At 40.7% G+C, this 139,866-nt stretch overlaps 14 protein-coding genes across 16 annotated transcripts; 4 read left to right on the forward strand and 10 right to left on the reverse strand.

Moving 5' to 3' along the window:
* Nucleotides 1-329: 329 nt before the first annotated feature.
* On the reverse strand, nt 330-8,673 carry LOC115734463 (protein OSB2, chloroplastic). The gene is made up of 7 exons (XM_030665266.2): nt 8,231-8,673; nt 7,682-7,820; nt 3,939-4,035; nt 2,695-2,786; nt 2,467-2,614; nt 928-992; nt 330-851 (listed from the first exon to the last, which is right to left on the reverse strand). Exons 1-7 carry the CDS (start codon nt 8,611-8,613, stop codon nt 702-704), a joined length of 1,074 nt encoding a protein of 357 aa, XP_030521126.1. The 5' UTR covers nt 8,614-8,673; the 3' UTR covers nt 330-701.
* Nucleotides 8,674-9,430: 757 nt separating this feature from the next.
* On the reverse strand, nt 9,431-9,833 carry LOC115734485 (ABC transporter B family member 5-like). The gene has a single exon (XM_030665303.2). It carries the CDS (start codon nt 9,759-9,761, stop codon nt 9,486-9,488), a length of 276 nt encoding a protein of 91 aa, XP_030521163.2. The 5' UTR covers nt 9,762-9,833; the 3' UTR covers nt 9,431-9,485.
* A 1,492-nt stretch (nt 9,834-11,325) lies between these two features.
* On the forward strand, nt 11,326-15,556 carry LOC115734484 (protein TRIGALACTOSYLDIACYLGLYCEROL 4, chloroplastic). Its single transcript, XM_030665302.2, has 5 exons — nt 11,326-11,810; nt 12,526-12,772; nt 12,998-13,361; nt 13,977-14,314; nt 15,069-15,556. Exons 1-5 carry the CDS (start codon nt 11,545-11,547, stop codon nt 15,264-15,266), a joined length of 1,413 nt encoding a protein of 470 aa, XP_030521162.1. The 5' UTR covers nt 11,326-11,544; the 3' UTR covers nt 15,267-15,556.
* A 400-nt stretch (nt 15,557-15,956) lies between these two features.
* Nucleotides 15,957-19,753, reverse strand: LOC115734152 (tRNA pseudouridine synthase A 1). The gene is made up of 6 exons (XM_030664755.2): nt 19,563-19,753; nt 19,393-19,459; nt 17,505-17,644; nt 17,057-17,419; nt 16,835-16,897; nt 15,957-16,623 (listed from the first exon to the last, which is right to left on the reverse strand). The coding sequence occupies exons 1-6, from the start codon at nt 19,656-19,658 to the stop codon at nt 16,387-16,389; spliced, it is 966 nt and encodes a 321-aa protein (XP_030520615.1). The 5' UTR covers nt 19,659-19,753; the 3' UTR covers nt 15,957-16,386.
* A 13,056-nt stretch (nt 19,754-32,809) lies between these two features.
* Nucleotides 32,810-40,683, forward strand: LOC115734150 (CBL-interacting serine/threonine-protein kinase 1-like). Of its 2 annotated transcripts, XM_048280831.1 has the most exons (13): nt 32,810-32,823; nt 34,705-34,928; nt 35,540-35,602; nt 38,073-38,144; nt 38,259-38,366; nt 38,508-38,588; nt 38,670-38,849; nt 38,953-39,162; nt 39,302-39,406; nt 39,496-39,612; nt 39,769-39,822; nt 39,933-40,007; nt 40,099-40,683. In XM_048280831.1, the coding sequence occupies exons 2-13, from the start codon at nt 34,749-34,751 to the stop codon at nt 40,165-40,167; spliced, it is 1,314 nt and encodes a 437-aa protein (XP_048136788.1). In that variant the 5' UTR covers nt 32,810-32,823; nt 34,705-34,748; the 3' UTR covers nt 40,168-40,683. The 2 variants fall into 2 exon arrangements, with proteins under 2 accessions (XP_048136788.1, XP_030520612.1); XM_030664752.2 differs by lacking the exon at nt 32,810-32,823 and having other exon boundaries at nt 34,547-34,928.
* A 1,500-nt stretch (nt 40,684-42,183) lies between these two features.
* On the reverse strand, nt 42,184-43,663 carry LOC115734153. Its single transcript, XM_030664757.2, has one exon. The coding sequence runs from the start codon at nt 43,427-43,429 to the stop codon at nt 42,500-42,502; it is 930 nt and encodes a 309-aa protein (XP_030520617.1). The 5' UTR covers nt 43,430-43,663; the 3' UTR covers nt 42,184-42,499.
* Nucleotides 43,664-47,098: 3,435 nt separating this feature from the next.
* LOC115734154 (rRNA-processing protein fcf2-like) lies at nt 47,099-51,068 on the forward strand. The gene is made up of 7 exons (XM_030664760.2): nt 47,099-47,265; nt 47,395-47,701; nt 48,076-48,136; nt 49,929-50,006; nt 50,088-50,203; nt 50,717-50,834; nt 50,867-51,068. Exons 2-6 carry the CDS (start codon nt 47,451-47,453, stop codon nt 50,823-50,825), a joined length of 615 nt encoding a protein of 204 aa, XP_030520620.1. The 5' UTR covers nt 47,099-47,265; nt 47,395-47,450; the 3' UTR covers nt 50,826-50,834; nt 50,867-51,068.
* A 1,080-nt stretch (nt 51,069-52,148) lies between these two features.
* Nucleotides 52,149-58,676, reverse strand: LOC115734151 (probable sugar phosphate/phosphate translocator At3g17430). Its single transcript, XM_030664754.2, has 10 exons — nt 58,401-58,676; nt 57,773-58,014; nt 56,808-56,915; nt 56,682-56,713; nt 56,535-56,585; nt 54,189-54,250; nt 53,852-54,113; nt 53,148-53,413; nt 52,949-53,043; nt 52,149-52,610 (listed from the first exon to the last, which is right to left on the reverse strand). The coding sequence occupies exons 2-10, from the start codon at nt 57,854-57,856 to the stop codon at nt 52,425-52,427; spliced, it is 1,146 nt and encodes a 381-aa protein (XP_030520614.2). The 5' UTR covers nt 57,857-58,014; nt 58,401-58,676; the 3' UTR covers nt 52,149-52,424.
* Nucleotides 58,677-60,828: 2,152 nt separating this feature from the next.
* On the forward strand, nt 60,829-62,561 carry LOC115734529 (RING-H2 finger protein ATL47-like). The gene has a single exon (XM_030665371.2). It carries the CDS (start codon nt 61,105-61,107, stop codon nt 62,320-62,322), a length of 1,218 nt encoding a protein of 405 aa, XP_030521231.1. The 5' UTR covers nt 60,829-61,104; the 3' UTR covers nt 62,323-62,561.
* A 1,415-nt stretch (nt 62,562-63,976) lies between these two features.
* On the reverse strand, nt 63,977-77,313 carry LOC115734302 (AP-1 complex subunit gamma-2-like). The gene is made up of 18 exons (XM_030665027.2): nt 76,934-77,313; nt 75,236-75,538; nt 74,885-75,026; nt 73,762-73,935; nt 73,169-73,348; nt 72,572-72,726; nt 71,962-72,052; nt 71,496-71,659; nt 71,030-71,084; nt 70,202-70,324; nt 70,006-70,101; nt 69,224-69,351; nt 68,773-68,877; nt 68,332-68,591; nt 66,942-67,190; nt 66,691-66,866; nt 66,279-66,383; nt 63,977-64,563 (listed from the first exon to the last, which is right to left on the reverse strand). The coding sequence occupies exons 1-18, from the start codon at nt 76,963-76,965 to the stop codon at nt 64,468-64,470; spliced, it is 2,634 nt and encodes an 877-aa protein (XP_030520887.1). The 5' UTR covers nt 76,966-77,313; the 3' UTR covers nt 63,977-64,467.
* Nucleotides 77,314-79,395: 2,082 nt separating this feature from the next.
* Nucleotides 79,396-83,087, reverse strand: LOC115734490. Its single transcript, XM_030665310.2, has 7 exons — nt 82,761-83,087; nt 82,503-82,583; nt 82,226-82,402; nt 81,426-81,596; nt 80,979-81,191; nt 80,810-80,898; nt 79,396-80,420 (listed from the first exon to the last, which is right to left on the reverse strand). The coding sequence occupies exons 1-7, from the start codon at nt 82,843-82,845 to the stop codon at nt 79,758-79,760; spliced, it is 1,479 nt and encodes a 492-aa protein (XP_030521170.2). The 5' UTR covers nt 82,846-83,087; the 3' UTR covers nt 79,396-79,757.
* A 3,465-nt stretch (nt 83,088-86,552) lies between these two features.
* On the reverse strand, nt 86,553-94,386 carry LOC115734486 (probable alpha,alpha-trehalose-phosphate synthase [UDP-forming] 9). The gene is made up of 4 exons (XM_030665304.2): nt 94,143-94,386; nt 87,810-89,888; nt 87,450-87,723; nt 86,553-87,359 (listed from the first exon to the last, which is right to left on the reverse strand). The coding sequence occupies exons 2-4, from the start codon at nt 89,795-89,797 to the stop codon at nt 87,036-87,038; spliced, it is 2,586 nt and encodes an 861-aa protein (XP_030521164.1). The 5' UTR covers nt 89,798-89,888; nt 94,143-94,386; the 3' UTR covers nt 86,553-87,035.
* A 9,642-nt stretch (nt 94,387-104,028) lies between these two features.
* Nucleotides 104,029-110,804, reverse strand: LOC115734488 (potassium transporter 6-like). Its single transcript, XM_030665307.2, has 8 exons — nt 110,370-110,804; nt 109,773-110,265; nt 109,331-109,384; nt 107,008-107,268; nt 106,862-106,914; nt 106,336-106,459; nt 105,997-106,251; nt 104,029-105,344 (listed from the first exon to the last, which is right to left on the reverse strand). The coding sequence occupies exons 1-8, from the start codon at nt 110,409-110,411 to the stop codon at nt 104,281-104,283; spliced, it is 2,346 nt and encodes a 781-aa protein (XP_030521167.1). The 5' UTR covers nt 110,412-110,804; the 3' UTR covers nt 104,029-104,280.
* A 14,649-nt stretch (nt 110,805-125,453) lies between these two features.
* Nucleotides 125,454-132,653, reverse strand: LOC115734487 (putative potassium transporter 12). Of its 2 annotated transcripts, none has more exons than XM_030665305.2 (9): nt 131,906-132,653; nt 131,097-131,325; nt 130,752-131,000; nt 129,460-129,510; nt 128,712-128,984; nt 127,893-127,945; nt 127,676-127,790; nt 127,329-127,583; nt 125,454-126,889 (listed from the first exon to the last, which is right to left on the reverse strand). In XM_030665305.2, exons 1-9 carry the CDS (start codon nt 132,143-132,145, stop codon nt 125,838-125,840), a joined length of 2,517 nt encoding a protein of 838 aa, XP_030521165.1. In that variant the 5' UTR covers nt 132,146-132,653; the 3' UTR covers nt 125,454-125,837. The 2 variants fall into 2 exon arrangements, with proteins under 2 accessions (XP_030521165.1, XP_030521166.1); XM_030665306.2 differs by having other exon boundaries at nt 128,712-128,972; nt 131,906-132,652.
* Between the last annotated feature and the right edge of the window lie 7,213 nt (nt 132,654-139,866).

The following is a 139,866-nucleotide window of genomic DNA, read 5'->3' on the forward strand; positions in this document are numbered from 1 at the left end:
AGGAACCTATTCCAATAAGTAGATTTCAACTTCCAAGTGAAACCCGTATGTAACTTGAAATTGTTCATCTCTAGCGAAACTTGATTGATTTAGATCTAATCCAAATCCAATCATCCGATTCCAACATAGGATAGTCACATCCTAAAGATAAAAAAAAGAAATCGAACTCATAAAAGTCTAGCCCAACAACCTCACTAGATATTATAAAGTCCTGTCTCCATAAAGCCACACATGCAAAAGGACTAAAGGAGGCTCACAGTTGTCCTCAGTTAAATTGCTAACATATTATACACAAGCAGATCAATTGATAGATTCCTCTAGAATCACGCTTATTCACCGATATAATTGTCCCTTTAAATCAATATATTCGCCAAATGAACACGATAGGCAAAAATAACAAAATAAAAGAAGAGAAGAAAAGAGAATGCTATGGTTCACTAGGAAGCTAAAAGTTTCAACTGACATTACACGTCCAAGTCTACAACGATTCAAACCTTTTCCACATTTGCAGCCAAAGAACTCTTATTTTCCTCAAAGAACATGTAATGCAGCTTCTGGAACAAACGACGATGACAGGGCAAGTCTATCAAACATAAGCATCTCAAGATCCAAGCAACCTTTGACAATTTGCCTGCCTTACCAACTGAGAATCGAGTCATCAGATTCAACTGCCTCCTGAATTTTTTCATTATTTTCATTGATCAAAAGAGCACGTTATTACTCTTGTTTGTAGCCATAACATCATGAGCTTTAATAGGAGGCAACTTAGATAGCACCCAAGCCGGCAAGCCATCCAGCCAAAGTCCTTGTCCGGTCTCTTTGTGCCTGAAGTCAGGGGACTTTTCCTTGCGCTGTAAAAATGAAGGACCAAGACTGACGCTGGTAAGAAAACAAACAGGTTTCATGCCTCAGAAGTAAACATATTACCTTGTTTGACCTGTTGTCCCACCACTTTTCTGGGTTTTCCACCAAGCTCTTCCAGGCATCATCACCTAAAACCAACGAAAGGTGAATATTATCAACATTATGATGCTGTCAAGTGTTCCTTTCGGTAAGAATCTGTCTAAATAGGTAGGTCCTCTTTGTCGTTTCTTGTCATGATGTTGATGTTTTTCACCTATTAAAACTGGATTCAGGTGTCTAGAGCTTTGACAGTCGTTCACTCTTTGTTTTGCATAGTCTTTGGATCACAACTTTAATTGTCACAAGTCTGATAGGACTTACATTCTCTTCAATCCAAATTTTAAATCAGCTCTTATACTTCTTGATGGTCAACAGAATGGTTGCTCGATTACGAGTAATGATCATTCCTTTGGCTGTCATATATAGCTGAGATAATCATGGAGAGAGGGACAATAAATATAGCAACTTAAAGCTGAACCCGTATTCAGGGTTGTCATAGTAAGGAACTCCAGCCAGCAATTAGAGCCTTCACTCTGAGATGGAACGAAAATTTGATGGGTGTGTTGATGTAGCTCAGGAAGCTATCAAGATTTATCAAACCTCCTAGCTCAGGAAGCTATCAAATATGAATTCTCTATTCCGCACGGTGCTCCTCTTGGTACCTCAATATATATCAACCGTCGATAAAAATCTCATATTTCCATAAATCAATTCCTGAAATTCATTGATACACCAAGAGGAGCATCATGCCAAAATTCAATCCTATACAGGAAAATAATTAACAGAAACTTTGTTCTTTTTCATTTCATAGATAAAAGTCATCATCCACACAAGACACACCCAATTAAAGAAACTAGAGACTTCCCGTTGCAGGTAAACATTTTGACGAAAACATTTCTTATTAAACTTAATCAAATCACACATAATTACACATAAAGAAGCTTATCAATGTAAACAAATAAAGGATGTTTGAATTCAGTGGAGAAATTCAAAGGGTTGCAATAATCTAAAGTAACTGTAGAATCTTCAGGTTTGCTAAACTATAAATTTAGGTGTTTGCTGGGTGCCCAAATTACCCATTAGAAACACAATGTTGTTTGCACTTTTTTGAATTACAGGTCATTCAACAAATGTGTCATTGTGATGCCCATGCACTCCTCAATGACATGCAAAAGATATCCACGAATTCAAGCTTTGAACATTTAACTTCTATAATTGTTGATTCTCAAAAGTCCCGTCTTCTTATTCTACTCCTCTCGGAAACCAACATCTCCCAGATTACAATTATAGAAAATGTACCATGGGAAAAAGAACATGTTACTATTGTACGGAGCTGTTCAACAATGTTTAGGCATTGAAGATGTATAGTCAAATAGTATCAAATCAGAACCCCATTTCCAGAGCCAATCGCTGAATAGGAAAAATCTCTACTGTGACAATCAAAGGCACCATGAGATTCAAACTAGCAAGTGATGATTAAGTTAGTTCACAAAGATAACATTGGGGAATCCTCGAGCCATGTTAATGAAAAGAATGCATACACTGAAATAAACCATGACTAACCATTTTGCTCCTTTGCGATTTTTCCTTTACAAGATTGAGCGTCAATTTCAAGGCCTTCAATCTTTGGTAAAACCCACTTGGGTGCTTTACCAAGCCAGAGAGCTACAGAACCATCCTTCCGTTTAAAATCAGGGTACTTGTGACTCACCTGTAAAGTGCTAGCCATCTGAATTAGACAAGTCAGGAATATTCAAATGGATGAACCAAGTCTCAGGGAAATGTTATCACCAATCCACGGTGCTTATTGTCACGGTTATCCCACCAGTCTGTTGGATTATCAATGAGGTCTTTCCACGGGTCTTCCTCATACTGTTGAGTAACTGAATGATAGTGTCAAAGACCATAGACATAGAAAAGAATGAAACCCGTAGTAGTCATGTAATAACTTAAAAACGAGGTAACAATGAGATTCACCAAAAGATCAAGTCCTTTTTATCTGATTGTGGATATTTTTCATTCAGGTTAGTATCCATTTAATAGCTGACTTATTACTCAGAGCAACTCTTTCAGATTTCATTCATAGACATTATGGACCCTATTAATAGTCCTACAAAAGTCTTACCTAAAAGACTAACAACAGTTAAGCCTTATCCCACTATGAAGGGTAGCACAAATTAATCTTTTCAGACCCATTGCACTTTTTTGTACTAAGTCTTCAACAAGATTTGAATATTTAAAACATTACCTAGAAGAAATTCTTTCCTTTTCACACAAAAGGTCACTGACTGTCCCGATACCTCTGGGAAGTTAATGTTCCACCATTCACAAGTGCTAGCAAGAAGATCCTCCAAGACATGAGGGACTTATCAAGAAAAAGATTGTTCCTCAAGTTCAGATATAACTTATCTTATTTTATAAATATCATAAAAGGGTGTATCATCATCATCTCTCTCGCTCCCCATCATAGGAGAATTGTATGTCCAACATAAGAGACACAGTTGATATATATTAGGTATATTTCCTACAAAAGCTTTTGGATAAAAGATCATTTAAGGGGTATAGGAGCCGCATACTAGTCTTTCCTACCAGAACCTGACCAGGAGTGAAGTTGGACTAAAGCCATGGACAATATCCAACCAATAAAACAAAAAGGAGAAGAAACAGGTAGAAGAAGAAGAAGAGCAAATGCAGCTCCACCAGATTTTCCCTATAAACAAGCCAGTTATTCGCCTCAATTGATCGTTTGTCCGCGTATATGCATGCAGAAATATGAGCTTGTGCATGTGAATTATCATGTAATTACCCACCAGGCATAAGTCACCCTAATATTGTCAGGGCACATGTCTAAAGCTTAGCTTCACTGGAATAACCAACATAATGGGGTGTTAATTGATGCAAAGAGGTCTCCACAATTATACAAAGATAGAATCACTAAGAACTCAAGCAGAAATTACTCCTTAAGGGCAGAATGGACGTGCGTGCTTCAATGGGGTAAGCAAGCATAGTTGAAGACCACAGATATAGGGGCATACCAGCACAACTGCCAGAAGACTTTTCATGTCTATGAGAGACAGAGCTTTTCTTCACTTGAGAAGATCCTTCAACAAAGTTAATGCTGTGTACCACCACCTGATATAGCCAAAGTATCAAAACAGCTTCATTTAGTCAACTGTTGAGTGAAAGACACTCGTGGACACTCCGAAGGCACAAGAAAAGAAACTGAAGTGAACCCATTTTCTGTTCATAACATTCTGAGAAGGAAGGATAAAATTATCATTATCGTTAGATATCAAAAGCAAGAGATACGCGTACTGCCCCGAGCCACAATCAAGATATATACGAGATATCCACAAATGTAACTGGTGTGTATCACGTTTAGGCTGTTCTGTGGACTAAATACCCAAAGTATAAAAACCTTCATTCCTCCAAAGAAAAGGTGGGTGTCTAAACAAAACAAAACAAAACAAAATAATCATGAAATAGATGTGCTTTATTCTTCTCCTTCAAACAATTCAAAACCATATAAAGCTATATCTCATCAATAATTTAAAAAAAAAAAAAAAAACAAGACCATATCCAATGTTCCAGACTGCTAAGGCCGAATGAGATGATTGTTGGACCCATTCACAACCCAGTAACAGATACATCACTATTCCCAGCCCCTTTTTACAAAGATACATCCCCGTTGATCCTCCCTAAGAAGCTTGCGCGCTTAAAACTGTACTTTTGCTTCTGGCCAATTTAGTATCCCACTAAGCATGACCTCGATCAATTCAAAAACCATAACACATACTCCAAAGGTCAAAGAGTTTCGCTGTTTGAAAAACTAACTAAACAACGGCGAGTTGTTTTAAAGCTGGACTGCTTTTCTGGAATTCAAGTAAAAAGTCAGTAACAAAATAAAATTGCAACGGTCATCCAGTTCCAATATTATATAACCTTAGATTAGGGGTAATTAGTTCCAAGGTGGGCAGTTCACACCCTGGAACGGGGAACCGCCCGCTAACGGCCGGTTCCACAAAATGGGAACCGGGAATCGCCCTTTGGTTCCAAGGACCCACCTGGGAACCGGACCGGACTAGGTCCATCCGTTTCATTTTGATAATCCTCTAAAGATACCGCACAAAGTCACCAGTGGACTAAAGATGCTGCAGCCCTAAGCAAAATAAAAATAAAAACCACCATGGAACCAGTCATTTTGCTAATCCTCCAAATGCACAAAATCACCATAGACTAAAGATGCTGCAGCCCTAGTCAGAGGCTGCAGAAACAGGGGAATCTGGGCATTAAAAGTTTACACCATCCCAAGTTCACATGCATTAAAAGTTCCTCAAAGCATGAGACAAACACAAGATCTAATGCATAAGACGGAGGTGAGAGAGAGCTCAGCTGGTGTGAGAAGCCAGAGCGAGAGACGGAGGCGACCGCGGACGAGAGCGAGATGAGAACGAGAGACAGAGAGAGTTGAGAGTTGAGAGGGCTGAGGAGGTGGACTGAGGTAAGTGAGGGCAGCAGCCGCTAGGGTTTCTCCCTTTTTTTTTTTTTTAGAAGAGTGAGCTGCGTGCGTGAGGACTAGGGAGTGAGGTGAGTAAGAGAGCTGAAAAGCCTGAAACACACACACACACAGAGGTCTGGGTGGTCCGCGAGCGGTTCCAACCTGGAACTAAGAGCCGGACCAATACTCACCGGTTCCAACCGGACCCATTGGAACCGTCCGGTTCAGTCCAGTTCTGGATGGTCTGGGCAGTTCCCGGTTCTTTTGCACACCCCTACCTCAGATCATAAGACTGGAGACAATGTAGCTCACACCTTTACAGGTTGAAGATTTGTGCAATGAACATTACAAACCACAATAACCTCATGGACCAGAAATGATGAACTTATGTTTCGGTGTCACACTAGCATATATGGTACAACTGCATAAAGAACATAAAAGTGTTGCATTCCCAACATTTTGCAGAGATGCTTACATTTGCTATTGTGATCCTTTTGAGTAACTTGTGTGATTTCTTAGTTTTGGTGTTCGGCAATAAATGTGCAAGAGGATCCAGCACGGTACCTCGACAACATCTTTCTCCATTTTGACGGATACGTCGTCTGAAGGATCCCTAGCGTTCAAGATCCAGAGGACTAAAACAAGTGACCATCAGGTCCAGGTGTTCTGGCTTGTGATGCAGGTATTCCGCACGTTGCTTTGAAAGGCTATAGATATTCACTGATGTTGACATAATTCCAGTAAGAATGATATCTATCCTAAAATGTGATGTTGCTTGCAATGATTAACAAGACTAGAAGCCAACTTCTGCTGAATATGTGTTTTTGATAAATAGGATCAACAGGCAAGTCCTTGCTGGCTTTTGGAGCGCAAGCTCAAATTACCTAAATTTCAACGAGTTTCATTGATTATAAAGAATGAATTGTGTCCTCACAGCCGTACCCAAGTTGAAATAGGAAACCTCTAAATAAGAAACAAAATACCCTACGTCGAATAGAATAAGAAACATGATAGAAAAAGGAAAGGCAGCTCATAAAGTTCCTGATGGACCTCTAACCTAGAATTCTGGAAAAAAGTACTAGTTTAACTAGAATACTTGTGAAAACAGGAAAATGTTTGATTTAGATCTAAACTGAAGATCCGAGTTTTTTTATAGGTAACTAATAAACTGAAGATCCAAGTTTAACTCGCCGTTTACAGGTCTACCCTATACCGAACATTCTGCAAAAGAATCAAAGATGACATGTAAATACACCATCTTATTGGTAAGGCTTTTGAATATTACAGGAGACGAATTACCTCATAAATAAAGAACAAGTTCTCAAAGTATAAGTTCTTTACTATTTGGAATGCTCTTGCACACCTCTTCCTCTCTCTGCATAGTCCAACTAGCATTCCCCTACATGTTTTATCTCAGATAGAACAAAGAAATTGATGTCTATAAAGGTATTAAATTGAGATCTTACACAATCACTGCTCTCTAGTTCATATTGCCTCGTTTATGGAGTTAAACTTTTACAAAGAGAAGGGTGTGAAAGAAAAGGATGGAAAAGTCTTGTGTAAGTTAGGATGGTTTTACGATTATCTTATTGCAACTGAGTGAGTTGATGCATCTAGCATTCTCATGGGACCTTTTTAGCCCTCATCTAATTGTCCGAGAAATTACTTTTAGTGTTGATCTAGTTGCTCTTTCAATTATAATTTGTAGAAGCAACTGAAAATTATTTCCAAATTAGGTTTGAGTCTCTATTAACAATTAAAATTTAGATGAACCATGAAAGTCACACAAATTGAGTTTTTAGCAAATTGTACTGCCGCAGAGGATAGTGATTGATTGCAAGAAATGAATCAATTGAACGTGAATCATGGTTGAATCATACGGTTCTGGCTCACTTTCCCACATCAAATCATTGGGATGTGGATCAAACAGAACCATATTATTGATAACTGAATTGTATGCTTTCACCAGGTGACTCAATACAAAAATCTATTTATCCACCATCATATCTTCATAAAATTTGTAAGTTTCACAATCCATTCTATCAACGTTCTCTCCAAACATTTACGCCTATACAGAAGCAAAGCAATTCAAATATGTCAACGCAGATTAAAAAGAAAATCTGTTGACTGAAAAACTTTAAAATGTACTAGAGATAAATAACTTGTTTCCACTTAAACCTAAAAAAGGATAACACAACCAGAGCACCTTAATTGAAGAGGTACAGAGGAACCCACAATCCAAAGATGCCATGCCTTCAAAATTACAGTTCGGAGAATTACCTGGACCTCCGTCTGACCCTGGTTAACCTCCAGTGGGGGTGGATTTGCACTCAGTTGTCCTGCGATACAGACATGATCGTTCTCTCTCAGATGTGAAGCCGCAATATGAGCCAAATCACCTTCAAATGTGATGGGAATCCTGTCAAATAAGACAGTCGAAAGGAATTACGTAATGCTCCCAGTGGAATACTTGCGGCTAGTAACCCAAACACAACATTTCTACTCAGCATGAAGCAAACGCAATACATCATTCCACAAAGTCCATGAGCGGCCACGACACCAACAAGATAAATAACAATCGCGGTTGGTTGCAAGATAGACAAATTTTTATATTAGAATACCAGAATAATTGCTAAGTGATTCCACAAATCTCTATGATCACACACCCATCGAAATTCATGTCCCGAAATGGCGAGAATAATCAGACATTTCCTCTTCCTCTACATAAAGTAAACTCGATTTCACTTTTCCACGCGCATATTCTTTCCTAGTAATTGGCGAAGGAGCAAAAGCTAGAGAAAGCCAAAAATGAAGAATGGCCGAACAAACCAGAGCGACGGAGAGTCCGGAGACTCGTCGCGAGTGACGACGGTGCTCGCCCAAAGCTTGCCGTCGGGACCGTTCTGAGATTGAACCGGCATGCGGATGCGACCGATTAGGGTGACGGAGTTGGCGACCTTGGCCTGAAACGGTATCTCGCTCGGCCTCGGCCAATTGACGACGGCGGGGGAAGAACCAGAACCACCATCCCTCGACGGTTTATTAGCCGACTTGGCCATGGAGGAGGCAGTGGACTTCCATGCCACGGCAGGTGAAGCGGTGGAACGGCGCTCGAAAGAAGACGAGGAGCAAAGACGCAGTAGTGCTGGTACGGCGGCGCTGGACGACGGCGACGAAGCAGCTCGCCCGAGTGATCGAGCGAGTGAACTCATTTGAGCTTCCTCACGAATTTGCAGAGAGACAAAAAGATGATACCTTTATAGTCAGCAAAGCTTGCTGCTCTACCGGGGGATGATAATTTTCTTATCTTGCACAAAGGAAAAATCGTCATTAAGTGAGAATTAGGAAAATTATTTTCACTTTTCACAACTATAAATTAAAAATAAAATAATAAATTTTTTTAAGGATTTCCAATTTTGCTAATGAGAAACAATTTTACTAATAAAGCAAGAACGTGCTTCTTAACATTGGACACAATACAACCTTAAGCATTTTCATGTTTAAAATATCAATTTTCACGAAAATTAAAAAAATTTGAAAATGAAGATTGGTTTCCACCGATGCTAGATATGAAAGCCGAAGCACATTTCAATCTGGCACTAAACTTTTCAATCAAGCCCTAAACATGTTTAAAAAGATGGAATTTAATTCTAAATATTTTAACATGTGCGATTGATTCCAAGCATTGATTTCCGTCCTCATATCATTCTTACAAGAAATTTGAATTTGATATCACTAATTAAATAAAATCTACATTCAAATCATATTTTTAACATATTATTCATGAGTTTTTGGTGAACTTTTCGTTCATACTAATTATCAACATATCCTCAATCGATAAGCTTTAACCAAATTTTTCAAAGAAAGATCAACCGCCAATTCTTGAGAAACGATAGTCTTCCGACTACAAAAGAATAGATCTCGATCGTTCACCGTGCATTGTCTATATAATTGTCCACTTCAGGCTTCTTAATTGAAAAAGAGGTGACCTTCTTAAGTAGTGCATACACAATCGTAGACCACATTTAAGGACAACCCACCAGGGAATAGTCAACACTTCGACCAAAATTCACATAAATTTTCACTAGGATGATGTCCTGGAATGCAAGGCCGCCAAGGCAGCATAGATGCCCCCCTCAATGTTGATCAAGGTCTCGTGCTTCCCTTTCTCCGCAATGACCCCGTTCTTCACCACCGCTATCAAGTCCGCGCCTTTGATCGTGGACAGCCGGTGCGCCGCCACCACCGTGGTCCTGTTCGCCACGGCTCTGTCCAGCGCGTCTTGCACGACGCGCTCGGACTCGGCGTCCCGGGCGCTCGTGGCTTCGTCGAGGAGCAGAATCTTCGGAGCCTTCACCATGGCCCTAGCGATCGCCACCCGTTGCTTCCGTCCGCCCTAGAGCTGCCCGCCTCGCTCACCGACCGTCGTATCATAACCCCGTAGGTTTCCCCAGGTAGAGTTTTTCAGTGATACTTCAAAATTCATTTGGACTAATAGTTCTGTTCCTACACTATTGGAAGCATTTGTGTTCACGTTTCCGTAAGGTTGGAATAAACAGAGTGATTACGAGCATCGTCGGCACCACACGAGATAGTATTGTCCCATTTTGAAATCAAGGTTCTTCTTCCTTCCGTCGAAGGAAGAAGAATAGGAACTAACCTTGTCTCCCTCCATTGGATCAAACTAAGAGTCAAGAGAACTCTTCTGACCTCATTTTCCATGTAAATTTTCCTTGCCTGATTCTGAGTCTAGCGTGTGCGTTTGTGAACATTATACGCTTCCCTTCGAAATCTCGCCTTGTGGGCGGACAGTGCCGTGAGTTATATACTCTGGCGACCTTTCTAAGAGATTGTCTCGTCCTTTAACCCAATTTAACATCCGATGAAACAGCTTTGTGGTATATGCCAATAGCATAAATCATTGACAGTTCGGAGAGGTAGAACATGTTTTAGGAGTCGAGACAAGAGTGGAATGGTTCAGAATCTCTTTGCTTGTGATGGGTTTGATTCGGATTCGATGTTTGGACTAAACTTCAAGAGTTTCATCACTATCTTTATGTTGCCTCATGTTAAAGTATAATATCGATTAGGGGCAAAAAGGAATATGGTATAAGCCAAAAGACAACCTCTTTCTACAATTGTCTGTTGCATCATGTATCATCGCAGCTCCTATGGCCATTGTTGCCCTGTGCTAGTGTTCGGAGAGGTAGAACATGCTTCGAGAGTCGAGACAAAAGTGGAACAGCTCGGAATCTCTTTGCTTGTGATAGATTTGATTTAGATTCGATGTTTGGACTAAACTTCAAGAATTTCATTACTATCTTTATGTTGCCTCATGTTAAAGTATAATATCGATTAGGGGCAAAAAGGAATCTGGTATAAGCCGAAAGACAACCTCTTTCTACAATTGTCTGTTGCATCATGTATCATCGCGGCTCCTATGGCCATTGTTGCCCTGTGCTATTGTTCAAGGTAAGCTTGAGCGGATGTCGCGACCATCCCTGTACAATGGTTGAGCATCCGATACAATGGTCGATCGCCTCTAGGCTCTGCAACTGATTCAAGCCTTGTGTCGCATTGGTATCGTATCGGGTTAGGTCCATCATAAGTACCACACGTTCATTATTCATGTCAAAATTTTGATATCCAAATAGATTTAAGAGATCATATGAGATACTACGTTTAATATATTTATAATATGAAGTCTGGTGTATAATTATATTAAATTGTATTTGGATGTGTATAAATAAGTCTAAAGATTAACCAAACGTATGGTTTTTACCCAAAAAAAAAATTTGTTAATCAGTGTGAAAAATGTGGAGTGTCGTATAATATACGTGTCAAGAAAAATGTCAATCTGCAGACGACACGTTTGCTATTCTCGTATTTTGCGAACGGTGTCTGAAAACTTTGCCAGCCTCAATAAAGTTGCTCCGAAGAAACTATTCTTCTTCTTGGGTTCGATTACAAAATCCATTTTACGGCAACGAAATTCAAATGCCGTGAGACGAGGAAGAAGGACCAAGATGCCCCTTTTGCCGTGAGAGTGAGTGAGCACTCGCTCCCACCGGTGCTTCTTCCTCTCCTTCTCCTTCACCAGCCTCCTCGAGAGCCGGAAGAAGACAAGACACCCCATCGTGGCCATGACGACGATGAAGAAGCTCCGGTGGGCCATGGACGGCGGCTTCTGGGACCTCGACGTCTCCACGCCCGTCACCCTCGACGGACTGGCCCGACCCGTGCCCGGGAACCCGCTCCCCTTGGGCCTATCCAGAGGGACCCGCCTCTCTCGGCCCAAGCAGATCGACTTCATGCAGCGTTTCATGGTCGCCCCTTTCGTCCCATCTTTCGCCGGCGGCTCCGGGTTCGCTCTCGAGAGGGTTCTTACCGTTCCCTTTGGAGAGAACTGGTAATATTTTTTTCTTGTTGTTGATATGTGTCTTTATCTTGTTTCAATTGCTAATGAGATGGACCATGATTGTGTTCGCTTGTTGTCGCCCTCATTTTCCGTGGGCATACATGGGTGGTATTTGTGGCGAAAGTGAGCTTCTTTTCAGGAATTGCTACTGGAAATCCTTGGCTACTTTTGTAGCTTCATTTTTTATTTGATTATGTAATGAGTGGAGCTGCATTTGTGATGGGATCATAGTTTCCATGATTCGAAGTTTTAAGTAGTCTTTGGAAACAGATGCTAGTTTTCAATAGGTTCTTTTTATGCCAGATACCAATTTCAAGTAGATTTTGTGGTTTTTTGTCTTCCTTTTTTCGATGCAATCATGTCCCTTTAGGTGATTAGATTTTGGGTCCTTCGAATATTCTGCTACACGCCTGAACCACGCATAAATCATTTCCTTTGTCCCCCTAACCTGATCCACTGATGTGTTAGATGCAATAGTAAGAGTATAGTCATATTATGTATCTCACCAATCAGAAGAGGACAAAGATTCTAGCATCCGAACAGGTAAATATGTAGTCTAATTGCATGCCACCAATTTCATGTAATTTACTTTCAAGGTGTCACCTGTGCTTCTTGTGTCAATCTTGATGGTGTCTTTTTGCTTGGTGATGAACTCGGTGGTCAGATGTTTGTGTTGACCGATGCTCCGGAACTTGAAGTTATGCAGGTTTGCTACTTTATTAGGTCAGTTCAATCTTCAGAAGTTCGTATCGTCTGTCAAAGAAAAGGGGCTATTGCAAGAGCAGGACCCCACTTGGTGGCGAGGCATCGGGAGGCATCTACGGGATAAATCTTTGTACGCATTGAATTTTTGCTCAGAGATGCTGTTAACGCCCGAAGATACACTGCTTGTTAGCTTAGAAGAGTATGGTGACGAGAGGATGCCTCGCAGGAAGGCAGTGTTTCATCACAAGGCAAGTTTAATGAGCGACCTAGTCATATATTTAGAGATTTCAGTTGTCAAATAGAACTCTCAATTATAAATGGAAAACATAATTTCTTGACTTGTGAGTAGTAGATCAGTTCAAATTTTTAAGGGTATGGGAAGTGCTAAAATATTTTAGAACGCGTTAAATCCATGTAGTGTAGGCAAAATACAAGGCAATTTGAGGTGGTAATACATCTTGTTTTGTTTGCAGTTTCCACATCACAATTTGCTGGTAGAAGCATTCTCCCCGGGACTTTTTGTTAGTAAGGATGGTACTTACTGGGATGTCCCACTTTCAATTGCTTTTGATCTCGCGTCTGTTGCTTCTGACGCTGGTACCAGTTATCATCTATCAATGAACCAAAACTCGGGTTCATTGAGGCAGTATGAAGGTAATGAAACAACACCTACTCACAGAGTACCTGCCACGCTTCTCCCTGGAACTGCCCTTAAAGGTGCTTTTTCATTCAAGAAGAACATTGATTTATGGAGAAGTAAAGCCACAAAGTTGAAGCTAGTGCAACCATATGATGTTTTTCTCTCAAATCCCCACGTTTCTGCATCAGGAATTGTTGGTGAGATACTGGCTTTAGCCTGTTAAATCAGACTTATCTAATAATCTATCGTTCTTCATGTTATGTCAGTTTGGTCTTTTCCCTCTGCAAAAAAGGAGTGAGTGAGATTGATTACCTGCAATATCAAGTTGGTGTTGAGTGCACTTGTTTTCTCTAAAGAATTGTATGATTTAGTGATTTTCTGTTCTTCAGAAAAAAATGTTGCCATTCGCCATATTATTAAAATCATTTGCAAGGTGACCTTGTACAAGCATTTTTCTTTGGGTCATTTGCAAGGTGACCCCTCCATAGTCATTTTTTAGCCAACCAGAGTCCCTGTACTTTCACATGCAGTTCGAAAACCATTTCCATCCAACTTCTTTCAGGCCTTGGGACGGATATTTGTGACACGTTAAGTTTAGGTAGTTCTGTTTATCTGACATCCGTTCTCCATATCTTCATCCAATAAGGACAAGTTATGCGTGGAGTATAGTCATGTCATATGTTAGATTTGGGACAAAATTATTGTTTTGGGGCTATAACCTCTTCAGTTTATGATCAGGTTATCTTCCTTTCTTAGGTGATTTGAAGTTGTATTTTATTTATTAAGACTTGGTTTTATCCATTTCTGAACAGGTGCTGCTGTGACAGCCTCTTTCGGGGATAATGCAGCAACGTCTCATGTAGCAGATATATCACAGGATCATATGGGAATCTGCTTTAATGCTCCTGCAATAAAATCCTCCCTAAAAGGCGATGTTTTTGCAGCTGTTGCATTTACTGCTCAGCATGGCAACTTCCAGAGGCTTTTCCTAGATCTTACCCGTTTCCACGCCTGCCTAGATTTTCCTTCTGGTTCCAAGTTTTTAACTGGTGCTGTGCATTTAGCTCAAGATTTTCTAAATTCTCAAAGGCCAAACCTAGAGACACTACAGGCAATTTGTCCTAATGCGACCCTTTCTCTTCAGCAGCAGGTACATGCATTCTTTATATGTACTAGTATCCATTTGTATGCAAGATAGCTGAAATTGGCCATGAAGGATTTTCGTTCTACCAATGCTTTTGTCATCTTCTTTGTCATACCTTTTTCTCTCCATCTATCGTCTTCTGCTTGGGAAAACAGACACTTTTTGTTTGGACACTTTGTCTGCGACATAGAGGAGGGACTTATTTTAAATGTGCTGTGCGAAGTCCTAAATGTGTATTTTTTTTCATTTGGTTAGGAGTGAGTTTATTTTTAAATGTGCTGTGTGAAGTCCTAAATGTGTATTGAAGGGGGGCATAAGTCTGTACAAGAGATAACTCCTCTTATATGAGAGTGAATACTTGGGCGGAGTGGTCCATTAGATCTGGTCCTGGTTCTGGAAAAAAAAAAAAGGTATTTAAATTTCTTGGTCGTAATTAAAGTTACTTTCCAGTGAGTTAGCTTAACATAGTTCAAGCAGGATGTCTGGAGGAACCTTGGTATCACAATCTTGAAGCATATAACCTAAATACAGTCTCAACCGCTTAATGTGATAGTTATCGCCTATTGAAACCACACTTTGCAACTTTACATTGTTTTTGACACCTTCTATTTGTAAATGTTTGTGGGAAGGTTGTTATTACAATCCTGAAGAAATCACCTAATGACAATCTCGACTGCATAATGAGGGAGTTGTTGCCTTTTTTGAAACCACACTCAGTAACTTTATATTGTTTTTGACACCTGTGACTTGCTTTTCCTAGATTGGTGGACCTTTCAGTGTCAGAGTTGATTCGAGGGTCTCAGTTGACTTGAAGGACCGGGACCGACCTGTACATATCGATGATTCAGTGTTTGCCGTTGAATACGCTCTGCAGGTTCTTGGTTCCGCCAAGGCTGTTGCTTGGTACGCCCCGAAGCATAAAGAGTTCATGGTGGAACTGCGATTCTTTGAGACCTAACCACAATGACTGCTTTTCTGTTTGCATTAGAAGGTTGTAGCATTCAAGGGATAGTTCCTATTTCATTCGAGGTGATTTTCTGCAACTTGAAATGAACATGATGATGCTGAGTCCAACCTAGAAGCATTTGCTCAGCTGTATTCATTGTCAGCTCGAGGTTGATCTTCTGGCTAGCAATTTGGAGTTTTTAAGACGAAAATGTCAAAAGCAAGCTGGAGATAAGAATGATTCATATCAGGCGTATGGCCAGGGGAAGAAAATTGCTCACAAGTGCCTCAATCTTGGTCAAAGGCTGATTTGCTCTTTCCAAATGTTTATCAACCTAATTACTTGTGACCAAAAGAGAAAAATTTATGTCAAACCTCAGAAACTGTAATTGCTTGAACTCTCGCTCCACCACCTTTTACCTTCTCTGTCGGGACTGGAAACATTGGCTTTTGTTTAGGAAATGGGTGGCCTAGAATTCCCAGATCTTCAACAAACATGTTTATGACCGCTACCACGACAGATTTTCTTGGCCACCTTCTTCGCTTCTGCGCAGAACCTTTTTTTTTTCAACCTATTTCAATCTTTGACAAACTAGAAAATCCTAGTATCATGTAATCACAATTTGCAAGTCCAAGATAATTCTCAACGAATGCAATGAAGCCTACAGAAATTCCATGTCTTGGTTAATCAAAAGAGAACCACAATCCTCCTCCACTCTGCACGATGATATGGATGAACTGAACATTCTGTTCCGATACATAATAAGATGGCATTCTTGTACAGATACAATCTCTCTCTCTCTCTCTCTCTCTCTCTCCTTCAATTACATGAATAGCATTCTAGAATATATCAGAAGTCCTCGATTCACTTTGTTTGCTTTCAGAATCCCGAGTAGCAATGAATGAGGAACTTGAATGTGAAGCAAAAGTTAATCCTAGCAAATGGTCATGACATCGGAAATCTGCAGTCGGAAAGAAAACTGTCAAACCTGTACGTGATCAAGCATCCCCAGGGCCATATCAAAATAATCTGGAATCAAACTGACAAGACCTCGAATTTTCATTTTGAAGCGCAAATGACCGTCTGCTCGTCACCACTTTGACCAGCAAATCGAACAAAAGATCTGGCCCCTCTAGCAGCATGGAAGCTTGCACTTGCTCACTGTGTGACTCCTTCCCAAACTCTTAGGAGGGCAACCTGATGGAAGCTGCATGTGCTGTTCAATGTAATTGACAGCTACAAGACACAGCCCATGAGGTGGGGCAGACAACGAATATTTGGCTAACTCCTTCCGGTCCCGAGATGCTAAAATCATATGAACAATACCAGGAGGCATCGCTTCCCTTCCAATTTGTATAAGCAGAGCAACCTTCATATGCAATTGATGATAAGGACTCAGAATTGCACATCCCAACCTCCATGAACAAAGCTAATTTTAGCTACTCTTTATTTGCATAAATATATGTTGAACGCGCGGTCATTGTCCTTAAATTCTATTGAACTGTTTCACAGATTCAGTTATCTGATGAATGTAGTAGAACAAAATATTTAAATCTGGGAGAGGGAGCACTTTCATTTACCATGTTCCGCACTTGTCTATACATAAATCCAGAACCTTCAACCTCTATCTGTAAAAGAGCTCCCTAACAAAATATTCACAGATAAACAACAATCCTGAAAAATAAAAAGGTAAAAGAAACGATAATGGAGCATAAAACTGCTGTAAAGAGATAGAATGCTTTCTCGGGTAATTGAGACCCAACCAGCTCAGCAGAAATCTAAATGAGATAGCTATAGATTACCTTTTCGATGACATCAAGACTGAATATATTTTTGACAGGATTTGGTGCTCGATCATTGCGTGATGCATTTGCAAAAGCAGAAAAATCATGTCTTCCGATAAAATATTTAGCGGCTTCTTTCATTGCTTCTGGGTTTAGCTTGTAAGTACTGCGATAAGCATAGCATCGCAGAAACGGGTCCATGACAGTATCATTGTATATTTTGTAGTGATAAATCTTGCTTCTCGCGGAAAATCTGGCATGAAATTCAGGCACTGCAGGGCTAATCTCTCTTACACGGATATCAGATGGAAGAAGACCATTAAGAGCAGCATGGAGGGTATCCAAGCTGTCATAATTAAATGGTGTGACAAAGTGTGCTACCTGAAAAATCAACGACCAGAAAGTTTGTCCTTGACCTTTGATGGGTTGATTGTGTTTTAACTTCATTAGCACAAGAATGCCTGACCTGACCCCAGGCATGAACTCCTGCATCTGTCCTGCCTGCACCAACCAGATGGAGATCCTCCCTTTCCACCTTTGTGATTCGAGTCAAAGCTTTTTCCATGATACATTGTATAGTGGGTGGAGATTGCTGATATTGCCAGCCTGTTAGTGAAGTGACAGTACTATAAGCAAAAGCATTACCGAGGGAGAGAGATCATGGTCATTCACTGATGTAGTCAAGTAAGAACGGGTATAACTGACTGAAATGTTCTCAAGGGCAATCATGTCAGCCAAAATTACAGATCTCATCGTTAGAATGTCCAATCCTACAATCAACTAGCCATCAGCAATCCTAGTAGCTTCAGAATTATATGTTAGTAGGGACGGACAAGAAATCAAGAGTAAGGTTATGGAATCTTGAAGGATTGAGCACCACCAAAATTGCTTGGCTTCAAATTAGGCTTTCTCAGCAACATTTGACTAAAGTTAGGCCCAATTTCTCATGAATCAACACCCTTATACGCTTGAGATCATTTCTTAGGGCAACATTGACAGATTAGGGCATATTAATCAAAATAACAGATTCTCCTAGCGACTGGTAAGATCATGAGGTTGACTGAGACTGTTGTAACAAGTAACGACAAAGGCTGTCAACCAATTGCCATCTTCTTTGCCTGCTCAACACAATCAGCAGCATCATTTTGCATTGGGGCTTTCTCTTTCCCAACTTATTCGCTAGCTGTTAAGAAATGACAACACATCTTTGGACTTTGGCAATTTTAAGCTCTGTTTTCCATTACCGGAATTTCAAATTTGTTGTTTACCGTAGTTTTCGGGGAGTTATTGTAGTAGAATATTAAGCAGGCTTTTAGATATTTGTTAAATCAATTGAGTTAAATCCTTATTGAAGTCCCATGTTGTGTTTATATTTGCTTAGATATAGCTATTCTCTTAAGTTGGAGAGACAGAATGCAAGAATTCAAATGTTGAGTTCTCTAGAAGGACATCTACTTAACGAGCTAAACAGCCATCTCGAGAAATGCTAAAATTTTACAGTTTACGTGATAACATGCTGAGCTCGTACAATCTCATGATTTCCTGCGTTAGATTCTCGATAACCCCAAAAACAGACTACGCGGGGTGGAATTTAACAATATCGTGACGGATGCATTCTACCATCAATATCTAACACATGAAACCAACTGCACACAGAAATATCCCACACAAAGATTTTTTATCTTCGAAACTAAATGTATAATTGTGATTTACAGCTAAAGACCGAAATGTACAATATAGGATGATGACTCCTCCAGTTTAATGAAAAGACTATTGAAGAATTGTAAACGACATTTTAAAAGCTTATGTTTTGCAGAAATGGAGAAACTAATGGTATCCTCATTTTAGCTCCTCCAAGCTCTGATTCAATGTCTTAAAAGTTTCTAATGAGCTCAACTGGGTGTGCTAGCAAAAGATCGAATCTTCAGGATGGCGAAACTACATATATCAGCATAAAACACACAGCTACTTTTTTCCCTGTAATTGCTTATTCCGTCCAAACTATACCCGAACAACATCGAAGGACAACCAAAAAAGGAAAACGGAAAAAACTAAATCAAACACACAATTCCATTCCGTACAACCCCTCCCCTACCCCTCGTCATTCTCAAAAAATGTTCATCGCTATATTATCCCCACATTATTCAGTATGATCAAAGCAAGAAGAAAGCAGAAACCTCGTATCATTGCACCAATCACGCTCACACACAAAAATAAATGAATAAATAAATAATTGCACAGGGAGCCAACAGCTAGTCAGCGAGAACAACGCAGATACATGCCCATGAGCAAGATTCGACACTCGTTATCACTGAGACAAAACATCAAACATCTGGAGGCAAGAAAGCCGGGACCTGCGTAGTGGGTGCCGTCGTACGCTATCACCAAACGCCACTTGTACCCCGTTACACTCGGCTTCCCCTAGCAATGGAAATCCACCCGAACATCAGCTCCACGTGCAGGTGCAGTGCGACACAAACAAGCATGCCCACAGATACAGAGAGAGCCAGAGAGGGGAGCAAACCACGTTGACGTTGTCGCTTGTGGTTGAAGAGGAATTGCCATTGAGGTGCAGAGGAGCTGGAAGGCCCACTGCATGACTCATCCTCAAGCTCAACATCCACAACTCCCCCACGAGACACGGATGACCGGCGGGGAAGACGAATGCCACTCCGCCAGAACAGACTGGTCTTCGATTCTTCAACACGAGAGACACTTGAGTTGACAGATGGGCTCGGAGTTTTCCAGGCCCTCGCCGCCTACTGGGCTCTCAATGTCCGATCTTCACGGCCTGGTGGGCTCAATTTCCTCTCTCTCTCGCCGGCAATTTTTCGTTCCTTCCTTCTTTTTCGTGGATTTTATTTCGCCTTTTACTTTATCAAACTAAATTATAGGTAATTAAAGTAATCAATATTTAAAATTTTCTTAAGATTAAAAACTGCTTCATCGCTGGTTTGTATCGCCATTAGGAATGAGCAAAAAAATCGGAATCCAACCTAACAGGATCAAACCGTATCCAACAGGCTAATTTGAGATGGTAACAGGTGGGTACCGGTCCAGTTCCCGATTCCAATTTCCTGGAAGTGAAAAATAACGGTTCGATTCCCGATTTCAGGTGAGAACCTTTCCAACCGGATCGGACCTATTTATAATATATAGATATATGTTTTTTTAATTGAAACTATCTCCCTCAAATTTTCATGACTCCCAAGTCCAAGCCAGCTCATCGGGAACCATGTAGAGACAGATATGGAACTAATGCTAATAGAACTAACAATTGTCAAGCAGTTTCATCTTAAATAAGACAGATATGGAAGTACTATTCACTAAATAGAGTACATGGTATTTTAGCAAATCTTTATTAATTGATGTTGGTGTCTGTAAAACCGATTCCATGGATCCCATCGGAGATCGGACCATACCGATGGTTCCGTTCTCGAGTGGATCCATGGAACGAGCGGGTGGTTCACAATACACATTTTGCGGAACCGATCCCTAGTGGACGGTTCTCGATTTTAGGGTGGGAACCACCCATCCCACCCATCCAAAAATTAATCACCCCTAATCACCATGACTAAGTCCACAATGGGAAATCTTAATTTCACGAATCGGGCGAACTGAATTTTCGTACTTCGTTTGTCAAATTGATTTTTATTTGTTTTCCGGATACATTCGTTGCAACGAATGTTCGACCCCATAAAAATATCTAATTAAACCACCCTTCACTCAAAAGTTTAAGCCAACGACTTACGGACCAATTTGGATATATTAACTTCTCCACACCACATCAATGATCCGACGTGGGGCTTCTCTAATGCAACTCACACGTGCATCCTAATACAAACACTATCACAATTCCGAGCCTAACCATGGATAACGGAACGGACAAGCATAATGCCATGTTGCCCCCGCGATCGCGACAAGGGCGATACCGAGGCATAGGATCGCGACAAGCATGACCGCACCGCGCGACTTTAAGCCTAGAGCCAAAGAGGCACACCCCCTTGTGGCCCCCTTTACAGCAACAACATGAAGATTGGACCCGACACGGCCTAGCAAAAACTCGTACCGGCACAGCGGTACCCACCCTCCCTCCTGTCCTAACAAAATCAACAAATGACAGCCCCCAATCCCCATCAGAAAAATCCCAACCGAGCTGGACCCGACATGTGAAAAGAAAAGTTGTGGCCGAAACAAGAGCAGTGGAAACGAAGCGATCGATTTCGGCTACACGATCAGGTCAGGACCACGCACCTCGTTCTTCCCACGAGCAAACGATGTCGCTTCTCACCAATAAAATCAGGAAATGGGAGAGGAAGACATAACTCCGAAAGAGACGGAAGGCCCCGTCGGTGGACCTTTGTTTGCTACACATGATGAGCGCTAGCCGGTTCGTGAAAATGACTGGAGGCATGTGAATTTCGGTTGGGTTTTTTCCGTCAAAAGATGGGGGTCTCGCAACGGCGAAGGTTGTGGTGGATGTCGTGCCTCGTTTGCCACATTTCCCACCAAGTTAGAAGTTTATGGGCAATTTTCTTTTTCTTTTTCTTTTTTTTATTAATGAGTGAGCGGTACGAGATTGATGGATGGCGCTGAAAATTGAGAAATTTTCCATTTGAAGTGAGTAATCTTTTGCCGCTCTTTGAAGTGAGCGGTTGGCTTCCTTAAAATCCGTAGTTCTTCTATTTTTTTTTTTTTGTAAGCTTTCGAAAAGCGTAATTTTCTGTTTTTAATTGACTTAATCGGTGTCTCGGAGGCATTTGGTTATAGAGGGGAAGATTGTACCGAAAGTCCCGAGCATCCGCTCGAGTATTGGTTAAGTCTTAGATATTTGGAAATGCGCGATTAAATTCCGAACTTTTTGAATTCGGTACGATCAAATCCTTCTAGCAACTCTCTGATGCAAGTCTTGAATGACCTAGATCGGTTTGATAAGAGATCTCCAAGGTGCAACAAATACACGCAGTGGTCATCATAACACATATATGGAGAGAGAGAGAGAGAGATGGTGATTTGTTAAGTAAAATTAGGTTAAACAGAGTGATGTGATTGAATCTGGAATCCTATAATTGATTGATCTTGTGTCAACTATTTTAGAGCAGGTAAACAAATATCGATTTCTCAGATCAATTAGAAAGCGACTCATGGAAAGCAAAGGACCACGAACAAGGATTGAGTTGAAAATCGAGAAGATACTCGAGGTTGAGGACTTAACTCTCTTCATGGTCGCGCAAATGTAACATTGCATGATCGTTAAACCTCAACGATAGTTATTCATAAGCTATCTAACCATAACCATGTCCGGCTTTTCGTAGCCGGATTCGAAAGCCACAAACATCACTCATCACGTCAAAAAAAAATGGCGGTTCGAAAATGGCCAAGGAACTGGCGAGAACAGCGGGGCATTTTTTTCCCCCTATATCCATCCGAAAATCATGGAACTTGCCTACTTGCATTTAGCGAAAGAGACCGGATGCGATCTATCTTCTTGATTAAGCAACTCGACCATCGCGCATGCTGAACGTCGATTCGGGAGGGGGACCCAAATTTTTCTCGACCAAGCATAAGAGACCAAATTCCAGTCGATTTCCATGGGTTTTTTTTTTTTTTTCTTTTTTTGAGGGCCGTGATTTCTTAAATTTTCCCCATTGGATAGTTCACCACCACAGACGTTAATTACTCTTGTCGTCTTCTCATTTATCGCGGGAATCGAGCGGGGCCCGCCCGCGAGAAACGGCGTTGGGTTTTGTCGTTTTGCGGAGCTGCTTGGGAACATAGCACACTACGCATGCCAATGGGGCTCTTGTCGCCCCCGCGGTCCCCGACACGCGAACGAAGGCGTCCACGTCATCCGGTTTGGAATCTGGGGCTCGATATTTCAGTATTTCTGGATTTCATTTTTTTTTCCCCCTTTTATATAATAACGCTCAATCCGCCTGCTCCACGCTTAGAAGTATTTTAAAAAAAATTCGAGGAAGAGTGAGGTAAAAAAAAAAAAAAAAAAAGCGGACCCACCCCCCTCGTATCCAATCGTCGGGAATATTCTAGAAGAAGCTCGTTCTCGTTCATTCGCTTTTTTATTCTGATTTAATCCCCCGGCCAGTGGAATATTCCGTGGTTGGCCGCGCACAAATCCCACCGGCCGGCTATGGGCGAGCTCGAGATTTTATCGCGTGAATTCTCAATACCTTTATTGAGCTCATCATGGTTAGTTCCAAATAGAGCCTCGGGGTTCTTAATCGACCGATGGCGAAAAAGTCAAAACTGCGCTTCCACGCTCGCTCCGTTCACACGCCAATGTAGCCCCCACATTCTTCTCGACCAGCGGAACATGTCGCTAATTTGGCAGATCATGGTGAGGGTCCGGTCCAGCCATTTAGAGAGTTAGGTCGAACACGAAATCGTTTGAACCAGTCACGTGGGGAATCGACCACGACAACGCGCGAGCAAAAGTCATACTTGGTGCCCACAGGAACGAAGAGAAAAACGGCGAATTGACCGCACGTCGGGCCCTGAAATTTAACTACTTTTGACTTTAATCGCTCGAATTATTTGTCATTTCTTACACGTGTTGGTAACGAACCAGTGAGATGCAGAAGGGTGGCAACGGCGGGCGATCGTCAATCCCTCTTCCGTGTCGGTAATCTTAGTCATGAAGGGACAAGACAGTATTCTTAAAGCTTTCGGAGAAGTCACGTGGATCTTTTCACGTGATTAGTCAGTCCCCTTGCGTAGATTGAGAGTTTGTACCATAACATGATGTTCACACGTTGATGCTGTCTTTTCAAATGTCGGGTCGTGTGAACTTATGAACTTGCTATTGCGTATTATGCGTGACCAAACCGATAGGTTTATGACCATCGAGATGGTTGCCCAGGTGCGAGTGGGTCGTCTGTCTTCCACGAGGTCAGGAGTTCGACTCGCATCGTGAGCGAACCAACTAACTTCCGGATAGTTTGAATGGGTCGTGATGCGTTACATAACGGCGACGTGTCTCGAGTGAAGAGGCTTTTTGGCTGCTTGCGATTTGGTGGGTCATAGGCCATCCATCCTTGGCTCTTCTATGATCGCGAGTGGTGGGGTAATTATTGCTCAAATCGAACATTTGGTAGCGAGTTTCTAACCTTTATGATAACGTGTGCAGGGGAATATGATCCTCTCTAGGTCCTTTTATTGATTATAAAAAAAAAATGTCTCGCTCATTGTGTAATTTGATGTGAAAATAAGTGGTGTCGATTTTGTTCACATATGATGATACCGAATTTGGGCTAATAAATCCACAATCGCTACGTGCCTCAGTGGGCCCCACATGGGGAACTTAAATCTTCCAAGCATGGTCACTGTGCACCCGTGACGATTAAGCCGATGGGGTTGAGTGACCCTCAACCTATCGATAAGATATATAGCATCGACACGACACGCAACATAATGCGTTATTTTAAAAAAAAAAATAGAGAATTCCTACTCGTTAGAATGACGATCGATACTATAGTTATATTTTTATATATACATGATAATTATCATATATATATAAATATAAGCAATGAGTTTATTCTTCTTCTTTTATTAGGGATTGACGATTAGATTTTTTTTAGGTCAGCTTAGTATATTAATTTTGGAATGACTGGGTATATAACTTGAGTACATATAGATTTTTGATGAATTTACATTTTGACCACTAATTTATTGAAAATACTTAAAATTGATCATGTGCGTGTTAAAACGACGCATGAGGATCTTGGACTCGCGTGTCGTTGGCGTGTATGGAGCGTTGATCACGTGTCGGTCGCATGTCGAAAAGTGTCCGATACAGGAAAGCATCGGTGCTACATAGTTAATCAGTATTGAAGGGGCCAATTATCACATTTCCGGACACCCTAACCCTGGCATTTGTGTGCCAATCGATCCGTGGTGGTTCGAGCAGTATTCTCTAACCAGAGGTTTCTGGTTATCCCGTTATGAGCATCGACGGTGTTGATTTTATAACCTAGCAAATGGATCTTTCCGGTTGATTTAGAAAGCACGAAGGACCACCTCGCGAAAATTAAAATTCGGAGAATCGCTTCGCCGCTAACCTAAAAGACACGTCGACGCTCGAGGCGCCTATTTTACTTTTCTCTCAGCATCATGACGGTTGGTATCACGCCACGGTTAATGTGATCTAAAGTGCAAAGATCAAACCGTACGCTCGAGGCACTTGCACTTGCTTGCGATTCACGCTCTATTATTGTCTGATTATGTGCAAGGTCAATGGTTGGATTGCGGGTTGATGAAGTCGGATGCGAAGCTGTCCTCCTTTTGACTCGCCACCCCGATGCACATGGGGGGCTCAATGATTGCATTACGCTATAACTGGAAGTGATCATGTACTCTCGAGCCATCGCACGTGGCAGGATGTATTTTTGCCTCCGTCTATTTCGCAGAAAATGAAAAAGGAACGGATCTATTGCCGACCCGTCTTTAGATTTGATAATCTAAAAAAAAAATGAGAGGACCGAGAATTTAAAAGAATGAGAGCAGTTACCATTCTTCCACCGACGTTCTCAAGAGGAGCGACGGAGAAGCGTTTGGAGTGATTTTTAACCTTAAATGTTTCAATTTTTTACGAATTTCGCGGAGCTCGTACTTTTGACTTTTATTCGATTGGAAAAAAAAAATCGACGAAGAGTGGATCGGTTGGGGCATGTTTACAACTCAGTAGCAACATCAACAGCAAAACTCCAACGGATGAGGCGTGCATGGCCGGTGGGTTTTGAAAATATTAATCGTTTCCCTCCATATTGGCAGGGCCAAAGTGGTCGTGCGGCACCGACCCGGACGTGGCCCGACCATGACCCATCGGAAGTGAAGTCAACTCATTTAAATATTCGCCTAAAGTAATGGCAAAACAATTTGTGCCCACCTTTCTTTTATCGTGAAGCGACGTAGTTTTGATACATAATAAAATACACGAGAAACCTTAGTTCGCATATAAGCACAAGCGAACTTATTTCCTAATCATTGATTATGTGACGTGATGTGAGGAGCTTATCTTCCTCGATGGAATGATACGTAAGGTGCATTCGTTTCGCGAAAAATGAATGATTGGAAAATTATTTTTTCAAAAGTAATATCTTATAATGCTTGAATTCATAGAGGCCATGAATTTTGGCCACTAATGACAATGGTCGAGAAATATGGGTTGTTGTAACCAGGATCCGTCGATGTGAGGCAAGTGATGAGGCCGCTATTGTCGAATTAGTGAGTCTTTTGATGATCGCTTGTAAATACACGTTGTTGAACTTTAGGAGTCACTTGGGCTGTTGTTTGTTTTCTTTGCAATTGTTCTTAATCGCTGTTAGTAGCTATAAATATTTAGGATCGTAATTCAAGCAAGGCATCACCAATCATTTAAGTTTGACCCAATATGCAAAGTGATCCCTTAATTTTTAATTTGACCAATATGGTCCATGAACTTTATCCTAATGTGCAATGTGATCCATGTATTTTTAATTTGACCAATATGATCCCCGAACCTTTAGAACATGTTCAACTTAGTCCTTGAATTCTAGAAAGGCGGTCAATATAGTCATTCTATTAATTCAAGTTCACGGACAACATTTGACATTTTCTATAATTATGTGACAAAATTGAATATTTTCTAAAAGTTCAAAGATCACATTGAACAAATTAAAAGTTCAAGGACCACATTGCATATTCGACTAAAGTTCGGGGACTATCTTGGTCAAATTGAAAGTTCAAGGACCACAATGCACATCGGGCCAAAGTTTAGAGATCATTTGTTGCATTTTCTTTATAAAGAACACCGATTGTTCTATTTCATCTTCTCATCATCTTGATACTCTGCAGTCCTTTTAAATGGCTAGTCGTGATTGCCTCCTATGTTCGTACCTTTAAATTTCTCGTCGATTCTTGTTTCCTATCCAAAATTCAAATTCAACAAAGGACCCTTTGCATCCTTGATTAATCTCCGTATGGATCAATATCTCGAAAGGTGCTTCGGTTATACTTTTCTAGCGAAACAACTTAGAATTTTGATAGAACTGAACTCTCCGATTTAAGCAACTCGATCCCCATGACTCATTTTTCTCTCCCCAAACGGTAGAGACGAAATCCCCATCAATTCCGACGATTTGATTTCTCATATTATCTTTTCAGAGAGTTATTTTCAGTTGCCCCAGAAAGTTCACCGGCACCGACCGGCAGCCACCGAACGTGGGCACGAACGAACAGACACACAGGATTACTCTCGTCCCGCTGCCATTCATTGCCGGAATGGAGTGGGCCCCGGGGAAGGCACGGGCTTTGTCGTTTAGCGAATTGCTTAGGGAACATAGCATGTGATAGACATGGTTAAATAGCATCATCGAGTTTGGTATTATTATTACTATAATTGATGAGTTATTTTCGCCCCTTTTTTTTTGTTTAATGCGCAATCGGTCACGCACGCTTATAACTTTTTATATTCCCTAGGGGGGGAAAGGAACGAGGAACCTCTCATCTCCAATCATGCGAATCACGTGGTGGACGCAATTTTCACGAAGGAATCTTCATCACCCAAATGTGAAAAGGTAACAGAAAAAAAATGTCGAGCAAACCCACAAAAAAAAAAAAAAATACCTTCGATAAAACAGGGTAAGTGTAAAAACAGGTCACCGATCGATCCGAAGTAAGCCTTAAAAGTTCTCAATTGACGAGCGATCGAAATCAATCGGTGTGTTTGCATTTGTCCGGTTATGAACTGTATCCGTTGCAAACCCATGTTCGAAATCCCCGAAGGGTTTCATCAATTTCGCAGATCGGGTGAGGGTTCGTCTAGTTTTTTTGAAGTTAGGTCGAACCCGAAATCCGTTTGAATTAGTCACGCGAGGAATCGACTATGTAACGTGTGAGCCAAAGCCGTGCTTGGTCCGGCATCGGTGAAGGGAAGAATCGGCCGCACGTCTGGCTCATGACCATTTAAACTACTTATTATTATAAAAATTGCTCAAATCAATCGTCATGCCTTGCACGTTTTAGCGAACAAAACCAGGGGAGAGATGTAGAAGGGAGGCGACAGTGTCGATCAGCAGCAATCCCTCTTCCATGTCGGTCTGCTAATCTTAATTATGAAGAAAACAAAACAAAAGTTCGCGATTAATTAACTTGAAATAGTCCGACAAATACGCAAAAAAAAAATTAGAAAAAAAAAACATGAACATTTGCGCACACGTCATCCTTGACACCCCAATGCCCCGAAGTCTTCGGAAAAGCACATGGGATTGCCCGGTGCTTTGGATGTCGCTTGTGAAGCGACGATCTCTTGCGTCTTTTCATGGGATGGCCCCAGGGCTCCCAGCATATTTTGAGGATTGGTCTCACAAAATAAGTTGTTGAATATAGACGAGACAATCTAATCTCGTATTTATATCACCGGTATGGTTGTTTAACTGTTAATGGGCCACGCATATTTCACGAGATTTCGACTCGTGTCGTGAGCTGATTTGTGAGCGGCTCGTGTCGAGTTGCATAAATGCGACACATCTCGTGTGAAGTTTTTTTTTTTTTTGCTACTTGCAACTTGGCGGGACCGCAAGCGACATGGTCTTTGTCCTCGAATCTTCGGGACACAAGTGGTGCAGAGTAATATGGCTCGATTCGAAAATTCAGTAGCGAGCATGGGACCCTTATATGGTAGCACTTAAAGTGGTTTGACTCGATTGCATAACTGCGACATAATTGTTCCCTAGATAAGTTTTAAAAAATCGGAACGTGTTTGATAACTTTACAAAATTTTTATTTTTGAAACAAAAATACGTTTGATAATTACACAAATTTTTTTCTAAGGAATACTTTCTCTCACCATTTTTCTTTTCATTTAACTCAAATAATTACGTTTTTGTCACCATAAAATCAACCCGTACAGTATCACTAATAAAATGAATACATATCATGCAAAATCCATACTTAGTCTATTTATTTCTTGGAGCACGAAAAAATATGCAATATCCTTAAGAAAGAACATAAGCTTAAGAGGCGGTTTGCACTTAAATTTTAGTCTTGTTTCTTAGAAAAATTACCAAAAAAATCCTAAACCTATTGCAATTGTGACAATTCGGACCCAAATTTTTTTTTCTCCCAATTGAATCTTAAACCTTATGCAATTGTGCTAATTCAGTCAATTTTGGCTTAAAGAAAAAAAGACGAAAAAATTATAAAAAAATAATTAAAAATAAAAATATCAAAATATTATTAAAAAAATTTCGCGCCAGTGCTAACAGCGCCTGGTCAGCATGACCAATCAAATGATCGAACCGACACAATTGCAAAAGGCTTAGGACTTAATTGGCAAAAAAAAAAATTAGGGCTTTTTTGGTAATTGTCCCATTGTTTCTCAAAAGAATTCTGGAACACATAATCAACTTTTTTTTTATTCTTGTTTTCGCTCCAAATCTTTTTTCGGGAACAAAATCGGAGAATTTGAGAATCAAAATTATATACGCTACCAAACAGTTTCTCATCTTTTTTTTTTTTTTGTTCCGGGGAACATAATCATAATCGTTGCTAAGCGGACCCTTGGAGTGGGTCGATGATGCTAGTTCCTTCCCCGGCCTTTTCATCCGTAAAAAAAAAAAAAAAACCATTAGATTTATTATGCATTTTGGGGCAAAAATAAGTGATAGCAATGATGTTTGTATATGACATTGACTAGTGGGCCCCTAACGTCAATTTATGAGGTACGAAATGATTATCTAACGAAAATTAATCCAATTCAGAGAACCGCTTCGCCACTTACGTAAAAAACACATTGTCTCAATCGAGGCACCCGATTTCCTTTCTTTCTTTCTTTTTTCCCCCTTATCATCAAGATGGCTGGTCCATAATTTGTGGATGGTATCACACCGCGGTTAAATGCGATCTGAAGTGCAAGATCAAACCTTAGGCTTGTGGCAAAGACTTAACGAAAGCACTTCCTTATGATTCACGCTCTATTATTGTCTGATTACGTGCACGATCCATCGTAGGATTGGGGATGACATGAAATTGGCCGTGAAGTTTTCTTCTTCTTTTGACCTGCCACCCCGATGCACATGGGTTCAATGATCATCAGTCATCACCTGTCCCAGAGAGCAGGCTGTCTCTTGTGTGCATTTGAATTGTCAATAAACTAATTTTGATGTCTTCATTTATGTTGGAGTAAGAGCCATTGGGTGAGTTTATCGACCCCACTTGTCCTCTAACATGGGTTTCCTGTTGATCAATATCTAAATTTTTTTTGTTATAATGACATCAATAATTTCTGAATTTTTCGCCGTAACGTGCAATGTGATTTCGGAAATTTTAATTTAGTCAACGTAATCCACGAATTTCTATTTGTTCAACTAATTCATGAACTTTAGCCTAATATTCAATGTGGTATGCGAATTGTTAATTTGTTCGATATAGTCTCTAGACTTTCGGTACATATTCGACGTAGTCCTTGTACTGTATGGAAATGTTCAATGTAGCTCCGAATTTTTTGTACATGTTCAATGTAGTTCATCGATCTATTAATTTAAGATCGGGCTACATCGGTGCCGGCTATGTCACTTAGAACGGCCGGCGTCCACGTCGGCGATTTCGGTCAAAATCGATCTCGAATTGTCATAAATGTAAAAAATTTATGAATGAATTGGTAAAAAAAAAAAGTTTATACCGAATTAGTGTAATTGCAATAGATTTAAGATTTTTATTTAATTTGGAAAATCGCAAACAGAGGATGAGTTAGGGTTCGTTCACAGTAATAGTAAATTAGTAATAACAGCGAAACTCCAAATGAACGAGGGCATGCATGGCCGGTGCGTTTTGTAAAAATCTTTTCTTTTCCCTCCATTTTGGCAAGAGGAAAGTGGTCGTGCGGCGCCGACCCGGACGTGGCCCGACCATGACGCGTCGGAAGCACGGTCGACCCATTTAAATATTGCGCCTAAATAAAACCCGGCATAAGAAGGCGTCCGACTCCTTACCCCAAAACCGACGTCGTCTCGACGAATAATTAAATACAGGAGTTTTTCGGCCCAAAAAAATAAAAAATAAAAAGATACCGGAGGAACCTCAGTTCGGATCTAAGCAACATCAAACCGCCTCCCGAATCATTGAGCCGCGTGACGTCACGTGGGCCCCCCCTCTCTTTTCATTTCCCTCCGTGGAATAATGAGATGGTCCATGGTCGCGCACAAAGAAACGATTAAACTAATCCCGATTAGTTAAGCCCACTAATCATGGGATTAACTTAAAAATGGGTTATCTCCCGCACTCCGCAGCATCGGTGGCCATTGAAAATTCCACGCACGCTAAAACGATGTATTATATTTAAAAACTGGAACGCGGAGCGATGTCGACGTGGCGACTCGCCACGTCACGTCGGAGGGTGGGTTGGGTACACGTAACACGTTTTCTGACTGCCAATCCCGAAGACCATGGCTCCTCGTGGACGACCAGAGATTAACGAATTTGTCAATCGATTTAGTTATTCGATGAGAAGTCTTAGGTGCTTTTTATGGACTTTTTATAGGTTAATTAATTGTCTTTTCCCGACTTTCAAAAACAAGAGGCTAACGTAAGAGTGTCGAAAATGAACCGAAAAACCGAACCGAACCGAACCGAACCGAAAACTTCGTGCATTTTAGTTCAATATAATTCAGTTAACCAAACCGCACTAAAAATTTCCAAAATAAGCGTTCTTTTTTTTAAAAAATTTTTCCTTTTTCTTTTTCTTCCTTTTTTTGGGGCAAAGGTCCGGCAGAGCTGCCAACCACCCACTGAGGGCCAATGACCCCAAGATTTTTTACCTGCGCTTCTTATATTTTTTAATGCAATTACACGAGAAAATATTGAATCTATTGAGATTATATTTGACAGACTCAATGGTGCAAATATGGAATTGTAACAAATATAACACTTTGATCTGTAATTATTTATTGTTTTGAGTAAATACCACGAAGAGGGTAAATTTTTTTTTTTTTTTGAAGTAGCTATTCTTACATTTGCTGTTAATTTAATTGGTAAAGGCCAACAATCATGAGCCGCAATTGGAGTTCAAAGTCGCCTTTGAAAAGTCATGATACGCGAACTTATGTCTCCACGTTTTCCACCGCGGGTGAAACGCTTTTGGCGAAGAGAATGATTCTATTGTTCTTTATTGAATCCGTCAGTCGTATGTCTCCCAAGAAAAAATGGATTGAGTGCATAAGAAGTCATAAAATCTCGCCGTCAACATATAATTAAAATCTAAAATTTTCGAAAAGTGCAGCCGACAATCAAGTTGTTCCATTAGCTCCGTCCAATTTGACTATAGAAAAATGCCTACGTGAAGACAAGTGTTGCTAACTTTTTTGGACTCGATTGCATTAATTTAACAAGTTTTAGAGCTCAATTGAACTTTTGAGATAAGTTTTAGAATTCTAAAAAAAAAAAAGTTAAAGACGATGTTTTAAACGATGTTCAATTCGACGGGAACGAGGGAACATTTTTATTCCTGTTGCTGACAAGCTAAACCGTGTGTAATGACAAGATCTTTTTTGGCCTCGTTGACGCGGATTAGTTGAATTTAATACGGTCAAATTATGTCATAATTAAGTTTATTGTTTGCGTTGGACCACGATGCACGTGGCTGTTGCCTTGTTGGAATCGACCGTGATCTTAAATATTGACCTTGTTGGAAAACGTTTAATGCGCAAATTAATCTACGAGGGAAAGCTTATTCGAGAATGATGACTTCTTCAATTATTCAAAGGGAGGGAAGACGAGAGAGAGAGAGAGAGAGAAATGGAAATGATGACCTTTTCAAATTCACACTCACCAAAATAATTTTCATGAATTATTATTTTTATTATTTGGAAGCATCATTAGTTTTGCATCCCTTGCTTGGCAAAAAAGCCAAACATAATACGAAAATCTATCTATACGTACTTATCCTATAATTCCATGTTTGGACCACCTACCCGGAAATCAATGTAATTGTGACAAGAAAGTAGGAAAAATTGCGCGACGGACCCTCAATATATTATAGGAGGGTCAATTCACCCCAAGCTTTCGATTTGCCAATTGGAGCCTTGAACATTTACTAGAAATTTCACTATAGTCATTCCGATCAATCGAAAATCGTTTATGTGACAGTTCAATCGCCGCTGGCCCTTCTATGTGGCACACCCGCCACGTGATCCATTCCTGGCGAAAAGTGGCCAAAAGTGCTACATTGGAATCCCACGCAAGTATATAAGACTCGATAAGCAAAATTTGAAAGTTTGGGATAACATTGACATCTGTACAATAGGTCCATGACAGATTGGGTAGTTTTTCCTAAGAAATTAAATACGACGACCGGAACATATCTATGTAAAAACGAAGAAACGGGTCCTTTCGCATTCTTTACGCAAAATCACGATATATGAATTCATCTGCCAACCTATATTATTTTTTATTAGCATGTACGTATTTTCACAAGATCGAAATTGCTTGGTGCTTTCGTGGATTCAGCATTGCTTGGAGCTTGGTTTTCCTCTAGATGAATGGCGTTGTTCACGGCCCGGTCTCTTTGATTGCTCCAAAGAGATTATTCCAACCAAAGGAAATTCCAATTAATGCTCGAAAAAAGACGGCTGTAATTGTAAAGAAGCACAGATACGGAAATCAAGGTTTTAGGGCAAATATCCAGGGCCAGATTACAAAATTTAAAAAAAAATTCAAATAAAAGCTTGACTAATAATATTTTCGTTATTTTTTTAATTTATTTTTTTTTTCCTTTATTTTAGCCGCAAGGCAACACTCGCCCAGATCTAGTAAGGGCGGGCTCGGATGTGGTCGGTGAGGGCGGCGACCATCACCGGTCGCAACAAAGAAAAAAAAATCATAAAAAGACGTAAATGCCCTTGGTTAGTTTCATTTTTGAAACAAAAAAGACACTTTATGTTTTTATTTGAAACAAAACCCCTTTCAATTTTCCTAAAAAATTAATTAAATAGAGAAACTATCGATTAATTAAGATTTTTACCACCGATTTCCAACTCTCTATTTTTTCCCCCCCGAAAGCACCCCGGTCACAAAGCACTTCACATCAATCACGTGAAATGAGGCCGAGAACTAATTTTCTAAATTAATGAAAAAGAGAAAAAAAAAATTGACCAAAAAAGATTAAGGAAAAAAGAGGAAAAGATGGGAATATACGGCGAATATAAAACCACCCGTGACCTTGGTAAAAACAAAAATAAAAAAGAAGAAATAATCTACGTTAGTAGTGGTCGGGAGAGAGGGAGGAGGCGACGATGCTGACGTGTCAGGCGAGTTGCGTGAGTCCAAGATTGGCACTCAACTCGGGTACCGTGTTGGCAATCCCAATCCAATGATAACCCTAAATTAAGCAAATTAATTGTGATTATCCGGATTATTAATTTTTTAAAAAAAAAATTTTGCATCTACTTTTTCTCTCGCGTCATCGTCTCGCTGTCTCCGTGTGTATATATATCGGAGCTCTGACCAAGGACCGCGATTATCAACGAAGAAGAACGAGAACGTTCAGCATTGGAACGTCTCAACTGGATGGTCTCTGACGCGACCGTTTTATCCTCTTCCTCAGCCGGTTTCGAACTTCTTCTTCCTCCACTGACACCGAATCACGAAGTTTCGCAGAGAAGAGAACCACAGCTCTAGAGAGAGAGAGAGAGAGAGAGAGAGAGAGAGAGAGAGATTTTACATGGTGAAGAAGGGGGAGGAGGCCAAGGGAATGCGACTGGGGAAGTACGAGCTCGGGAGGACGCTGGGCGAAGGCAATTTCGGGAAGGTGAAGGTCGCCACGGACGTCGAGTCCGGCCAGGGGTTCGCCGTCAAGATCATCGAGAAGGCGAAGATCAGCCACCTCAAGATCACCGATCAGGTAGGGCCGTCCGCCCGATTTCGTGGGACGCTGGGGTCGATCTCGCCGCGGTTTCGTCCCGTTGTGGCGGATTCGTCGGGCGATCGGCTCTGGTCACGGGTTCCTTTCTGATTTTTCGGTTTCAAATTTCGAATCGTCACGAGTTCTCTGCTCTTGTCGTCGAGAACATAACGGAAAATTTGTTCGGTCGTGTTCAATTCATCATCGTCTTGGCTGCATTCGGCGAGTCGGGAGGACTTTTTCTTCGTCGGGACTTGATTCTCATTTGTGGTGTGATCGTTGATTTCCGGACTTCCGTTTTTTATCGTCTCGAATTCCCAGCTCTGTTCAATTGATAACTGAAATATGTATCGATTATCGTCTTTGCAGCATTTCGCGAAGTACAAAAATACGTTTTGGTCACGAGTTCTTCGCTGATTTTCATGTTACATCGTTTCGAACTTCGCGAGTTCGTCGCGTGATCTGTTCTTCCTCATTAAACTGCGCTTGATTCTGTTTTCCAATTTCGAATCAACGACTCAATTTCGGCCGATTAAAAGCTTGTGATCATCTCTTTGCAGTTTTATTCAGCTCAGAACTAAAATAACGGATTGAATTGCTTGGTGACGCAGATAAAGAGAGAGATTGGCACATTGAAGCTCCTCAAGCATCCTAACGTGGTCAGATTACGCGAGGTAAACAAGTTAATTTCTCTCGCTACTATCTTTTTGGTTGTCATTCAAAATTCTGTGATCATTCTTCCTCGCATCGAAATTCTTATTATCTAGCCCCCCACCCCAAAAAAAAATTATCTTATAGAAGCGGAAGCAAAGAATACGTTCCTTGCCTACATCGTGAACCTCTTACTTTTTTCTAGTCTTGGAACATCCTTTTAAATGGTTAAGGAAAGGATTTTTCTTTATCTCCATATAAAAAACTCATTGTCTACAGTGCAATTCTATACTTGCTTAACAAGTATTTCGGTCGCTCGAGAAGAAGAAGATTTTGAGGATCTTATCAAGGGCATGTATAAATATAAAGTGCCATAACTTATCCAAAGTAATTATTTGTCTTGAGAAAATAAATGAACCCTTTTATCGATAAGATAAAAATAGTAGAGAAGTGCAATAATAGTCATTATGGAAGGCGTAATCTTAGGGATAATTGTTAGGTCCACCTCGCCTGCGTAAAAAATCTTACATGTTCTTGCTGATGAATGGTGTCAAATTCTCTTTGTAATTAAATTTTTTCACGTATTAAAGATCCATTGAGTGCGTAAATTGCTTCTTACCCCGAAATGGAATTAGTCGGGTGTTAGCGTTGGTGGTTGGTTGACTCGGCCAAAATCCGAAATTATCTGTGCAACCCCAAGCCAGGCTTTGGGTCCTGCCAGTGGCAGACTGGCGGGCAGGTGGGTGGGGTCCTCCTATACTTAACTAAAGATGGATTTTTTTTAATCGAAAATTGCTAATAAGAATAATACTGATTAGAATCAGAACCCAATTAACTAAATCCAGAAGTCCTTGGAGCACGATTATTATATTAGTTTATCATCCGGTCCACTCATATCGTCAGGATCTCACAGTTGGTGCTGTGACAGGTATTAATATTTAGTCACCATATTCAACTCATTTGTCACTTCAGATGAGGGAGATGAACCCTAGGCTTGATTACCAAGATGAATCCTAGGCTTGATATTTAAGGGGGGTGGTCGTTCTGTTGGTCTACTGGGTCTTATCGTGGTGGCTTACCATTATTGGCTTTATCTGTTGGGCTGACATGCCTGGGCTCGGCAAGTTGGATTACCGATCGGGACTTCCGAGAGAGACATATCAACCCCCATTGCTCATACCGTGCAACTCTTGAAAGTCGAATGAGGTCGATACCGTAGGGACGTGTACGACGATGACCTGTGGACCCTGGTGATGCTTTGACTTCCATGTTTTGTTTGGGAAGGAGGGGAGGGGTGGGAACATGAGTGATGGTGCTGAAAATCGTGTAGTTTTTTGGAAATTTCTTTAAGGAGAGGAGGAGAAAAAATTTGTACTAGTCTCTCCTCTTTCTGCCCCATTAAAAATTGGCCTTTCCCTAACGACATCCTTGAAGCCCAACCCTAGGGAAGGAACATAGAAGATTACCTGATACTTTGCGTTCAGCCAACCATTCTGTGGTTGATGATTATATTGGTCAGTACCTCCCCCAGATGATACCACCAACCATTCCAACTATTTTCACCTCAAATCCAATGGATAGTCGAGACTCCATGAATTATGACGGATGTCTAGTGGGACCATGGCTTGGAACGTAAAAAAATAGAATCCTCCCAGAGTATCTTCCAACCACCACTTTTTGAGCCTGAATAAGTAATAATAATTTTGTGCACCCGGCCGATGTGAGCCCACGATATTTTTCGAACCATAAATAATCTGCTGGACCATAAATGAGATTGCTCCGGTTCATCAGTGTTACGAGCTGGGGCTTCATCTGGCTTGTTGTAATTGTTGCTCCATCTGGATAACATCTGACTTGTGCACCCACAATGCCTTATCTAATTGATAACTCACTACTGAATTGTCTGATGTATGAATCTGTGAAATTTTGTGCGACACAAAAAGCGACACAAAAAGTAATGAATGGTGGTCTGATATTCTAAGCCAATATGTGGACGTTCCTGTCAACCTCATAAACTATTCTTCCACTTGCACATGCACTACAAGTGTTTTGAATTTGACGTCCACTTGCTGAATCGCAGTATAAGGCATCCCTGGGTTTTAGCTTTTTGGCGTTTGCTCTGCACTTCCTTTTGCCTGGTTGGGAGATCACCTGATGATCCTTACAATACAAAAGATGCATGAATTCAAGCATGAAAGATTCTCCGGATCCAAGAAATACTTTAATGATATGTTTTTCTTGCTCACCAATCACAATTAAATTGTGATGGGAAAGAAAATGCAATGTAAAATTTGTAGCGACCTTTTAGCATTTCATTCCAAATGTGAAAAAAGGCTCTTTGGTGATGTCATCAAGGAAGGAATACACTCATCATGGAAGGAGTCATAGAGCATAGCCTCCTTATTTTGCACTTTTCTGCCTTCATGTGCTTTGGGTGTCGTCGTTCCTGAAACAGAGAGCTAATGGTGATATATTCGATGGGTGATGATGCAGGTCTTGGCAAGCAAAACCAAGATTTACATGGTCCTGGAATATGCGACGGGGGGAGAACTGTTTGACAGAATTGTGAGAACTTTTGTGCCTGCCTGTCTTTTTGGAACTATGTCCATCCTAGGCCTTGGTTTTTTTTTTAATCCTAGGCCTTGTTGTCTGATGCAATATATTCTTGTTCCCCTTCAGGCAAATCAGGGAAGGCTTCCTGAAGCTGAAGGGAGGAAGCTCTTTCAGCAGTTAATAGATGGTGTTAGCTACTGTCACGACAAAGGTGTTTTCCACCGAGATCTCAAGGTTTATATCTATTTTCCTTCTTGAGGCATTGGGTCATTTTGCAATTCAAGCAAAGTTGATGAGAGAATGCATTGCGGCCTCGCTTGCTTCTTTTCGACATTTTTCACTGTCATTCTGACGATTTCCATTCTAAAACCGCAGCTGGAGAATATTTTGGTTGATTCAAGGGGAAACATAAAGATCACAGATTTCGGCCTTAGTGCTTTACCCCAGCATTTTAGGGTATTGCTTTTTTAGACCCTGATGGTGACTTTATTCTTTTCAATCCACGTGTTAGTTGGGGTAATTCGATCTAAATATCAGGATGACGGATTACTTCATACCACCTGCGGGAGTCCCAACTATGTCGCTCCGGAGGTTCTTAACAACAAAGGATATGATGGGGCAACCTCAGACGTGTGGTCATGTGGTGTTATACTTTACGTCATTCTGACTGGGTATCTCCCTTTTGATGACAGGAATCTGGTTGTTCTCTACCAAAAGGTAAACACAAATTTTCTTCCGGTTTTTCCTTTAACATGTGCACCTGTTATTCCTGTCAGTAGTGTATCTGACAGAGGATGTTATTACTTTTGTGGCATTTTAGATATTCAAAGGAGAGACTCATATCCCAAAATGGCTATCACCAGGTGCCAAGAGTCTTATAAGGCGAATTCTAGATCCCAATCCAGTAACCAGGATAACAATGGATGGTATTAAAGCACACAATTGGTTTCGACAGGACTACAATCCTGCAAACCCTGATGATGAAGAGAACACTTACATCGATGACGAAGCCTTTTCCGTGCAGGAAGTGGTATGCTAATTTTGTTCGGTCTTGATGTCTTCTATTAGATGCATGCAAGTCCACATAGTGTAGGCAGCAATATCAGGACATGAGAACTGGTGAAGCCATATAACATCATTGACAATCTTATTTTCTTCTTTCTGTTCAGCCATCCGAAGGGGAGAAGAGTCCAGGATCACCAACACTCATCAATGCCTTCCAGCTAATTGGAATGTCTTCATGTTTAGATCTTTCCGGCTTCTTTGAGAAAGAGGTAAGAGAATCATTGCTGTCATTGTAAACATGATTTCAAACATAAATCTAAGTCGAACTGCCAAGTGATGGTCCAACGTGATAATTCAGGACATCTCGGAGAGGAAGATTAGATTTACATCCAATCATTCTGCCAAGGACTTGCTGGAGAGGATCGAGGATACTGTGACACAGATGGGTTTTCGGGTTCAAAGAAAAAATGGGAGAGTAAGCATCTCTCCCCTATAATCCGTTCATTTTTCCATGGGATGGAAAAAAGCAAAGGCAGTTTCAACATTGCCTCTTTCTTGTTCAGTAGGCATTCTATTCTCCGAAGTTTCAACTATGCAGACTGAAACTGATATTTTTTTCCTCAAATTTCAGTTGAAAGTAATGCAAGAAAAGAAAAGTCCGGGCTCTCTTTCAGTTGCTGCAGAGGTAAAATTACGTCGTATAGTTCGATGTGCTCTGTCCTTCCATGAATAGCATGTCCATATCAAGTCATTGCTGACTCCATTACCAACTATCCTTCTTTGTGCTCACATCAGGTTTTTGAGATAAGCCCATCCCTCTTTGTAGTTGAGTTAAGAAAATCATATGGAGATTCTTCAGTTTATAGACAGGTACACTCTCTCTGACCTATCGATATTATAGAGACATGTGCGTAAGTTAGTGCAATCACTTTCAGCTAAACTCATTCTTGGGCATGTGCAGCTGTGCAAAAGGCTATCCAATGAGCTGGGTGTACCACAAAACCAGCAGCTACTGACCTCCGGGATGTAAATAGTAGGGTCGGCCTGGAGGAAAGAGGGAATTAATTTCATTCAATCATTATTTAGTGAATTTTATCGAGTTTTCTTTTTTTTTTTGGGGGGGTTGGGTTTACTCGGGACAGAAGCAAGAGCTAGAGAGTAACATGAGGTCGCTTGCTGCCGGCTCTCTCGACCTGTTGGCGAGACATCGGATAAAGAGAATTTCAGTAGAACCATTGGGCCATTTTCAGTGCCATCAGAAGCCTCAATTCATTCGGGTCCTGCGATTCGACAGCAAATGGCATCGCCTCGAGGGTCAGACTTAGTTTTTGGTTGAGAGAACTCGGTAGTCGGGAGCGCAAATGAACAAAGAACACAGCGGCTCGTTTCTCGTAGTCATCAGCTTTGGTCGTATGTGTAGATCCCTGTAGAGCGGACGCTATTGTCGTCTCGAGAAAAATCATGCCTGTAAATCTTTACCCATGTACAGGGACAACTCTAGTGTTGAATTAAGCAAATTGGAGAATGGGCTAGACCCATTCAATTTTTACTTGTTGAGATATTTCAGTTTATCTACACCGTCCCTCCACCCTTTTTCAGGTCTAAGTACCTTTTTCCAAATGTCGGGTATCCTATGTGTCGAGAGAAAAGCTAACTAGATTGCGGATTGGATAGCCAAAAATCATAGCAAAAATGTATTACCAGATTGGGTTTCCCCTCCCCCTTTTGCTCTTTGGATTTACTTTGTACCGAAGCCCACCTCTCGGGCTCTTCTGCTTTGAGTTAGGTTTTAATGGAAAGTTCATTATAACCAAAAAAAAAAAAAAGGTAGCCCTGCAATTTAAAATTGTCCAGCGTCACAATGGAAAGAAATGCTCGAAGGCTTGAAGCTTCCAAATTAAAGATAGACCGAGGCTATTTCCCTACTTTCTTGGCTTCGTTGGTACACATCCTTTTGGGACAGGTTGCCCCAAGTACCCTCGAGCCGCTGAACTTACATCTTGTCCTTTCTATTGTTCCGTTTTAATTTTTTATGCCTTGTCATTTTCCTCCAACTCAAATGCATCGCTACTCCAACCAAAATGGTTGGCCTAATGGTTTGTCAGGGAAGGTCTCGTGCTGAAGAGACTTCCCAGCCGTTGGCGTCTTCTTGAAAGGGCTGTGATGATGGGCTCGGGTGGCGCGGAGTTATTGGGGAACGGGCCAGCTTCAAATAGGGCAGTGCCCCATTTTGGGCCTCGAATGTTCCCGGCCCGGAAATTTCAGTTAATCCGATGTTGGGCCCATTTGTCGTAGTTTTCCTCTTGTCCATGTAGGCGAGAGAAGCGAGCATCTCTAGTCAAATGGAAGAGACCAGAATGAGGGGGGAAAAGATGAAAACTAAACCGCATGCCCTCAAAACAGGACTGGAAAGAGGTACATAGCAGGGTTCTCTGTCTGCTAAAGAACAGATTTCCTAAGAATAAAACATAGTAAAAGGAGTTCATCGACTCTCTGATGGTTTCGCTCTAGCCTGGACCTGAGCAATCGAGAAAGTGAAAAGATACAGAGTAGGGTTCACCTGTTCAAGCGAACGTAAAACTGCCATTTCAGCCCGGCCACAAGATACGCAGAGCGGCAGCCGAAGTCTCACCCTCCCGCGGAAGGTTTCCTCCTACGGCCATGTTTCAAGGGCATTTCACAATTTCGGACAGGGTTTTAACTACTGCACCAACTTAACTATGTTGCTACACGTTTGGCGGAGTGACTGCCTTTTCTCAAACAGATCCTGAACAACTAGTAACATCCCAATTCCCGGAAATCCATTGTGTCGCAGATTTGTAAACAATCAACCCACAATCTATCTGTCGAAAGGAGTGAGACATGCCAACGCAAAACGGCTTCCTTTGTTTGGCTTCACCCCATCATGAAGCCGTCCTAGGAGAGGCTAGGACAGAAGATGAGGGAGGCACTTATCTTGGAAAACAAACAGTCGCCGATGGCCACAAATCACAAGGTGAATTTTTACCAGAATAAGTAAGTGACAAGGAAACACCCTAAAAGGAAAAGAAGAAAATTGCCAAAAGCAAAACTAAGGCAAGGACAAAGCAATGTCAAGATGTCTGGACAGAGTACTCAGCTTCATAAACAAATAGGACCAGAATTCAATTTGAACATCTCCTAAATTCATACATGAAAAGCCGTTTAACATAAAACTAAACCTACTTCAGATTACCTTTTCTACATAAATCTCAAAGGGCATGCATAGCACAAGGAAACCAGCATTTTAACTTCTAAAACTACTCACAGATTTCACTTCACTGGATGCTCAAATCAGCTACGATTGGACTCCACCGTGCCAAGCACTTCCCATGAATCAAGAATCAGCCTCCCTGACCAAAATTATTCTGCTGGGCGTTATTGAGCCCGGCAACCTGCGAAACCGAATGCAACTTCTCACCCTGTACACCCCCAGCAACCGAAACACCATTTTTCGGTGACGAACCCACGATCCCAACCCCATTCACCTTCTCGTTCTCCACAACAGTACTGATGGCCCTGGCCTTAACCTTCTGCTCCGTCACAAACCCAACCCCGTTGACAACCCCCAGTTTCAAATCCCTCTCCTTCTCCTTCAGCGTCAAGAAGGCTACCCTCTCCAAGGCCTCCCTCGCCCTCTTCCTCGCCAGTGCCGCCTCCTTGACCCTCCGCTCCGCCTCGACCCTCGCGATGGCCGCAGCCTTGCTCATTGTGGCGCACGCGATCTTCGCCGCTGCAACCAGAGCCTTGGCCGACTCCCTGTCTATCACTCTCCTCACATCATCCCTATCATCCCCGACGGCCCCCCGGGCAATGGCCTCGAGACCCGCGTTCCCGTCCGCCCTCAACCTCTTGTCGTCGCCGTTCGGCACCGTTCCAAGGGAGAGGAACCGGAACTTAGGGTTCGAACAGAAGGGGCACTGGAAGTGGTGATTGGAGTTGGAGCTGGAGGTAACGCAGGAGAGGTGAGAGATGGAAGGGCAGTTGAGGCACATCACCCGCTGGTTGGGGTGCGGTGGGGAGTCGATGGGGTCGAACACCTGGAGGCAAATCGGGCAGAAGTTGCCGCGGAAGCAGCTGAGGACGCAGTGGGTGCAGAGGAGGCGGTAGCCCGCCTTGTGGCGGACGTTGTGGAGGAGCCACCGCTCGCCCGCGCCGGCGCCGCACTCGACGCACTGCTGCTGGTGGCGGTGGAGGTCGTCGAGGTCGCGCTTCATCGGGACCGTCGCATCGTATCCTTTTCCTCCCCCTCCTCTAGGGCAAGAAGAAACCATGAGAGAAACCAACGGTAACCCTAGAATCGGGAGAAAGAAGGGATTCTAGGGCAATGGAAGCGGGGATCAAACGGAAGCGAGGAGCGCGAAAATGGCGGTGGATTGGAGCGATTGATGTCGAAGAGACGAGAGAGTTGGAGAGATTCAACTGGGATTCTTGATTGGAAGGAGAACCAGAGGAAATCACTCGATTGGATTGGGGACGAAGAAGAAGGAGATGGATTGCTTCGACTGATGAGCGTGCGCGTTTATTATGTAAAACTCAAAAAATAAAAAATAATTACCGGATATTTTAAGTATTTTTGTGGACCCCTGTTTATATTTAATATTCGATGAAAATAAGAATAATCAAAATATTTGTTCCATGAATGTTATTAGTAGATTTTATGATTATGAAAGGGAGATTTCTCTCTTACATGCTTTCGCAGCTTATCCGTTTAATATATAAGGACGACGGGCTTCACGAGGTGTATTTTTTTTAACGTATCATTGTCCGTACGCTCTATACCGCCAATTGCCAATCAAATATTTTTCTTCCCAAAAAGGCAAGAATACCCTCAAAACTTTACATCCCAAAGTTCACACGAAACAATTTAAAGACGTACTTAAGGTTCTTACTTAATGTTGGAGGTAAGATTTTTAATTACTATTTTAGATGCCTTTTCTTATTGAATGAATTAACAGCCTTATCATTACTTAAGGAATTCACTGATTTTCTGGAATTTTTTTCCAATTTAATTTTTTGAAAAAAGATTTACAAAATTATTTTTTTTTATAAATATTTACTAGTTTGGGCCTCGCTCGGCAATTGGGCTGCCGAGCAAGGCTGGGCCTTTTTTTTTAATTTCATTTTTTTAAGTGTTTTAATTATTTATATTTATAATATTTAGTTTATTTCGTATTTTTTTAACATGTTTATATTTATTTTATTTATAGTTTTTTTCTTGTGAGGCTTATCTTTATAACATAATTAGTAATAATTAATATAAAAATTATTAAGATCTATAATTAATAATTAATGTTGTAATTATGTAATTAATTAAAAATTATTCATAAAATAAAATTGGTAAGATATATGAAATTAAGGAACCCCCTTCTTAATTCAATATCTTTATAACATAATCAATCGAAAACCCATCTAGAAACGCACTACTAATACATTCTGCATCACTCTAACAAAACTACAAAAGCTGATAAAATTTATCATTTATGAAATATAGGGAAAATGGCAAAAGAAGGGTTTTTTTTCAATTTAATTTTAAGAAAATATTTACGAAATGACATCTAGATCCTCGTCCTCCTTAATTTCATATATTTTACCAATTTTATTTTATGAATATTTTCAATTAATTATATAATTACATCATTATTTATGAATTATAGATCTTAATAATTTTTTATATTAATTATTACTAATTATGTTATAAAGATAAGCTTCGCAAAAAAAATTATAAATAAAATAAATATAAAAATGTTAAAAAAATACGAAATAAACTAAATATTATAAATATAAATAATTAAAAAATTTAAAAAAATGAAATTAAAAAAAAAAAGGCCCAGCCTTGCTCGGCGCTAGTTGTTAGGTCTTGAGCGGGCCTCGCTCGGCAACCCAACCGCCGAGCGAGGCCCAAATTTGTAAATAATTTTTAAAAAAAAATAATTTCGTAAATTTTTTTTTAAATTAAATTGGAAAAAAACCCGATTTTCTGATATTGGTCAATCGTCATGGGTGACGCATGGGCTTTCCCAACTAAATTGAGAGGGTGATTGGGGTTTATGATTACCTATGTATTGTAGCCGAATACAGCTTAATCTCGAACCTAATCGCGACGTGGAATGCGAGTTGTAAAATCCAATCCCTTGCGGAGATCGTGCTTCCGAAGTAGCAACAGGGCGAACGATTGTGATTTCTATCTATTTTATCTGTTTAGGAATTGGGAGTGCGTTATCAATCTTTTCCAAAAAATGAAGTACTGTTTATTCAAATATGAGAAATGAACCTAATAATCTATGTAGTTTGGCCTGATATGCAATATCTTTCACGGACTTTTAATCGTTTGATATGTTGTTTGTACTAATGCTACATGTTTAGTATAATTTTCTTATATTTTCAATTTAATCAATTTAACTTATGAACTTTCCAACAAAGTCAAATAAATCATTTACTATGACTCACAACTCACAAATCTTCACACATACTGTTGACAAATTTTAGAATATTTCTTCATTTCAATCATTTCCATAAATCACCAAAAAAAAGTGGTATTTTTTACTTTTCTGGTCCATATAAATATTATAACTTAATTTAAGTAAATTTTAACTTATGATATCTATATTAATGAAAGTAGAACCTCCCTTAGAATTGTATACGCTTTGGCATTCTTGCTATTTTTTGTAATATTTTCCCCGAGAAATTGGGAAAAGTGTCGAAAAAGTTCTAAACCTTTTGCATTTATGCCAACTCAGTCCTAAATCTTTTATTGGTACCAATTCGGTTCTAAACCTTTTACATTTGTGTCAATTTAAACCTAAACTTTTGTATTCCTAATTGGCCGGAGGACTCAATTGGCACAAATGCAAAAGGTTTAAAACTGAATTGGCACGGATGCAAAATGTTTAAGACCGAATTGGCACCAATAAAAGGTTAGCGCACTACAAAAATGTTTAAGGCTGAATTAGCACGAACGTAATGGGTTTATGACTTTTTCAACACTTATCTCTTAGGAAAATCTACTATTGATATTAATTTATTCACACATATATTCGTATTTACATTAATTTAGATCTCGTTCCTTATTTTCTAATAAAACTCACGCCTTTTTTGCAAGGGCGGTAAATCAATAGGAAAATAGAAATAAAATGTTGAAAGAGACAATTTCACATTAAACTATTAAAAAACACAAAAGACAAAGAAAAGAATTTGAATATTTTTATTTACTTCTGATATATGAGAAATTTAATGATAAATCATCTATAGTCTAGGTGACAACGGATAATTTGTGGCCTTGTTTTCGTATTTTTTTTTAATTTTAAAAAATTGAGTTTCTTGGGGAAAATTTTGACCTTCATAGATCAACTTTCTTTTATGTAAAATTATAGCCTAATTATTTTCCTCCGCTAATAGAATTCATATTAGTAAACAATCGTCATATTTAGATAATAACAACGTTGGAAAAAACACCTCAAAAAAACGTCACTTGACTTTAACTTTATCAAGATATTTGCTTGGAGTTATTTTTCCTTGAACCTTTCCATAACTCGTAATTTCGGGTCGCAAAATGATCAAGATCGGCAGCTGAGTAGTGCATGTAAAAGATGCCTATGCGCCACAATTGACCAATTTTTTTTTTTTTTTTGGCCTTTTGTCGGTTCAGCGTATCGGCTTGTTGATGCGCATTTGTCGAATATAAGGCGTCGTTTGATACAAAATCAAGTATGGAGAATTTTCTGACCCACAAAAAAATAAAAAAAGTATGGGGGAATTTTTAGAAAATGCTACCCGAGAGGGCTCATTTGGAATTTTCCCTAAATAGAGGCGATACAAATTAAAAAAGAGCGAATTATTATATTACGCCATAAAAATGGAAAATCGAAGGTATTGATCGATAGTATTGTGGGCTAAAAGCCTAAACCCAACCCATGCATGAACCTGAGCCTTTATCGTCGGCCTTCTTTACACTGGATATGGCCGCCTCTCTCGTTAGCACGCGCCGGATCGCAGAGAGAGAGAGAGAGAGAGAGAGAGAGGGAGAGGGAGGACTTCCTCCTCCGTGCGCGCACGTCACACAGTCGTCGGTCGGCGTCCCGGGAAGGCGAACGCGATTCCTCTGCAACCGGTGAGTCTCTCCCTCTCCCTCTTTCTCTCTATAGTCACGGTGCTGTAGAGCGTCGCGTTGCTTTCTTAGTCTACGAGTCTTAGACATCTAAAAAGCGAGCTCATACTGATAGGTAGTTTCTTGTTTCAGAGAAGAACCGAGAGAGCGAGATAGAATAAAGGGTTGAAAATTGAGAGAGAGTGATTATGGGGAAGGCAGTGATTGGGCTCTCGTGGGAGCCAAAGCTGCGGGCTTTAACATCTGCGGTTGCCTCCGCGAGCAGTAGCGGTTCCGGGTCGGACCCTAAACTCGAGAAGAAGCAACCGGGGATTGAAAGTGGGGTTCTTTGGAAGCCGAGGTCGGAGCTGATTGATGGGCTCTTTGTACCGCCCAACAATCCCAAGAAGCTGAATAAACTCCTGAGGAAGCAAGTCAAGGACACCGCTGGTTCTAGCTGGTAATTCGCTCTCCTCCTCCTCCTTATCAATTCCTTTGTCATACATGTTTGCTTGCAAAAAAAGTATGGGAGAGTTTGATGAATCATTGGAGTGCAGACCTCCTTGTAAGGCTGGATGTCAGTTTGTGGGTATTGGTTGCGATACTTTGATTGTCTCTGCTTAGTTCATCGATGGATTAAGCAAGAGGCGCATGGATTATGTACTGCACCGTGTTGTGACTGCTGCTCGCTTCGAAAGTAGCTAATTTGTGGTGATGTACATTTGGGAGGCTTGTTGTATCTTGTGGATATTTTGATAGTAGGACTGTTTTGACTTTATTCATATTACACAGTGACTGAGTACTTTTCTGTTGATGTGTTGGAATCATGACTAGGTTCGATATGCCTGCCCAAACTATTACGCCGGAATTGAAGAAAGATCTGCAGTTACTAAAGGTACGCTGATCTTTCCTGTAATTGTTTACTTTTGCTTTCCCTCCTTGATTTATTTGACTTCTGGTTCAAAGAATTCTGCGGCTAGGTCCTGGCCTTCGGTTTTCAACTTTTGGTATTGGTTGGTTTATGTCTGCTCTATTGCAGCTACATTTTTTTGTTTCACAGGACATAATGGATCACATCTCACTTATCCAAATGAGCAAGATGCATATGTCAAACTTATCACCAGTTTTATTGGAGATGGAAACCAATAGATGATCCTTTTAGAGATTGATGGAATGTTTTGTATTTATGCACAAGAATGTAGATGATAAGGAAGAACCTGTCTGAATCAACTTTTACTTTTTGCTTAATCTGAATTTTGCAACGCACACGCTTTGACTTGTATTCAACCCGAGAGAAACTTTCACAACATATAGATTTTGACATGTAGATGCATATGCATATTCTTGTATATTTTCTTGAAACTTGGATAAATTTTTGAATTTTGGCTATTGAAAGTTATGCTAGCGTCAGATTTAGACTACTGGGGTGGGGATTATGGGTACTTTGAGAAAGGTGAACTCTTGGATAGAATTATATGGCTCTTTGGAGAATCAGTTGGATGGGGTCAACTGTGCGGAACTTGGTTTGCATTATTTTTATTTTGTAGATGCTTTAGCTTCCAGTTTGTTGCATCAATGTATTGCTTAATGATAATTTTCAGTATACCTTTGGTTTTCTCCTAATATGCAGGCTTGGCTTAAAAAAAATTCTCTTTGTTGTTGCTGGATTGCATATGACATCCAATAAGCACTGGGCAGCACAGTGTTGTTCATGCTGATTCTGAAGATATCATGCATTAATTAGCCCCTCATGGCATTGAACTTTTCTTCTTCTATATTCTGTATGGGGGTTCTGGGATTTACATGGCTTCCTGCCATTAGTTCTAGGTGCAGTACAAAATGGTTAAATGTATCTAACCATCAAAATATGCTAGTTTTGATAAGTTAAGGAAAGAGTATTTGACATTGACAGTGAGTGTGACATGGCTTATTAGGGCACTTTATTTGTTTGCATGCAAGAGTGAGACTGCTTTTTGTGATTGATGATGGCAGTTGTCAGTCCCTGACAATCATTTTGAGAATGAGGCCTAAAACTATCTAATAAAGAGATTGTATAATTTGATTAACTTAGTTTAAGCCAAAATTCAAGTTATAGATGTATTCAGATAGTACTGCTAAAAGAGTTGCTTACAGTCTGTTATGGATCTGCAACGCACAAGTTGATGGAGGAAGCTGGAATATTTAAAGAAGTGAAAAATAAAGAAATACTGTAACTAAATCATGTTTTGTCGTAGAAGAAATATAAAAGTCCTTTTTACCTATGAGTCAAGTTGAAAGCAGTTTGTTTTCCTTCAGACTGTGTATGTCTTGGAGGACGCAAGTTTAGAATAATTTCTACCCAAACATCACAAAATTTCTTTGCAGTCAAAGTCACACCATAAGTATTGTGTACAGGATTAGATGAATATATTGGATGAAGTTCATTGAAGATGTTTCAGTGAGTAGCTATCCTTCTATTGAGTATTCAGTGCACATTAACAGCTCTTGTAAACATATCAAGAGAATCGGTTACAGTGATAGATGATCTCCAGATATTGAATTACATAAGTTTTCATAGTGTTGGCTTATGCTTACTTTACGGTTTTTGTCATCTGTTCATTAACCTTTTAAAATTATAAAATTGCATAATGCTTTACCGGCGGCATCTCTTAATTGAACTAGCTGATTGCCTTTCCTTCGCGTCACAGTTAAGGAGTGTCATTGACCCGAAGAGACATTACAAAAAAGGCGACTCAAAATCCAAGACTTTGCCCAAGTATTTCCAGGTAAGTGTATCTGCCATGTGGTTGCATATCTAATTTTAAGCTTCAGCTTTAAAGATATTGTCTTGTCGATGGTCTATTCAGGTTGGCACGGTGATAGAGTCTGCAACGGAGTTTTACAGTGGTAGACTGACTAAGAAGGAGAGGAAGGCGACACTTGCGGATGAGCTGCTTTCAGATCACAACCTCAGGGACTACAGGTCTGATGAGATTATAATCACTTTGTCTATCGAGCTATTTTGTTTTGGGTAGTTGCCATTATTGACAAACATTGGCTAGAACCAGTGTTGCTATTCTTTAACTTATCCACATAGTACAAGGGACTCCAATCTGTACTTTCCTTTTTGAGGGGGCAGCTATAGGATATCGGAACTTCACAAACTATTTGTTGGATCCTGATAGGTGTCATCGCCAAGGAATCTTTGTTCCAGCTTAGATGTATGCAGCATTAATGGTTTACTTATAGTGGAACTTCAACCAAAAGCTTTTATACTGGTTGTGACTATCTAGAGAGCTGCACCTCTACCTTGTTGCCGAACTTTTGGCTTAGAGCACGATTTACCTTCCAGGAAAATGGTTATCGATGGATTGCCGCTCTGTTAGGACCCTCTTCGAGAAAATACCATTTGATGGTACCTGTTATCTGTTTCCAGCCATTCTCCAGAATCCGAAATTAAGACCTGCTTATGCCTTCTTGTGCCATTACTTTGCAGGAAGCGCAAGGTTCAGGAGATAGAAGGGGAGAACAGGCCTGCTGGAAATGAGAAATGGAAGATAAAAGGTCGCCAATCAATGAGGCGTGCTAAGCAGCGGAGGCACTGAATTTAATGACGACGTGCTGCCAAATTTTCCATCTGGTGAGCACATGTAGTAGGACGTTTTTCGGTCAGAAACCAGAAAGGAGAGGACTGTCACATGCGCGGCATTAGAGCTGATTGATAAATTCTTGAGAGAAATTTTTCCTCTAGTAAATTGTATTGAATTGGACTCAGTTTCTGAGAAATAGTTTTGGCTGTCGTAAGAAACACGAAGGTCTATGTTGAGGACTATTTTACTCTTGACTGTGTCTTCGTTCATTCAACTAACAATCAGAAGCCATATGTAGGCTTCGTCTGTTTGATCGATTTACTAAAAAGCGCTTTCTGTGGACCGAAAACAACAAAGTTAGTATGAGAGAAAATGATTTTTCTGCTTAGTATGAAGGAAATTACTTTTGTTAAATCACCAAATAAATAAAAATTAATCATATGCTTTGAAAATAATCTCTATATTGAGGATGTTTTCAGGCATCACCAACGGTTTGAAGCTCAAAGAAGGAAGAAATCCCCAAACTCTTTTTCATCACCCATCGCTATCCCCTTTCTTTAACCTGCTGTTGCCGCTTCTTCCTCTCACGTAACTTGCCTAAAAATCTAATTCTGTCTCCTCTATTTCTTGCTAAACACCTTCTGCTCCACCTCTCTGCTGTCTCTCCATCTGCTGTCGTACAGAGAAAACGTGCAGGGAGACATTGCAGGCCAGAGACTGTTGACGGTGTCAAAGGATGACTCCACTGTGTCCTCGTCGGTGGATTCTTCGAGCACGGACAAGCTGCCCCTCGGATTGACCCTCGGGCTCGGCGATTCCCGCCTCTTCAAGTCTCCACCAGCCAGCCCCATCATCTTGACAGCCAAGGACTTGCCTTCTTTCATCCCCGCTTACTCGTCGCCTCCGCCATTGGCATGTCTTCGTCTTCTTCGTAATTTATGGTCTCTGTGGTGAAGGAATGAACCAACGAAGGAAAGAAAAAGAAGACGAGGAAAACCCGATAGCCTGAACCAACCCGGGTTCGAGTGGGTTACTATATGGTTTGGTCACCAGTTAGGTTCAGCTCAATTTGGGCATTAGTGAGAACCGAGTTGAACCATTGACATATAGCGCGCTTGCAATTGCAAGCCCTGTACCTTTGTCCCGTTTCATTACCTAAGCGCCTAAGCATCACGCAGGCTGGTCTGTACACTGGCGATGACGTGCACTTCATGTCTCTATGTTTGGATCTGTACGGATTTCTGTATCCAAGTAAAAGTTCTCGTACTGTCATGTTTGAATTGCTTTGGAAAATAATGGACCCTCGTCACCCGTCGGGACCCCAAACATCATGGTCAGTTGCTAAAGCGAAGCTACACGGCTAATTAGTTACCACCTTAAAAGTACTATAGGGGCCGATGGCTAGTGCATCGAATGAATCAAACTACAACGCATCTGCCCTCAAAGCCCTATGTGATCAGCTATTACCGCAGTCGCGGCCAAAAAAGAAAAGAATTGAATAGATTCTCATTGGTTGCAAATGTGTCGCACTTGGATTTGCTTTTCGCCCCGTTTTCTAGTTTCCCTAAGATTGATAGAAACTTGCTCCGACAAATGTGTATAAGCTGTTGCGAATCATACAGCATGGCTACCAAGCTGCGTACGCCCGACGTGCGACAACCTCGATGGAGGAATGAGAGGCGCTTCCTCATCAACTTTGGAGTCGGAGCCTGACAAACTCCCGGCAATGCTTCCTCTGTCATTATCATTGTCACTGTTCGGTACATATATATCAGACGACTTCTTCTCCAGTTTCCAGTCCTACACAAACAAGACCATACATGCAAAATTGTCAGCATACTTGTGTTAAGATGGCGATCAGGCACAGCTGAACAGGCCCGCAACCATTACTCCTATAAATGAAAAGGTGAATTGAATCGAAATATCATATATAATCCATAATAGTTCGTTGGTGGCCGAATCTGCATGGAGGAGTGGGGAAGGAATACGGTTTCACTGAAGCTGAAAGTAGAATCAGCGTTCCAATGCAAATTCTCTCTCAATTCTAAGCATTGACATGAACATTGGATGTAATGGCTAAATACATGAAAGTGGTAAGTTATGTCGAGTTCAGAATATATATGCACGAGAAAACCAACCTTTGCCATTCTTTCAGCAATACCATCAGAAGGTGCTTGGGAAGCACGGACATCCTTCACCTTAATGTAATTGTACATAACAACACCGCAAAGAGCTACAGCAAACAAAAAGGTTTTGCTGCAGTTAATTCACAAGTACATATCAAGTGCAATAATAATGCAAAATTCATGTCTTGATATGTTTGAGGTAAAACGCTACCAATTGCATAGCCGACTATGTTCAGCCCTGTAATAGTAGACTCTGGAAACACAACAGTTGAGAGCGCAATCAATATCCAATCTTTTAGGACGCCTGCGACCCGAATAGTAACTGCACCAGTTCGACCGATAACCAAGAAAATGGAGAAGTTCAAGGCTAGAGCACAAAGAGCATTGGAGAAAAAGATCCAAAAGTTGAACTGAATCTGTGAGACTTCCATTTCTGGCTGCTCCAGTAGATACCAAGGAACAAAGAGGAAAAGGAAACTGCATTGACAAAAAGTATGAACTAGTGAGTAGCTTTTGCAATCAGATTCAGATACCATCATTTCTTCTTTGTGACAAGAATCCATAAATGTAACAACAGGATTTTCCCGATGTGATGGGTATATTTAGAGAAAGGATCAAGAAAAAAGAATTCAACCTAGCACAAAATAAGTCATTGGAGTATCATCTAGACATTCCTTATAAGGACTTTATAGCAAGTATGTTCAACAAACAAAAAGGTGAATGCTGAACCTTGATAAATAACGTTTCTCAAAAGTTGTTTAGTTGTTCATACAAAATATCAATGAATGATAGTTGGATGACAATCCTTAAAATACAGCAGATCCGTCTTCTTTTTGTTTCCCTATAAATGCATAATGCAGCTAGCCCAAGAAGTCCTTTATTTCAGAAAATACTATATAAACAATAAAGGCATACCTGCATGGAGCTATGTAATATAAGCTGGTAATTGGATTTAGAGTCAAGCCCTTCTTCTGTAGGAGGACTTGTGTTAAAACCAGCCTAAGTGCTTCAGCAAAGATGCCCGTAACCTGGTAGACGGTCCCAATTACATTAAAATGAATTTCCCCATAGGAGGAAACGACGACCTCAATGCTGACGAGCACCATGTTTAAGAACACGTCGCACCTCAATTTATCCGTCCCACACAAAACAGCCATACAGAAAGTTGCCACTGGCACTGTATCAAGAAATTGCAAATAAGAAGCCAACTAAGGACTAGCCAAACATAACAATTGAGAACTTCCTCACATACTTAGGGCTTTTAGCATCTGGATGAAGGCCACTGAGATATGCAAGTAAGCAGTGTTACCAAACCTGCAAGTAGGAAATGAAGAAGAAAGCAATCACTAAATGCCTAATACAAAATGTGAAGTTCTTTGAGATTTTCGTGCATGAGAGAACTCGCTATCAGGTTCCATCTCTCAATCCAACCACCAACTATCTATAACAGAAGCAAGGAAAGTCTCTAAGAAAAATGATTTTCTAACATTCTCTAAGAAAAATGATTTTCTAACATTTCTGTCCCTAGTCAATTTAGAAAGGGAAAAAAAAGAAATAGTATAGAAAGCACATTAAGAACACTGTCAGTTTTCTAGTTCAACTAAGGTCAACCAGCATGTAGTAAATGAACAAGACAGCAATCGCTAAATGCCTAAAACAGAATGTGGAGTTCTTTGTGCATGTTAAATTACACTAGAAATATTTCTGTGCATGTTAGAACTCGCTACCAGGTTCCATCTCTCCATGCAACTACCAACTATCTACGACAGAAGCAAGGAAAGAGTTTCTAAGAAAAGCAGTTTTTTAACATTTCTGTCCCTAGTCAATATAAAAGGGAAGAAAATAAAACCCTGAACATGCACTGAGGACTACTTATAGAAATCGAAGGCACATCAAGAAACACTATTTTCATGCGCAACTCAGGTCTTAGTCATGACAAATGGCTGCAATACAAAGTGGTATATTTGTGGCCAGCAAGATGTATCAACTAAAGCGAATACTAAGAAGAGGATTTTTTCTAAAATCAGACTTTATAATAGAGATACTTTCGCCAATCACGGTTGATAGGATTGTGATCCAGATTGCAAAAGCACGTCACGATCAAGGATCCAATTGGCATAGGTCAACGATGGTTGCTTAAAAGATAATTTAGATTGCAATCCAGAAAGATGATGACTAGAATCCGAATAATACTACCAAACCCAACCATCATAGTTTTTAAAAATTGAAACTGAATTTCTCATTGCCTACGCATTACATCTTATAACAAGTTTTTAGGCCCAATTTCACAAATTAGGTTCACTGAAGAATCTGTCCTTAGGAGAAAGCTTAGGTTGGGACCTTCTTCCCCTCCTATTGTTTTGTCTTCTTCTGCAAGCAAGTGATCTCTTGGCTTGGTTCCTTCGACTACATATGCTATACGTAGGCAGCAGCAAACTGCAATCCCTTTCTTGTCTACAACTTTCTGTCTCCCCCCAACCCCGGGCCGGCCCGGCGGGGCGCCCGGGCTCCTGTCTTCCTCTACTGCCATAATGTGCCAGTGCTTCTCTTAAGTTTCTCTCTGTTTTTTTCCCCCTTTTTAGTGCTTAAAGGAGAGAAGACGTTGAGAAAAGTGATTAAGATGATGGAATATTATAAAGACTTGGATTTGGAGGGGTTTCCACACTGGCGAGCAGATGGTTTTCATGAAGAAGATTGTCATGACAATGCTGATGAACTCAAAGACAATGAAATCTATTTGGCTGAGTATATGATGTATGTCCCACAAAGGACCAATGTTCGGAGCTGATGTGTAAAATGTTAGATTTTGTAGCTTCTGTATTGATTTTGGTTGGACATGTGGTTTGTGGTAGTACTTGCGTGTCATGACAAGAATGGAATGTCAATGGGAGCTAAGTTAAGCTATTTTATTTATTTGAATAACGTTTTCTCTCAATTACTTAATTATACTTAATCTACAAAGGAGGAAGTCAATAATTTGTAATGTGGTCTTCTTGAAGGAGATCTCTACCACAAGCTTTCATATTATGCGGATGACTGCAAGTAAGAACCTCAAGTTTTAGGCCTCAATTTGGTGAACAAATAGGATCTTAGAATCCTTGATTGGACCTACCACCCAAATCTTAAGACACCTAAAGCTTACTTAGGATCCCAATGTAAACAACCTTAACTGTATTACTAACCAATGAAGTGATTCTACTGAAGCATATTCACATACTACAACATGCTGGTCTATACACATCATTACTCTACGAGTAAATTCAAGAGATATTATACATTTTACCTATGGATCAGAAAAGGCAGAAACCCAAGTTCAACACTGGTAATCTAGAAACTCGTTTGAGCATCAAGATGACGATCTTAAGTTTTTCCACCAAATAATTCCTATTCTATCTAGACTGCTGAAGGCAGATATGTTTATCTGCAATAGTCCAGCATCCTTAGATACAAGTGACATTATACTGAGTTTTACTGCACTTCAGTTTGAGAGCCTCAGAAAAAGACATCATACACAAGATGATGCTTTATCAAGATTGAAACTGAAACATGTACTTATCATTAACAAGAATGAAGCCCACTAATGCTACATAATGCTTACCAAAGACTAGAAGCAAAGAAGGCACTAATTGGGATTACGCAAGTTGCATATCTGCATAATAAAAACAAGTTTCATCAAAGACGATTCCGGAATGAACATGTCAAAAGTAGATATTAGACCTAAAAGTCAAAGAACCATATTGCTTACATTTCAAATGTCATTTTGACAGGTGATACAACCTGCAAAAACAAATAAAGGAAAAAAAAAAAAAAACTAAAATGAGTACAGAAGGCCTAACATAAGGAAAGAGACATCGTCTTGGAAGATGCGTACCTTCAAAACACGAACAAGAAAGAAGGCCACGGCTCCGGAAAATCCCATATGAATCATGGTAAGTGTAATGGGAAATGGAAAATTGAAGTATTTTGGAGAAAGTACCCACTGCAAAAAGACTTATATTGTCATGCTTGAACTTTAGGAGGGAAAAAGTTAGAAATACCTTTCAAGTTCTATTTAACCATTTAGAAAAGATCATCACCGTAAAAAGAAAGATAGTGCAGATTACCAAGTGGAAAATGTACCAATACAAGAAGAGACAGTCATGACAGAGATGAGATACTATTAGCACTGGCAGGCTTATTTCAAAGATTAATTCAATTTGGTTGAACAGATCGTTCATCGTGAAGGAGTATACAGCATATCAACATTTATCACAACTACAGACGACGGATGTAACTCATCCAGACTATAGTCATCTGTGCACGAGAAAGTCCAACACAAGCTTAGGCAGACTGCTCGTTAGCCAGTTGTGTAATATCTAAACCAATGGCAACTATTAAAGGCGAACCCTGGAACTAATCGACCGAGCTATCCATTGAAGTTTTGCACTAAATTAATAACACCAAGAGTTTCAGACAGCACAGCAGTGGCTCCCCCACGTACTTTCAAGGACTCAAGGGGACCTTCTGAAGAAAAAAGAATTGTGCATGTGGAAAAAATACACTTTGTATTACAGGGAGCTGATAAATCAAACTAACATAGTGCCTCATCAGTCTTAACATCCTCCTCAATATATCATCATTCAGCAAGGAATGCGAAGAAAAAACCCTGACACAATGTAAGAGCCCAAAACTCATATTGACTAGCATGGTCTTACTTTTTAAATTTAATTGGTCATCAAAGTGGACCAGAAATCATTCTATTTACAAAGAACAAAAAGGATCTAAAGCAAGGATAAAAAAAATGCAGCTAGCCAGTGAACAAGTGTCGTTACCCACTATAGAAAGAAATGGAATTACCTTGTTATACAATATCACTCCAGATGAAAGGACAATGTATATTAGTAGGTACAGATACGTCATCAAAAGCGGCTTGCTGATCATTTTGCCTGGCACACCCTTTATCTCTCACTAGGAAAAACGCCAATGTACCAGCATCTCTCAGAAGCAACAACTGACACTCAAGCTACACAAGCCCAAAGGTCTGCGGACGTGGCTTTCTCAAACTTGATTGACTCATCTCCTCAACATGTGATCACGAGCTGCAAATGGAAAACGGAAATGAAAATGAGCTTCAACCAGTTGCCTGGCCACATTAAGGGCAAGGATTACTTTCTTTTGCCAAAGGACGACAACAGAAAAAGCGATTCTGCGAAATCAACACATCGCAGTTGAAGCCTCAACCACGCTCGCAGAACGAGTATCACCCAAGCCCATCCAGTCGAATCAATCAAAGAATGCTCGAGGCAATATACACGATGTCTTCAATTCAGTAAACGGATTGAGCTCGAAACAGGCACAAGTAACTACAAGTCAACCTAAAAAAGCGAAAAGCAAATCGCAGGAACGCACGTCGTGACAAGGATCCGATCGCGACGCGAGCCGAACAACACTGCAATCAAACGCGCAGCCAAGAGAAGGTACTGACAGCGAGATTCACCTTGAGGCAGAGACGATTCTTCACATTGGCGCGCCAAAAATCGAAAATGGAAGGGACCCTCGCGGGCGGAGGATCTAAAGCCGAACGAGCCTCGGACGGCGCGAGGACGAACCGTCGAATTGCAACGACGGCTGAGATGGAATGAACGAGGACTGTGCGAGAGTGAGCTTGAATTAGAAGGCGAGGTGAACAAGAAGAAAGAAGAAGAAGAAACGAATCGTTATTACACCGGCCGGAGTTCCGTGCTCGAGGGTGCGCGCGCGTGGGGGCATTGCGATTGCTCAAGTTTTATCCGTTTTCGAAACGAGTACCCAAACTCTGTTGTTTTTTCAATTTAGTCCCTCAATCTTCTGATTTAGCTCAATCCGAGGCATCCGTTTAGCAAAATTAACCCGATTTCGCTACCGTGACTCGCTTGCTCAGCAAAATTTAAGCACGATTGCCGACGTGGCTAAGCTTAATTCTCAAAAACTATGTCATCTCCATTTTAAATATTGAGTGATAAGGTGGGAGAGAAAATGTGGATTTGAATTCTCTTAACCGTTCAATATGTCTTTGTTAGCAAGGTATCGGACACCGATCCGGACAGTTGATGGCTTTTTATTCGCATTGGTGCCCATGTCGGCATTTTATGTCTGCAATTTTAACAGATGTCTCACATCTCGCCGTGAATAGGCATAGTCTTGTAGAAGGTGAGGCCGGCCGACGTCTAGACCTCTCCTTTTGGCGGGCCTTGGCCCTATAAATATCGGCCCTTTCGGGCAATTTCTATATAGATGCTTCAATCTAATTCACCTGTCGGAGCGGGCAACCGCTCATCGATAGTTCTATCCTCACCGGTGGACAGGCAAATCCTAGATCCCAAAAATTTCAAGTGCAATGAACAGAAGATGATGTGAGGATTCCATGCTCCACGGTCTTATTTACCAATAAGCTCAGCAGCTAGCGTGCGGGCCTCGACTGTTGCAGCTACTACCAACCTGCCATTTGAGACCCCTCCCAACCAACTACCAAATCCCTTCCCAAAACGAATGCTCTTCCACGTTCAAGAGTCACCTGATTTTGGCTTAACGTTTCGAAATAGAACTGGAATTCCTAAACCTTCTCTCAGTGACCTGTGTCAGCACAAGTTAGGACATGAGAGCATGGGCCAAACTTGCTTTGCCATTGACGCTCGGTTTACTAAGGAAAGATCCTGGAAACCCGTCTGTAACATCTCTCTTCTTCCATTGAATACCTTTCTTGTTCTCCCCGGTATTCCACCAGGAGCTGTTCATTGCCGCATGTAAAGTCGCCCGGCAGGTGACAGAGGGCGAAGCTGCCGACCTTGTATGCACTCGATGACCTCAGCCCTTGATCAGAAGTCTGTTTTTTCCTACCAGCAAAATTGACAGAAAGATGTTGCACACGCTTTACATTCCTTACACTTGTGCAAAATCTCTTTAGATTACTGGGGCTGCGTATCAGTTTGCATTTATGTAAAGTTGATCTCCCGACTTGATGCCGAGCGACATTTTTTGAAGTCAACGAAGCCCGTGATGCACAACTCTCCAATAAGATGGCTTAAACAATAACAAGGAATCACCCACGAAGAAGAGGTGCGAAATTTCCATTTATAAACGATGGATCGATAGACCTCCAACTTGTCGACTCAGTTGTAGATCATTTCAAGAAGCTGACATAGCTTCAACGCATAAGGTAAACAGGTAAGGAGAGAGAGGATCCGCTTGCCGCGACCCTCCATGGGTGAATAAACGAGGGGAAGGGCAACATTCCTCTTCTTTTTTTCCGGTGATTGTAGAGATGGGACCAAAGAGACTCTTTATATGCAGTCCACCATGAACAGAGTTCAGAGTCGATCTACTATGGAAATTCTTCGCTGGCCTTGAGCCTTTTGCCACCTTCATCGGCAGGTCGGGTTCTCGGTGTCCAATAAATAAGTCAGAGGTGGTCTTTTGGCTCGGTATTTCCTCACAAAGACGTGAATCCGGAAGTCTAGCCTTTTGAAGAAGTTGACAGTTCTTCCTTAGATGCTTTGGGAGAAGAACATCGATTTCTTTCTTTAGGAGCTGAGGTTTGAACAAGAAGACCAGGTTCTCGGAGTCTCGAAATCAGTACAATCATTAGAAAAGCCCCACTAATGCAGTCATGAGCCTTCCTCAAGTCAACCCTTTTCCGAAGCCGCCATAAAATTACGACCGTGATCATTAGCCACTGAATTGCTTTCGTCAAAGTCACCTTTTTTATTATCTAAAACAATTTTAAGAAAGTTCAGACGCTCGCTTTATAAGTCCATCCAGCCGTATAATCCTTCAAAACCTCGAAGAACTTGACAAAACTGCTCTCTTCTTTCCCAGTTTCCTTCGTTCCCTGAACCTTTTTTTGGCAGGGAAGAGAGAAGATTGGTAAATCACGATCCTAGCATCTTCAAAGCTCATCCCTTTTCCTCAGTCATGCAAGATAAAATGCCTTGGGTTTGATGTGGAAGCAAAGACGGAAAGCTGGATCATATGCTTAGATCGAGGTTTCTTGTGCGAGCAGCTGGAGTCACTACCACTTGCCATCTTGGTCAAGATCGGTTTTTTACTTTCCCTATCGGTGCATTGTTGACTTCAGCCCAGCTGGGTTTCATTCAATTGCAAGAAACAATGTGGCTGTTGCTTGTTCAGCACGAATTACGGAGTTGAGTTTAATGTCTGGGAAAGAAAAAACAAACCAGAAATACAACTGCCTGGAACATATGAAGGTGACAGCTTCTCATGGTTCTTTGAGGACACACCCTTGTCCCAAAATGTCTCTGTTTCAATCCAAGATCAAGCAGGAACGACTCAAAGATGCCCATACTCCATTGTCCACTCTCTCATTTTCCTCCTCTCCTTTGCCGCTTAGCGGTGGTGGCTACCGAGAGCTATCAGCACCATCGTCTTCTTCAAGTAATAAAGTTAGCCCAGCAGTTTGGTTCTTTATAGTCATCCTTGCGGTTGTCTTTTTCATATCTGGTTTTCTCCATTTGCTGATCAGATTTCTCACAAATAATAGATACCCCTCACAAATCCCAGAATCCAATAGAGACCCTCAGGTCTCCGGGTCTAATGCTTTTCAAAGGCAATTGCAGCAGCTGTTCGATCTCCATGACTCCGGCCTCGATCAAGCCTTCATAAATGCTCTTCCTGTCTTCCGGTATAAGGAGATCATGGGTCTCAAAGAGCCATTTGACTGTGCTGTTTGTCTATGTGAATACTCCGAACAAGACGAGCTGAGATTGCTTCCGCTATGTAGTCATGCTTTCCACATCGATTGTATAGACACATGGTTGCTTTCCAATTCTAGTTGTCCTCTCTGCAGAGGGTCGCTCTATGGGCATGGAATAGCAATCGAAAACCCTGTTGTCCATTTCAACGAGCCGAGGGAAGAAGATGGGATCCCTGCTGTTGGAGAGAGTATGATTTCTCCGGCTATGAAGCCAGAAGAAAGTAATATCCTTTCTTCAAAGAGGGTACTTTCGGTCAGACTGGGCAAGCTGAGAAATTCCAACAACGGTGGAGCTGAACGAAAGGAGGGAGAGGCCAGTACTAGTGGCAGTAATTTGGACTCGAGGAGGTGTTATTCCATGGGTTCGTACCAATACGTAGTTTGTGATGCAGAGTTGCTAGTAGCCTCGTCCCCAAACTGTGGTGACCTCGGAGGCGACGGCCTGGGAATCACAAAAAGGAGCAGCGGACGAGAAGGGAACTCCAATTCCGATGGCGACAATGCCGAGGGGAAGAGGATTAGCATCGGGAATAAAGGCGAAAGCTTTTCTGTTTCCAAGATCTGGCTTTGGTCTAAAAAGACTAGAATCCCAAGTCCAGTAGGAAGCATCCCTCTCGCTCCGGCTTCACGATGGATCGATAGGTCTCAGGTCACATGAGCAAGGAAGGCATTTTGTATTATTTCCGTCTACATCACTACTTGCCATATTAATCTGACTCCTGCACAAAGACCGTTTCCAGTTAGCCTGTGAATGATGCTGCTTCTCTGTAAATAGGCTTATGCCAAAAAGATCCGACTTTACTCTGCTTTTGAGTGAATCCTCATGCTTTGCAGGATCAAAGGACAACCCTCTTCGTAATTTTGCTTAAGAATTTTTGGTTTTCTTGCTTCTGAGCATGAAGTCCTTGCCTGCTGTGGTGCCTATGCTCATCATTCTGAGATTATCAAACACACAGGACCTTTTTGAAAAGGTCTCGAGTCTCCACCATGTCGAGTAGCTCGACAGCACATTGCTTCGTGCTGAAATCACTTCTTTTTTTAGCGCACACATGTTCATGCATGACGCTAAGAACAACAAAAATGGAATTCCAAGGATGGAAGTCGAATCGAATGTGACTTTTTGGATTCCTCCAGCACTTGCTTTAAGATAAAAGGCGACGTATTCTATTGATCTTGATCTGAAAGAGTGCATGTTAGAACCCGAATGGTGAGGGTGGGATCCTAGGAAAGTGCTGCTGGGTGGCTCTCACTTTCAAATGATGCTTCATCATTCCTCCAACATCGCATGACTGGAAATTGCTTGCGGAGTTGACCCGGAATCCTTTGCTCTTCCCACTACTGAAAGGGAAAAACAAAAAATGACAGCAAGATCAGAAGCTTCACTTCCTCTCATTCTTTTCGAAAAGTATTCCAAAACTGCGCATAGACCAAACTGAAAAGCAAGTTTACAGGGGTGGCGGAATCCTCGTATTCGAGTTTTGATCGCTCACGCTTGTATCTCACAATCAATAAATCCTGCGCAACAGCTTGTAAATCGATGATTCTCGATATACCTAGCAAGCTGATGTGCTTCTCATACTCTCTGAAAAACAGAAGGGAAAAAAATTAGGACTTCGGGGATTTTGCTTGAATAAAAAGAGATTTCGATATCTTATATATGATCATATTGTTTTGCTTGTTGATTGAGGTTGCAGCTCTACATTTACTGACCATCATCCACTAGCATTCGAAAATCGAAGCACTTCCTTCCTCTGCAAATCCTAATTTTGCAGATCACAAGGAACGTCTGAATGAGAAACCCCAACTTTTGCCCCAATATGCAAAGACTTCGTTTCTTTTGGAGCTTGATTGGTTCTTTCGCTCAAAACGACGACGTTTTGTGGGCCCTTATTACGAACCGTCCACCACACACCATCAATCGCATGGTGCATGATAACTGGCGTGTCGGTTATTTGACGACCCCAATGGAGGAAAAGTCTGATGGATGATGATGTTGCGCATTGTGGAACATCATAGCTCTGTGAATGCAAGCTCGTGCGTGGGTATCGCATCCTTGGCCATGATCTTGTCCCAGGGTCTCTATCCTACTGTATGAGAGGATACTCATCCGTATATATGTTTAATATTTGAAAGCGATGAATTGTTTTCATCTTATGGTTGCGTTCGCTCTTTCACCGGAAATGCAATTGTCCGTTCGATCTTTTTCACAACCTCTCTAGATGGCGCATTACCGCGAATCTGATAAGCCATCTCTAATGCAAACATAAACAGCAGAGAGACCATCACTATTCACCACAGAGCAATGCTAAAAATTGGAATATCAAAGAATCGCTTCATTTAAATATTGATGGACAGAAGCTAGATCTGTTTTATGATGACAAAAAGGAATACACTACATTGCCACTTCTATTGGAACCAAAAAGGGTGTAAAATAGAGCTTGCATAGGCAGAACAGCACCTCAAATCCCCCAAATGACACAAAAGGATCCGCTCTGCACCTCAAAGCCAAAATTCGGTTCCCACATATTTGTACAAATAGTCTGTAACAATCTACAAAACCAGCTATTGGGGGAAGAAAATTGTAACTAATATAAAAAGAGGAGAGAAGAGGAAAAGGCCAGAGACCATCGGCATGAGTAAAAGCTAGAAAAAATTGGATCCAAACCAATACAGGCAAGGATGGATGCACCTGAATCGATGAACTGAGCCTTAGGTTGCATCAGTTCTACAATCACACAAGTTGGGGCTTCTTGTCCAAGTAAATAACAGCGCACACAAAACCAGCATCAACCTTCAGTCATCCTCACAAGTCACGTGGGAAGCCGTTGATTTGGCCTTCCTCCAAAACATCTTTGCCATCGATCTTATAAGCTATCCTTATGCGCATGACAAGGGATTTCTGAAAATCATAACAGCTTTATGACCTTCATGAAGCTAACCAAAAAAATTGTATAAAGTAGAACTAAGCTGCATGTTCATGATGGGTCCCACAAACTCGCATTGCAAATCGAACCAGTGAGTCCGAAACTAGAGATGCAAATGAGACAAGACAGATGTCCCCAAGACAGCTTGAGTCTAAGCACGTCTCTATGCTTTCGATGCAATCAAAGCGCAGGAGAATTGTTCCATCAAATATTCTCAATTCTCATCTTTCACAACAAGTGAGTTGCAAACTCAAATAGGCCTACCAAGCCAATTCCTCAGAAAGAGAGAGATAGGACTTATAATTAAACCTCACATATGGTAGTGCAAATGATTAATCCTCAACTCCTCCATGGTTCCTCCACATGCAATGAATAAATTTTTTGTTGTCCAAAGCTAGAAAGTAACTCATATCTTCCATTCTTTTAAACTTCCAAAAGACTCCTTTAAAATCGTTGCATTCGGGATACACAACCCAACCCACAAGTCTTCGTATCACAAAATCTGCCCATCAGTCCCCAAAACAAAAATAGGGTCAATTGCACAAACACCACTTGCAGTTTAGGGCTTCAATCCTTCTATATAATGACCCACGTCTTTAATTTGGTGTTATTAGTCAATGGACTTTGTATGTTTGTGAATGTAATCCATCCCTCCAATTGCCGTTAAAGCTTCAGTAAAAGTTAGGTAAGGTAACATCCTCTAACACTACCAGGTAAGATGGTTCTGCTCCCTAATGGAAGTTGAATGGAGGGATCATTTAACCAATATACAAAGTTTATGGACTTATATCACCAGATTGAAATTATTACACTCATTATATCAAATCTCCTATGGACGGAATTGCTAACAATCTATCAAACAAGTCATTGCCTCCATAACCTCTAAGGCAAGCACTTGGTTAACCTTGCTTTTCATCTTTCATCTTGCCTCCAAACAACTGCTACTCAATGCCCTTGAGATGTCCTTCATTTATCCAACTTGGTTAAACCATCATCTAAATACTGTTCCCCATATTGCATCCTTCAGAATAGAAAGCCTAACCAGCGTATTGAGGAGATTTCCATCAAAATAGCACATTGTACAGATCAATTCGGAGACTGTGAAACTGAGATGAATATCGGAAGGTGCTGCATTAAAACCTAATAAGTATGACAAGTGCCAGTTCCTACAATCCTATTGGGGTTGAAGAAAGAACCTCATGGATTGACGATGCTACATAGCAAACATCCACTTTAATATGTCTTGACACCTTAACCTTCAGATTCGACAGCTTCAGATTCGACAGCACACCTTTATTTTTCAAATGAAACCCTATGCGTACACCACTTGCAAACCAACATTCAAGAGCTCCATACATAGATTACGCGGAAAAGGCTGGAAGTGAAATTCCAGCAAAGCATACTTTCAGAGATTCATTTCAAATGATATGATCGGCAGACCATGATAAAGGGTAGTAAATTAAAAATGACCAAAATGAGATATCATCAAAACTAAGAGATGACAACTAAGATACAAATTAAGGATGAGATTCACGTTTTAACTTAAGCACGTTGAAGATATGGACAAAGGAAAAAAGACTGATCTGAATCAACACAGAATAAACTTTTTCAATAATGCAACATAAACCAGACAAAAATGGTTAACACTGAACATAGAGAAAACAGAGAGACAAGGCAACAGTTTGTATACCTTTCCATGTTGGCTGTTAGTAACTCTCAGAGTTTGTGTGACATTGCCACTACCACTTGCAGGAAGAGTATTGCTACTAGCTGGATCTAAATGTAGCTGAAGGAACTGTTCATAAATATTGAGAAATTAGAACAGCTTAATTAATAATTCCCAAAAGAAAACCTAGGCATAGGAGAAATTGATATCCCGACGTAACTTCTCAAATTATTTCTAGGAGTGTATGTATTTTATCAACAACAAATTTTTCGATGACTTATTGAACAACATATGTACTCAGAACTTGCACATGATTCTGCAATGACATATCATATATGATGGACCAGATTGCTCTGTCATGCGAACAATAAAGTTGAGGACATTGACATGTGGAAATCAAAAACCATTATACTTGTAAACAAAAGTGGGGTATTACCTTCGGAACTGCTGCCTGAAAAACAAAATCTGCATAAACATTGGATGACAAATTCGTAAAAGTTGCCTTAATCACTGTAATTTGCGGGTTTGCAGGCGACTTTGAAAAGTCGAACATTATTCTCAAGGAACTGCTTTCAAACGCAACGATGGATGGATAAGCTGGACCATTGTTTTCTGTTCATCAGAAAAGTGATAGTGATAATCTGAACAAAGATGGCAAGAAATTCCCCAGTACTGATAAAATATTACCAGGCACTGTTGGACCGGGTCCAAGGCCATCCAACAAGTCTATAATTGAAGAAGCTGCTTGAGGGGAGGCTGCACGTGCAGACACTGGTGAAGGTGTCAACAAGGCATCCAGACTGGCAACTGGCGTCTTCTGGTTTTGGCTGGGAGAAAATATGTCAGGCGTGGATGAGATGCTTTGTGCGGGAGGTGTTCCAATAGACAAAATGTCCAACAGAACATCCGTGCCATTCTTTGCAGCCTGACTCGTACCTAATGCATAAGAACAAGTCAACAGCATGCGTGCATTAGTTTAAAAACTAATCCATACCTAAATTCACATTAACAAGGGCGTACAGAACAACTGGTGGAACAAATGTAATTCAGAATCTCGGTAAGCTTGTTATATCATCCTAAAGAATTATCCCCAACTGCTAGTGCTATCCAGGTAGCGGTGGATGCATAACAAAAAATGTGGTAGCACCATAATTCAAAGCCAGAACTTGTGCAAGATTCTTCATGAGAGTATCCGGAATTTTCAATAAAGCTTAGACACAGAAATAAGTTTGCAGTGCTTTCACATTTTCAAGAACGCTCAAAGGAAGACGGAAATCAAGGCAATTGGTTATAAGATGTTTTTTAACCACAACATCATTTCCAAAAGTTGAGCAGTAGTTATGGCTTGTAACCAACAAATAAAACGTTCTGTACACAGCTCTTAACGCTACAGTAGAGCTAAAAAAGTTTAGCATCACTTTAGTATGCTAATAGTAAGCTAAATCCACTCAGGTTGAACACCTATGGTGCACCCAAAATTGTTCTCAGAAGACTGAATGCCATTCTCACCTTATGCTCATGGCGAGACAGATTGAGAGAGAGAGAGGGGGATGAAAAGAAGAGGATTGTGGGGATTTTTTTTTATGATGGGGCCTGGTTTTTTTTTTTTTTTTTTTTTTTTGGGGGGGGTGGGGGGTGGGGTGGGGTGTCGGAGAAGAGGGGCAGGGGCATGGTGGCAGCAGGTGTCTGAGGTGTGGTGAGCACAAAGAGATTAGGTCTTGAGGGGTCTTCATTTGGGAATTAGGTCTTTTGTGTATGTGGAAGGGTTATTTCGTCCTTCTGGTATGCAGCGAAGTCATAAAATGCAAATGGGAGATTTTTTAATTAGGGGAAGCAAGGTGGAATGAGGCAAAAGAAGAGGCAGATACTCGTATTTTCCAATTTCATTCAATGTACACTCAAACATACATAACAAACATTATCTCTCAAATAAAAGTCTAGCCTTCACGATCATGCTGCAGACTCCACAGCATATAGAGAGAAGATATATATTGCTACAAGAAGCTGGATGAAAAGCACGACCTAGATGAATGACTGGTGGCTTACAAAATTCATAAATAATGTTTTCTGAACTAACCTGAATGGGCAGAAGCTGGTGACAAATCGACACCAAGAATATCATTAAGGAAATCAGCACCCGATGAACTTGGAGCAGGGACATCATCTGAAGTAAGATCAAGTAAATCCACCAGCGGAGCTGCAGTTGGTTTAACAACTCCATTTGGAACTTTAAGAGTAGCTCCAGTGGAGGATGAAACAGTTGTTGGAACAGAGCCAGCCCTTCTTCCACTAAAAGTGGCCTCATCCAGAACCGGCATTCTTTCAACCAGAGCAGACCTGCACAAAGCCATCCATCAAACAATGATTATGAGAGAATGCCCTGGCATATCATTATGCAGTAAATGAATAGCTTCCTTTTTTTTGTTTTTCAAAGGAGGGGCAAACAATGGAAGGATAGTTTGAACCTTGAAGGAGGTGGCAAAATAAAATAACAAAAATATAAAACTTGCTTTGGTACCTAATGTTTCGATGCTTCTCGAGAATAGAGTTGAACTCGATTGATCTTTGCTGCAATTCAAGGACAAGGCTCCCTTTTTGCTGAACAAGTATATCCCTGATCCTCCTACAGGGAAGGGGGAAAAACAGCAAAAATATAAATGGATGGAGAAGGTGTATGATATAGCAAACCAAATAAAAATGTCCACTTAGAGATGACTGTGTGGTGAGGTCAATTATAGTCCAGGAATATTAAACAGGTAAGATATGCAAGGGAAAAACTGTAAAAGAAAAGAAAAAGGAAGTTCGATCTCGAAAAATGGCAAGAAAAGCCTTCAGCCACATAATAGTCAGAACCTTCACTAAGACATAAAAGTTCCTTGATGGATAAACAGGGGAACCGATAAGAGGAAAAAGTAGATGGTGACAGTGAGGTAAAAACTGGACAAGATGATGACAACTAATTGACATACTCTGAACAAGATGGAAAACGAGAAGACAACTTTAGCAAAGCAATTAAGGCCATTGCTTTAGTTGTGAGATCTGAGGATTGTCGTTTAATTGCGATTTCCGCAACATCCACAGCATCAGACTCTGTCACCTGCTCAGCAAAATGCAAACAGAGTTCTTTCATGAAAATTACACATGCATGCTAGTAGTCAAACTCAAGCATCCGGTGCTAAGAACGATTCAAATAACCCAATGTTGCAGACATCGGATTTGTTTTAAGTGAGTTAACAAAAACATTGATACTAAAATATAGACTTTCCTGATCCCATGTTTGTCAACAAGGACAAGGAGCATCATTGCAGCCATGAGGGTTCAGCAAATAATTTCACCCACTTGTCAACTCAACATAAAACATGATCATGAATATGACAACTTGACGTGTCTTAATTTTGGCCAAAGGCTTGCAGCACAACTATCTAGAAAACTATTGAAGGAAAGTCCAAAAAACAAATATGCAACTGCTGAATGCGACAATGAGAAAACAAGAAATTAACTATTTGATAAGAACTAGAGATGTCCAAGTGATTATGTCACCCTCATCAGTTATTAATTTTGAACTTCCAACACCGATGGATATTTAGGAGAAAGGTCTCAGCATATAAATGTCACCATCAACTCGAACAGTAATATATAAGTTTCAAGGAATGACATCCTTCTTAATCTATCTTCTTTTGCCCTCCTCTCATTTCCAGGATGAATAAAAAAGTACACACAATTGTACATACACGCAGGATAGTATACTCACAGTTATTGGATCCTCTACATCAAGCATCCCGACATTTTTAACCAACATATCACCATATTCTCCGATGCACCAGACCGCAACCCGAACTAGAGATTCCTGATAATAGTACCCATCAGAAACACCATTATACATGACTACACAGAACATCACAAAACTATTATGCAACGTCCATCAGATAAAATTAAGAATGAAATACCTGTTCTGATGATGCCTGGAATGCTCTGTACAGCGCCCTAACTGTATATCCATGGAGATCAGGTGCATTACTTATCACCACAATAAGGGCATGGCATACTTCATCTTTTACAAAGTTTCCAGCCTAGGAAATATATCATATAAAAAAGAGGTGTTAATTAATAGATTAATGGATACATCAACATTATAATAATTATAACCACAAGACTCTTCATGGTTGTTAAAATAAGAAGTGCATCATGCATCATTAAAAGGACTGCAAAGGGGAAGAAAGGAAGGAAATATTGTGTTGAGATGATTAAAGCAATCAGATACGAAAACCTGATGTGCTTTGCTGGGTGTTTGGTGCTGGAAAATTTCAATGTCTAACACAGCATTAATATTCTTTCTGCTTTCTTTTTTCAGATCATAGATTCCGTTTTCTTCGCTTTAGAGGAAGTTCCTAGTGACCAACTATATGCAAAGCTCACAGTTAATGAGAGAATATGAGAAGACAATTAATGTGGGCCAGAAGCAATTGAAGAGAGAGAGAGAGAGAGAGAGAGAGAGAGAGAGAGAGAGAGAGAGAGAGATGACAAAAGTGGCATCACCATGTTGAAGGAAAAACGACTTAAAATTACGGATGTACTCATGATTCATTAACCAAAACAGTTCGATAAGTGGATTATTAAGACCATACGACTACCAATGTCATTACAGTACATAAAGACATAAGAGTGAGCATAATCATGCAGCAGAGATGCTCAGCAGATGCCATCAGAAATAAAAGAGGGAAAACAAATTGAAAGTGCTCCTACAGACAAGCTTTGTGAAATTCTTTTACACCTACCTCGGACAGAACCTTCAACATTTGGTCGATGTACCAAATTTTTTCAGGAGAGAACCTAAAGCACCAAGTGCCAAAACAAAATAGAAATAGTCAACATACATAGAGAGAGAGAGAGAGAGAGAGAGAGAGAGAGAGAGAGAGAGAGGTGAACAGATGTAGTATCTCGTCTGTTTTCTGGCAATGTAAGACAAAAAAGAAATATTTCCCTTCCCATTTTCTTTCATTTGTAGTTGGCTTGAGTGATACTTTTGCCCAGGTTATAGCAGCAAAAGAATCACCTTTGAGTAAATAAAAATTAAAAGAAATACGGATTCGATGCCCCCTGTTAGGGGATCTTGGCATAATAATAATTTCCCTCCCAAGATGAATTAAACTCAACCACTTAAGCAAATCCCTAAGGTTAGTACCTCCCGACAACTCCTATGTTGCCTACATGATATTTCTGCAGGAGAACCAGAGAACTTACTTTTCTACAATAGAGCAGATTTTGGCCGTAAGATCTCCTTTGAATTCCTGATCACTTACTTCCAGGTAATCAATAAGCTCCTTTGTGAGAGGCTTCACATTACTTTCATTTATTAACAGATAAACAAGTTCAAGCGCCCTTTTCCGAATAGAAGCATCAGAATCCTGAAAGGCGAAGTCAATCGACAAAATTCATGTTTCTGTGTAATCAAGGATGGTTCTCATAAAAGAGACGGGAAAAAGAAAAGGAAAGTCAAACTGGAAATTCAAGTTCAGAATTACACAAACTGCATGTGAGGATCTACCAAGAGCACTTAGTGTATAGCACCAAAAAAAAAATTTCATAACAAAGCATTCACAACTATTGCATACAATCCCTTGACTAATGAAAAGAGAGTTCAAGAAATAAAAGCAAGAAATGAGACAGATCAACTCATTTATCCAAGAAAAATTATAAATTTTGCTACCTTGACACATTCCAAGATTGTTGCTCGATGCCTCTGAACAGCTTGAGCATCCACTGAAATAGCTTTCATCAGCATATTTAACGCAACGTATCTACCAAAACCCATAATGTTCATAGTCAAATGTAAAGAAATAACCAGCTAATCTTAGAAACGCATGAAAAGGGAATAAAAGAGAGGGAGGGGAAAAATTTCATCAACTGGGTGACCAAACAATGCGAAGAGAAGAAGGTCAGTCCCCTACAGAAGCAAGATTTGGACTTCAGAGGATTCAAACATTCCAGATGTCATAGTAGCTTGTCCATGGCATCACAGAAAACAAAATAATAAGCTGTCTTTCATCATCAGGAAATTATATGTCAACCGTTACAATTGTAACATCATAACAAACAATTCCAAATTTCAAAATCCCACATTGCACCAACAGCTAACCCCACTATTACGAGTAAACAAAAAAGAAAATTCAGTAATTCGGTTGCTTACACAGGGAGACGAGCAAGAATCAACATGGCAAATAGAGCATTACTACATTAAAAATAGGAGATAACGAACTGTACATATTTCTATCAAAATCTTACAAATGCAACATATTAATTGATTATCAAGGGAAAACCTGATATTGTTGTCGCGATTTGACAAAAATCTTCCTAAGATATTTATGGCGAGCACACGTAAGCCACCATTATCTTCAATGCTCATGATAGTCTCCACGCATTCATACAAAATAGCATTGCCAGCATTTTTGTTCGACTCTGTTTTGGTGGCCACCTAACAGCATTCAGATAAAAAGTTAAAAAAAACATAGTTAAACCTGAAAAGCAAGTGAGCTGCCATGCACATTTCAGTATGCTTAAAATTTGTGATGACTGCATAATGCATATATTCAATGAGCTTCTTCAGCTTAGACTTATTGGTGTAAGTTAAAGTGTTACTGGCATAGCAACAGATCAAAAGAAAAGGTGCAAGCTCACAGATAGAACAATTGTTTGAAAAGTTAGATGAGATGAGACAACTTTCACATTTCTGACTCACAGCACCTGCTTTTTTTAATTATCAACAGAAGGACAATTATGTCGTTTGGCGGAAAAACCTAGATTAAATACAAGATGATCAAAAAAATACCCTGTGAATAGACTGTTCACATGAAATGATTATACAGCTACATGTAAAGGGATGCGTCAACGGAATGAGAATCAGATGCCTGGTTTACCTGAGCTAGTATGTCATTCATAGTGTCGCTGGCATCAGCATCTCCTTGCCCCAATACTCGTAAAAACTTGAGTAATCTGATATGGAGGAAAGGGTCTGTAATGCCACCAACATCATACTCTGGTGCATATGGACTATTTGCGACATCCTTCAGAGTTTTCACTAAAACCTCTGTGCATTTCTACAATGAAGACGATCAGGTTTTCAGTCACTACACAGCAGAATAAGAAATGGAAATAGCTAAATTATATGATTGGTTCAGTTAAGAAGCGCATTCTCAAGAAACTCTCAAAACCTTCCCCAAAGCAGGTTCGATTTATGTTTCCTGATCCTGTTAGCATGGAGAAGTCTTTCAGATATTTCTCAAGTCAAGTTAATATCATGATGAGGAGTGACGACAAAAGGAAGAAAAACAAAAAAAGGAAAGCATGAAGCCTTAAATGGTGACCCAGATGATGACAAACACATTGCAACTGTATGAAGGATTGAGCCAATTTTCTGAACCTAAAATGACAATTTCCATTACTTCATTTGTGAAAGAGAAACCCTTCAGTGCATGGTGCAAAGTTGTAGCTTCAGTCAAGATTGATTTACCTTTCTGAAGTATTCAAGTGCTTCAGAGCTGACTTTACATAGATCTGTACAGAGTTGAACTCCAGTAATCAACACTCCATGATGCTTTTCTTTAAGTAAAGCAGCAGCAGGGTTTATGAAATTCTCAGCAAGGTCAGGGACTTTCCTGATGATCCTTATAGAGCATAATGCTGCCTGTTAAAGTTGCATCAACTTGAAATTAAATCAGGTTACAGAAAGTAAACATGTCAAATGCTGACATAAACTAATAATAATGCAACCCCTTGATGTTAAATAGTATGATCACATAGAACACTGAATTTAATATTTAATTTTCACAAGCATATCCATGACTATGTGAGAGAGAACATTGTATCAGAAATTCCGCTTGACTATTCAAATTATTTTTCATCGAATGACTATTCATCTATTGCATTTTCATGTAAATAGGGGCAACAAGTCCTATGGAAAAATGGTGGTTCAATTCGATGTTGTATAAAGGAAAATTAGAACACAGGCGTGGGCTAAGTAAATCAATTGATAGGTTTGGTGATCCTATTGAAAAAACCAGTGTAAGTGAAGATCCAGTTATCCAAGGGAACCGTCGTCATGTCTTTCACCATTGAACCTAGACAGATACAAGTGACAGCCCTATTCAGATGTTACCATGAAAACAAGAAGCTTAAAATTCTTTTCCAGGAAAAGCAATATAACAGCACATTTTCCCACAAAAAGCCCCAGCTTCTAGGATGATTAAAATATGTTACAAACATTGCCATTAGCCAGACAATATAGAAGAGGCAGTCTGCTTAAATTGAATGTTATGTACTTTTAGAGACTCGCTATTTCAAGAATCAGTGATATAAAAGGAACTTCCTCCATTTTGACTAAATCAGGCTCTATTCACATAAGCAACATGAAACATAAAGGGAAAAAAATGCTAGAAGTCAGAGAACACTAAAACAATGTTATTGAGATGGGAAAACCTAATAAAAATCCCTTTTGATGGAGCTAAGCCAACATTCTGGCTGCCACATGAAGACTAATCTTATTGCTGCCAAAGGAAGCAAAACAAACATGTACTTTTCTAAAGGTCAGACATCACAATGTTGACATAGCAGAGACAAATAATGCTAAAAATCACCTTTTTCCTAATGTTTGGATCTCGAAATTGCAATAACTTCTCGACTTCTGGTGCAAGATCTCGCGCCATTTCTGCGGAACAAATATTTCCAAGAGCACAAAGTGCAAGTCCCACTATATACTGGTTAGTGTGATTTAGGTCTCTGCACATGGTTAAGGCAGTTGCAAAAGATGGTCCAAATTGTTCTGTACAAATGAATTGCTTGAACAACGAACTGTTTTTCTCATTAATATTTTGAATGGAGGCAAATAAACAGAAAACAGCACATTTAAAACATCATGGACAAGGACAGAGATACGCATTTGATGAGATGAGAAAAATTATACTATACGTATACATGCAATAGGATACTGTTTCAATGAATTTGTCACCAGCATGAGAACTTCTTGTCTCTCATCAAGAAGCAACATCAAACCAAGATAACCAATCCTCTTCTCAGGAAAGCCAGCAGAAGCAATCAACTTAAGGCACTCCATTTGACCAAAGTGTGTTGGGTAACCAAGCATGTGAATGAACATGAGCTTTGCCAGGTTGCGGTGTCTATATTCTTGGTCATTTTCATTGATTGCAGCCCGTATCGCAGCACATTCTTTTCTTACAACAGCACGTTCTTCTGCAGCAGTTTTGCAGGCACGTATTGCCCGGATCATGTCCCTGCATTGAACCAGCGAACCAAACTTCTAACCAGTTCCTTTTTATCAAATTTGTTAGAAAAGAGAGTATGACACGGTCAATCAACCACAAGCTGTACTAAAGTAACACGATCAAGGTCAGTTGTTCAAGAATTAAATAAACGCTAGGCCACTTTGCTCAGAAAAAAAAAATCCCAAAATTCGAGAGCCCAAATATGAATATGTTTTGGCAAAAGTAAACCACATGTTGCCTTCATTGGTGTCTAGCAGCTACAAAGACATATTTCAAACATTGATGCACTTCTCCACCAAAATATCAACTGCCCAGCGTATTAAAAGTTTCAGGACTTAGCCACATAGCTGTCCTAAATAGTAACCTATATGATTTCAACTCCTACAAGCTCTGCCCTACGCCGTAATCAATCTTGGTGCTTAAATTTGCATTTGTGATGTATTTTCCCACATCTCCACATAGTGCAACATGATAAGACTTCCCCGATGTTTTCAGATTCGAATTTTCTATGTTGGCATATCTTATCTGACCTGTGCGGGTTTGCATAGAATTGCACTCGCAATAAGATCCACATGCGGCCAACCTCAGAGATTTTAATGAACATTCAATCCATCAAGAGTATGGCATTGAAGTCAACACTTAAGTTTTGCAGGAATAAACTGAGTCACATGGATGCAGCCAGAATAGTAGAATCGAAGAAACCACTTTTTAGATCAGAATGCTTAGCTTCTGCTAGCATGAGGAAAAGGCTGTTAACTGTTGAAAGGAAATGTACCCTTTAACTAGCAGTAGGACAAATTACGCTCGATTGGTCCCACCTTCCCATTAACACTCATAATACGATGCAGAAGACTTCTTCTAGATTTTAAAGCAAAAAGCTCCCCTCCCAATGAAATGAAGACACCAGTTGAGACTTCTGCAGTACCACAACCCTCCGTAGAATCAGTAGGCAGAACTCCCATCACTCAGCGGGCATGACTTGATTTGCACGTTAAAGGAACAAACATAATCTGACACTGCATGCATCTGAATCAGTACATACTGCACGGTATCTAACACTTTGCTAATGCCCATTAGCAAGTACAAGAAACCCACTACTACGACATTAGAGAGCATCCTGAGCAAACAACGCGAGCTCCCCAATTCCAGTTACCAGACAATTGCGAAAGCTCACAACTGATCTACTCCTACTACGTCGCGAGAACGGGCAATCCAATGCACCAGACCGAACTCGCATCAATTCCGCTAAGAGCAGCAATCGCGCCACACCCTCTCCCAATCAAGTCACCAACAAACGATAGACGAGCCAAAGAATAGCCACACAAAAAAAAAAAAGAAGAAAAAACATCGCATTTGATCTCGCAACAACAAGAACCACGAATCAGGGAGGAAATTCGAGCTGACCTCAGACGCGTTCCGGACGAGAAGGGATTCATGATGGAATCCAGATTAGAAACCCGCCCCGAATCAGATCCCGAACTGCGGCCCCAGGAAGAACCCCGACCTAGGAAGATCACCAGCCGAGAAGGGCCCTCCGCAGATTACGGCCGCGACGCGGAAGCCACGCCAAGGAGGCGGAGGAGGGGGAGGAAGGGGGAATCGAACCGAATCGGGTCGACCTGGAGATCTAAGAGAGGGAGAGACGAGATTTGGATCTACGAGGCGACGGAGGTGACTTTCCTTTAGTGTCTTCGAGTTGGATGATGAAATGAATGCTTCCTGCTGATTTTTGCTGGAACGAGTCGAGAGAAAAACGCACGAAAAAAATTGAAGAAACGATACGAGCACTAAGAATAAGAAATCCCCTGTTCTTCCCACCCCGGCGAGCTTGTATCGAGTGACCGGGCTGGGTATGGGAAAGGAAATCACGGGCGGCTTTCATTGGTCCACGTGGGAGAGGGTCGTCGCGCCGGTCGTCACCCAAGACATTCCGTCTCGAATTCTGAGTTGTGCAGCGGGTGATAAAATGCGTGACCGAACCCCGAAACGGCTCGTGACTGCGGAGAAACTCACCGGCCGTCGGCATTTCGGTACGGCGATTTTGGACGGTTTCGCTGGCTTCCGACGGATCTCGATGTGGCATGGAGTGCCCATGACTCAATCCGAACGTTCCGTGATTGATGCGTGATCCTCACAACAATGCTAAAGATGGCTTTTAGATGGATTGTCCATTGCCTGATGTCACAAATTATCCCTTGCCTTTAGTCAAATATGTAATGTTGTCTTTAAATTGGATTAAATTGAACATGTATCAAAAGTTCATGCACCACATTGAAAAAAATTAAAAATTCATATACGACATTACGCATTCAATTGAAATTTATGGACCATTTAAACAAATTTGAAATTCATGAATTATATTATATATTGAACTAAGTTCATGAACTATTCGTGTCGTTTATCCCAACAATAAGAGAAAAAATCAAGAGTATTTGCTCCATCATAAAACTTAAAAACACTCGGTTCCAAATTTTCAAATCGTAGAATTTGTAACTCTAAAAAAAAAGTTTTTTTTTAGATGCTAATTACACGATGTTCTATCGATAAAATAAATGAGATTTCTGAGATACAATGAGTCTTTTAAAACTTCTTTTATTTCTTTTAGTCTCCGATCATTCCATAATGTTACGGAAATTTTATTAGTGTCGATGGTCGATATATAATTATGGAATTTCATTTATTTTTAAGTTACGAAAAAGGTTGTGAATAACACCATACGTACATTTATTGTTCGCATTTTGGAACTCTTTCGTATATTGAAGGCCCATAAATGCAACGCATTTGACACACATCTGAATCGGGGGCTATTTTTCATTTTTACTAGTCAATAAAAGAAAGCAATAGATAGACCGGCGCCTGTGTCGAGTCGATCGGAAGTTCGGTTCCGAGACGAATTAGCGCTCCACAACTCAATTTTCGGTACCGCGGCCATATTTCGGTTAAGCTCGTAAATCATTTGACGAATTATTTCCTAAGCATTCAGGATATTTTCCGTTTCGAAAAACTTAAAAAAAATTAAAAAAGAAATGCATCGGACGAACTCCTCTGAGGCGGAAAATGTGGATGCCGTCAGGCCTGTCTTTAACTGAAGGCCCTTTGGGAGATATCAGACAGGATAGAGGCAAACATTGCCAGATTCGCAGGGACAAACGAAAGAATGGGGCAAAAACCAGACAGCCCGTTGGGTCGGGTAGTTCTTGTCTGGTCAGGACGAAATGAATGAGAGGGGACAGCTCAGAGCTCATCCCTACTGCGGTAAATCATCCGCATGTCTTCCGTTAATGGCAGGTTGGGCTATATTCCGTAATTTGGCCTAGTTGTTTTTCCGGGAAAATTGTTTTCCCTGCCGGGGCCGAGACCGAATGATCGGTCGAACGACTTGTCGTACTTACGTCTCGCCACGGTGCGACTTCCCTATGCATCGTGATGATCTAGGCTTGTCATGACTCCGCGACGTGCAAGTCTTGGTGTCGCCCACATGATAAAAGCACGATGATAGGAAGGAAGTCGGGATAAATACACAAGACACCCCTGATTCGACGAGTCCTCGTGTGTTCTTTTGAGTATATTGTTTACATGAATCGACAGGGATAGATGCAAATTATAACGCAACGATGTTATCATTGCCGATGTACATGCCTGGTTCTCGGGCAATGCAGCTGGTTAGGAACTTTTTGACTACCGGCTTCTCTTCAGATGCGGATGGATTCCGAAATCGAAGACGACCCGAGTCCTGAGTAGGACTCCATGTTTGGACTATAGAGAATGCTTGAGGACATGAGCTGAGACTGTGACCGGAAATGGTAAAATGATATCGGTCGCAATCTTGTCCGGAATGGAGAGCGCACATGAAAGATAGCCCCAGATACCACACAGCCTCAGTCTTATTTTAGGCAATTGCACTGTCGTTACTAGAATGTTTTGTAGTTTAGAGAACAGCGGCCATGTTATAACTGAGAAGAACAGGACATCCTCCAGGACAAATGCACGACACAAAGATTTCATCATGGTTGCCACGATCCTTACCCTGGCTTACAATACGTTTTGAGAGAACCTAATTGATGCACTTTGCCTCAGAAAATCCAGTGCCAGTGCCAGTGCCACACTTTTTTTTTTCTCCTATTTCACTAAGATCAATTCCAATACTGCCTTCAGGCAAAACTTAGGAGGCCAATACAGAGGTATAAAGAATGAGAGCACGATTCGAAGATGCTCCCTTTCTTCCTCATTAATAACCACGATAGGCCATCGAATTCATTCGAGAGCGGATGTTGTGATGATCATAAATTGGGTTTCCATAGTCGACCGGCTTTATTACCGTCGCCGCGCGCTTTGCCTCCTGCTCTTGAACTGCCCCAAAGACTATCTCTTTGGTTTTCTCGAAGCTCTGTTCATAATACGTATGAGGGATGGATGAATGATAGCGGTGATGATGCTGCTGTTTCTGGGGATGGCGACCGAGATCTCCATCCCATCCGTTGTAGAAAGCTCGACTCTGTCTCAGATGATGCATCTTTTCCGCATCTTTGGACATGAAAGGATATGTTTTCTTGGGAGTTGGATCTCTAGTTTCGATTGAAGGCGGCTCGTCTTCGTCCGGTATCACGAAACTCTCCTGCACTGGCCAAGCATTCGGATGCTTTTGCTGTTGATAGTACTGCTGCTCGTGCAGAGGCTGATAGCTAATTGACTTCTTGCACAGACTAGGGAAGACTCCTCCCAATATGTCCAGAGCGGACGATCTAGTGCTCATAAGAAGCTTAAATAGGGATCCAAAGAACCCTTCTTCTTGCTTCTCCTGTTCATCTTCACTTGGGATTAGAGGTTGCCTAAATGATTTCAAAGGCTTCTGATATGGACTGGGTGGACTGTCTCTCATTTCAAAGTGATCCTTCAGAGGCATAAGACAAAACACGAAACATGTAAACCGCATCAGATTTCGGAAGAGGCACTTGGGCTAAAGCTTCTTCAGCCACATGATCAAGAAGTCAAATAACTGAGGATGAACCCAGCTTTAACATTGGGCCATTTGCTCGGCATAGGAGCCCATCCTCATACAAGAACCTACTTTCGCCTATTAATATGAGAGATGACGATGTCCAATTGCTAGTCAATATAAATGCAGAGAATCCTCTCCCTAGGAATTCTATAACACCAACATAAAGACGAGTTTGGCGCAATGATAGAAGCATCATGTTTTATTGCATCGTAGGGAATGGATCCTCTTCTTTTCCCCCAGAATTATTCAAATCCAATAAAAGAATGCAGCTAAATACTCACATTTTGGGACGAAACAATCGTGCTCACTCTATATTGAAGTAAAGCCAGCATGTAACCGAAGAAACCTGCTCCAAGAAGCACCGCAAACCCTGTAATGTTTGAAGATGCCATATTAGCACCTACTCAGTGAAGTACAACCACCCTCTTGAATGTGAAGTGATTCACTTACCAAGAGGAAACCCACTTCCGTATTGATAAGCACAGTCATCAAAATGGAGATGAATTTCCCTGATAGCTTGATTTCCCCTGTCTATGACAAGTAGGGAGCAACTGCTTCCTATGTAGACTACATCAAAATCATCAGAGAACTTAGCATCTTCACTCGGGCCATCAACATGGCCGCCTCCCTTCCCCCATTTCCCCCCTGCAATTGTCGTAACCCCTGTACAAATAGAATTAGACAAAAATGCACAACACAAAGTAAGACACGTCTTAGAGTAAATGAAGAAGATTCGGGACAGCTATGAATTATGTAGACAAAGAAAAGGTCCAACTTTGGAGAAAATTTCGTCGCATGTTCACTCAGGCTTACATGTGCCGAAGGAAGAAAAAGAACAAGGCATGTACATGAACGTTTGTTTGCAGGTACTCTGAAAGTAAGACATGTCACACTTGCCTGAATCACTGATTTTTCTGATGGCCATGTTCATGGTGTCTGCAATGTAAATGTTCCCTTTGTCATCTACGGTAAGGCCTTTCGGGTGGTTCATCTTAGCTTCTCTGGGCTTTCCATCTACATGCCCAGCATATCCATCGGGTGAACCCGCAACCAATTTTGGCCTGCTGTCTGCATTTTTTTTTTTTTTTTGCCCAAATTGTGTGTATGGTTAAAGCATTACAAAACACAAAAATCAGTGAAAAGTTACGACTACTGTGCAACAGCAGCTTACGGGGAAAAAGAGACATTAGACAGAGTGCATGGGCAAAAATATAGCAACAATTCAAAGGCAGAAAGCCTGATATTAATAGGAATGTGCATCAGTCCTCGCCTTACCCAAAAGAAAGTTTGAGCAGATGAGTTTGCGCAATTATAATCAGTCTTCAAACTTACAAGTGATGGAGACCCTTGCACCAAATTTCACTCTCATCATATTGCTCATGTATGAGAACTTTTACCACGCGAGACAACTGTTTTTCCAAGGAAACAAAAACAACAGCTTGCTACGCAGTATGGAAGACCATTTAGCACAGGAAGAGACTGAATGTGCTTATACATTGCGTTGAACTATCTAAATTTAAGCGGATGAGTAACCTGAGAGCATCTACAGTAACCCAAATCAATCAACATTTGAGTAATGCGCGTCGCCCTGAGTAAATGCTACTTACAGAGATAACCCATCAGTCACAACCAAAGCAGAATAAAGCATCTACCCAAGTAAAGACTAAAACGCAACCTAGTCAAATGAATTCACTCACATAGCGAGAGAGATGACGACATTCTGTAGAGGTTGCTATTAGCAGAGTCTAGAATAAGCAGCTCTCCACTGGGCAACACCTCAACAGAGTGAGGCTCGATGCCGAGTTTGCTCCCATCGAACACCGTCTCCACCGTGTATCCACTCTCAAACTTCATCATCGGACGCCCCGAAATGGCTGCACATCACGTGTCCCCACTCAAGCTCTCCACAAACCGCGAGCGAAATCTCAGAAAAAAAAAAAAACAAAGAAACAAACAAAGATCAAGATCTGGCACCTGTCTTGGTGGTGGCTCTCACCGACGACAACCACTTCACCAGCGAAGCCGCAACGTGCGAGAAGATCCCATGAACAATCTCTGCACAAACACCCCAGACCACACTTACCCACAACCGCATTCGCAGAAAAAAGCAGAACCCACCTCAAAACACAAGCAGATCGAAACGATCAACCAGCTCCCGAGCTCAAAAGAAAGGCACCCAAGTCCGCTCGAAGCAAAGAGCAAAACCAAAACGGGCCAGCTCGAGAAACTCACTCGCGGGCGAAGAGGTCGGAGCCGAGGAAGCAGCACCGGAGAGCAGCAGAAGCACGAGGCTCAGCACCACCAGATTCTTCGCCATGGACCGGGGATATCACTCCACACCGAAGCTCAGGAACGGCAGATATTACAGCTCGAGCTCATAGCATTGGCGAAACAGCCCCCCCTCCTCACTCTCCACCGAAAGCGGACCGAGAAAGGCGAGGAGAAAAGAGGGTGCGCAGTGGGAATCTCAACCGGGCGGGCGTTCTGCTGTGATTCGGAGGCGAATAACAGTGCTGCTTTTGAGAGTGTGGAGTGTGGAGAGAGAGAGAGAGAGAGAGAGAGACGATGGAGACGAGAGAGACAAAGGTAAGGGAAAAAAGAAAGGGAGAGAGGCGAGTGGGGTCTCCTCTCACGTCGCGTCGCAGAGAATCATATGCTCCGAGATTATGTCCTAATTAACTTGACTTGTGTTAATTTGTTGGAGTTGATCATTACTTAATTCAACAACCAAGGCAACCTCACCCCCTCCTCTCAAGCCCGCCTAATTCCCTTAAAAAGGACCGACTCGGGTCCGGAAAAACCAAATTTAAATCGGGTCTCTATTCCGACCCGAAACAATTTTGTTTTTCCCTCCCTCCTCACCTCGTGAGGAAGCACCCGAACTTTGGCCTCTCTCGACGGTGCGGTTAGAGATTCGATGTGTCATTTCACGTGTGCTTAACGAAAAATTTGATGGAAACTTGATGAGTGTCAGACTCACGTACCGAGCGCCGTTTTGTGTTTCTTTTTTTTTTTTTTCCTCTTTTGAGACGGAAAATGTTTGAGCCGAATTTGGAGCCCGAGCTAAAATTTGTGCTATTCTAAGCAAGGATTAGGACGTGAGCTGAAGTTAACATCTTATTACGAGGTAAAAATAAATGCCCGGGCAAAATCGGAACTCGAGATAGAGTTGATGCTTTTTCAAGGGAATTGGGTGTTCCATTTGGTTACAAGTATGTAACTGAATTTTCCGACGTGCCAAATTTATACACATTCTTATTTTATTTTTTTTACGCCGGCACATAAAAATCTTAAAATGATTTTTTTCTATCTTCATAAATATGTAATTGTGCCACTTTTTTTTTTTTTTTTTTTGCACATTTTGTTTCTTTTATTTTATTTTATTTTATTTTGGATTGATTTTAGTTCCGTTGAGGAGGATTATGCACTGTGCAGTATGTTGGTCTCACCGTCAAATCTTTTAATTCCGTTAGCTGTTGTCGGTCATTCCACCGGGCAGTCAAGCACCTCCTTCGTTGCAAATATTCAATGCATCCCCCCCTTTTTACGTGGAAATGACATTATTCTTTCCGGACATCATTCGACTTAGCATTGTCGGGGGACGTCGCGTCAGATCTATGGTGCATCCATAATTTCTCGAGGTGCCCTTCTTCGCGATCGATCGACGGCTCGATCCTAAGCTTTTTAAACTTTGCACATCCGCATCATTGATTGTTTGACTTTAATGTAAAATGAATGTGGTCGTAATTGATAACAAATGGAATCGGAGCATTGATTTGGTCGTTGAGGTTTCTCGTTGCAGTCTAGCCCTATTGCTTACTTGATTAACCCAATCGAAATTCCTTTTGCTATCAGTGATTATATAGGGTTTGTGACGTGATTTTATTGATTGGAATTGCCACGTTGATTAAGCAAGTCATGTCAATGTAAATAAGGTTAAAAGAAAATGGAAAAGACGAAGAGAGAGAGAGATAGAGAGAGAGAGAGAAGGCGGAGAACGAGGAGAGGCATCGAGTTGCTACCCCCTCCACCCTCGGTGAAGGGCGATGGATGGATGATTGTTATTGAAGGTTGTCCGACGATGGCTGCGACACTCGTCCTAAACACTACTTGTCGAAATCGGCCTTAAGAGCATTGGTGGGCTAGCCACCTCATAACCAACTTGGTATGATTGATTAATCAATTGGCCGGACGACCCTTGCTCGGCTATCATGAGATCCGAGGATCCTGGCCCGACAGTAGTAGGAGGCTCGCCACGGCCACGAAGCAAGGACCCTTGCCCTCGCCCGCCCGCCCGCCCATCGCGAGGAAGGCAGCCTTGCCGGCAGCCCGGCAGAAAAAGAAAAGTTTCAGAACCAAATCAACTTATCAACACGAGCAACTACGACAGCCGCCGCGCTGTCCCATGCAAGGAGCAGCAAAAGCACAGGAAGCAATTGATTGCGCGTCGACTGAGAAAGAATTCAGGGGGATCGGTGAGTCTACTTACCCGTCTTGAGAATCAGAATGACCGGCGGGTGAAGCCGATCCTCGTGGAAGGAGCACGTGCTTAATCGGACGTTGTGAGCCGTTTCGTGCGGTGTTCCATCCATCAACGTCGAAATACCCTTTTGCGTCCGCAAAGAGAACTAGCCAGGGGGATAAAGACACCATGAAATTAATCCATGGCGACACGCATGCTCCATCTTTGGAAGCTTTAGCTGGATTGGTCTCCAAATAGGGATCTTCTCGCTGAATTATATCGCATGACGACGACGACGAGACGACAACGACTTTAGAGCCAAGCGTTTTTTTCGACTGTTAATCTTTATTGGTTACCCACGGTGACGGCCGCCTTCACGGCCGTCTGGACCCCTCCAGCCCGGGATGCCGAACCCAACATCCAGACCCGGGACCCCAGTGCCTGAACCCGGGTCCTCTCGCGGTCCAGGCTCAAGATCTCGGCACCTAGACCCTACTCCTCCGGACTTGTTCGACTCTTTTCCGAAAAATGTGTTTTGATGTATTTCGGTGATAAATATCAGGGAGCAAACATTTACCTTATTCACAAAAGGCAAATGGGACAAGTCTCTCACTTTTCTTTTTCTTTTTATTTTTTGACAAAAGGCTTAGTTGCATCCAATTATTAGTCTTTCCGGATATGACCAACTTACCCGCTTTCCTTTATCTTTTTTCCATCTATCTCTATTTTACTTTTGTAATATATCTCTATTAACTCACTCAAGGTATTGTCCGCTTTGGATCATCTCATACCAAATCTCGCGGATTTGTCTTTTGACGTACATGCGGGCATTTTCTTAGAAAGTCACATGTCCTAGTAATGCTATAGCCTGAGCTTGTTTAATTTTGTATTTCCAAAGCAAAACTTGCCATTACATCAAAATGGACCTCATTGAGCTAATTTCGGTTTTCACATATATGTATTTCAAGCATGCTCTACCCTGTTCGGTGTGCAATTCCATTTATTTTTTACCCCCATCATCATCCTAAAAGCCTACTCCTAATCCGAGCTCTCCAGCCCCTGCAAACACTTCCCCGTCAGAACGAGTCGTTGCAACTTATTCCGTCATTCGTTAGTAAGCATTAGAGATGTGTCAACTCCCAACAAGTGGCTCGTTCCTTAGCTTTGCCCCGACAAATAAAGCGAAATTTTTTTATACAGCATGTACTTACGCGTCTCTGTATCCTATCAAATGCAGGGGGGATCCTTGCTCACGGCTTCTATAATTACACTAAAGAACGCACTGAAGGATTCCGACTGACTGGTATGGTCCCAGCTGTTTTCACTTTTCATCGTCTCTCTGCAAGGCAGAAGCTCTGTAAAACAACTTTCAATGGCATGCTAGTATATGTTCCTCGACGTTGAGGACATCCCCGAAGAGGAGGGGATTTCGTGGCAAGTCTGTTTCCGATGACTAACCCTGAAGACATCCTCGTGCAGAAACTCGGTCGATAGGTTTGTTAAGCAAGAAAGCACAACTGGGACAAGGCTTTGCCAAAATCATAACACCCTGCTGCTCAGCGTTTCAAAGGCTTGCAGTTGATGAACTGCATGTTCAGCCATATACTCATATGCATGAACCATTTCTCTCAGAACTCAATGCTCGACTTTGCTGACCATTACAAGGAAACAAATTGTTCGACAGAACACGTTCGTATGGAATTTGAATTGTTTCACCTGTACAAATCGATGGTGCCGCCCATTAGTGAAATCAAGCACTATGGACATCTATAATCAAATCAAATGGCACCGCTTAAAACACGAAATCTCTTGTCACGATTTACAAGGACAGAAAGTGTCATCTTTGCCCTACTTCCGCGCATTCGCCATCACTGCTTGCTCCTAGCAGACGAGCCAACGCAAAACAGGACGAGTCTCCTTATTTGCCTATTTAACTAGCACAACACCCAAAAGGCAACCTTCCACAATTCCCAGATGCCAATCCTTTCGAGCAGAGCAATGATGGCAGCCAAAGAGAACCGCATCATACTCCATTCCGATTCAACTCAAACAAAACTTTCAAAAGAAACTTGTGATTGTGCGACATATCTAGCTTTCGGACATGAAGCACTAGCAAGGCCTTGAAGCAATTGCACAACGCCGCCAACATCATTCAGATAATATTTTGCCTTGCTTGGCTTCTGCCCCACTGTGCAGGCGAAAATTTCGGGAGCCACGGAAAGAGGGGCTCCAGAGACAGTGCTCAATATGCTCTCAAACATATCCTCATCAGATCTGTCATCACCAATGCACATTACGAAGTCCGGTGGCCCGGCGCCATTAACCATTGTCATCAAAACCTTCTCCGCAACCAATCCTTTACTTACTCCCTGCAAAAACAGCATTTTAGAGAGAGAGAGAGAGAGAGAGAGAGAGAGAGAGAGAGAGAGAGAGAGAGAGAGAACAAATCAAATTCATACCTGAGGTTTGACCTCCACAATTTGCTGTCCCCTCTTAACAACTACAGGTTCATTAGCAAGCACACTCTCCAGATGACCCAACAATTCCTTGGCTTGGCATGATCCAAAATCGGGGTCTGCATCCTGATGGTGCCACACCAAAGCGCTCTCCTTGTACTCTATGCTTGACCCATCAGTTGCTTCTGTGTATGATTTCATTATAGGTTCCACGGTATTCTTCCAATCAAGATCAGCAGCCAATGAACTGGTTTCCCACTCAGCTTCATTGTTCCACCTGCAGCAGAAAAGGAGCCAAAACCCTAAATGATGGGGAAACTTTCATTGTAGCAAGAAATACATAAGATTCTGTTTTCCACATACCTTATAAAATACCCATGCTCAGCAGCTATTCCAAGCATCTTGCAAGAAGAAAGCCACTCACTTAATGATTTTCTCCCCCTCCCACTTATAATAAATACAGTGTTCTTTGGATCATTACAGAGAGTATTCAAAACAGAAAGGATTTCAGGGCCTGGCATTTTACTAATAGAAGCTTCAGGAACAACAGTGCCATCATAATCCAGAAATATAGCTCTTCTATTTGTCGTCCTATAAGAAGCGACTGCGTGATCAGTTAATAACCTTCTAAAGCTGGGAGAAAGAGAGAGAACTCTGAATCCCAATCCCAGACCAAATGCCCAGCACCGCTTCTTGTAATGATCTTGGCATGCTCTCTCCAGATCTTGTGCGAAGCTGCGTGCCCAATATGCCACATCATGAGTACTGACATATTTGTAATGTTTCTCGTGTCTTAATTGCTTCTCAGAACTTCTCATGTTTATTGCTGAACTTAATGCATCAGCCACAGCATCAATGTCCCAAGGATTGACCCTGATTGCTCCACTAAGAGAAGGCGAGCAACCAATGAACTCAGAAACTACGAGCATGCTCGTGCGGGGAGTGTCCTTTGTTATGCCCAGTGCTTCCTCCATGCTTGGAGTTCCCTGCCTGCAGACAATATACTTGTAAGGAACTAAATTCATCCCATCCCTCACAGCATTCACTATGCAGCATTCTGCTACTGCGTAATAGGCACTCTTCTCGTAACGCGGAACAGGACGGTCAACTAAAACCACTGGCTCATAACCAGCGGCACCATAAGCTTCATTAATCCTTTTGGCAGTTAAATACATCTCCTTTTTTGCTTCTTGGACATCTTTGCCTAAACCTCTAGCTGGATTAACAATTTGAACAAGGACTATTTTGCCACGTAATTGCAGATCCTGCTGCAAGAGTTGCTCCATGGCGAGTAGTTTTAGACTGATGCCCTTAAAAATATCCATGTCATCAACACCAATAATCACTTTCTTCCCCTTGAACTGTTCTTGAATCTCCTTGACTTTGGTGGATGTAGCAGGAAGATTAAGGACAGATTCAAGCCGGCCCATGTGAACACCTACAGGCAAAATTTTGATATACACTGTCCGACCAAAATACTCCAGTCCAATATACCCTCGCTTAGATTCATAATCCAGGCCCAGCATTCTACTACAGCATGAAAGGAAATGGCGCGCATAATCAAATGTATGGAAACCTATAAGGTCACAGTTCAGCAATCCCCTCAAGATCTCATCCCGGACAGGCAAGGTTCTATAAATTTCTGATGAAGGAAAAGGACTGTGGAGGAAGAATCCGAGTTTGACACGATGAAATCGCTTTCTTAGAAATGTGGGTAGGACCATGAGGTGATAATCATGAACCCAAACATAGTCATCGTCAGGACTTATGATTTCCATCACCTTGTCTGCGAAAATTTTGTTTGCAGATACATATGCTTGCCAAAGCGAACGGTCAAAACGCTCCCCATGGTCTGCACACATGGGAAGCATGTAATGGAAAAGGGGCCATAACTGTTGTTTGCAGAATCCAAGATAAAACTTTTTCTGAAGATCATGAGGTAGAAAAGTTGGAACACAATTGAAATCCTCCAACAATTTCTGAGCAACTTCTTCGTGCTCACTCGCATCTATTTCAACCTTGAGAGAACCCACATAAAGTATCTCAGTTTCAGACGAGAAACCATCCTTTACTTGTAGTAATATTGAATCCTTATCTAGACTGAAACTCCACTTCTCTGTTTCCATATCCCTTTTAGCATGCAAAGGCAACATATTTGCAACAATGATTTTCCGCTCATGAAAACCAGATGAAGTGGCATCAGAATCTCCATCAGGACTGCCATTACCATCCAAATCAGATATAATACCTGGCACCTTGATGACCCTTGGAAGAGCTCTAGGAATTGGAACGATATCCAAAAGATCCCCAGTAGCCAGATCCGAGAAATTCATATAAGATCGTGATGCCATTAGAAGTAGAGAAGGAACGTCACTGATTCATACAGGCAAATCCTTAAACCCAAAACAACATGAACGATTGTGCTGAAGCACAGAACAAGACCTACAAAAGAACGTGTCACATACAGAAATAGCAGCACATAAGATAAGCACCTCTACCATTCTCCCAGAACACAACTGACTTAAAAACATATATTGTGACAAAACAAAACCCATCACACAGACAAATTGCCTTGCTACTATTAGAAACTCCTAATCATATTTATAGGCATTGGTAACACCCGTCTCACGATGAACAAAACGCCAGTCCGCCTCCTCCCAAGGAAACAAAGAGGACAGAGAAGGAAGCAGAATGCTGTGGAGACAGCAAATTGCCTTTAAGTGTACAAGGAAAAAGAATAAGCAAAGTGATAAGCCAAACTATGCTCATTGAAATGGACAATTAGCAAGTCTAGAATTAAGATCGTGCAAAGGGTATATCATATGCTTATCTCTCCAAAAGGAATCATCAGTTAAGTTGTTCCAAGTAGTCAAATAACAATATATCAACTATTGCCAAGACTCAATGAAACAGAAATGAGGCATTCTACCACTCACTTCTCACAAGAGGTGAAACCCAAAAAGTTGCCATCTCAAACCTTGTAAAGCAGTCTCCAGTCAATCTCCTAAGGCAAATCTACTTGCAAGCATTCGTCCAACATAAAAATATTATATTGTATGTAGATAATTTATTTAGAAAAGCACAAACCGAGTTTCCAACCAAATTTGAGATTCATCTTATTTTCACATCCTACCCATCATTAGATCCATCAAGTCAACATAACCCAATTCACAACTGTTAGATATGAGCAAAAGTGATTCTAATAGGGTTGGTCACCAAGCAAATCCAACGAACTTTTTGAAAAGATAGCCGCTCAGTAAGAAGATGTTTAAACTATTTGATGGCATCATCTACGTTAAGATCGGGCCAAAAAAAGACCCGCAATAGAATGCATCCCTGTACAATGTCAACACACTTTCTTGACAGAAGAAAATTCCATGATACCACTACTGTGTACTTTTTATGTTAAAACAAAATGAAAATCAATTAAAATCATGACATCCTAGCACATGGAAACCCATGCACAAAATCTGTGAGCATGCCTACACATTTGTGTGTGAGTGTTGGAGCGGGAGAGGGAGAGGGGAGGTAGAGAGAACATGCTAAATGCAGGTAACAAGTATTTCATGTAACAAGACAGATGTAAAGCTCAACTATATGCATGCCTCATTTGCATTCAAAAGTATCATTCGACAGCCTATAACAGCCAAAGCCAGGAAAGAAAAGATTCATAGACAATTTATAAGGCTCCCTTTCTTTTGCGGAAACGTTAAGTGGGAAAACCATGGCGTTTGGATCACTTAAGGAAAAAAAAGTCAACGGAAGATATGTGCTTAAATTCAAGAAAATGATTTCTTCTTTAAAAAATCAAAAATTATTTTCAAAATATGACTAGATATCGGCATTTGGACTAGAAACTTTACGGTTGGGCATAGGAACCCCAACGCTTGTTCTCGGGCAGTTGACATCGGCCCTAGCCGGGTTCGCCGGACTCCATCTAGACCAAGCCTAGGAACAAAGAGGCTAGGCCTAGAACTCGATGCTCGTGTCTAGGTGCACAGAGGTTTGGCTTAGGACACCAACACCCGTGGCTAGGCCTAGGACTCCACTACCGTTGCTCGATCGCTCGACGCCCTAGCCTGGGGTCCACGGAGGTCGAGCCCAAGATCCTTGTGCTCGTACCCTAATCTCTTAACACCCAAGCGCGGGCTCAAGTCCATAGCGTCAAAGTCCATTTAGTGGGAGAAGATTTTCCACATTTTTCAGCATTTGAATCACTTAGGGAAAATAGTCAACGGAAAATGTTTTCCGAGTCGGGAAAAAATCTATACTTAAATTCAAGAAAATGATTTCCTCTTTGAAAAATCGAAAATCATTTACAAATTATGATTAGATATCGACACTTGGACTAAAAACTCTACGGTTGGGCATGGTAACCTCAACGCTTGTTCTCGGGCCCTTGCCGGCGGCCTTGGGCTGGGTTCGCCACAGTTCATCGACACCAAGTCTGAGTTCAAAGAGGCCGGGCCTAGAACCCCAGTGCTTGTGTCCGAGTGCACAGAGGTTTGGCTTAGGACACCAACACTCATGGCTAGACCTAGTGCTCCACTACCGTTGCCTGCGGAGCCCTAGCTTAAGGTCCATAGAGGCCTGGCCCGAGACCCTAGTGCTTGTGCCCAAATCTTTGACGCCCGAGCCCAAGCCAGGTCCATAGCGTCTGGATCCATTTAGTGGGAGAACATTTTCCTCATTTTCCGACATTTGGATTGCTTAGGAAAAAAAGTCAATGGAAAATGTTTTCATCAATGAAAACTCTATGCTTAAATTCAAGAAAATGATTTCTTCTTTAAAAAAATTGAAAATCATTTTTCAAAATATGAATAAATATTGGCGTTTGGACTATAAACTCTACATTTACGCATAGAAAACCTAACGCTTGTTCTCGGGCCCTTGACAGCAGCCCTGGGCCGAGTCCACTGGAGTCCATCGAGGCCAAGCCTAGGTCCAAAGAGGATGGGTCTAGAACCCCGGTGCTCGAGCTCGGGTACACAGAGGTTGGGCTTGGGACACCAACACCCGTGGCCTAGCCTAGGACACTCGTACCATTGCCCGTCTCCTTGATGCCCTAGCTCGGGGTCCACAGAGGCCGAGCCCAAGACCCAGTTGCTCGTGCCCGAATCTCTAACACTTGACTCCAAGTCCATTGAAGCGGGGCTCGGGTCCATAGTGCCCGAGCTTGGCGCCCATGCCTTGGTCCTTGGCACTTCTACTCGGGTCGAGGATCCATTGAGGCGGTGGTCGGGACGTAGGCACACGCCCGAGTCAATCAAGGCCACGCTTGAGGCCCCGGCACCTGCACTCAAGTCCATCAAGATCGGGCCGGGACTTCAAAGTGCGAACCGGGATTCCCGGCACTCATGCTCTAGCGCCCAATGCCCGGGTCCATCGAGGCTTGGCTCGGGTGCCCTGCGCCCTAGTTGGGGTCCATCAAGATCCAACCCAAGATCCTAGTGCCCATACCCAATTCCCTGCCCGAATAATCTATTTTTACTCGGGAAAATCAAATTTTCCTCACCAAAAGACGGAAAACATTTTCTAGTTCATTTCAGTTTCGGCCAAATACCGTAAAATATTGTCATTTTTCCAAGAAAATAACTTCGTGGAAAACATTTTCCAGAAATGTTACATTTTCCACGAAACAAATGGAATCTAAATGTAAAAAAAAGTTCATTTAACAATTGCCTGAATATTTATATTATTCGAAAAGTTCCTCTAAGAACACGAGTATTACTTCAACTCGAGAAGAGGAAAAAAAATTCAAAGAGAAACTACATCACCAGTCAGCAACGAAAACATCTTGAGGGATCAATTTCGGGAAAGGCAGAGTTCGTATTTGCAACCAACACACGGTATAAGCAAGAAATCCAAACTGCCAAAGACAAGCTCAAAAGTGAAGAGACTTCCAAGAAGTTTAACCTTGGAAATATCAGTAACCTAGAACATCATTGACATGTCAGCGAATCGTATGCCTGTTCTGACTATAGAGACTAATAGAGGAGTCGGAATTGACAGTAAGAAAAAGTAAAACACTTCTGAAATGATACCCAGCACTAGAACCAGAAATAAAATCTGCTGGCCATCCAAACAGAGATAAAAGAGACAACCATTTAGAAGATTTACACTTCTCAGAAGGAAGATAAGCTCTATGTCTAACAATTAAAAGAATGGTATATGACCGCCCAAAATCTTACAACGTAAATGAACTTCGGTTGTTTAAGGGAAAATCTCTGCCTGTAACGCCCGCAAACGAGGTCACAAATAACCAAAGATAACCACAAAGAGTAACAAATAGAGAAACTATCATAGACAGACAGCAGAGCAGACAGGAATCACTGCACAAAACGTGCTGCCCACAATTCCTCTATCCCAGTAGTCTCAAAACAGATTTCGTGAATTCCCAAACCTGAACAAAATCCAAATCAAGCGCTTAAATGGCTAAAGGGGAGAATCACCCACCAACCAAAACCCCGCCGCAACTCAGAACAAAGATTCCTATCTTGAAGCGCAACAGTCGAACCAAAAAAAAACCAACTCGACGGAAACTAGGCATCATCATCCACCCAACTGAACTCGCTTCCGAGCAACGAAGACACCAATTACACACGCAGACACACACAGAGACAAGCACGGCGGGGACCGTCCCCAAGCATTTCGAAGCAACCAAAGGGGAGACTCTCGTCGGAGCAAAAAGCGTACCGAGTTGACGGCAGGCGACACGGAGATATCGAGCGGCGGAGGAGGATCTCCCGGGATTGCGCGCACACCTCGAAGCGAACTGCTCACCGGGTAACGGCGATCGGAGGACGCTCTCGAGGGGAGGGAGACGGTGGCGACTACCTTGTGGAAGCTGGTTGCAGAGGAGACAGAGAGAATGGAACACCGAAAAAGGTCCACAAAACGTGAAAACTGCGATGTAGAGAGAGAGAGAGAGAGAGAGAGAGAGAGAGGGAGGGAGGGAGGGAGACGGGATAGGGTCGTTGGGACGCGTTGGGGGGGCTTTACCGCAGTTAGTTTTCAACCCTGGCTATCCAGTTTCGGATCACGTTTCCCCGTTTCAACTTTACTTTGAAATTACTCTAATGCCCTCCACCAGCACTATATCCTTTTTACCCTTTCATTGATTAAAAATAAAAAAAAATTGGAAGTGGAGGAGAATGCTTTAGAAAAAGAAAAAAAAAGTGGGGAGTGGCGAGCGAGCATCAGCACGTAAGGTCCTCATGTATAGCCGCCGGTCCCTAGCGATCGGCACTACCGCGGAATGTTCGGTTAGAGCCGTGATCGGTTTGCACCCGCCACAATTCGAAAGTTTAAGATTGGCGAGCATGTTATCACTGTTCCACCAAAATAGTAGCAACCATGAAAAGGATCCGGGCGAGATTAGAAACCTACCTCACTCGTTATCAGCTCATTGATGAATAAAAAAAAAAAAAGAGAGGACTTTACATCTTTGGAATCGTAGGGTTTCCCTTTTATGATATTTGGAAAGTTAAGATTTTTTATTTTATCTTTGATCAAAAAGTAAAGAGGAGGCGTCGTTTCGGTAGTGTCGGAGTAGTGTGGTTAATAAACAACATTATCCTCCTAGCGATGTGGGTTTGGCTTATCTTATCACGCTTCTTTGTCCTTTTAATTTACTGATTAATCTTGTGAAAATTAGTGCTAATTAAACAAAGCTTCTTCCGGTCAAAAGGAGATAAGCGAAGACCAGGCCCCTAATTTCCGTCCATATATATATTTTTTTATCTCATTGCATTATTGAAAACCATACTTTATCAAAGAATTGGAATTTTTTTTTGTCATGCAATTATGATTCCAAGAAATAAAATTCTCCAACGAAATTACTTTCCAAATTTACGCGGATTATAGAGATTTGATCCCTTCGTGAAATTTTTACCTTTTTTTTTTAATGGTACAGTGGATATAAGCCCGTGAAATTACCAAAGAAGAAAAGAAAAAAGTCAGGGAGGAAAAGCACAGGAGAAATAAAGACGAACCAATTGAGTGTCGTGACCGATAGTACGATTCGATTTTCGATTCCCAACTAAGTCAATTTAGATTGGAATCATTTCTCGTCTGAATCGTTGCGGCTTGATCCGCAACCACCGATGTCGAGATCGAACCGCACCAGGCAATGCTCATCCCCACCATTCGGGTTTCGCGGTAGCCGCCCCACCCCACCCCACCCCACCAAACCAAATTCCGAGCGGGCGAGTGGATAGGCATTATTAGCCCCCACATCTCTCGTTTTCCATCATGCATTCCACGTATATCTTCACGTGCAATCTTTTTTATTTTTTTCTATATCAGTGATCTTTATCTTGTCTCCTCATTTTCTTCTTCTTTGTTTTAAGATTATCTTTATTAATTAGCGTTTAGGGCTCGCCCGTGCATGACGTCATTAGTGGATATATATATATATATGTGTGTGTGTGTGTGTGTGTGTGGGAAGAAAATGGGTGATTATTCTATGGGTTGGACAAAAGTGATAAGTTAAAATAAATGGGCTAATTTATGTACACACTCTTACTTGTTTCTCTTTCTTTTCTTTTCTTTTTATGCGGGGGCAATCCGAAGATCTCTTTCGAATAATAACGCCTTCCATAGATATCTACACCATTTAAAATAAGAGTTAATACCACGAAAAAATTTCAAACTATTACACGTGATAAATTTATCCCAAATAAATTTTTGGATCACAAAAAATCCTAAACCGATATACCTATGGAAAATTTACTAAAAATTATTTTTTTGACCACAATAAACCCAAAACTAGTACATATGTGATAAATTAATCCAAAACTATTTTTTTGACCATCGAAAATCTCAAACCGGTGTACTTGTGACAAATCTATCGCAACTAATTTTTAGAGCACAAAAAATTTCAAACTGGTACATACGTGACAAATTTACTCTTCCTTAATTTTCGCTAAATTGGATTAATTTCATGAAAAATCCCAAAATTGATATACATGTGATCGAGAGAAGGTAAAAACCCAAAATTGGTACACCCGCCAATTATCAAGTGTCGTCTAACTTAGCAATTTGATAGTAAAATTTAACCAAAACTAATGGAGGGTAAGATCGTCATAGGTGTACCCGTTTAGAATTTTTGACAGTCAAAAAATTAATTTTGGGTAAATTTATCACATATGTACCAATTTAGAATTTTTGTGGTCAAAAAAATATTTTTGGGTAAATTTGTCACATGTGCACCAATTTGAGGTTTGTTGTGGTCAAAAAAATATTTTTGGATAAATTTGTCACATGTGTACCAATTTGAGGTTTGTTGTGGTCAAAAAAATATTTTGGATAAATTTGTTACAAATATACTAGTTTGGAGTATTTCATTGTGTGAACCCTAAAAATAAAGATGATCTCCTACTTTTAAGGGATCATAATTCTTCTTCTTATAACATTGCCATATTAGTAATTTCATAAATACTGCATTAATGAAAAACTTTGTGAATCGAATCATTCATTCTTTTTTTCTTTTATATATCATCTATTTCAATTATAAATTTTGAATATTTTCTATCTTAACCTAACTATAGAAGTACGAATTGGATTATTTCTATCTTAACTATAAGCTTCTTCATATCACGTCAATATTTTCTTTCCCTTAAATGATAATTTTAACATTTCCTTATCTGATATATAATGACTCAAACTTTCTGTAGATGTCGATTATTTGCTCACATGCAGCTGAGTGTGGAGGACACAAGCAAACGTTTTAGGGAAAATATTTTTAAATCAATCATTTTTGAAAAAAATGATTGATTTAAAAATATTTTCCCAAAAATGAATAATATTTTCTTTACAAATAACAATTTATGTCTAAATATTTTCGTGGGTGATGAAAATATTTCGTTTCATTCATTTTTGTAAACGATACGAGCAATCGTTTTTAGGAAAACGCTTTCCAAATCGTTCATTTTTGGTAAAATAAATGGAGCCTCAACATTAGACCCTTTCTTCGTAGGCTAATCCATATTTTCTAAAATCAATGATAGACTAAAAAGTCAAACCTGTGACAATAAAAGCAATATAGTAATGAGTGCTATATTTTGGAAAACAATCTAACATTTTGTTCTCTATTTTTTTTTCCTCGAGATATGAATAATTTAGAACATATTTTTTTAAAGATAATCACATGTATCTTTTGAGATAATTAATCGATTAAATATATTTTCATTACTGATAATAATTTATGTTTAAATAATTTCGTGGACAATTGAAATATATTTGTTTCATTCGCTACTACAAGCGAGATAAGCTATCATTTATGAGAAAATTATTTTTTAATTTACTTATAACCTACCTTAATCAGCCTGATTATCCAATGATTCCATTCCATATCGCAAGTTAGTGCTTTTGGCAACACATCCTCCTCCCAAAAGGAGGAAAAAGGCAAAAAGGAAACTTCGTGCGCGTGAAAATCCAATGGCAGAAACGTAATTATCCCAAAAGAAGTGGCTTTTTGTTTGAGCTCTTCTGCACAGTAATGGCGAGGAAGTGGATAAGATGGGCGGCGGGATAAGGGGCATTTCAGTCCTTTCCGGCCCCCTCCTCGTTTTCTCCGACTTGCTCTTTCCATTTTCCTCGTCCACCAAACCGTCCTCCACTCCAACCGCCTCGCGCGGACACGTCACGACGCGACCTCAAAGTTCCCCCCCCGCGCGCCCATGTCAGCGATTATCACCCGCCCGAATTTAATTCGGTTCTGCAACACCGCCAATCCATCGGTCGAAATGATTTTACGGATCAATCGAAATCGAGTGATTCTCAAATTTAATCATATTTACGCACATGTAAAGATGTCAAACGGGTAGTTCGGATCTGATTTGGGTCGGGTTGAATATGACCCTATCTATATTGATACATTTTCATATAGTAAAAATCTAACGATCCCTACCGGATCCGATCCCATCCAATCCATATCGGACTCAATTCATACCCGATCCGATCCATACTATTCAAACACTTTCGTATTTAATCAAATTTATCAAAACTTGTGAGTTATTAAAAAATTTATAAAAATAAAATAATTAGCTAATCCATTTATGACCTATTTAAAACTCGTTAAGACCGATAGTGATTCCTTTATGACCCATTTAAGTTTATTAAGCAATCAATTTATAATCCACCCTATTCAATATGGGTTAGAATATGGGCTCCTGGCCCATTTTGCCCCCTTTATGTGCATGTCACGCAGATATAATTGCAATTAGCGAGCCGATACCTTGGGCTTTTTTTCCAAAATATGGTTAAAAAAAATACCAATTTAAGTGTTTTTGTAAAAAATTTACCGATTTAGGGCCTTGTGCACCTACTCCTTAATTTTTTTTTTACTTTTTTTTTTGCCACACATTTTATTATTTTATTATTTTTATTTTTATATTTATAATAATGTTTATTTATAATGTATATATTTATACAACTCAGACGACTACACGACACGGCGGCTACTTGCGAGCGTGGCAGCGGCATGGGGCTCGCGGGCTTGCGGCACACGGGAGTCCTTGAGAGGTGGTTGACTCGAGCGGTCGAACGAAGGGGGAGCATGGCAACACGGCACCGCAATGGAGTGGCAACAAGAGCTTTGTGTATCTACAAAAAGAAAAATAAAGTAAAAAAAAAAATTAAGGTGTTGTGCGCCTCCCATAGAGGCACGATGACATGGCACCGCAGTGGAGCCGCCCCACCCAAGCTCTTGCCGTTGCTCCACTGCATTGTCGTGTCACCGTGCCTCCCCTCTATTTGACCACTCGAGCCAACCGCCGACCTGCCGTCCATCCTCGTCATTGCCACCCAGCCGCGAATCACTCATGGTCCTTTCTCCCGTGGGCCGTGCCGACCCGAGATTTGCAAACTCGCAACCCCCTAGCCGCACCGCCCTTCGCCGACCCACTGCCCGAGGACTCTCGTGAGTCGCAAGCCCGCAAGTCTCGTGTCGTCGCTACGCCCGTGAGTTACCGCCATGTCGTCGTTTGAGTTGTATAAATATATACGTTATAAATAGATATTATTATAAATATAAATATAAAAAGAAAAAAAATAAAATGTGCGGCAAAAAAAAAGAAAGTAAAAAGAAAAAATTAAGATTGTGCGCCTCTTTGGGAGGCGCACAAGGCACGTGCGCTTGTAACAGAGGTGCACATGCTCTCAATCGGTAAAATTTTTACAAAAATCCTTAAATTGATGATTTTTTTAATCATATTTTAGAAAGAAAGCCCGATACCTCATCAATCGTGCAATGACAAAGGTCTTGCTGGAAAGGTTATACGACTTTTTCCGCATACGTATATTGCCTGCCCAACCAAGCATCCTCTGTTTTTTTTTTTTTCCATCTATTGCACGCACGAACGATTGTTTTTTTACTAGTAAAAATTAAGGCTCCATTTGTATAACGTAAATGAATGATTTGGAAAAAAAATCATTTTATAAATGATCGCTCATAAATATGAACAAAAAATTATGTCATCGTTCACGAAAATTTTTAGACATAGATTATGAAAAATAGAATCTATCGATTACTTATTTCAAGTATTTTAAGCGATACAATCTAAGGGTAATCGGTCCTCGGTTCGGTCAGATTCCACCTAGGTATAAGGAATCGGACCGGTCCCCGAGCGACCTAATGAAACCGGTGAGCAACATAAACTTTAATTTCGTTTTAGTTTACATTTAAGAAATAAAAAGAAATGACCGGTTGATATTTAGATTTACATTTAAGAAAAAAAATTAATTAAAAATAGTCGATCCTCTAGACAGGCCCGGTTCCCCTAGAATTGAAAATCGGATCGAAAATCACTAATTCCAATTGAGCATCAGATTGGCACCCCAAGGAACTAGGCCAAACCAGTTGGTTCGTCGGTTTTCTCGAGTTAATTGAGCGATAAAAAATGTCGAATCAAGTGTGATGTATTTCGCGCTTAAACACTCGACTCAACCACCATCGACCGAACGCTTCGTAAGAATTCATGGAACTAGTCAAAGACGAGGTTCGGTCACGACTCAACCTTCTTTCGTTTTTAGATGGGTTCTTCCTTTTTGGTCGAATAGATGGGAGAACCAAATTGGGCGAAACGGAATGATTATTTTTTTAATTATGTTTTATTTCTTTATGTAAACATAATTTTAATTGGCATCTTAAAATTAAGTTTGTGTGAAACCCCCCCCCTCCTCTTAATAGCATACCGGTTCTATATGGGACCACCTAGGAACCGAATCGAACAATCCGATCCCAAGATCATCCGGTCCGGTTCCTAGTTCTCGGGTTGGATGTGACTGGATTAGATAGAAAATCGATCACCCATGTATTTTACTAAGAATCTAAATTCATTTCATACTCTTATCATGCAACGACATTTCTTCATCTTAGAGTAATTCGATTAAATATTTTAGAAAAAAAATTTACAATATTTAATCGATTAAATATATTTTCATTATTGATAATAATTTATGTCTAAATAATTTCGTGGACAATTGAAATATATTTGTTTCATTCGCTACTACAAGCGAGATAAGCTATCATTTACGAGAAAATTATTTTTTAATTTACTTATAACCTACCTTAATCAGCTTGATTATCCAATGATTCCATTCCATATCGCAAGTTAGTGCTTTTGGCAACACATCCTCCTCCCAAAAGGAGGAAAAAGGCAAAAAGGAAACTTCGTGCGCGTGAAAATCCAATGGCAAAAACGTAATTATCCCAAAAGAAGTGGCTTTTTGTTTGACCTCTTCTCCACAGTGATGGCGAGGAAGTGGATAAGATGGGCGGCGGGATAAGGGGCATTTCAGTCCTTTCCGGCCCCCTCCTCGTTTTCTCCGACTCGCTCTTTCCATTTTCCTCGTCCACCAAACCGTCCTCCACTCCAACCCCCTCGCGCGGACACGTCACGACGCGACCTCAAAGTTCCCCCCCGCGCGCCCGTGTCAGCGATTATCACCCGCCCGAATTTAATTCGGTTCTGCAACACCGCCAATCCATCGGTCGAAATGATTTTACAGATCAATCGAAATCGAGTGATTCTCAAATTTAATCATCAATTCGACATTTACGCGCATGTAAAAATGTCAAACGGATAGTTCGGATCCGATTTGGGTCGGGTTGAATATGACCCTATCTATATTGATCCATTTTCATGTAGTAAAAATCTAACGATCCATATCCGATCCGATCCATATTATTCAAACACTTTCATATTTAATCAAATTTATCAAAACTTATGAGTTATTAAAAAATTTATAAAAACAAAATAATTAATTTTTAAAATAATTAGATAACCTATTTATGACCTATTTAAAACTCATTTAAGACTGATAGTGATCCCTTTATAACCCATTTAAGTTTATTAAGCAATCCATTTATAATCCACCCTATTCAATATGGGTTGGAATATGGGCTCCTGACCCATTTTGCCCCCTTTATGTGCATGTCACGCAGATATAATTGCAATTAGCGAGCCGATACCTTGGGTTTTTTTCCAAAATATGGTTAAAAAAATACCAATTTAAGTGTTTTTGCAAACAATTTACCGATTTAGGGCCTTGTGCACCTACTCCTTAATTTTTTTTTTACTTTTTTTTTTGCCGCACATTTTATGTTTTTTTAATTTTTTTTCCTTTTATATTTATAATAACGTTTATTTATAATGTATATATTTATACAACTCGGACGACTACACGACACGGCGGCAACTTGCGAGCGTGGCGGCGGCATGGGGCTCGCGGGCTTGCGGCACACGGGAGTCCTCGAGCGGTCGAACGAAGGGGGGGGGGCATGCCGCTGCGCCCGCGAGTTACCGCCATGTCATCATTTGAGTTGTATAAATATATACGTTATAAATAAATATTATTATAAATAAATAAATAAATAAATAAAAAGTGTGGAAAAAAAAAATAAAAAGAAAAAATTAAGATTGTGCGCCTCTTTGGGAGGCGCACAAGGCACGTGCTCCTATAACAGAGGTGCATATGCCCTCAATCGGTAAAATTTTTACAAAAACCCTTAAATTGATATTTTTTTTGACCATATTTTAGAAAAAAGCCCCGATACCTTATCCATCGTGCAATGACAAACGTCTTGCTGGAAAGGTTATACGACTCTTTCTGCATACGTATATTGCCTGCCCAACCAAGCATCCTTCTTTTTTTTGTTTCCATCTATTGCACACATGAATTAGGGCTGTGCAACCGGGTCGGGTTTACCCGGAACCCGGATCGGCCCACCCGAAAAATGGGGTCGGGAATCGGTTCTTGCTCAAACCGGTTCGGGTTTCGGTTTCAATTTTTGGGAACATGTTGAAACCGGTCCAGTTCCCGATTCTAGGTGAAGACCCACCTGGACCGGTTTTAGAACCGGTTTTTAGTTACTTAAAAAAAAAAAAAGAAACCCTAATGTAGTGTCCAAATAACTATGATTTTGGTTTTATGCTCATGGTGTTTGAGTTTTTTTGGTGCTGGTTCATGCGTGCTTAATATGGTGTCTTTTAGCATGTTATTTGAATTATACAATTTCGGTTCTTTTTTAATGGGTACAATGAAAATTGAAGTGTGATAGAAAGACTTGCACTATGTTAATTCAGCGTTCTGGAGGATCATTGTTGCTTTTGGTGGATTGTAACTTTTATTTTTTATATCGGGGTTTGTTGCTTTTGGTGGATCATACTATTATTTATTATTATTTTTTGGATTGTTGCTTTTAGTGTATTATAATTTTTGTTGCTCATTTCATCAATGCTCATGTTATTTTGATGAAAAAAAAAGGAAAACAAGTTCTCGGGTAAACCTTAAAACCGGATCGAAAAATAGGGTCGGTTCCAAAACAAGTTCTAAGATAAACGGGGTCGGTTCTTGGTTCCAAAAACCGGGAACCGATTATAACAGGGTCGGTTTTAGGGTCTAGGTCCGGACCCGGCCTATGCTCACCCCTAACACGAATGATTGTTTTTTTACTAGCGAAAATTAAGGCTCCATTTGTATAACGTAAATGAATGATTTGGAAAAAAAATCATTTTATAAATGGTCGCTCATAAATATGAACAAAAAATTACGTCATCGTTCACGAAAATTTTCAGACATAGATTATTAAAAATAGAATCTATCGATTACTTATTTTAAGTATTTTAAGCGATACAACCTAAGGGTAATCGGTCCTCGGTTCGGTCAGATTCCACCTAGGTATAAGGAATTGGACCGGTCCCCGAGTAGTCTAATGAAACCGGTGAGCAACATAAACTTTAATTTCGTTTTAGTTTACATTTAAGAAATAAAAAGAAATGACCGGTTGATATTTAGATTTACATTTAAGAAAAAACATAATTAAAAATAATCTATCCTCTGGACAGGCCCGGTTCCCCTAAAATCGAAAATCGAATCGAAAATCACTAATTCCAATTGAGCATCAGATTGGCACCCCAAGGAAGTAGGCCAAACCAGCTAGTTCGATTTGATCCGTTCATCTTGTATACTCCTAATATCAGCATTAATTTTAGGATAAATATTTTTCAAATTATTCATTTTTCACAAAAGAAACGTTACCTAAAACATCGAGAGTTCTTCCTCCCCCACCAAAAAAAAAAAAAGGAAAGAAGGCTGTGACTTTCCCAAATTGGTCTTATTCAGCAGTTCAAAAACAGCATAACTCTCCAAACCGTGAAACTCACTATTCAAAATGGTGTCAACTGTATAATATAAGCACACCTACTTATCTTCTCCCGTAGCTTTGCTTTTCACATTTCCCTTTCCCAAATTTCACTTCTTCTTCACCTATACGTTGCACAACATTTCATTTGTATGTACAAACTTCCCTCCTGTATCTTACCAGAACTCAGATATGGCAAACCATGCCTACTTCTATACTAGATGCATGGGGCGTGTTCATCGCATGCGTTGGCGCTCTACTGTTCCTCCTCAGAAAACTGTAGCCGAGGTCGATCACGAGCCGTCTAATTAGACCCGATCCTCGCTTCGCTCTCACGTAATAATGCCCCAGAATGTATGCTATTCCCGCTTCCCTGGCTTCCATCAGTGCGCGCAACTCCTCCATCGCTTCAGGATCCATCTTCGGGCTCCCCGGCACGATGAACCTCACTTTCTTCCTTGACCTGGCCTGTGGCGGGGGCGATTTTATCTCCGTCTGCTCTGACGAAGACGTTAATTCCGCCATGTCCTTCTCATCCTCGCTCATTTGGATCCCATCGGGATGAGAAGAACAGGTCCCTACCACTGTCATCTTGCCATCCTCCTTCGGAAAGCCCCCATTCCCAGCAGCGGCGCCCATGCCCTGCGAGCGTATGAACTCCGCAATGCTACACACAAGATCCCTCTCGAACTCCACGTCGTCCTTGTGGACATCTCTGTACCCATAACGCACAATGCACCGATAAATCCTATGCTCCCTCGAACCGATGCGGCCCACAAGGAACCTCTCCTTGTGCCTAACGTGCGGGATTGGAACCGACTTGATGCAGAGGAAGACCAGGACCTGGTGGAATGCTGGTAAGTTGGTGATAAAGTGGGAGAAGATGGCCGGAATCCCGTGAACCAGCTCAGTGTGGATCAGCCCGATTCCTCGGACACGCACTATGCCCAGGGTAGGGCCTAACCCGAGAATCCAATCGATGGAGACCTTATTCTGAAGATCGTACTCGTATGCTTTGAGCGTGCCATAGTGCCAGACATACATCACCAAGAGGAAGACCGATGCTAAGGCGACCGGGACCCATGCTCCTTCAAAGAACTTGATGAGGGAAGCCGAGAAGAAGAGCGCCTCAACAGTGCCGAAGAGGAGTATGAAACATACCGCGATGACAACACTCTGGTGCCAGCAGAGGATTATGACGAGAGACATCAGACACGTTGTAACCAGCATGACTGTTATAACTGCCAAACCTGTCATGTATAAAGCACATGGTCAGAGATACACTCAAAAGAATTGTATTTTCTTGCTGAAAATCTCATCTAACTCCAATTCTTTTTCTCCATTGAAAGTGCTTACAAATTACAATGACCAAAGTGGGGATGATTAAGGCGGGTTCGGGAGGATCTTGGAGCGGGATTCCAAAGCTCACTAAAGGTATGGTGGTTCATGAGGGTCTTGGAATGGGATCCAAGTGGAGTGGGACGCAAGCCACACCACAGAGCTCTAAAGCTTGAGTGGACCAGCAGATAACCTGTATGGCAATTTAACAGTGGTGCATCTCTCTAGATAGGGAGGATGATCTACGCGATATGACACCGATCTTCATGGTAATCGGTATAGTTGCTATCTATAAGTATCATTTCAAGCAGTGCATATCAACTTGTTGCAAAATGAGGTAAGCAGAAAACTCGTTTCCACCCGAGTTGATATCAGAACCTTAAATTTCGCGAGTTGTTTGCAATGAAAATGCTGCGCGAGAAGTTTCTCCCGCCAACAAAGGGAATCTATAAAGTAAACAATCTGTTACATGCTCTCCGATGAAAGAGTTAAAAAGCTCTACTGAATGCAGAAGTAACTAATATAAGACTGGGACGAAAATGAAGAGGATCGTCCAAGTTGTACCTGACGCATTCCCCATGTGCTTTGTGTCTCTGAAACCAATAGTGATCGCCAAACACAACACCATCAAGATCCAATTAATCTCTGGGATGTAAATCTGGCCATGAATTTTAGATGATGTGTGCACTATTTTAACTCGCGGGAAGCAACCCAGAGCAGAGCACTGTTTGATGATTGAAAAAGTTCCGGTGATTATGGCTTGGCTTCCCACAACAGCGGCGAGTATGGCAATGGCCAGCACTGGCCACCTTAACTTCTCTGGAACAAAGTGTCCGATAATTCAAGGGTCCCTCTATCAGAACATGCAGTTGGGAACTGTAACTAGAAAAAAGAGATACCCACCTGGTACAGATACATAAAATCCAATTCTATAGTCGCTTCCAACGATGTGATGCTGTGAGAGATATGCGGCCTGCCCCATGTATGCGAGAATCAGGGATGGATAGACCATAGAGGTGAAGGCAATCTGCAAAATGGTGAAGGATCGTTAAACATTATCCATGATTTTACGAAAAGTACAATGACTCAAACTCTACCATATGATTAGATCATCTAACCTCGATGTTGTATTTATGGAAAGATGGAAATTGATAATATCTCTTAGGAATTCACTCAGAGTTCATAACTCATTAGAACAAAAAATGGAGAAATAAGAAAAGACACTTCCGTTCGTGTTACCCAATTGGACCATCTTCTGAACTGAGTTTACACTGGAAGAATCACCAAAATAAAACACCTTCACGGGAGTGTAAGGTGCAGGTGGGTTACTATGGGATTTGAAATGAATTGGATGGCATACCGCGGTTAAGTTTCACTGAAATTAGTATTGCTAGACAGACGCCGACATACATGGCTGAGAGTAAAGTACCTTGATTGATAGTTGCGAAAAATGGCCTAGATCAGCAAACATGGCTTCAGAACCTGGATAAAGTATATGTTTCATGAGCAAACAAGCAGATCTATTCTGAACTCAGACATCGATGGTCATAACTATCAGTGCACTTACAGATTTACCTGTTATACATAACAGTATTCCACCCAGGGACATCCAACCTTCTCTTCGAGTTTTCCTTAAGAAGATGTATATATAATATGGTGAAAGTGCCTGATATATATGAGGATTCCACCTAAATATATTATATAACCCGATGGCACTGATGCACAGGAGCCACATTGTCATCACAGGTGCAAACAAGAAGCCAACTCTGTGGGTGCCATAATGTTGAAGGGCAAACAAACCGATCAGTATGACACAGGCAACTGGTACTTCTACGTCTGCAAAACTATCAGATTTTCAGGAGGTAGGGCAAAGTAAAGGACAAGTCAAGTAAAAGTCAAGGCAAAATTCAAATACATGAATAAGCCCATCTTAGGGGGACACCGGCAAACAGTTACAGGTAATACAGCTCTTACTAAATAGTTCCGGAGCGACTTCTTTTGGCACAAACTACTATCAGTTCGAAATAACTTTTTGTATCGAGGGCATTGTGAATAAAACTACTTATAATTCACAGAAAATTTACCCAGAATTGCCTATCAAAACACATGCAACTCCAAGTGCCAGGTGGTGGCACCTTCAGAGAGTAAACATGATCACCGGTCGATGAAGACAACCAATGGAACGGAAACCTGGAACTTTATTAGGTATTATCCTAACCTACAAGCTCTTAACAATATAGCGGAAAGGCTCAGCCTGAATTTAATGCAAAATCACCCCGCTATGCTGACCCTAAACAAGGAATTTCCAACTTGTGTCTTGTTTAGCTCAGAACTCGAATTGGGCCATATGGAATCCTTGCCCTTGACATTTGATTTGAGGCTCAGTAAAAAGGTCCATCAAGAAAGTAAAGCATTGTGGCACTACCCTCTAGCACATACCCAAGTTTTTCTTCCATCAGTACTTAAACCACCTCACGCTGAAACTAGATAGGCTACACAGTCGTCAAACTTACGCATTCAAAACAGAACTAATTAGACATGCATGCATGGGTCAACTCAAAGACAAAATAAGAGAACCAGCTATAGATTCTAGCTAGAAACTAACAGGTGATACTATGTCTGCTGTGAACTTTATCCTTTTCCCACCCACCCACCCACCACCAAAAAGCAAAAACCACTGCCATTCATAAAATTGCAACAGATAAAGACTTGCATCTACGATTTAACTGCTCCAAAAAATAAGACCTAGAAATCCTTTATACAAGTTGTATGCATTAAATAATGGAGGTAATAGACGGTGTTTCAGCAAAGCTTCCTTTTTCCAATATGAGATCATGAATAGATGGTCCAAAAACGTCCTTCATATATGATGATTCAAATTCCTATTCAGCAGGTATTACCGAGTCAAATGTTCACGTAATTGCCTCAACTACGGTGCTAAACGAAATCATACTTTAGGATTGGATAAAATCAAACTGACAACAATAAATTAGTTTCCTTTTTCCTTGGTAAAGTAAAGGAAGAAGAATGAACTCAGGAATTAGGCTAGATTAAGGAAAACTTGAGGAAATTCAGGCTTCATCTGTCTATAGCTGACTTTGTTGGAATATAACAAGTCCTAGCTAACCATGTCAACGTCGTTCGTCCCAGAAGATGTTGAATTATGCAATTGGGCAGTTAGACATAATCGAGTTGCACTGAAACTGAGTCGCTCCTGGTAAATCCCAGTCATTATTGTAAGATTGGACTTTGTTTAACAACATTTTTGGCACCAGATGCTAAAGCCAGAATCGACTTTGGAACTAAGTTCTGCACCTTCTGAATGTGGAACTCAAGAGTAGCACCAATACCAATCGTAGGGATTCTCCACTGGACCATAGGGTCACTAATTCACAGTAGTAATGCGTCAGGTCATGGCCAGCAAGTTCAACTTCAAGCTAGTTTAAATGGTAAAACTATGCTGCTCCAGTAAAAAAGTACAGTTTAGGATGCCGACATAGGCTGGTCTCCATTGACCAGTGGCGGTCCATTCGAACAACTTGAGATGATGGGTAGGAGGGCAACTCTGAAGATGACAATTTGACTGAAACCTCCGAGTAGCTGATGTTCAAATGATGTTACTTAGAAGCTCGGGAAAACAGTGGCCATATTAAGGAAGTTGGAGAAGCAAAGAGAAGCACGAAAACTATCAAAACAGAGAGATTGCCATGGTTTTCTCTTCCTAAATCCCCTAAAATCTGAGCTGTAAACCCAAGTTCAGGTCCGCAAACTGAAAAGGGAATCTAACTGGGGTGTGATTTCAGATGCCAGAAAGAGAACAAAAAGAAGAAGGTTCCTCCTCTACCGTTCAACCAATTTATGCTCACAAATCCCATTTTGGATGATGCTGAAAACTTACATTTATGATGCTCCTTGGACATAGGAAGTTCCAGGCCTGACACTGCTGAGAAAACTGCACCGCATAAAAACAATCTGCTTTAGCATCAATCACCTGAATTTTCAACTCAAATTTGGTCGAACAGCCGTACATGCCAAACTCCAAATCTTAATCCAAGGAGGCCCCAAGAACAGACCATAAATTTTGCAAGTTCCCCACTTCAACAGAACTCAAAAAACAATAAACTATGCCGACCAAAAGTTCCCAATCTTTCAAGCCCACTAGACGGTCCTTTCTCACGGAAAACTACAGAAAAGAAATCCCAAATAAACAAACGTATCTCAGACTCAATTTTGAATTGAAACTTCAACTCAACCCCAAGATTACAAAAACTTGAAAACCTCCGGAAAAAAAGGGGGAAAAAGAACAGGGGAAAATAAAAGCTAATCCGCACCGAAATTACCTGAAATAGCCGGCGTGAGCACACCGTCACCAATCACCATGCAAGCTCCGATCAGAGCCAGGACAAGCAGCAACCTCTGCAACACGCGGTGCCTCTCGAGGGTCGACTTCAGCTTCGGCCCGAACCCCGACTTCGGCAACGAGCTTGCGCCGGCCCTCTTGTACTCGGAGAGCTCCTCGTCCGCCACCTGGCAGTTGGGCAGCGAGTTGACTCGGGCGTGCCGGCACAGCAGCGAGTAGAGAGCGAAGGTCCCTCCTTCTCCGTTATCGTCGGCCCTCAGCACGATGAAGACGTACTTGAGCAGAGGCACCAGGGTGAGGGTCCAGAAGACGCAGGACAAGACGCCGTATATCTCCTCGTTGGTCTCCGAGTGCTGGATGTCCTCAGCGAATGCGCTATTGTACACGTATAGTGGCGAAGTGCTCAAGTCTCCGTACACGACTCCGAGGCTTTGATAAGCCAGAGTCAGGACGGTCCTCCACGACTCTTTCTTCTAAAGGAAACCCAAAAAAGAAGAAGCAGAAGCAAGAACATGAAACTGATAATTTTCAAGCATTTCATTGATGGGGCCAAAAAAAAAAAGGTGAACTTTTTTACCTTCAGATGATCATTCTGACGATTCCCAGGTTCCAAATCCATGGTGGGTTTGCTGTCAATCGATGGAAAGAAGCATTTTTTCAAGAGGGAAATCAAGCAGAACCCTTTCGTCGCAAATCCACGCCCAGACCAAGAATGCGACTATTCTTTTCAAAGAAAATACGCAGTTTTTCCAGGAAAAAAAGGAGTACGCAGGCGCAGCTTCGACAAAGAGAGATTAGTAGACAGTAGTTGAACGACCCTCAGAATCAGACGGGGAATGACAAAGGTGATGGCCACCGAAAGCTTCCGAGTTAACGCTGGGGAGAACCTGAATAAAGAAACTTAAAAGAGATTTCAGAGGAGGATGGAGAGATTTCGTGGTGAAGACGGAAGTTTTGAGATTTCGGCTTTGGTTCAGCCGGTGTTCTACCGTGCACTTTGCTATTTCGTAGTTCAAGAGGAGAGAAGAGAACCATCTTTATCTGCCATGATAATGATTGTCTCTGTCTACACGTCAAGGCTTGAAAATGCGTTCAACATCAATCAAAAGGCCAAATTTCCAATGGTAAAAGGTTATGCAGAAACCATAAAAAAAAAGGTAAAAACTAGTGTAAACAAATTTTTTTTTTTTTTTCATTTGTGTAATGATTCCAGGACCTTTGCTCCGTTATTTTACCTCGTATCTAATTGATTTATTATTTTCTGCCAACCTTTGCTCTTTATTTGCGAAAACGTTAGAAACTAATCTAATTTAATAGACATAACAACTTTCAAGATATTTATAAATATGCTTAGTTTTACACATTTGCCTCAAGTATATTTTACAATATACACTAACCTCCCTTATTATGCATAATCAAAATTTAAAAAGTTACTCTCGACTATGGCTACTCTACCCCTCCATACTCTTCCTTGTCCTTACTTGGTTATTCTCCAAAGGTGTCAATTCGTCTTGGAAACCTGACAGTCCATCGAAATTGCATAGAGAACCCATAAGCATTCTTCCACCTACTTTTCGACACCAGTCTCTACATTCACAACTTCCTACTAGGAACATTTCATATGAGTTGGCAATCCAAATAATGGGGCACAAGACGAATCCATTTTAATTTCTTGAAAATGAAGGGATGAGCGGTAGACCTAGTAAATGAAATCGTTAGGTCTAAAATAGGAATATCCTTCTCACACCCAATGCGGTGGCATAAATGCTATTATACGAAGCTATCCTGTGATTAGGGGTGTGCATTGTCCGGGCCGGTCCGGCCCCAAAGATGGAACGGGGACCGGACCGTAGTCCCGGTCCGGTCTCCATATTTTCGGGACCAAGGACCGGACCGGGACCGCTGGTCCTGGTTCGGGCTGGTCCCGGTCCGGTCTCGGTCCCGCCCGATGGGGACCGCTAACTATTGAAAATCTAGTCAACTTAATAAATTATGCCATGGTAAAAACATAGCGACTCACTATGATTTTTATGATCGACGAATTTAACCAAAATGTTCGAATTCAATACAAAATCCAGCCATTACATGATAAAAATATCACCAACCGCACTCAAAAAAGCCTGCAGAGAGAAAAGATGACCAAAAACAAGATGGAAAATAAGACTAAAAAGAGAGTCTTGAGGAGGAGAGTGCAACCGTGCAAGGTTGGGAAAAAAAATGGACAGTGGACTTTTATTATTCTGTTTTGTTTTTAATTTTTTTTTGTAATTGTATATATTTATATATAAATAATTATTTATTATTAGCGGTCCGGTCCGGGCCTGTCCGGTCCCAATACAAGAAACCCGAGGACCGGACCGCCCATCCACCGGTCCCATTTATTGGGACCGGGGACCGGACCATCCACCTCAAGGATCGGACCAACCCGGCCGGTCCGGGCCGGTCCCGGGCCGGTCCGGGCCGGTCCCGGGCCGGTCCGGGCCGGTCCCGGGCCGGTCCGGTTCGGTTTGCACACCCCTACCTCTGATCCACAGTAAAACAAATATCGTGTATTTCACATATCAAGTATGCACGTACACTAACCTCCCTTATTATGCATAATCAAAATTTAAAAAGTTACTCTCGACTATGGCTACTCTACCCCTCCATACTCTTCTTTATCCTTACTTGGTTATTCTCCTAAGGTGTCACTCCGCCTTGGAAACCCGAGAGTCCATCGAAATTGCGCAGAGAACCCATGAGCATTCTTCCACCTACTTTTCGACACCCGTCTCTACATTCACAACTTTCTGCTAGGAACATTTCATATGAGTTGGCAATCCAAATAACGAGGCACAAGAAGAATCCATTTTAGTTTCCTGAAAATGAAGGGATGAGCGAGCAGCCTAGTAAATGAAATCGTTAGGTCTAAAATAGGAATATCCTTCTCATACTCGATGCGGTGGTGTCAATGCTATTAAACGAAGCTATCCTGTGATCCACTGTAAAACAAATGTCGTGTATTTCACATATCAAGTATGCACGTGCAATGATTCTTTCATGTTACTTGTAGCTCATATTGCTCATAAGGGCTATAAGCTCGTCGGCTCGTTCTCGTAATCTCGTAATCTTTAATTGTTACTCGGGAACGCTTTTTCGTAAGCCCTAACGTCGCTCGGGAAAGACGACGTCTCGTTCGTATTGTCACCTTCACAGGAAATGACGTCTTGTAATCTCATAACAAGGCCAACTCCGGCCCCCCGTCAACGGTCTCGTAATTCCCGTATAAATGCCAATTCTGGCTTTCGTCGCTCCTTAGGTGGCAATAAAGGAGCAATTATTTTATATTTTCATATGCACACACATTCTTTCACATACACAATCCTGTTTATTGTCTTTTCTTGTTATAAAAAATGTAGGTTTTGAAACCAAATGACGAAGGATCACTTGAGCCTTCTCCAACCCGACGGAATTAGCTTGGTGGGACCCGGACTAATTCGATCGGTACCGATTAGTCTTGGCGACTCCCCTTTGGTCCCCTTTCAAGTATCCATTTCCTTTTTCAATGCTCGATGAATGTGATTTGTGATGCAACACACATATCAGCACACAATCAATGCAACACAACATCAAGCATTAAACAGACATTACTACCTTAGAACTAGTAATCTCATTTACCCGGTATCCGAATTACGATGTCCTACATCAAGCAACAAGAAAACAAGACGAAAAGTGGTGTGACAGTTGCGACGGCATGAGGTGGTAGCAACGTGAGGCGGCAGTGGAAGTCGGTGTGGGGGAGAGGGGAAATCGATAGGGGCGTGAGGGAAGAGAAAGAGAGGGGGAAAGGGATTAGTTTTCGTGTTGTCCAATTAAGGGACCATATCCTATTTATAGACATAAAAGTTAAGGTCTTACTCAACATGGTACTATTATTAGTTAAGATGTCATTTTCATCATTTATTATCATAGGACACTTAACTTAATATGATTGGTCCATCTTGAAACTTATCTTTCTTAGGTTTCTTGATTAGCTATTTATTGACATTCTATTGGTTCACTTGTCCGGTGGATATGTATCCTTATCTTATGCATTAAATTTGATAATGACTTGGTGTTTATCTCTTATCATTAATGCTTGAAAGTGACATTGATTTTATCCTAGCATTAACTACTTGAAAGGGACATCGATCTTATCATATCATTAATTAATTAAAAGCAGCATTGATCTTATCCTATCATTAACTATTTGAAAATTACGTTGATCTTATCCTATCATTAATTACTTAAAAGCTACATTATTCTTACCATTATCATTTAATGATTGAAAATGTCATTATTCCATCTTTTAGAAAAACTTTATTGCCTTCGCATTGACTCCCATATTCTATTTGATTTATAAATATCAATTCAAGAACTATTTCTTCATATTATATTTTCTAATACAATATTTCAAAAAACTTCATAAATAAGTTAAGTAATAATTTCCTTAAGAAATTTCGAAATAACTTTCTCGAAAAAGTTACGAAATAGCCTCTTATAAAGGTTCCTTAAAGCATATGACAAGAACATTTATTTTATTCTCTAATTATTCCTAATGTTGGGATAATTCCGGATGTCACAACTCTTCTCTCTTAAGAAATTTCGTCCTTGAAATTTGAACATACATGGGTCCTTAATTGATGTAGATTCTCGCTTTTCTAACCGCTCAACCATATCTCCGTTACGCCACTCTAATACATACTTCTTTGCCAATACTTTCTTTGACCTTAGAGTATCAAAATATTATCGAAACAAGACCACTACATCCATCTTACTTTTGTCTCAACTATCGTTATCATACTTAAGACCATTTAGAACTTTCGTAACTTCCTCTATGGTTATTATTTGTAATAACAATTCCATCCAATCAGCATATCGCAGATTACCGATATAACTTTCTAAAATTCTCGTAATGCTTCTTTTACTCAATTTAATTTCAAACTTTGAAGCCATTTCGAACATTTGAAACGATGCAACTCTACTTTCGAAAATCATTTTGTTCACAAAGTACAAAATAATTTAGTTTGCAAACTGCCAATTGCGTAATCAATTTAATTCAAAACTAGAACGTTTCCAACTTTTGACAATGTTTTGAATTTTTGAAAATGCTTAGTTCGATAACTTTTTGCATTTTGAGAAATGTTTCAACCTTTCAAAGAGAAAATCCTACCTTGAAAACATGTCAGTCATTAAAAACACTTGACTGATAAAGCATTTTGAACGTCAAAAGAAGTTTAGCTCGAAAATATAAAGTACTTTAACCTTTGGAAATGACTTATTTTAAAACATAAATTACCTTAACTTGAAATCGTCACAATCGAAGAACTAGAGATACTTTTGAAATCAATTCGACTTAGGACTCAAAGATATCTTAATTTTCGAAAATTGTAACTTGAACCATAGAAATATTTTGTAATTGAAAACAGCTTAGACTTTCCTTAAAGTCTAATTCAACTCAGATTTCCCGAAAACAGTTTGGACTTAGCAAAATACCTATGCTCATATTTTTCAATGTATGACTTGGTTTATACCTGCCTTTATTTTTATCCTATAAGTCCGCCAGGAGCTGCTCTTTGTCCGGACCTTCTTGCCCCAACGATTACTTCCCGCCCTCATCGAATATGGTTCGTTGCGGGTTCACTTAGCCTTTGCCTGGTTCGATCCCAAATCATACACCCGCAAAGGGAGTCCCACTCGACAAGTCCCATACCAAATCGTGTGGTTGTTAGGTATCCCGTTCAGCTCGTCTTATATCAAGTTTCACGGTTTATCAAATCCAATATAAATATATGATAATGACATGTGTAGTGCATTCACGTTTTCAAAACTTAGCTATTTTAATGCAATAAATACATGCAGTGCATATATAACCTCATAGCTCAGAGTATGTGCGAATCAACGTCCAAATCATCAGTTCTAGATTTAAATTCAATCTTATAGAAACATTAGTCGACCATCAATTCCAACTTATAAGGATCGATCATTACCAGTCCATAGCAATCTTTTTTTCATCGTTGCCTAAACTAGATCCAGGACAATTCAAGTCCATCAACAAATATTAACATCTAATTCTCCATACACCTCTACGAGTTCATGCTTATAGTTCGGGGTTACCACTCCCTTCCTTGCAACATCACAAAGCCCTTCAAAGCTTATTGATGAAGATCAACATCTAAACCTCAACATGCCGGTGCGAATTCATTCCTATAATCCTTTATTGTCACTCACTTCATCGCAAGTCCAACCTCCAGCTTTCATGGTACTAAATTAACCATCAACCAAATCAAGTACCAATTAATTTTCAAATCAATTAGTTCTTATCTTAAACTTAACATTATAAAACTATTAGGCGACCATCAAATCCCAAGATCAATTGCCTAGAGTCTACATTACTTTTTCTTGGTCGCTGTTTACTCGGGTTCCAAGATCATCCAATATCAATTCTCATCATATCATTTATATCACATAGTCTTTTCGACTTATCGTCCATGATCAATATCTAATCATCAAAGCACACCATAAATTCAAACCTATAACTCATGTCCACTACTTCTTTTATTGCAATTGCCAAATGATAATCCATGACCTTTATTGATGATTGATATTTAAACCTCAACCTACCAACATAGATTCAATCCTATAATCCTCAACTATCCTCGATGAGGTGATTGGCCACTATCGGTTGTACTAAAGCAACCAACGATCTCCAACCATTCAAGCCTAAAATTAAACTATCGCCATAATTCATATACCTAATATTTCCTCTAAATTTCCATCTCTAGTATCCACATGTGATTCAAACTTTAGTATTCATCTAATTTATTCTTGTATATGACATTTGTCACCCGAGCTCAATATCTTGAGATATTGAATCTTCTACACCATAATAATCACCAATGATTAGCATAAAACATTTTTCTTAATCTCGAGCAAAAATATTTTTATTATTATTAAACTTTCTTTTACAATAGCATTCCCGGGGATCGAACCCCGATCACTTTTGGACCACTTCACTCCCCTTGCCACCAAACCAAGGCGCTGGTGGTGTTAACTAACGTTACATGTTTCCTTATATTAACTAATATGAGAGCAATACAAATATTTACTTTTTAAGCTTACGAAATATCAAGCCTACTTAAATTCATTACAGTATCGTGACTATCAATTCATAAACAAATCGAATCAGTAAAGTAACCAAATCCAATAATCATTAGCTCATGCAAATAAATGCAAACAACTTACAAATAATTCGCCCGCTTGGTATTGCCATCCCCATATAGATTTTCCTAGAGTTTTCCTTAAATTCCGACACATCATTCCAATACTCTAGCATAGGCCTCCTTATCACTCCAATCTAAAATCTCCTTATCACTTAAAACTAACCTTTGCTCTAATACCACTCAAATGGGGATGTAACGACCCTAGGACCTTTGCCCCGTTATTCTACCTCTTATCTAATTTATTTATTATTTTATGCCAACCTTTATTCTTTATTTGTGAAAACGTTAGAAGCTAACCTAATTTAACGGACATAACAACTTTCAAGATATTTATAAATATGCTTAGTTTTACACATTTGCCTCAAGTATATTTTCCAATATATACTACCCTCCCTTATCATGTATAATCAAAATTTGAAAGGTTACCCTCGACTATGGCTACTCTACCCCTCCATACTCTTCCTTATCCTTACTTGGGTATTCTCCTAAGGTGTTACTCCGCTTTGGAAACCCGATGGTCCATCGAAATTGCGCAAAGAACCCATTAGCATTCTGCGACCTACTTTTCGACACCACTCTCTTCATTCGCGACTTCCCGCTGGGAACATTCCATATGAATCGACAATCCAAATAGCGGGGTACAAGGCGAATCCATCTTAGTTTCTCGAAAATGAAGGGATGAGCGAGTAGTCCAATAGATGAAATCATTAGGTCTAAAACAAGAATATCCGTTCCATACCCGATGCGGTGGTGTAAATGCTACTAAACGAAGCTATCCTGTGATCCATTGTAAAATAAATATCATGTATTTTACACATCAAGTATGCACGTGCAATGATTCTTTCATGTTACTCATGGCTCGTATTGCTCATAAGGGCTGTGAGCTCGTAAGCTTGTTCTCATAATTTTGTAATCTCGTAGTCGTTACCCGAGAACGCTTTCTCGTAAGCCCTAACGTCGCTCGGGAAAGACGACATCTCGTTTGCATTGTCACCTTCACGAGAAACGACATCTCGTAATCTCATAATAAGGCCAACTCTGGCCCCCTCGTCGATGGTCTCGTAATTCACATATAAATGCCAATTCTGGCTTCCGTCACTCCTTGGATGACGACAAGTGAGCAATGATTTTATATTTTCATATGCACATACATCCCGTTGTATACACATACTTGTTTATCATCTATTCTTGTTATAAAAATGCAGGTTTGGAAACCAAACGACGAAAGATCGCTTGAGCCTTCTCGGCTCGACGAAATTAGCACGGTGGGACCTAAACTAATCCGACCGACGCCGATTGGTCTTGGCGACTCCCCTTTGGTCCTCGTTTAAGTATTCGTCTCCTTTTTCAATGCTTGATGAATTTGATTTGTGATGCAACACATATCCGCACACAATCAACACAACATAACATTAAGCATTAAACTGACATTACTACCTTATAACTAGCAATCCCATTTACTTGGTACTTGAATTACGGTGTCCTACATCGGGCAACAAGGAAACAAGACGAGAAGTGGTGTGATGGTGGTGACGGCATGAGGCGATAGTGTGTGAGGCGGCGGCGGAAGTCGGCGTGGGGGAGAGGGGAAGTCGGAAGGGGCATGAGGGAAGAGAAAGAGAAGGGGGAAAGGGATTGGTCTTCGTGTTGTCCAATTGAGGGACCATATCCTATTTATAGGCATAAAAGTCAAGGTCTTGGTCAAACATGTTATTATCATTAGTTGAGATGTCATTTTCATCATTTATTATCATAGGACACTTAACTTAATATGGTTGGTCCACCTTGAAGCCTATCTTTCTTAGGTTTCTTGATTAGCTACTTATCGACATTCTATTGGTCCACTTGTCTGGTGGATATGCATCTTTATCTTATGCATTAGATTTGATAATGACTTGATGCTTATCCCTTACCATTAATGTTTGAAAGTGACATTGATTTTATCCTAGCATTAATTACTTGAAAGCGACATCGATCTTATCCTATCATTAATTAATTGAAAGCCATGTCGATCTTATCCGATCATTAATTATTTGAAAGCGACGTTGATCTTATCTTATCATTAATTACTTGAAAGCGACATTGATCTTATCCTATAATTAATTACTTGAAAGCGACATTATTCTTATTCTTATCATTTAATAATTGAAAATGACATTATTCCTATCTTTTATAAAAACTTAATTGACTTAGCATTGACTCCCTTATTCTATTTGATTTATAAATATCAATTCAAGAACTATTTCTTCATATTATTTTTTCGAATACAATTTTTTGAAAAACTTCATAAATAAGTTAAGTAATAGCTTTTTTGAGAAATTTCGAAATAATTTTCTTGAAAAAGTTAAGAAATAACCTCTTATAAAGGTTCTTTAAAGAATATATCAAGAAAATTTATTTTATTATCTAATTATTCCTAATGTGGGGATAATTCGGGTTGTCAAAGTCTGGTTTTATCATATCATGTTATATTATACAAGTTACATTGTGTGCGTTATGTACCATGTGCCAGTTACAAAATCCTGCTCCCTCGCTCCCTCGTCCCCATCCTCATTCCCAACCCCAACCCCAACCCCCCGAGATCTTCTAGCTTACGGATTCTCAGCTGGAGGTTGAAACCTCACCAATTATGTGTAAACTACTCCAAAATTAGGATTACATGCACAAGATAAAAGCATCGACTTTTTATTTGTGGTCAAATAAGCATCGGCTTAACCGTATGGAGCTTGCACAACATTCCTCGGGCCTCTAGATAGTGGCATCTCTTCACTTAAATTATAAAAAAAAAATGCTACTTTGGTTTTGAAATTTTGTGAAAAATCTATAAGTTGGAAGATACTCAATTGTACTTACATTTCGAAATGTTACAAATGTGTTGCATTAATGTAAGAAGTAAGTACACAGATAAGCCAAAACCAATACCTCCTAGACACGTTTACCCTCAATTTTCAAGTGATATATAAAAAACCTCAAATTGGCACCGACGTGTCAATTTTACTGTCAAAATTTACAAAGAAGACGAATATCCTTTTGCCCTTCATAACCTTAGATATTTACAAAATCGCGGTCCAAGGCCATTCTTATAATGGACGTAGTTTTCAATTGTCTACTTTTGCTGTCCTCTATTTGATGGTTTCTGGAAAATATTATCTACCCAAAAATCAAATACAATAACCATTAAACGAGCTTAAAGCCATTCATGGGTTTTGGACAATTTCCTGAAAAATATGCAGCTGAAAGTATGGGTTATGATGAATCAGAATTCTGAATTCTTTTCATTCATACTTCTTATTATATCTATTACTTCTGGTTGAGATTGCAAATGAATGGGCAAATAAACACATGGTAATTAGACAAACGCCTTTGTAAATCCTTGCATGCAACAGGGCATGATTTTAGTGCGAGAATCCAGGGGAGTGGCAAAGAACACACTAGAATCCAGATTCTCTCTCTCTCTCTCTATCACATCAAATTTAGCAGGCAACAGGGCATGATTTTAGTGCGAGAACGGGGTTTAAACCGACAAGAATCTCTCGTTTTTTTCTCTTTCTATTCCCTAGTAAAAGAAAAGATGTCGGCAGGTAAAAGCAGGTGAAAGCTTTTACAGAAGACCAATGCGCGAACGGGAAACGGTCGCAGCTTTTCTAGAAACAAATGCAGTCAAACGGTCAAACTTAACTTAGGGTTTGCAGTTTTTTTTTTCTTTTTTTGGGGCGAATAGGGTTTGCAGTTTGAACGGTGGTGAGAATGCAATGGCTTCTCTGGGAAAAAAGCTGTCGGGCCGATAAGCTATCAGCATCAGAGGAGACGTCGCTCGGACGGCATAAGCAGACGGCCTTATGCCCTCCGAATTCTCCGGGTTTGAATTTTCATGGCGTTCCCCTTGTGAAAACCACACGTGCTTTTGCTCGCCAGCCGTACGCAATCAAGTTGATGATGGCGGCTGATGTAGACCAGAAGTTTCCCACTTTGATCTGTTGAAGTGATTTTTTTCCTTTTTTCTTTTTTGCATTTAATTTATTTCTTTCTGTTGTGTCATGTAGATCTGACTTGTCAAACACTTAAAAAAAAAAAAAACTTGTAAAACACGTAAATACTAAAATGTGGAGTCAATTAATTTTTCCTCCTCGTATTTATTTTGTCCGGTACTTCCAACTCCACCTTCGAAATAGACCCTAAAATTAACTTTTTTCCCAACTTCTCTAGGAGTGCCGATCCACGCGATGTACGCCAGCGCAACTTGCCTCTGTTTCGCGAAATTAAGAAATCCGAGATGATTATAGAGATTATGTAATTTTCTTCGGATTGGCTTGTAATGTACAAATCGATTTAGTCATTTCTTTTTTGGCTTTCACTATTTGAGTTTCATTTGTTGTAAATTGCTGGAGATTTTTGAAAAGGCAAGTGTTGGCACATTGAATTAAAATTTAGATAGCATCTTCTTATTTTAGGTTTTGAAAAGGAAGTGCGGATAATGCCACCGGTTTTCCTCGTACGACGGCTCGACGAAATCTTATCCATGCGCTTTCTTTTGGTTCTAAATGGACATCGACTCCCTGTGCTAGTCAAGAAAGCTCACCATTAGTCCTTTGACAAATGCAATGACATGTTTTCCTGATACAGACTTACGCCATTAAAAAGTTGGAGACATAGTTTCTCTCTCCCCCCCAAACAATATGAAATTTGAAGGAATCGCCAATAGACATGCAGCCCTATTAGTGAAAGGATTGAGGAGTGTGGACACTAGTATTATAAATATGGGGTTCGACTTTTGTGCTCTGCAAAGCGAAAGAGCAAAAGTCAGAGAAAGTGGATTGTAATGAGCATAAGTAGAGCCAATACTATCCTTCACATCTGTTACCAACCTTGCTCCCTTAGGAGTTACCTTAAGTAAAAGGTTTTGTGCTTAACTAATTCTATGGACAACCAAATATCGCACTATAATCTTGCTTCCCTAGGAGCTGCCTTAAATAAAAGGTATTGCACTCAAATAATTTTATGAACAGCCAATCATTGCACTATAGAATCCAGATTGGTTCAATTTATGGTCGGCGAATGTTGTACACTTGAGTGGCAATGGAAAGCGAGATCTTACCTGTTTTTCTGGGCAATTCAAACATATGATTTTTGAAAGATCTGGTTGGTGGAAAAAAAATTATGGGTGATTTTAGAAATAATGGAATAATGCTGGCATTATCCTTTAGAATTACATTTTAACCATTGCCCACAAAATCTGAAAGTACATTATTATATAATATTTTATTTTCACAACATCTCAAATCCAGTGCTCGAACCTGGGTCCATCGAGATCGGGCCTAGGACCTTTGGTGCCCATGCCCGAGTCCATAGAGGCTAGCCGCAGGAATCCTAAGCTTGGTACAAGAATCCCGTGCTTGGCCTCGATGGACCTAGGCAAGGGTGCTAGGGTCTAGGGCCCGACCTCTATATTATTGAGCCCGACATCCCGGGCATGGTGGTCGGGGTCTCAAGCGTGGCCTAGATGGAGACGGGCTAGAACCCTCGGGTCCCGGGCTCACTCTCGATGGGCCAAGGCCCGAGCCCAGAGCCCCAACTCAGCCGCTAAGGGCCCGAGAATGAGTGTTGGGGTTAGTATGCCCAAACGCAGAGTTTTTAGTCCAAGCATCGATACTTAATTATATTTTGAAAAATGATTTCGATTTTTTAAAGGAAAAATTATTTTTCTGAATTTAAACTTTGTTAGGAGAACTTTTTCCATTGACTTGGAAAATATTTTTTGTTGACTCATTTTCCTTAGCAATTCAAATATTGAAAAATGAGGAAAATATTTTCTTGAAAAATATTTTTCGCGAAACAAAAGAATCCTTAGAAACTAGAGGCATTGCAATTTTTAGGATTGAGCATGGTTCCAAAGTAGATTCAAGAATCGGAGAACCAAACAAGTGGGAGCCAATCCGATTCCGGGTTGCAAGGTATGCACGGTAGTTTTGAGATTTCAAAAATTAGGGACTATGTTTCGATTGGTAGGTGAAACCTTAAACCTAGAACTTAGAACCTGGATATTGGAATAGGTCTTTCTATTTTTCTTGTTATATGTTTTTTTCGTGATCTTGCGGTATTCCATGGTGTCTGATGATGAGTGTGTAATATTGAATCACTAATCCAAGCTTTCATTTCCGGCGATGTTCATGACCGAAACTTTTATATTGTTAATAATGTTATATATTTTTTGCATGTCTATATATGAGATGTGATTAGTGAATTGTAGCAATAAATTGATGGTCATTAGAGGTGATGTAATCGTTCAATTAAGAATATAGGCGTAACGTGAGTAGACTTTAGAACTAACCACGGAACCCGTGACATGTGTAGTTTCTAAGACCTAATTATTCAGAATAAGTTCCAGATTCCAAAAATTGGGAACCGATTCCGACGGGCAGGTTTCGGGCTTCAAGCGGAATCTAGACCGATCTTGAAATCGCTTATCCCCGGCGATTCTAAAATGAACTTATCAACATATCATCGACGCTTAACTTTGACTTAAACTCTATCCCCAGTTAGATAGAAGATTCGCCAATCAAATACATAGTAGATGTCTTAGCAAAAACGTAGGCATTGCCGATCCGATTGGTGCTAGCCAAGTCTAAAATTAGGTAAAGAAGCATGCGTGCGTGGGAAGCACTCGCCCAAGACTGGTGCTCTTTCCGAAATTAATTACTCCTGAAGTTCGTAGGGATAAGGTGGTCCTCTTGACTTTGCTAATTAGATAACTGGTCCTAATAGATAATAATATTTCTACGGTCCAAAATGATTTTATTTATGCAAAAAGACAGGAGATAACTGCCATCTTGGTGATATGATCTTTATCATTTTCCCAAAGTCTCATTATTATGTACGATGAGATTGATGGTCTAGTCATGCAGCTGCGTGTAACCTTAAAACAATCCTAACGATGCCACGCTTTGTTACCAGAAAAAAAAAATCATTAATAGCTCGGAATGATGGGATTTAATTATTTAATTAGGGATCTAATCTCTAATCAGGATGGGGACAAAGCTATACTACTAGTATATAACATGCTTATATTATGTTGACATTTATTTTGTATTTTTTGATTTTTGTTAAACTCAGGAGGTAAGCATTTTGACTTTTGTTGATCGAAAACACTTAGAAATTTTCAGGGATAATGGCATAAATGATCTCCGAACTTTAGTCCAATGTGCAATATGATCTAATATGATTCATGAACTTTTAATTTGACCAATATAATCCCTGAATTTTAGCCTAATGTGTAATGTGATCCCAAAATTTTTAATTTGACCAATATAGTCCCTAAACTTTTGAAAGAAGTTCAACTTAGTCCTTAAATTATAAGAAAATGTCCAATGTTGTCCTTATAATTTAGGGATTATGTTGAACTTATTCCAAAAATTCGAGAACGACATTGCATATTAAGCTTAAGGTTCTAGTACCATTTGTGGCATTTTCCCAAACTTCTATAATCATACTTTTATTTCCCATTTGATCTAATTCTTATAGGCATTATTTTTTTTTCCGTGCACTTTTTACTTTTGTTATTCCAATTAGGGTGGAAAAAAGATAATTTTAATGGAATCACTGAAAAATGTAACTGAGACTGAAAAATATAATTTGCTGGGAAAATTATAGCATACATCACTCGTATAAAAGAAAACACTACAAGAACGGTTTAGTTCAACGTTAAATTAAGGGTGGATGAGGTCCCTTGTGGAAAAACATGCTTACACCGGCGGTGTATATGCAAGAATTACTCAAATTTCTAAACAAATAAACGCAAGAAACAAAAGTAATATCATTCACCAGGGCCTTTGTTTTCTAAATTTTCAGGATAAATTATCATTTTGTGCAGATTGAAAGATGGGCAATTTGGCGTTTGAGTCTGGGGTCCAAAGCCAGAGAAGTCGAAAGAAAAATCACAACTTAAGGAGAGGAGTGTGCAAGAGCAGACAAGGCAGCAAGAACAGAATCAGGGATCAAACTTGAGGACCATCTTTTGCTGCTTTTGATTCTTGAAAAGTGACCCAACCATTCAACATTATCATGCCATCATCCATTCACAAGCCTTTTTAAGTTTTAACTCCATTCTTATCTGCCTTTTGCATAAAGAGGGCTACAAGAATAATCAGCAGACAGAGAGGACTATCATGTCGTTCTCCAACCAGTTTGGTCTTCACAATAATTTGCAGTAGGGAAACGGAAGAAGGGGGGGCAAGAATATAACAAGTATCTCATAACACCTCGCTGATAGAGAGAGAGAGAGAGAGAGAGAGAGAGAGAGCGAGAGAGAGAGGGGTCCTATGAAAAGTGTTAAAACATGTGCTGTTCTTTTCTTGCAGGAGCATACACCAGTAGCAAAATTAACACAGAACAATGTCTATTGAAATCTGGCAAGAAAAAATTGTTTACTGATAATATGTAAGGGCTGAAATGATATAGATAGACAGCACCAAAAGCTTTTACCAAGAGAACAGCTAAAGTGAGAACTAACAATTTCAAAACCCAATTGGCCGAAGTGGCGAAAAACAGTTGAGACTACCCAAAAACAGTAGGCGACTCATAGAAGCAGTGCCGAGCAGTGATCAGTGCGAACCACCAGAAACCAGTTAGGACTTAAAAAGAGACTCCAAGCGTTTGTGCATCACTCTACCCATAAAGGTGTTAATCCTTATTTCATGTTTTGATCCCCTGTCAAGATTTTGAGTTACTCAACATGAGATCAAAATGCCTCGCCGACATCGACTGGATGACCAAGGGGAAAGTCTAATAGATTGGCGCCAGACGACAGGTCAAACCATATATGTCATCCCAACTTGGATGATGTCCATGTGAGGCACACTCATATTTGCTGCTCCTGCTCTACAGTTTCGCCTCAAGAATCCATAGAAGTAGTTTATAACAAGTTTCTTGAGAAAGAAAGAATCTTTCCTCGCCCGAACATCCCCGTGAGCAAGCAAATATGTAAATCCTGAATCCATGGCTTCTCTTAGAGCTGAAAGCTCATACTCTAAGCTCGGGTCTTCATCCGAAGCCATGACACTAGATGGCAAAATCGATACACCATCTTCTGAGGTCGAAGTGCTCACCTCCTCCAGTCTCTGCACCTGCATGAGTGGGACTCGGAGCTCTTCCACTCCATCTCCACTCCGAGTCCTGGAGCCCCTGGACCCCACTGACAAATTGTCAAACTCCATCTCATGTAAATTGCTCTCTAGAGCCAGATCTTCGGCCTCCCTTCTCAAAAACTTCTCGAGACTTTCAGCCAGAAGCTGTTCAAATGCATGGTGATCTTCCTTTCTTACATCTTTGTAACCATATCGTGCTACACAACGGAACATGTGATAGTCTTTAGGGCAAACTCTTCGAAATAGGAACCTTTCCTCTTGAGGAACCACAGGCACGGGCACATACTTGATGCACACAAAGACTATAGTTGAGTGGATTGCTGGTAGGCTCAACAAGAACTGCACAAAAATAGATGGAATGCCTTGAACAAGCTCGTTGTAAAGCAAGCCAATACCCGGTACTCTTAGGGTGCCAAGGCTTGACCCAAGTTCAAGCATGAAATCCATGGATATTTTTTCCCTGACTTCACTCCTGTACTTCAACACACTCCCGTAGTTCCAAATGTACATCACGCAGAGGAAGAACGAAGCAAAGACGAGTGGGAGCCAGCCACCTTGCTCGATTTTCGATAGAACAGCACATAAATAGATGAACTCCACTGATCCAAATATCAGGGGGAAGCATAGAGCAAGAAACAGATTTGTCTGCCAGATCAGAAGCATCACAAGTGTCACCAAGGCCGTGCTCACAATCATAACACCTACTTCAGCTATGCCTACAAGTTCATAAATCACATTAGTCACCAAGTAAAGTCCTTCCCTAGCTAGAATAAATTAACAGTGAGAATTGTCGTAAGAACTACCAAATATACAGATAAACAGATTTTTACAAAAAGCCTGACAGAGAAAAAGGGAATTTCAAGGTTTGGAAATGTCAAGCCCCAAAAAAAAAGACAAGGAGAAAGATTGTCAACAATACATGTATCAGTTTTATAAGATTATGAGAGGCAGCAATGAAGCAATGATGCAAACATGGCTCTGCGAGATAGATTTTATTTCAGGTGACCAGCACAGGTAATTGAGGATATAGCAAAACAATAATTAGGGAAAGATGAGTATAACATGAAATTCCCATAAGCTTCATCATCATCTAGGTGCACATATTGGTAGGTTATGGCAAGCAGAAAGTTTAGTAAATAGAGAAAGATGCTTAACCATATGCATTTGCAATGTCCGTGGTGCTCTGAAATATCGACACGACCAATATGCACATAATCATCAAGAACCAATTGATTACAGGGATGTAAATTTGTCCCATTTTCCTCTTAGAGGTATGGACTATCTTCAGCCTCGGGAAGCATCCAAGAGCCATAGATTGCTTAACACATGAAAATGTAGCGGATATCATTGCTTGACTGGCGATCATGGCAGCAATGGTGGCAATCACTAAGACTGGCCAGAAAAGACTACCTGCCTTTCATAAGCACAAAAGAGCACTTAAAATTCGAACACATTAAAGCGGTAGCCTAAAGGGTGAGTATCCTTCGTGTTGGAAGTGTCACCTGGTACAGAGTCGTAGAAAATTCTTTCAGCTGAAGCTGGGTACTTCATTAGGTAGGCAGCTTGGCCCAAGTAAGCCAAGAGGAGGCAGGGAAACACCACAAAAGTGAAGGCAATCTACAAAAAATTTGATATTGTCGGTACAAGTCTTTATGAAGAAAAACCATGATCGGCAAATGGCATGAGATATTGTGTAGTGGAAAAAAAAAAAAACAAAACCTGTATAGATCGAACTGAAAAATGGCCCAAATCAGCAAACATTGCCTCAGCTCCTGCCAAAAAAAAAAAAAAATTTAAAAAAATTCCGAGCTAATTTTTTTTCATATTTTCCCATATTCCTTCTCTATTTTTGGTATACGAATCTCTCGAACAAATTGATCTAGTACACCACAAATGGACAAGAATATTGAAAACATAAAAAGCAAGAACAAAAATAAATTTAAATATAAGTATCAGCTGACATGCTTTGACTAGACAGAATCTAAGCAAGGCCAAAACGAAACTAGAAGTATTACCTCATAGGGAGAATGTTGTGTTAAAGAAGTGAGGGTGGCAAACATAGCATTGTTAGCACAGGAACAAAGCTTGGCAGATAGCTTCACCACTTGCATGTAGAATATTTCGGAAAAAACTAAACCAAATGGACTATTTGTTTTTTTTCTCTCTCTCTCTCTGTGTTTGGGTAAATAGAAGTATCTAACAAAGGAAGGGGGATGGATGCCACGGCGCCAAGAGTGTGGTTAAGGCACTCAAACAACTGAGTTAGGCCTCATCCCTAGGGGGCCATTCAGAAAATGTTTAATTGTAAAAGACTTGTTTTTCTACAGCAAGACTGTGCAAAAAAAACTTTTGGTTACTGTTGATTAAGCTAAAGTAACTTAACTAAATTCATTACTTGCTCTCTAGCAAACTTCGAATTAATGATTGCCACAAAGTTGCTAACTAAGATCTACTAAGTTGGAAGGCACAAGGAAACTGGATTGGGCACATTATGTCTGACATAGTTCTCGTAGTCTTAGTTTAGTAGCTGATATGTACCTGTAATACAGAGAACACAACCTCCGAGTGCTGACCATGCAGCTCCACTGTTCTTTTTGAAGAAGAAATAAATGTATGCCGGATTCACTGCCCTTAAGACAGTTATATCGTGCTTTAAAAGATTGTAAAGTCCAATAGATCCCAGGCAAAAGAACCACAAAGCAAGAATAGGAGCAAATAAGAAGCCCACTTTTCCAGTCCCAAATTGTTGTATGCTGAATAGGGCCAGTAGGATCACAATTGAGACAACGACCACAGCATCTGCAGAAAGATCTTTGCAAAATGTCATTATTGACCCTCCTGCCAGACCTCTAGACAAATCTAGACAACAAAGTATGTAAAATGAGACCCCTAAAGTCCATACGATTTAAAGAATCTGTTCGTCATGATTGTCTGTTGTTTGAATTAAAAGGAGTTCTAGCCATTAAATGGAATTCTTTGGGCAATCAAGCATATTTTTCAGAAGACTTTAAATGGAATTATACAGGCAATCAATCATAATTTGCAAAACAATTAACTCAAGCAAGGCGGGACAAAATGAGCTCCTTTTTTAAGGGATTATATCCTAATTAAACTTAGCAAACAATTTCAGCCTAAAACTAGGATCCCTTGGTTCTGTCCATAAATTAATACTGATCTTGTAGTAACAATTCCATTCGTAACTAAAAGAGGATGTCTGCTACTCAATCCTTTTCCCACAGAGAACTTGTATTAATGTCAGTTTAGAGATGTAAACAGAAATACCAACTTGTTTCAAATCCTTCTAATTCACCCTGGAGCCCACTCACAGCAGACATCACTGCAATAAAGATGGTATCGTAATCAGATATCATATGATCTCTAGCGCATGTATAGAAATATTAAGGATAAACTCATGTGATTGGAACTTGATAGATCAATCTACATGTAACCATGAAGTAAACATGACATCTTTTAAAAAAGAAAAATTGTTCTTGTCAAAATCAAGATTCAAATTGCTCTACAACATCTGACTTGCAAACTGCAAATTACGTATTACGGTTTATTAAAGAATCAACCATCCAAGAATATTCGTGAAAAGACAAAGCATTGCAAGATCATGTGTTTCAATCTAATATGAAATAATGATATCGTGCAAGCAATAAAGGGGCACTTCTCAAAGTAAGAGCTAGGATTTCTACTTATTGAGTTATAACTGTCTTCTTTTCGTCTTGACGTAAGAGGTCAAAGAAACTGGAGTCCATTCTGCAAGATCCAGTCGTAGATAGGCCATTTTTCCCATCACGGAAGATGTTTCATTGACTGACTTATACTTCGTATCTTCATAAGAAAGAAACTACAAGTTTCGATGTGAAAGATGCACCTGGTCGATCTATTTTCCTACTTTTTGTCCTCCACATTAAGCATCTCATGTCTTTTTCCTGATTCATTGGCAAATATTATACCTATCATCATTTTGAAAAAAAAAAAATGAACAAATTATGCGTTACGTTTTAAAAAGTTACAACGGTCGTAAAATTACCGATCCACATGTAGGCTTCATGTAATTAATCCTATAAATCATTAAAAAAATGACAGTATGGCATGTGATTTTTGCAAATTGTGAGGTTGTTTACTTGGAATCATCCAGAGTATCAGATATTCTGAGGGAAGACACCTTTCAGAAACTCTTCCTGTGATGGCACATTTTGAAGAACTGAGACAACGGCAAGAACTGAATAAAATCTTATTGTTTGAAAAATTTAAAGAGAAAAGAGTCCATTTTACTTGTATAGAAAATATGGATTAAAAATTACAGCTAGACTAATAATAGTTTGAGAAATTACGAAATGAGCAGACAAGGTGGAATGGTCTTGCTGCTAGTTTTAGATAACACAAGCAATCTCAAGCACTTTAGGTTCCTCGAAGCTAGGACAAAGTTGGGCAGAGTGAAACAGGCCTAGTAATTACAGTGATATCAGTTGTTTCGCCGAATAGTTCCTGCTCCAAAGAAATATTGATGATGCAGAATCAATGGCTAGCAAAGACCGAACCCTTCAACTCATAAGTGAAACCTCATACCTGATATTGCTGGGGTGAGAATTCCATCTCCTATGATCATGGAAGTTCCCATTAGAACAAAAAGTAAGAGGACGGTTTTTAATGAAGATTTGCTTTCGAGAGTTTCTTTAATGTTCAAGGCCCTCTCTAGCTCAGGGGTCGGCAGTTTGAGCCTAAAACTTGAGATCTGCTCATCGGCAGGTTGACGATTGGGCAACATATTTATATTAGCATATCTGCAGATTAAAGAGTATAGGGCAAAAGTACCTCCTACAATAAAGTGAGGACAAAGAAGTCAGTGAGGAAAATTTTTCGCAATCAAAGGAAATTGGACAGGAAACTACTCAACAATCAAAGCCATTTTACCTTCCCCATTATCATTGGCTTTCAGCACAACAAAAACGTATTTGGCTAAGGGAATGAGAGCGATGGTGTACATTACCAACGATAGAGCACCCAAGACGTCAACATCGGACTCGATGGTCACTTTGCTGAATACATCAGCAAACACATACAAAGGACTTGTGCCCATATCTCCATAGACGACGCCAAGTGTTTGAAATGCTAAGGCAAGAGTTTGCCAAACAGAAGGGTCCTGATTCATTGAAGCAACAGAATTTGGTTAAGAAATAATTGCGATAGGCTCTTCTCGTCACTGAATGGTTTATTCAGCACATACACACATGCTCGAGCAGCGTGTACAGACAGCAAACTTAGATTAAGTTATGAGCATCTGTAAATGTGCATTAGTCAGAAGGCTCTAGCTAACAAAAAAGACATAGCCGTAGTTCCATTTGGAGCTTATCGGCAGTGCCACTGGCTCTCGCGAGAATTGATTGATATAACAAGAGAATCTCTTGCTCAAGTTGACAATTTTCGGATAACAACCTGTTTTTGCCAAAAAGCCCCTTAATCAAATTGCTTCCAAGAGTGCAAGCTCTAATCAAAGAGAACTGCAAGCCACCACAATTAACATATCACACACACTAAGCATAAAGATTAATTTTTTTTCCCTCGCTCAAAAACCATCCCACCCGCCAGAGAAAGGAGGACAAGAACACTTTGATTAATTCAAGGTTTATTCATGACACAAAATGAAGGACGAGTCAAGTGAATTAGCAGAAATATCTTGGTCTTGGAAAAACAAGAGATCGAACTAAAAGGAATGCATTGACCTTGGGGTGATGCCCATGAGCACCGGCAACCTCCATGGCCTCCACATCGAAGGAGTCAACTCGCTTGGGCTTCTTCACGAGCCGCCTTCTCATGGAACCATAACCTTGGCCTTCTCTTGCCTCGTTCTCACCGGGCCAAACCCAAGCTGCCGTCTCTGAATCCACCTCACTCCCATCGACCCATCTCGACCCCTCACCACCACTCGCACTGTTCTCTTCGATCCCATCCTCTTCTTCCATTTTCCCCCCAGAATGCAGAAGACTCTCACCCAGTTAAGGAGCTACTTAAATCGAGCAACCTCAGCTCAAATCCTCAAAACCCCATCAGCCAAGAGATCCGGACAGACGCTGCCAAGCACCAAGCAACAATCTTTTTTTTGCGGTCCAATCAGCGAGGTTATGCGGCGGGACGATAACGTTCTCGTGGACTTTCTTGTTCTCGAAGTGTCCCGTGAATCCTCTCTCTGGGAGTGCGCCAGGGGTGATTGAAGCGGAAGGTGGCGAGCACAGACAGGTGACCGTCGAAAGGAGTCAACAGTTTTTTGGAAAACGGGAGTCCAATCCGGCCCTTTCACAGAGCGGCGTAAAGAGCGGGGCGAAAGGGGACAAGGCACATTATCTACCTGCCGCCCGGCAGCAATCGTCGACAAGTGGCGCGAATCGCTTCGTCTTCTAATTCACCCACATGGGGGCTTCACACGAAAAATGTTAAAAAGAGTAGGGGAAGAAACGCCGTTCCGACAAGCGACGGTTTAGATCTCCTATCATTGCTCTTCTCGTGTTCGATTCGTGGGGGCCGTACAAATGGAGAGGGAGAAGGCCCTGTTTTATTCGTGAACTCCTCTTATTACAATCTAATTTTTTCTTACATCTAATTGTTGAAAATCTAATCTCTCTATGAATCGCTTATCTCATTAATTACAAGAATCCTCTTGAATATGAAATGCACATTTTTTCCATAATAGAACATCATAGAGTACTCAATGAAAATCGTAAGATCATTTAAGGCTCTTTCGATTATTTCAGCTACCTCATCAATCAGTTTGCTACACACGAGATTGTTTCGCATCATGTTGACATCATCCGAGCGAGATCTCTTAGCAAGTCAATACAAAACAAGGGATTCCAAAAATTTAAGCACCACATAGAGTACCAAACATGTTACATTAGACAATATGATTTAGTATTGAATTGGTGCGATTACAATAAGTTTAGGACATTTGGGTAAATTTCCCCAACTACGATCGGGGTAGTAAAAGAGAAGCCCGAACCGAACCGAAAGTTTCGGGTACTTTGGTTTAGATAAAAGACTAAAAAAATGGGGTATTGTAATGATACCCAAACCAAACCGAACCGAAATACAACACATTTTTTCATATATGAAAAACCTCCTTCAGATCTTAATTGAACCCGTTTGACTACTTTGCCTCCGACTTCTCCACCAGCACTATCTCACCCCGAAGCCCTCACCGAACCACCATCTCTGCTGGTTGTGCTTGTCTGGTTAACTTGCATGACGGACGGCGGAGGCGCAAGGCAGGGGAATCGCCCACAGACGGACATCGACGCAGCCCCGGCAGGTAAACGCGAGGGGCATGCCAAGAGAGGGGATAGACATATTGACCTTATTTGTGCGATCACCAGAAAGATGGCCGCTTTGACGTAAATTGGTGTAAAATTAAAACGCCAATTCCACACGGGAGCTTGACGGAAGTTGTTTGTGGAGTTCACCATGGAGAAAATGCAATTTGTGGAGGCAGCGGAGAAGATTAGACAGGGGCATGACTGAGCACATGGAGAAGCAAAAATTGAAAACCCGAACTGACTCGAACAGAACCAATTTTTTTTTTTTTTAATGTTCGGTTTTTGCCGGTTCGGGTATAAACGGATATAAATTTATTGTCTTCGGTTTGGGTTAGGTATGATGGCGACCCAACTGGGAATTGAACCGTTGACACCCCAGACGACAATTCAAGGGGTGGCTGGTTTTATCGGGGTCCGGGTATCAACATACATTAATTTCACGTGATCGGTTCGGGGTTGGATATGACGGCGTTACAATCGGAAATCGAACTCTTGACATCCCTAACGATGAGTCGGGGTGACTAATTGTGGAACGAGGTTAGACTAAAACCACATTTGAGTAGGTAGAATAACGACTAAAAACGATATAGTTATGGCAATTGGGCCTCGCCCCATATCACCTTCGCGCGGCATTGTATTGAATCGGATTTTCATTCATCCAAATACTCGCAAACCCCAATTTCACCTTGTGTGTTCGAATTTTGGAGATCAAAAAGTTCTCGACAATGCGCTAGTCTTGAAGGCCAAAAATTGACCGTGACCAAATCTTGATGGCAAAATGGGTATCGATAGTTCCGTTTTGAAGAGAAGAATTCGTATTCGAAGCCGAAAAGCCTAATTACGTGCATTCTAGCTTATCGGTCGATAATTGGTTCTCGATATACTATTGGGTTTTCGGAAAAAGCGAGATAAAATTTTAGGTGTCAACATGTATACGAGAAAATTAAGAAATGACCAAATGGTTGAACATTCGCTACACTGCTATATATATATATATATATGTATGTATATATTTTTTATGTCACAACTAGGTTTTTTCCCCCTTAAATAGCTGATTGGGCCTCTACGTACAGCCCAAGCCCACAGACTATATTGACAGTAAAGGATCAAAACCGAGGCAGGCCCATTCCCTCGTATTGCGATCCCTCGGCCCACGAAAAACGAATCATCTTCGGCTCCTCTCATCAAAGGAGGATGTCACGTTCTCATCATCTCAGGTTTTACGACAGCAATCAGAAATTTCGTGTAAATGGATCGGTAACGTGATGGAAAAAATCAATCATTATAATTGAAGAATCATACGGAGGTTTTTGTTTTTTTGATGGTGCAAAATATGGTTCTTCGTAGGTTTTTGGGATATGACATATGACCCATCTCATAGAACGAGGATAATTGTCCAAAAAAGTGCTAAACTCATTGTGTACGGAGCTAATTCGGTCATTAACTTTTTTGTTGTGCTAATTTTATTTTTTTGATTGATGTTGTGCTAATTGGGTTTTAAACCTTTTGGCGATTTGCCAATATAATCCTTTCGGCCAATATTAGCTTGAAAATTGTCGATGTGGATGCCGCCAGCCTCACATGATATGGCCGGTGCCGATATGGATGGTTTTCACAATTTTATGTTCATTTTCTGAAATTTTTGTTTGTTTATTTATTAATTAAAATTTCTTATTTTAGATTTTCTTTTTTTTTCCTTGTTTTTTTTTCCCTTTATGGTTTGTAGCCGGTCGCCCAAGGCGAGGGTCACCCTCACTAGATTTGTCGAGGCCCTCAGTGACCATCACCCTTGCTGGCCACAGGGAAAAAAAAGGAGAAGAGAGAGAAAAAAAAGAAAAAAAAAGAAAAGAAAAAAGAAATTGAAAAAACAAAGAACTAAAAAATTGTTCATGTCAACGCCTAGTGTGCCATGTAAGATGGTCGGCATACACGTTAGTGCTTTTCGGCTAATATTGGTTGAAAAGACTACATTGGCAAATCGTTAAGAGATTTGGATTAAATTGACACAATTAAAAAATTTAAAATTGAATTGATCGTCACACAATATTTTTAAAAAATTTTTTGGACAATTTTTCCAATGGAATAAGATGGAATCTCGAGCTAAAGGATTCTACACAAAGCAACTCATCAAACTTTTCTCAGCGTTCCGTCAACCGGTGGACTTACAGTGTAGTGAATCTACAAACATCTCCACATGTAGCCTTCACCGTTATATGATGTGTTTATAGGAATTACTTATTAGAATGTGGTTCATACTTCCCATCCATAGAAAAGCACGAGGGTCTCAACTTCTCTTTCTCGCATTTACTCTCTCTTTCGTTGATTTTGTTTGCCTAATCCTAATACTACCCGCTACTTCACCGACTAATACATCAACGGTAACAAGAGCCGCCCGTGCACAAAGTTACATACATTGCCAATGTTTGCAATGAAAATTACTAGCTCGTTAGAGGTTACGAATCTACTCAAATCTCATTGCGTAAAAAGGTTCGAAACCCTAAATTCGTCGGAAATTTTGTTTTAACTTGTGGGTAAAGCTTGTTGAAAGGTTGTGCTACCGACTCCAATTGCATGTCAAGCGATTACAAACACCAACCGTTTACGAGCAAAGCCCATCCACACGCACGGGAAACTATTGCATGGTTTATAGACCCCGTGGACCGACCCCATCTCAATCGTCTGATTACGCGGTTACTACCGCGGGACGTACGCATAGGTAAGATCAATACGAATTTTGCAGCCTCTTGTTTTTTTGGTTGGAGCATTGTCTGCTGCACCCTTTCTATTTCCTTGATGCGAAGCCATTGCGAGTACCCGAAACCCAAAACAAGAAGACGCCCTTTTAACCAAATGTGTACAAGCTCCAATCTTCGCTTTGACCTCCACATCCGAATGCATGGAACACAAAGGGCAAGCCCAAAAAAGAAAAATGAAAAAAGAGTCGGCCAATTAGGGCCTGCCACGCGCACATATGATGCCGAGCACGTGCGCCTCACGTGCTGGTTGCTTTGCCGCCTGTGAAGCAGAGAGGAGGACTGAGACCACTCGGCGCACCTCATTGGTTACCAAGTACCATTCTCTCTTCTTTCCTTTCACCCCCTGCGTGTTTCAAGCATACAAATGAAAGAGAGAGAGAGAGAGAGAGAGAGAGAGAGAGAGAGAGAGAGAGAGATTGGTGTTTGGTGCTTGCTTTAGACCCAACAGAAAACTAGAGAGGTGATCACACATTTCCACGGCGACCAACGTGCCGTGCGACTACGACGATGAGTAACGAAAATTTCCTTAAGAAAATGTTTGATTTTGTCATTCTCCTTCGAACTAATTCGAACATGTATCGTGTGCCTAAAGAATTCCGTAAAACCGATGGGTACGACAGTCGAACATCTTTCTCTCCTGAGCTCTCCCGTCGCGGCAATGTTCTGCATCTGCTGTTAGACCTTGCGGGTTGTCGTCTTCTTCCTCTGTAAATGCTCGCTCTTTGAATTTTTTTCCTCATGAGAGCACGATTCTGAAAACCAAATTAATGGCGGCAATTCTGGTGCAGCAAGCCCCTTTGGAGACCCCCGGCAAGCTTTGCGAATTATGTCATCTATAGCTCCAAAAGTGACAACCTAAGCAGAAAAGGCACAACCGAGCGGAGCAACTTTCCCTGCCAATGTCCTCGGGGTCCCTAAAGTGATCAAGCACGTAGAATTGACATTTACCTACCAAAATGCATTGCATGAGTCCATCCACATTAAACCAGGCACATAGCCAAGCAAGTTAACCAGCAAAAGTAATTCCTCGAATTCATCGAGGAACGAACATGGCTATGCAGATTATCGGAGGATTAGGAGCAATCGGGTTTTACGCAGATAGCAGAGAACTCACTAATCCGGTTTGAGAGAAGCACGGCGCGTCGATATGGTCGTATTTTAAAAAAAAAGGAAAAAGAAAGAACATGTTGTAGGCATTGGGGAGAACAAGCAGCATCTCCACCCACTCCTAGGATGGTTTCTTTCTTTCCTACATGTGCAATCCTTTCTGTAAAGGAGGTGGGAAAGAATCACTTATTTTTTCAAAGATTAAGCACTGTGGCCAGTGGATTGATATTGAGATGACTTTGGTTGGGGACACTGGGAAGTGAATGGAACGATCAGGGTTTTCTTTCTTTCTTTCTTTCTCCCCCAAGAATCATAGCCATGGATGGTTGGTGGTTAGGGGGGAAGAGGTGAAGGGGGAGTGGGGATTGGGTGTTGTTTAAAACAAATTCATGAGCTGCAACATCAAACTTTTGCAAGTGTCCCTGTCTCTCACCTAGATGTCCCCACATATCTCAGTCGTGCTGTCCTCGATTGCACTGTGCTTGGATGCCTATTCCATCTCTCTCTCTCTCTCTCTCTCTCCATGATTGTGAGTCCCTTTCAGTACTCTGTTGGCTAAAGAAGCTCGCATCATCATCAAAAAGCTTACCCCACCAAGCTGGATCAATCATGGCTGTCTCTCTCTCTCTCTTGCATGGAACAGACAGCTTACCCAAAAAAGTGAAAAGAAAGAAAAAAGAGAGAATTTTGATCTTGTCATGAGTCTAATTGTCTTGATTTGTTTAAGCTCCTCCACGAGACAGATTAGGAAAGCTTCCTTCATGTGCGGTTTAGCTTTTGCTGTCATGATTTGATGTCCTAAAACTAATCTCATTCTCAATCAGTTTTGCTTTTCCTGTCCAGGAGAATGTTCTGAGCATCACAGATTGTAATGTGTCGAGAAATTAGTCGACATTACATGACAAACTCGACATTAACACACGCACATTGACCTTAACAAGCTAGTTGATCAGTCTTATTCTACAGGGGCTCCTTCAATGAATTGCAGGTGAACGTGGGCGATGGTGGGGTAGTCTCTCAATGTGAATACAAGATGGTTCTTCTTGGTTGTCCAACCGGTGGTGGTAGCTCCTCTTTTATTCACGATGCGGATGGATGATGGTAGTGATGAGAGGTGGGGGGCTGAAGGAGACTTTGATGACAAGAGATGTCAATAACAAGATCTCATAATCATCTTTCTTTTTATGTAGTATCATGGAGGTTTCAGCTAAGGGAAATTCACAGAACAGAGGGGGGGTTACCCATGGCGGGACCCTCTCCATCTAGGGACATCCATAGGAGATTGTCCCAATCTAAATAAGTGGATGATCTCTTGATAGCTTGGCCAATCACTTTCGCTTTGATTGCCTTATCAAAAGGTACTCAAAGCAATAACAAGTAGAAAGAAAAGTAAGGTTTCACTGTGTACTTCTCTCTCGGGATTGAAGCAAGTAGTTTTACATGCCTCACGGCCTTCGATAAGAGTTTTTCTGATGTGGACTATATTAATTGAGATTTTAGTTTACCGCTTTACACAGTTTGTCTAATAAATAAAAGATACAAAGATTCTTGGTTAGCCGGACATGGATTTAGCTTGTGCGGGCCGAGTTGAGCTTGATCTGTGATGAGAGTGTCCGGCTAAAAATCAAGTTTTATCCTAAAACACAAACGGCTTCGCATAAGGAGTGGTTCTAGAACGTAAGGGGCAGTCCCATTGAGACAGTGATTCGGAAGGCGATAGAGGAGAAACACTTCAGTTTTGGATCATCGCCATTCTGCATCAAGAACGATGGATTCCAAATCAAATGCACAAATCCTTTTTCCTCGGTTATTGAGTTTATAGATTCTAGCTATGGTGATCTTGGGGTGCCGTTTCCACGGCTTACATCTACGACACGATGGGTCACATACATATCCAAATTCAAAGGAATTAGAATCTCTCGACTCTCTAATTTACATCTTCGACACGATGCGTATCTCGACCGCTCGTCTTGCAAACCCGAGACGTTCCGGATGAATGCAAGAGAATGTTTTAAGGCTCCTCAAGTAAAGTGCAAATGGAGAGGGGCCAGCTATGTGACAGCCAAAGGGAGATGCTATTTTCTTTGCTCAAATGAAGAGGCCCTCGCCCTTCTTTCCACCTCCCTTCCTGTTGGGTCCATTAGACACGTACAATTTACACGTAGAGAAGCTTTTTGGAGGGCCAAGATGGTGACTAGCAAAAGCCTATCACGTGATGCTTTTGGTTTTTTCCTCACTTGTAGAAAGTTGGGTCTTCTCCACATTTTGACCAAAATTCATTCCTCTCCTCCCCCCACCCTTTGTCGATGCCCTCCATGTCGCGGCGCTTTCGTCGCTCCCTCACAGCCCGATTTCTCCCCCTAGGCATGCCTCATTTCAAGCTTGGAACTAAAAAAAATTGGGGTTGCTTGAACAATAATTGCGATAAACGTTTTCTCGAATGACTCGGGGCCACGGTGGCAGAGACCTCGCTATCTGGAAGTCCGTGAAACATGCTGGATGTTTCATGAACTG

The sequence above is a fragment of the Rhodamnia argentea genome, chromosome 6, assembly GCF_020921035.1.
Source record: "Rhodamnia argentea isolate NSW1041297 chromosome 6, ASM2092103v1, whole genome shotgun sequence".
In the NCBI taxonomy this organism is placed as follows: Eukaryota; Viridiplantae; Streptophyta; class Magnoliopsida; order Myrtales; family Myrtaceae; genus Rhodamnia; species Rhodamnia argentea.

What these genes read in the sequence shown, in the direction of transcription:
- LOC115734463 (XM_030665266.2), bottom strand. Translation starts at nt 8,613, where the DNA reads ATGAGTTCACTCGCTCGATCACTCGGGCGAGCTGCTTCGTCGCCGTCG. An exon ending in CCGGACTCTCCGTCGCTCTG is followed by an intron (nt 7,821 to 8,230) that starts GTTTGTTCGGCC and finishes CTTATTTGACAG; the next exon opens with GATTCCCATCACATTTGAAG. An exon ending in ACAATAAGCACCGTGGATTG is followed by an intron (nt 2,615 to 2,694) that starts GTGATAACATTT and finishes AGCACTTTACAG; the next exon opens with GTGAGTCACAAGTACCCTGA.
- LOC115734485 (XM_030665303.2), bottom strand. Translation starts at nt 9,761, where the DNA reads ATGGTGAAGGCTCCGAAGATTCTGCTCCTCGACGAAGCCACGAGCGCC.
- LOC115734484 (XM_030665302.2), top strand. Translation starts at nt 11,545, where the DNA reads ATGACGACGATGAAGAAGCTCCGGTGGGCCATGGACGGCGGCTTCTGG. An exon ending in GTTCCCTTTGGAGAGAACTG is followed by an intron (nt 11,811 to 12,525) that starts GTAATATTTTTT and finishes GAAGTTATGCAG; the next exon opens with GTTTGCTACTTTATTAGGTC. An exon ending in TTCTGCATCAGGAATTGTTG is followed by an intron (nt 13,362 to 13,976) that starts GTGAGATACTGG and finishes ATTTCTGAACAG; the next exon opens with GTGCTGCTGTGACAGCCTCT.
- LOC115734152 (XM_030664755.2), bottom strand. Translation starts at nt 19,658, where the DNA reads ATGTTGAGCTTGAGGATGAGTCATGCAGTGGGCCTTCCAGCTCCTCTG. An exon ending in CGACGGCACCCACTACGCAG is followed by an intron (nt 17,645 to 19,392) that starts GTCCCGGCTTTC and finishes CTTCACTAACAG; the next exon opens with GCTGGCAATATCAGCAATCT. An exon ending in ATAGACAAGTGCGGAACATG is followed by an intron (nt 16,624 to 16,834) that starts GTAAATGAAAGT and finishes TTGCATATGAAG; the next exon opens with GTTGCTCTGCTTATACAAAT.
- LOC115734150 (XM_048280831.1), top strand. Translation starts at nt 34,749, where the DNA reads ATGGTGAAGAAGGGGGAGGAGGCCAAGGGAATGCGACTGGGGAAGTAC. An exon ending in GAGAACTGTTTGACAGAATT is followed by an intron (nt 38,145 to 38,258) that starts GTGAGAACTTTT and finishes GTTCCCCTTCAG; the next exon opens with GCAAATCAGGGAAGGCTTCC. An exon ending in TTTTCCACCGAGATCTCAAG is followed by an intron (nt 38,367 to 38,507) that starts GTTTATATCTAT and finishes CTAAAACCGCAG; the next exon opens with CTGGAGAATATTTTGGTTGA.
- LOC115734153 (XM_030664757.2), bottom strand. Translation starts at nt 43,429, where the DNA reads ATGGTTTCTTCTTGCCCTAGAGGAGGGGGAGGAAAAGGATACGATGCG.
- LOC115734154 (XM_030664760.2), top strand. Translation starts at nt 47,451, where the DNA reads ATGGGGAAGGCAGTGATTGGGCTCTCGTGGGAGCCAAAGCTGCGGGCT. An exon ending in GACACCGCTGGTTCTAGCTG is followed by an intron (nt 47,702 to 48,075) that starts GTAATTCGCTCT and finishes AATCATGACTAG; the next exon opens with GTTCGATATGCCTGCCCAAA. An exon ending in AAGATCTGCAGTTACTAAAG is followed by an intron (nt 48,137 to 49,928) that starts GTACGCTGATCT and finishes TTCGCGTCACAG; the next exon opens with TTAAGGAGTGTCATTGACCC.
- LOC115734151 (XM_030664754.2), bottom strand. Translation starts at nt 57,856, where the DNA reads ATGATCAGCAAGCCGCTTTTGATGACGTATCTGTACCTACTAATATAC. An exon ending in GTCAAAATGACATTTGAAAT is followed by an intron (nt 56,586 to 56,681) that starts GTAAGCAATATG and finishes TTTATTATGCAG; the next exon opens with ATATGCAACTTGCGTAATCC. An exon ending in TATTACATAGCTCCATGCAG is followed by an intron (nt 53,414 to 53,851) that starts GTATGCCTTTAT and finishes TTGTCAATGCAG; the next exon opens with TTTCCTTTTCCTCTTTGTTC.
- LOC115734529 (XM_030665371.2), top strand. Translation starts at nt 61,105, where the DNA reads ATGTCTGGGAAAGAAAAAACAAACCAGAAATACAACTGCCTGGAACAT.
- LOC115734302 (XM_030665027.2), bottom strand. Translation starts at nt 76,965, where the DNA reads ATGAATCCCTTCTCGTCCGGAACGCGTCTGAG. An exon ending in GTGACAAATTCATTGAAACA is followed by an intron (nt 75,027 to 75,235) that starts GTATCCTATTGC and finishes AACCATGTGCAG; the next exon opens with AGACCTAAATCACACTAACC. An exon ending in ATCTGCTCTATTGTAGAAAA is followed by an intron (nt 71,085 to 71,495) that starts GTAAGTTCTCTG and finishes TTGGTGCTTTAG; the next exon opens with GTTCTCTCCTGAAAAAATTT.
- LOC115734490 (XM_030665310.2), bottom strand. Translation starts at nt 82,845, where the DNA reads ATGGCGAAGAATCTGGTGGTGCTGAGCCTCGTGCTTCTGCTGCTCTCC. An exon ending in CGGAAGTGGGTTTCCTCTTG is followed by an intron (nt 80,899 to 80,978) that starts GTAAGTGAATCA and finishes CAAACATTACAG; the next exon opens with GGTTTGCGGTGCTTCTTGGA. An exon ending in CGATTGTTTCGTCCCAAAAT is followed by an intron (nt 80,421 to 80,809) that starts GTGAGTATTTAG and finishes ATGCCTCTGAAG; the next exon opens with GATCACTTTGAAATGAGAGA.
- LOC115734486 (XM_030665304.2), bottom strand. Translation starts at nt 89,797, where the DNA reads ATGGCATCACGATCTTATATGAATTTCTCGGATCTGGCTACTGGGGAT. An exon ending in GAGCATGGGTATTTTATAAG is followed by an intron (nt 87,724 to 87,809) that starts GTATGTGGAAAA and finishes TTTCTGCTGCAG; the next exon opens with GTGGAACAATGAAGCTGAGT. An exon ending in TTGTGGAGGTCAAACCTCAG is followed by an intron (nt 87,360 to 87,449) that starts GTATGAATTTGA and finishes CTGTTTTTGCAG; the next exon opens with GGAGTAAGTAAAGGATTGGT.
- LOC115734488 (XM_030665307.2), bottom strand. Translation starts at nt 110,411, where the DNA reads ATGGATTTGGAACCTGGGAATCGTCAGAATGATCATCTGAAG. An exon ending in GCTCACGCCGGCTATTTCAG is followed by an intron (nt 109,385 to 109,772) that starts GTAATTTCGGTG and finishes TATGCGGTGCAG; the next exon opens with TTTTCTCAGCAGTGTCAGGC. An exon ending in TTTCGCAACTATCAATCAAG is followed by an intron (nt 106,460 to 106,861) that starts GTACTTTACTCT and finishes ACCATTTTGCAG; the next exon opens with ATTGCCTTCACCTCTATGGT.
- LOC115734487 (XM_030665305.2), bottom strand. Translation starts at nt 132,145, where the DNA reads ATGGAAGAAGAGGATGGGATCGAAGAGAACAGTGCGAGTGGTGGTGAG. An exon ending in ATTAGAAGGATTTGAAACAA is followed by an intron (nt 128,985 to 129,459) that starts GTTGGTATTTCT and finishes CATTTTGCAAAG; the next exon opens with ATCTTTCTGCAGATGCTGTG. An exon ending in TTGTGTTCTCTGTATTACAG is followed by an intron (nt 127,946 to 128,711) that starts GTACATATCAGC and finishes TTTTTTTGGCAG; the next exon opens with GAGCTGAGGCAATGTTTGCT.